Source organism: Amblyraja radiata, chromosome 14 (assembly GCF_010909765.2).
Source record: "Amblyraja radiata isolate CabotCenter1 chromosome 14, sAmbRad1.1.pri, whole genome shotgun sequence".
Classification (NCBI taxonomy): domain Eukaryota; kingdom Metazoa; phylum Chordata; class Chondrichthyes; order Rajiformes; family Rajidae; genus Amblyraja; species Amblyraja radiata.
In genome coordinates, this window is record NC_045969.1 from 28,842,236 (window position 1) to 28,960,593 (window position 118,358).

A 118,358-nucleotide genomic window follows, 5' to 3' on the forward strand; every position below is an offset into this window, starting at 1 on the left:
CTTTTGCTATGAAAGCTAACATACCATTCGCTTTCTTCACTGCCTGCTGCACCTGCATGCCCACTTTCAATGACTGGTGTACCATGACACCCAGGTCTCGCTGCATCTCCCCTTTTCTTAGTCGGCCACCATTTAGATAATAGTCTGCTTTCCTGTTTTTGCCACCAAAATGGATAACCTCACATTTATCCACATTATACTGCATCTGCCAAACATTTGCCCACTCACCCAGCCTATCCAAGTCACCTTGCAGTCTCCTAGCATCCTCCTCACAGCTAACACTGCCCCCCAGCTTAGTGTCATCCGCAAACTTGGAGATATTGCCTTCAATTCCCTCATCCAGATCATTAATATATATTGTAAATAGCTGGGGTCCCAGCACTGAGCCTTGCGGTACCCCACTAGTCATTGCCTGCCATTGTGAAAAGGACCCATTTACTCCTACTCTTTGCTTCCTGTTTGCCAGCCAGTTCTCTATCCACATCAATACTGAACCCCCAATGCCGTGTGCTTTAAGTTTGTAAACTAATCTCTTATGTGGGACCTTGTCGAAAGCCTTCTGGAAGTCCAGATACACCACATCCACTGGTTCTCCCCTATCCACGCTACTAGTTACATCCTCAAAAAATTCTATAAGATTCGTCAGACATGATTTACCTTTTGTAAATCCATGCTGACTTTGTCCAATGATTTCACCACTTTCCAAATGTGCTGCTATCCCATCTTTAATAACTGACTCTAGCAGTTTCCCCACTACCGATGTTAGACTAACTGGTCTGTAATTCCCCGTTTTCTCTCTCCCTCCCTTCTTAAAAAGTGGGGTTACGTTTGCTACCCGCCAATCCTCAGGAACTACTCCAGAATCTAAAGAGTTTTGAAAGATTATTACTAATGCATCCACTATTTCTGGAGCTACTTCCTTAAGTACTCTGGGATGCAGCCTATCTGGCCCTGGGGATTTATCGGCCTTTAATCCATTTAATTTACCCAACACCACTTCCCGGCTAACCTGGATTTCACTCAATTCCTCCAACTCCTTTGACCCGCGGTCCCCTGCTATTTCCGGCAGATTATTTATGTCTTCCTTAGTGAAGACAGAACCAAAGTAGTTATTCAATTGGTCCGCCATATCCTTGTTCCCCATGATCAACTCACCCGTTTCTGACTGCAAGGGACCTACATTTGTTTTAACTAATCTCTTTCTTTTAACATATCTATAAAAACATTTGCAGTCAGTTTTTATGTTCCCTGCCAGTTTTCTTTCATAATCTATTTTTCCTTTCCTAATTAAGCCCTTTGTCCTCCTCTGCTGGTCTCTGAATTTCTCCCAGTCCTCCGGTATGCTGCTGTTTCTGGCTAATTTGTACGCATCATCCTTCGCTTTGATACTATCCCTGATTTCCCTTGTTATCCACGGATGCACTACCTTCCCTGATTTATTCTTTTGCCAAACTGGGATGAACAATTTTTGTAGTTCATCCATGCAGTCTTTAAATGTCTTCCATTGTATATCCACCGTCAACCCTTTTAGAATTAATTGCCAGTCAATCTTGGCCAATTCACGTCTCATACCCTCAAAGTTACCTTTCTTTAAGTTCAGAACCATTGTTTCTGAATTAACAATGTCACTCTCCATCCTAATGAAGAACTCAACCATATTATGGTCACTCTTGCCCAAGGGGGCACGTACAACAAGACTGCTAACTAACCCTTCCTCATTACTCAATACCCAGTCTAAAATAGCCTGCTCTCTCGTTGGTTCCTCTACATGTTGATTTAGATAACTATCCCGCATACATTCCAAAAAATCCTCTTCCTCAGCACCCCTGCCAATTTGATTCACCCAATCTATATGTAGATTGAAGTCACCCATTATAACGGTTTTGCCTTTGTCGCACGCATTTCTAATTTCCTGTTTGATACCATCTCCAACTTCACTACTACTGTTAGGTGGCCTGTACACAACACCCACCAGCGTTTTCTGCCCCTTAGTGTTTCGCAGCTCTACCCATACCGATTCCACATCCTGCAAACTAATGTCCTTCCTTTCCATTGCGTTAATCTCCTCTCTAATCAGCAACGCTACCCCACCTCCTTTTCCTTTCTCTCTATCCCTCCTGAATATTGAATATCCCTGGATGTTCAGCTCCCAGCCTTGGTCACCCTGGAGCCATGTCTCAGTGATCCCAACTATATCATAGTCATTAATAGCTATCTTTGATGATACTGCCAGCCTTTTTGAGGCAGCGACTGCGATAAATCCCCTCGATGGAAGGAAGGTCAGAGCCGATGATGGACTGGGCAGTGTTTACTACTTTTTGTAGTCTTTTCCTCTCCAGGGAGCTCAAGTTGCCGAACCAAGCCACGATGCAACCGGTCAGCATGCTCTCTACTGTGCTGTGCACCTGTAGAAGTTAGAGAGAGTCCTCCTTAACAAGCCGACTCTCCGTAAATCTTCTCAGGAAGTAGAGGCGCTGATGAGCTTTCTTGATAATTGCATTAGTTTTCTCGGACCAGGAAAGATCTTCAGAGATGTGCACGCCCAGGAATTTGAAGCTCTTGACCCTTTCAACCATCGACCCGTTGATATAAACAGGGCTGTGGGTCCTCCTCCTACTCCTTCCAAAGTCCACAATCAGTTCCTTGGTTTTGCTGGTGTTGAGGGCCAGGTTATTGCGCTGGCACCATATGGACAGCTCGATCTCTTCTTCTATTTCTCTTCACTAATCTTTTCCATTTTACATATCTAAAGAGGCTTTTACAGTGTGCTGGAGACGCCCCTCAAAACAAGGGAAGGTATCCCACGCCAGGGGGCCACATGAGTGGCATGGGTGGGGGACAGACTTGAGAAATGTATAGACTGTATTGAACAATTTGTAGAGCCTCCGAAAATGTCGGATGAATTTTTTCGCACGGTTCACATATTGTATATATTTATTATTTGAATAAAGTCTATTTTGAAAGGAAAAAAAAATCTTATTTTGTACATATTTTATATCATGAATAAAGATTATTTTGATTTTTTAAAAGAACAAGTATAGACTGAGACTGAATCTCGACCCGAAACGTCACCCATACATGATCTCCAGAGATGCTGTCTGACCCGCTGAGTTACTCCAGCACTTTGTTAACCAGCATCTGCAGTTCCTACCTACACCTGAGAAATGGAAGCAGATGGAATCATGTTAAGGCTAAATGTTGTGGTTAATCCAGAACCAGGGGCCACAGTTTAAGAATAAGGGGTAAGCCATTTAGAACGGAGATGAGGAGAGTTGTGAGTCAGTGGCAGGGACGGCCTTAGGTGCGGGGCCCAATTGGGAACAATTTTGGTGAGCCCCAGGTTCCCAGCCAAGGTCTCGTCTGACTATCAGTACCTCCACTGGTTTCCAACCTTTACCGTACCTGCTAATTACCATTAAACTGCATTATTCCATGCGTTATTTAGTGAAGATTTACTAATATTCTGCATGGGCTCTGCAGTTGCAACCAGCTCCTTGCAATCAATGTTTAAGTCTGTGGTCAGGGAGAATGTCGTCCCTGTACAGCTCCCTCCCGACGGGTGGGAATGAAGGACTGGAATCGGAAGACCCCGAGGTTGATGATGGAGAGCGGGAAATGTTGTCGCTGCCGCCACGCTTTCGCCGCACGACTGCTCACGGCAGCATCTCAAGCTTCAGCCTTGTGAAGCTGATATTGACCACTTTTTTTCTGACACACTTGTTAGTTACTACACATACCAATCGCAGCCGTGGCTTACCACTGGGTCCTGTATTATGCACACACACACGTTTTGTGTGCGAATGGGAGGAGAGAGTGTGAGAGAATAGAGTGTGTTGCCCACCAGCCCAGCGCGGGGCTCCCTGAGGCGTAGGGCCCAATTAGGAGCAATTGGTCCAATTGGCTTAAGGCCAGCCCTGGTCAGTGGAATTCTCTGCCTCAGAGGGCGGTGGAGGCCGGTTCTCAGGATACTTTCAAGAGAGAGCTAGATAGGGCTCTTAAAGATAGCAGAGTCAGGGGATATGGGGAGAAGGCAGGAACGGGGTACTGATTGTGAATGATCAGCCATGATCACATTGAATGGGAGTGCTGGCTCGAAGGGCTGAATGGCCTACCCTTACACCTATTGTCTTGTCTATCTCATGCTCTGCCAGGCCAGTGATAGTGCAAGGGTTTAAGTGGCATTCCTGACTAGAACAAGCTGTGCTCCACACCTGTCACCGCGTCATCTCAGCCCCCATCCACCCATCCCAATGGCATATTCCCTAACTCCGCAGCCGTTGTTTGATCTGCTGAGCATTTTATATCTTTTGTTCCTCCACTTTCGCTGAAAGTTTAACATTTCCCGAAACATTCATCATGGAAATACAGGGACTGGTCAGGTAGTCCCTGTGCAGAGAGAAACATACAGTGCGTCAGATGGGTGCAGCGCAGTTCACTGGAGTGAAGCAACTACAGTGTATAAAACCGGGATTTTGGTGAGTGGATGAACTTGATGTGAAGAGAAAGGTACTAATACACTTTATTTCTGTAATCAAATAAATAGAGGCATAGCAAGGCATCTGAGATGGAGTGTTTTGTGGATATAATGTTTCAGAAGCTGGGCAAACTGCAGGGCCAGAGAGTGCATTTTTAGCGAGAATGGGTGATTGAAAGGTGCACACAACTACTTCAGAGGAACTATGATGGCACCTTGTTGTAAATATTATTGGGTTCAGAGAGTTCCCCTGGGTATTTCAATTATACAAGGCGAAGAGGCTGTAGATTAAAAGTATTATATGATCTGCTGGGTGGAGCTTTAGCTTTGTTTAGAAATACAATGTGGAAACGGGCTTTTCAGCCCACCGTCCTTGCTGACCAGCATTTCACCCATTAACTAATTCTAGGGCCAGTTTACAGAAGCCAATTAACTGCTGCATCACATCAAACAAGTTCGTTTTTTAGAGGTGCTGGTATGCTGTACCGTTGCATACTACCACAAAAAAAGCACAGATAGAGATAATAATTCTAGATGTGGTTTTAGTGAATGAAGCTGGGAAGAAAGGAGTAACAGTGGGGGAGCACTCTTGGCATAGTGGTCATAACGGTTAGACTTTGCATCGTTAAGGCTCTAAATTGTGGTAAGGCCAATTTTGCGAGAGTGATTTAGCAAAGGTGAAGCGGAAATACTTGGAAGGTAAATCACAGTCACTCATATCTATGTGCATGGAAACAGGTCCTTTAGCCTAAAATCCAAGGTGACTTAGTTGCCTACCTAAATTAGTCCCATTTGCCTGCATTTAGCTAATATCCCTCTAAGATTTTCCCATCCACATATCCACAAAATGCTTATAACACATTGTAATTATACCCACCTTCAAAATGTACACTGGCAGCTTGTTCTGCTTACCAATCACCCTCCGTGTGAAAGTTGCCCCTGCTTCTCTTTAAATCTTTCCCCTTTCATCTTAAACCTATGACCTCTAGTTTTAGATTCCATTACCCTGGAAAAAAAGATTGTGAGCAGCCACTTTATCTATGCCTGTGCAGGACCTGATGTTGGGACTTTAGCAGCAGTGAATCATTGAAAAGGATACCCTGAATATGATAAATAATTAAAAGGCTGTAATTCACTTTGAAGTTGGAGATGTCTTCTGAAAAAATAACTACAAAATGATTTTGTGGAGGTAATCTGGTTGGGACCAGCTGGAAAAAGCTGTCCAGTAAAGTAGATTATTGAGTATTGTAGAGACCAGGATGCTGGTACAAACATTGAAGGCTGGTGAAGGGTTGAAGAGTGGAGTTCCGTTCTAATGACTGACAGCAACTGTTGGGCATGTAGTTGAGTTGACAAGGAAAATGATCTGATTTAGTTTCTTCACCTCTGTATGGTTGGATTGGATCACACTTGCCAGGTTTGAGTATTTATCCTGGTGACTTATATCAGCCAAGAGCACAGTGTCCTACACCACACATCTGCTAATGGCAGCCGTATTTTACCACACCACCACCCAACATACCCCCCACTCTCTCTAACACTACTACTGGATAATCAGGAGTTTCTTCTATAGGGTTTTGAGAAAACAAAATCTATTGTCTTTACTTTTGTTCCACTGTTTCCACACAGCTGACTTGAAACTTAACATTAACCTTGTTGCGTTGTCTGCTAATACTACCTGGCTTGTTGGGTAGTATTCTCTGTTTTTATCTTGGAGTTACAACACTTTGCTTTTGGACTGCATCCATCACACTGAAAATTGTCTGAGAAAATAAAGACTTTTTTACAACTCCATGGAATATGAATGTTAATTCATCAATATGAAAATATAGCTATGGACGTTTGAATCTTAGAATTTAATTCTAAGATTCCTTCGAACACACTTATAATCAGGAATTTCCTCCCTAAACTTCAAGTGAGCCTATCTCTCACCTTCAAGACACTCCTTCAGACCTAATCATTCCTTCCTTGACATTGGTATTTCTTTTATTTGCCAAAGCTCCGAGGAAGTATATTGGAACATTTTTGTAATGTTAAAGTCGCAATAGAACTACATGCTATTGTTGACTTGGGAACCTGGGAGAGGATCCATAATTCTGATCTTGCCTCAGCAAGGATAATGGGGATAACAGCTTGTGAATTGAGTTTAACTTTTTAAAAGTGTATGTGGTTCTAAAAATGAGATTTCCATGTACTGTTGACACTGGTTCAAGAGCAGCATCTTTAAGCCTTTGCCTCCTTCTTGGTGGGAACTTTAGGTGCCTGGAGAGATGAATACAAAAGCAACTTTTAAATGTCAGTACAACGACTAACATTCAGAAACTCCGGCAGAATCTATTGTTTCAATTGGTTACATGATTTTAGTGTAAAACATAATACACTTGACATTACACTTGTGAGCTGTGAAAAATGTATATTAAAGCAACTAAAATTAATTATTTAAAGTGATTGCACCAAGCATCCAATCATTGTATTTTATTTTTGAAACATGATTGGCTCATTTTAAACGGTTATTATTTGAACTATGCAATATTCCATTTGTAACTGTAGTTGACTATCTGGAAAACAACATCAGTTATTGGTAACTGATTCTATTAATATATTGTCAAGTCAGTGGAAGGCTCTGTATTTGTATGTTCTAATTTAAAGTTACTGCAGCTCCAAATCAGGCTGAACTTCTGTTTAACTGCAGCAGTTCACGTGGTTGGATCTCCGTCAGTGTGATTTTATATTCAGCACTTTTAAAATTACAGGTGTATATTCCTAGAGGGTCAAAGGAAAAAGTTACATTTGCAGTATTTTTAAAACAAGATATGCAGTGCAAAACATAAATTTCCAACAAGCAAAGCAGTAAATAATTCTGGTAATAGTATAAAAGTACCTTATTCTCTTTGCAACTGCACATGACAAAGGCGAGACTGAGAGATATCAACAAAAACAGGATTCCAGCGCCTAGGATGATATAAGGGATGTAGAGCACGATCTTCATAATCTGAAGCGCCCATTTCAATTCAACTGCTGATTTGTCATCAATCACAGCATGCTAATAAAAGAAAGGGATAAACAAACTTATCGTTAAATTCAGAGGATTTGGACACCGCTCATCCCTATGTAACTGGAGCCTCAACTTCTGCATTGGCCGGCCACAATCAGTACGAGCAGGCAACAACACTTCCTGATTAATAACCATTAGCACAGGAGCACCTCAAGGCTGGGTGCTCGGTCCATTGCCCTACGCTCACTTTACACATGACTGTGAGGCCAGTTCCAACGCCGTCTTTAAATTCGCCGACCATACCATCGTTGTTGGACGAATAACGGGTAATGATGAATACAGGAGAGAGATTGAAAATTTGATTGAATGGTGCCCAAACAACAATAGTGTTCTCAACATTAGCAAGACCAAGGAGCTGATTGTTGAGTTGATTGAGGAGAATGCCAAGGATCCACGAACCTGTCCTTCATGAACGGGACGGTAATGGAGAGAATCAAGAACTTCAGGTTACTGGCCATGCATATCTCTTAAGATCTGTCCTGGGCCTAGCACATTGATGCAATCATAAAGAAATTTCATTAATGCCTCTACTTCCTTCGAAGATGGAGGCGATTTGGTATATCGATGAATACTCTAATGAACTTGTACAGGTGTACAATAGAGAGCCTACTAATGGTTGCATCATGGCTCGGTTTGGCAACACAGATGCCTAGGAACAAAGGAGGTTTCAGCGACTGGTAGATGCTGCCCAGTCTGCATAGGTACTGACCTCCCCACCATTGAAGGGATCTAAAGAAGGCACTGCCTCAAAAAGGTAGCCAATATCATCAAGGACCTACACAAATGTATCTCCAATGCTGAATGTTCTTTGTTTAGTAAATCACTCTGTTAGTTTCATCCTCTGGTTTCCTACGGTCAGCTTGCTTCCTGCAAACGATGATTTCAATAATCTTTGCACCTCTGCCCAGTTTTATCCTTCATTGGCAGCTGAAACCTGCTTAGTCCATGCTTTTTGCCATCTCGAGCACTGACTGCTTTAATTATTTACTAACACTTTTTTTCAACTCACTTCCATTCCTCTTCCTGGCTGAGCTTGACTTCCATCAAATTAGCTCCAAATATTTCCCACTATCATACTTATGTAAACCCTTTCTGCCTCCACTCATTTTACTTTTCACATGCCGTTCAATATTACTGCCTCCTAAATTATATATGTAGTTGCTTGTGTTTCATCTTTTCATCCCCTGTATTTGAAATCTTTCTCACTTTAGTAACTTGTGCGCCTTCAATGTATCCCTTCCTGATCAGGATTGCTTCACAGATGCAAAACACTCAAAGTTGTATTTCTAACACATCGAAGAGTTCACGAGTTCAAGAAACTGTTATAACCTACTTAATAAATCTACCCAAATATTGTCATTCACACACAATCACTTGATATGACATATTAAGCAGCAACAGTATGTTTAACATTTAACCTGAAAAGTCATGTAACTCAAAATGCTGGAGTAACTCAATGGGTTGGGCACCATCTCTGGAGAAAATGGATGTGATGTTTTGGGTCAGGAGCCTTCTTCAGACTGATTGTAGATGATATTCAGACTGCAGTAGATGAGGTTAGCACTTGGGGTTACTGCATCTGGTGTTCCTGATGTGGTGCTCCTGTACATCAGTGAGACCAAGCGAAGACTCGGTGACCGTTTTGCTGATCACGCACTCAATCCGCCAAGGCCTACTGGATAACCATTTTAACTCCCCTTCCCATTCCCATACTGACCTTTCTTTCCTGGGCCTCCTCCATTGCCAGAGTGAGGCTGCATACAATTTGGAGGAATAGCACTTCATATTTTGCTTAGGTAGCTTACAACCCAATGATATCAACGTTGCATTCTCCAATTTTAGGTAATTGCCTCCTCCCCTCCTTCTCCCCCCCCCCACTTTCCCCTTTCCTCCACCAAAAGTCAGTTAACTAATTCCACAGTTCGCAACCATGTATCCCTCTTGGGTTCACACCAGACAACAGTCATCTTATCGTAATTATTGGCATGTCGTAAAGGTAATGCTACGGTTGTTATGGGAGGTTTCAACATGCAGGTAGACTGGGAAAATCAGGTTGGTACTGGACCCCAACAAAGGGGGTTTGTGGAGTGCCTCCGAGATGGATTCTTAGAGCAGCTTGTATTGGAGCCTACCAGGGGGAAGGCAATTGGATTTAGTGTTATGTAATGAACCGGATTTGATAAAGGAACTTGAGGTTAAGGAGCCATTAGGAGGTAGTGACCATAATATGGTCAAGTTTTAATCTGCAATTGGAGAGGGAGAAGGGTAAATTGGAGGTGTCGGTGTTACAGTTGAATAAACGGGACTATGGAGCCATGAGGGAGGAGCTGGCCAAAGTTGACTGGAAAGATACCCTAACAGGGATGACAGTGGAACAACAATGGCAAGTATTTCTGGGAATAATACAGAAGGTGCAGGATCAGTTCATTCCAAAGAGGAAGAAAGATTCCAAGAGAAGTAAAGGACTGACAAAGGAAGTCAGGGATAGTATAAAAATAAAAGAGAAGAAGTACAACGTAGCAAAGATGAGCTAATGTTATCCCACTTTATAAGAAAGGCGGGAGAGAGAAAACGGGGAATTATAGACCAGTTAGCCTGACATCGGTGGTGGGGAAGATGCTAGAGTCAATCATAAAAGATGAAATAGCGACACATTTGGATAGCCGCTCCATTCTCTCAGCATATGACAGGATCAGGATCGGTCCGAGTCAGCATGAATTTACGAAGGGGAAATCATGCTTGACTAATCTTCTGGAATTTTTTGAGGATGTAACAAGGAAAATGGACAAGGGAGAGCCTGTGGATTAAGTGTACCTGGACTTTCAGAAAGCATTTGATAAGGTCCCACATAAGCAATTAGTGCGCAAAATTAGGGCACATGGTATTTGGGGGTAGAGTGCTGACATGGATAAAAAATTGATTGGCAGACAGAAACAAAGAGTAGGAATTAACGGGTCCCTTTCAGAATGGCAGGCAGTGACTAGTGGGGTACCGCAAGGCTCGGTGCTGGGACCTCAGCTATTTACAATATACATCAATGATTTAGAGGAAGGGATTCAAAGTGACATTAGCAAATTTGCAGCTGACACAAAGCTGGGTGGCAGTGTGAACTGTGAAGAGGATGCTGTGAGAATGCAGGATGACTTGGACAGGTTGGGTGAGTGGGCAGATACACAGCAGATGCAGTTTAATGTGGATAAATGTGAGGTTATCCACTTTGGTAGCAAAAACAGGAAGGCAGATTATTATCTAAATCGTGTTAAATTGGGAAAAGGGGTAGTACAACAGGATCTGGGGTGGGGGGGGGGGTCCTTGTTCATCAGTCAATGAAAGTAAGCATGCAGGTACAGCAGGCAGTGAAGAAAGCAAATGGAATGTTGGCCTTCATAACAAAAGGAGTTGAGTATAGGAGCAAAGAGGTCCTTCTGCAGTTGTATTGGGCCCTAATGAGACCACACCTGGAGTATTGTGTACAGATTTACTCCCCTAATTTGAGGAAGGACTTTCTTGCTATTGAGGGATTTACATAGATACATAGAAAATAGGTGCAGGAGTAGGCCATTCGGCCCTTCGAGCCTGCACCGCCATTCAATATGATCATGGCTGATCATCCAACTCAGTATCCCGTACCTGCCTTCTCTCCATACCCCCTGATCCCTTTAGCCACATGGGCCACATCTAACTCCCTCTTAAATATAGCCAATGAACTGGCCTTAACAACCCTCTGTGGCAGAGAGTTCCAGAGATTTACTACTCTCTGTGTGAAAAATGTTTTTCTCATCTCGGTCTTAAAGGATTTCCCCCTTATCCTTAAGCTGTGACCCCTTGTCCTGGACTTCCCCAACATCGGGAACAATCTTCCTGCATCTAGCCTGTCCAACCCCATAAGAATTTTGTAAGTTTCTATAAGATCCCCCCTCAATCTCCTAAATTTAGCGAGTATAAGCCGAGTCTATCCAGTCTTTCTTCATATGAAAGTCCTGACATCCCAGGAATCAGTCTGGTGAACCTTCTCTGCACTCCCTCTATGGCAATAATATCCTTCGTCAGATTTGGAGACCAAAACTGTACGCAATACTCCAGGTGTGGTCTCACCAAGACCCTGTACAACTGCAGTAGAACCTCCCTGCTCCTATACTCAAATCCTTTTGCTATGAATGCTAACATACCATTCGCTTTCTTCACTGCCTGCTGCACCTGCATGCCTACTTTCAATGATTGGTGTACTATGACACCCAGGTCTCGTTGTATCTCCCCTTTTCCTAATCGGCCACCATTTAGATAATAGGCTGCTTTCCTGTTTTTGCCACCAAAGTGGATAACCTCACATTTATCCACATTATACTGCATCTGCCATACATTTGCCCACTCACCCAGTGTATCCAAGTCACCTTGCAGCCTCCTAGCATCCTCCTCACAGCTAACACTGCCCCCCTGCTTAGTGTCATCCGCAAACTTGGAGATGTTGCATTCAATTCCCTCGTCCAAATCATTAATATTTATTGTAAATAGCTGGGGTCCCAGCACCGAGCCTTGCGGTACCCCACTAGTCACTGCCTGCCATTGTGAAAAGGACCCGTTTACTCCTACTCTTTGCTTCCTGTTTGCCAGCCAGTTCTCTATCCACATCAATACTGAACCCCCAATGCCGTGTGCTTTAAGTTTGTATACTAATCTCTTATTTGGGACCTTGTCGAAAGCCTTCTGAAAGTCCAGATACAGCACATTCACTGGTTCTCCCCTATCCACTCTACTAGTTACATCCTCGAAAAATTCTATAAGATTCGTCAGACATGATTTACCTTTCGTAAATCCATGCTGACTTTGTCCAATGATTTCACCACTTTCCAAATGTGCTGCTATCCCATCTTTAATAACTGATTCTAGCAGTTTCCCCACTACTGATGTTAGACTAACTGGTCTGTAATTCCCCGTTTTCTCTCTCCCTCCCTTTTTAAAAAGTGGGGTTACATTAGCTACCCTCCAATCCTCAGGAACTACTCCAGAATCTAAAGAGTTTTGAAAAATTATCACTAATGCATCCACTATTTCTGGAGCTACTTCCTTAAGTACTCTGGGATGCAGCCCATCTGGCCCTGGGGATTTATCGGCCTTTAATCCATTCAATTTACCCAACACCACTTCCCGGCTAACCTGGATTTCACTCAGTTCCTCCATCTCATTTGACCCTCGGTCCCCTGCTATTTCCGGCAGATTATTTATGTCTTCCTTAGTGAAGACGGAACCAAAGTAGTTATTCAATTGGTCTGCCATGTCCTTGTTCCCCATGATCAATTCACCCGTTTCTGACTGCAAGGGACCTACATTTGTTTTAACTAATCTTTTTCTCTTCACATATCTATAAAAGCTTTTGCAGTCAGTTTTTATGTTCCCTGCCAGTTTTCTTTCATAATCTATTTTCCCTTTCCTAATTAAGCCCTTTGTCCCCCGTTGCTGGTCTCTGAATTTCTCCCAGTCCTCTGGTAGGCTGCTTTTTGTGGCTAATTTGTACACTTCATCTTTTGCTTTGATACTATCCCTGATTTCCCTTGTTATCCACGGATGCACTATCTTCCCTGATTTATTCTTTTGCCAAACTGGGATGAACAATTTTTGTATTTCATCCATGCAGTCTTTAAATGCCTTCCATTGCATATCCACCGTCAACCCTTTTAGAATTAATTGCCAGTCAATCTTGGCCAATTCACGTCTCATACCCTCAAAGTTACCTTTCTTTAAGTTCAGAACCATTGTTTCTGAGTTAACAATGTCACTCTCCATCCTAATGAAGAACTCAACCATATTATGGTCACTATTGCCAAAGGGGGCCCGCACAACAAGAATGCTAACTAACTCTTCCTCATTACTCAATACCCATTCTAGAATAGCCTGCTCTCTCGTTGGTTCCTCTACATGTTGGTTTAGAAAACTATCTCGCATACATTCCAAGAAATCCTCTTCCTCAACACCCCTGCCAATTTGATTCACCCAATCTATATGTAGATTGAAGTCACCCATTATAACTGTTTTACCTTTGTTCAGCATAGGTTTACAAGGTTAATTCCTGGGATGGCGGGACTGTCATATGCTGAGAAAATGGAGCGGTTGGGCTTGTATACTCTGGAATTTAGAAGGATGAGGGGATCTTATTGAAACATATAAGATTATTAATAGTTTCGACACGCTAGAGGCAAGAAACGTGTTCCCGATGTTCGGGGAGTCCAGAACCAGGGGCCACAGTTTAAGAAACATAGAAACATAGAAACATAGAAAGTAGGTGCGAGAGTAGACCACCAGGTCCGTCGAGCCCGCACCGCCATTCGCTCATGGCTGAACACTAAACAGACACACTTACCCACAAACAGTAGACACAAGACACAGAACACAAGACACTACCCTCCCCTTTATACCGCTATCACCCCTCTCCACCCCAAGAACCTCGTGATCTCCTGGGGGAGGCAAAAAACCGGATAAAAACCCAGGTCCAATTCGGGAAATAAATCCGGGAAATTCCTCTCCGACCCCAATCCAGGCGATCGACACTTGTCCAGGAGATCACTCAGGTCTTACTATACTAACCATACCTAGGTCCATATCCCTGCCCTCTCCCCGTAGCCCCTTATCCCCTTGGCAGCTAAAAAACCATCTATTTTAGTCTTAAATATATTTAACGTTTCTGCTTCCACTGCTCCCTGGGGCAGTGAATTCCATAAATTAACCACCCTCTGGGTGAAGAAGTTCTTCCTCATCTCAGTTTTAAAAGAGCCCCCCCTTATTCTGCAACTATGTCCCCTAGTTCTAGTTTCCCCGATCATTGGGAACATCCTCGGTGCATCCACCCGATCAAGTCCCCTCACGATCTTATATGTTTCAATGAGATCGCCTCTCATTCTTCTAAACTCCAAAGAGTAGAGTTCCAGCCTACTTAACCTTTCCTCATATGTCAATCCCCTCATTGCAGGAATTAATCTTGTAAACCTTCGCTGCACTGCCTCCAGGGCTAGTACATCCTTTCTTAAGTATGGACCCCAGAACTGTACACAGTATTCCAAATGTGGTCTCACTAATACTGTGTACAGCTGCAGCAAGACCTCCGTGTTTTTATACTCAATCCCCCTAGCAATAAAGGCCAAAACTCCATTGGCCTTCCTGATTGCTTGCTGCACCTGCATACTAACTTTTAGTGATTCATGTACTAATACCCCTAGATCCCTTTGCGTTGCATTACAACGCAGCTCCTCCTCATTTAGAAAATAACTTGCCCTATCATTTTTTTTCCCAAAGTGAATGACTTCACATTTATTAGTATTAAATTTCATCTGCCAAGTTGTTGCCCACTCACCTAGCTTATCTATATCCTTTTGCAGACTCTTCCTATCCTCCTCATCCCCTACTTTTCCTCCCATTTTTGTATCGTCCGCAAATTTTGATATATTACACTTGGTTCCCTCCTCCAAATCATTTATATAAATTGTGAACAACTGGGGTCCCAGCACCGACCCTTGCGGAACCCCGCTAGTTACCGGTTGCCATCCCGAGTATGAACCATTTATCCCCACTCTCTGCTTCCTATTTGTTAGCCAATCCTCTACCCATGCTAATATATTACCCCCAATCCCATAATTTTTTATTTTTAGCAATATTCTCTTATGTGGCACCTTGTCAAAAGCCTTTTGGAAGTCCAAGTATACCACATCCACCGGTTCCCCTTTATCCACCCGGGTTGTTACTTCCTCAAAGAATTCGAGCAGATTCGTTAAACAGGACTTCCCCTTCACAAAACCATGCTGGTTCTGTCCGATGAAGTCATGTTTATCCAAGTGCCCCGTTAGTGTTTCTTTAATAATTGTCTCTAACATTTTACCCACCACCGATGTTAGACTAACCGGTCTATAGTTACCCGCCTTACCCGAATAAGGGGTAAGCCATTTAGAACAGAGATGAGGAAACAATTTTTCACACAGAGAGTGGTGAGTCTGTGGAATTCTCTGCCTCAGAAGGCGGTGCAGACTGGTTCTCTGGATACTTTCAAGAGAGAGCTGGATAGGGCTCTGAAAGATAGCGGAGTCAGGGGATATGGGGAGAAGGCAGGAACGGGGTACTGATTGGGGATGATCAGCCATGATCACAGTGAATGGTGGTGCTGGCTCGAAGGGCCGAATGGCCTACTCCTGCACCTATTGTCTATTGTCTATCATTGAACCTCCTTGCCTGAGGTCATCTATTACTGGCCCTGATGTGTCCAATTTTTTCTTCGAGTCCAGTTTTCCCCCCACTCTCCCTACTACAATCAGCCTGAAAAAGGGTCCCAACCTGAAACATCACATCCATTTCCTCCCGAGATGCTGCCTGACCCGCTGAATTACTTCCGCATTTTGTGTCTATCTTTGGTATAAACCAGCATTTGAAGTTCCTTTTTATTACAATATAAGTCAGGTACCTCACCTCATTCAAAAAGATAACTGGTAAAATCATTGTCCTCATTCGACCAGTTTGGCTGTAACAAAATACATTGAAAAGGACTATTAAAGTAACCAATGTAAAATATTGATGCCAATCTGTTGCCTTTACATAGATTTCTCACAGCATTTCCTGCTCTTTACAACATCCCATGTTTGATCATCGAAACTTGGATAATACGCTGATAGCGGGTATCAACCTGGTTGAGTGTAACCTCAAAAGTGATGTCAATGTTAATTGTTTTTCATTATCAGCCATAGAAACCAATTAACGTCTGAATGAAGAACTTTTCGCATTGTAGAGAAAGGCCAGGAGACTTAGTCACCAAGGGCACACAAAGACGTAATTTGTATCAATGTCCATAATGACTGAAAACAGAAGAAAAGAGCAACAGGAGTAGACCATTTCAACCTGTCCTGCCATTCAATTTGATCATGGCTAATCTACTCAAAGTTTATCTCTTTTGTCTCAGTTCCCTGCAGCCCTCAATTCCTTGATCTTACAAATGTTTGTCAACTTCCTCTTTAAATACTCCCTCAAATCTAGTCTCTACAACCTTCTGGGATAGAGAATCCCAGAGATTCATCATGCTCTGCAAGAAGAAGTTTGAACACACCTCAGCTTTAAATGACCATCCCCTGACCTTGTAACTATATCCCCTCGTTTTGAGACTCTTCCATTAATCGAAACATCTTGACATCTATGCTGCCATATCCTCAAAGGCTCGTGTATGTTGCAGATAACATCACTCTTGTTCTCGTTAATTCCAAATCAAATTTTTCAACTGTTCAGATTAGGTAAATACTTTGTAGAAGACAAAGTTCTGGAATAACTCAGCACATCAGGCAGATGGTTAATTATTTTCCCCAGCTCTTGGTTCACAGCCCTTCAGTTCATGGTTATTAATTGAAGTTTTATTTTAACTATGGTGAGGGTTTCTGTCTGCATTGTTCTTTTAGACAGTCTGTCAAACAATAATCTGCACTCTTATCCTTACACCCAAAAAAATAATCACTGCATTTAATGACCTATCATCAGGTCATAGGGACATGCAGCACAGAAACAGGCCCTTCACCCCATCAAGTGCATGCCGCCTGTTAACATAGAAACATAGAAACATGAAAGTAAGCATGCAGGTGTTACCTTCCCTGATTTATTTTTTTTGCCAAACTGGGATGAACAATTGTTGTAGTTCATCCATGCAGTCTTTAAATGCCTTCCATTGCATATCCACCGTCAACCCATTAAGAATCAATCGCCAGTCTATCTTGGCCACTCATTTACACTAATCTTACACTTGGTTAACACTCATTTACACTAATCTTACACTTGGTTAACACTCATTTACACTAATCTTACACAAATCCAAGTTTTGTTCTCCTCACGTTCCCATCAAATTCCCTTAGGTTCCACCAATGGTTCATTTATTGTGGCCGGTTTCTGGGCTGACAGCAAACTTGGAGGATGTGGGAGGAATCCAGTTTATTTTACAACAGGGACAAGGTCACAAGAATCAAAAGTGAATAAGAGGGCAACACAGTATGAATACATCCTCGAGAGATCTGGAATTAAGTGGAATGGTCTCAAATGCCAACACTGAGTGATCTACTCTTAAATTACCTCACTAATACTCGACTGTGGAATTCAGAAATTCTTTCCAATTGTGGGGAAGTGTGAGGTGAGAGAAATCAAAAGGCAGGTTATTATCTAAATGGAGAGAGGCTGCAAATGAGTGATCGATCCTCTATTCTCTCACAGGGTTGTGAATTTGTGGAATTCTTTGCCAGGCAGTTAGTGGAAGCTGAATTGTTAAAAGTATTTAAAGTTGTGGTGTATAAATATTTGATGGTTTGAAAAATAAAGGGGTATGGAGACGTGGCACAGAAGGGGAAACTGAGAGCAACAGAACCATCATATCGAATGATGGGGCATACATGAGGGGTTTATCCTTTATTTACTATGTTCTTGTGTTCATTCTGAAATTAACAATCGCAGCATCCCATTATCCCAAAAGACAAAGCCAATAACTTACACAATGTAGTCCACTGCCTCGATGTGGAGGTTGAGCTGCATTCTCTTGGCTGCTCTGATAGGGAAACCAGTCATCTGTTGGATGCAAGAAGCTCAATGTATTTCAGGTATATTTGTTTTCTTACCATTTGTCTTTGAGATGCGATATTATAGAGGCACAGGGGAAGCAGCCGGCATAAAACAAAGTTAAGAGCTGGAGTGGGAGGCTGCGAGAGTGGTCGTGGTTGGTTTAGAAAATACACCAAGGATGGGTCTTTCCTCGCACTTTGTCGTCCACTTGCCTGTCCTATCTGCTAATACTGCTCCTTAACTACAGTATTTGTCCCCAACTTGTTATGTTCCTCTTTTCTGCTCTGGAACCATCCTTGCTAGTTTAATCCCTCACTAGAGCACTAGCACTGGATACAATCATTACGTTTAAGAGGCATTTAGACAATGGTGGGCTGAGGGGCCATACAACTGTGAATAAAGAGAAGGTTGCAGGAGCCTGGAGCAAGTGACTAAAGTAAGAACTATTGCATCTTCCAGGGAAAATCTGGATTAATACTTCTCTTAAGAGACCAGATGAATGGTCTAGTTTAGGGTTGTTGTAATTTGGAGCTGTCCTGGACATACTGGATAGATTGGTCTCATTCTGTGCTGTGAACTTTAGAGCCTCATGATGCCAAATCTCAGCAATGCAGTGTTGATACGTGTTTTACTCTGAGGGAGGTTCATTGAGTGCCAATGTTTAGAAGGTATCTGTACATAAAATACAACAAAGAGTTCTTCCATCCTACTTACTGGTTCTATGTCAAGGAATGTTCGGTCAGTTTTCATGTTGGGTTTCATTCCGCTTATGTCCCTCACTAACTTCTGATCCCCATCATAAAAATGAGGAGATGAGATGAAAATAGGAACTCCTGAGGTATAAAAAAAACATTAATTTATTTTATTAACCAGCAAGGTGAGATACAGGTACTTGCTTGTAGCAGCATCACAGGCACATAGACTTGGACAATACAGAATATAAAATTATGTAAATTATACAAAGCGCTGAAAAGAAAAAGACTGTGCATGACAACATATTAATGCAAAAACACAATTAGAGACAAGTCCATGATAGAGAGAAGAAGATTTAATGGAGGTAACAGATAACAAAAAGGTCAATAAGGAGATGACATTTACACAGAGGGGAGATCAGAACTAGTTATTACTAGCTACTGGTCATTTAGTTTAGAGATACAGCGTGGAAACAGGCCCTTCAGCCCACCGAGTCCGCGCCGACTAGCGATCCCCGCACACTAACACTATCCTAAACATACTTGGGATAATTTACAATTTTATCCAACAAACCTGTACGTCTTTGGAGTGTAGGAGGAAACCGAAGCACCCAGAGAAAACCCACACTGTCATGGGGAGAACGTACAAACTCCGTCCAGACAGCACCCGTAGTGAGGATTGAACTTGGGTCTCTGGGGCTGTAAGGCAGCAACTCTACCATGGTGCAAAGCGGAGATTATTTATGTGGACAGAGGATGTGAAGAATGGATGAAGAAGGGAAGATGGGGGAAGAGTGGAAGGGAAATGGGAGGTGGGGAGGTAGAGGAAAGGAGTGGGAGAGAGGGGAGCCACGGAAAAGGGAAGAGGAGGGGGAGTAGGAGTGTGATATGGGGAGAGAGGGAAACACATAGGGTAGGAGCATAAATGGAAGGTGGAGCTCAGAAGAATTTCACCATAAATCTCCGGTTACATCAACCTCGCCCAGAGAGAGGTGAGCATGTCGAGTGTAAGCAGCAGCAGAAAGCACCTCGGCCACACGTGTGGTTGTGCAATTCAGCCTGAAGATGACAATGCCTGGTGTTTGCTGACCCGGGGATTGAAAATCCTCACCTTTTTTGCAGATGCTGATGTTCAGGACTCCGGAGAGTTGGCAATTCATTGCTGGGCAAAATCCCTCCTTGCTGAGATAGTCAATTGCAAACATCTCTTTTGGAACAATGAACCGATAGGCACTGATACCTTTCACTTGCACATCTTTTTCAAAAATCAAATGCAGAGACCTATAAAAGCAGGACAATTCAACATAGTTTTGTCAGGAATGGTTGGTGTCATCTCTTCCCATTTGCCCTCTTGCCTTCCCTCCATGGCTTTTGCCCCTCCTTTGCTCCAAACTCATCCTTTCTCTCCCAAACCCTCCAATCCTCCCACCAATCCTCTGTCCTCACCTCTCTCCAACTTTTTTCATTCTACCATTCATTTGAGGGAGCCAAAAGTTTACCTGGACAAGCTTTGCTCTCCACTCCATCACAGACATTCTCTTTGTTTTTGTCACCCTGGGGAAGTCCAGAACAAGAGGTCACAGTTTCAGGATAAAGGGGAAATCTTTTAGGACTGAGATGAGAAAAACATTTTTTACACAGAGAGTGGTGAATCTCTGGAATTCTCTGCCACAGAATGTAGTTGAGGCCAGTTCATTGGCTATATTTAAGAGGGAATTAGATGTGGCCCTTGTGGCTAAAGGGATCAGGGGGTATGGAGAGAAGGCAGGTACAGGATACTGAGTTGGATGATCAGCCATGATCATATTGAATGGCGGTGCAGGCTCGAAGGGCCAAATGGCCTACTCCTGCACCTATTTTCTATGTTTCTATGTTTCTGCCTGTCTGAAACTTAAAACATAATGGTCTTCTCATTTTTTCAGTTCTGACAAAGGGTTATTGACCAGAAACATTTATGCCCCTGTCCCACTTAGGAAACCTGAAAGGAAACCTCTGGAGACTTTGCGCCCCACCCAAGGTTTCCTGGAGGTTGCAGGTGGTTGCCGGAGGTTGCAGGTAGTGGAAGCAGGTAGGGAGACTGACAAAAACCTCCGGGAACCGCACGGAAACCTTGGGTGGGGCACAAAGTCTCCAGAGGTTTCCGTTCAGGTTTCCTAAGTGGGACAGGGGCATAACTCTGTTTCTCTCTCCACTGATGGTACCTGACCTGCTGAGTGCTTCCAGCATTTCCTATTCTTACATTTAGTTTAAATTACAGCAGGGAAACAGGCCCTTCAGCCCACTAAATCATGCCGACCCTCGATCACCTGTTCACACTAGTTCTATGTTATCCTACTTTCTCATCCATTCCCTACACACAAGGGGCAATTTTGCAGAATTTAAACTCTTTGGGATGTGGGAGGAAACCAGAATATCCAGATGAAAACCCATATGGTCACAGGCAGGACATGCAAACTCCACACAGACAGCACCCTGAGGTTAGGATCGGGCCTCTGGTCCGATGAGGCAGCAGTTCTACCAGCTGTGCCACTGTATCACCCATAGTGATCTTGCAATACAGAAATCATCAGTACACACAGTGCTCATGTTACGCTCAATTACCTGCATATATCAGGAGCAAAAATATATAGGGCTTCGTTCTTTTTTATCAGTGGATGGAAGGAGGCTCCATCTGTTCCATTAATCATGTTAGAGGTATTGGATGCCCACCAAGTAAGCGATCTGTCCAACAGAAAGTGTAATGGTATTGAAAATGTCAATCATTCAATCCTCCACCTTGGCCACTTCTGTCTGCATCACTGACCACAATGGAATGAAGGAGAATTCTTAATAACAACTCTTAACATGGGGCACACCCACTAATGTTCCCACCAAGCAAGCGATCTGTCCAGAAGAAAATGACTAAAGACACTTTGGTCCAGGCTATTGTGTTCTCCTTCAAACAATTGGCTTTAGCCTTAAAAGCAGAAGAGCAACCTCTATTTCCCATTTCCCTTGTCAAGTGAGAATAGCAGGGTACATTCCTACAGTGTTTGCACTTTGAACATACATATCACTGGTAAAGCCTTTTGGATCACCATGTTAACTGAAGAGATGCAAGACTTGTGTTTTGGGTGGTGGACGCTTGTGTTAGCCATTGGGGTTGGCTGGTTTTCAAAGTGTGTTCCTCTCTCTTCTGAGGCAGAACGTTCAGTTCCATTCCAGTTGGAATTCAGTCTGAACAAGACCCGAAGCGTCACCCATTCCTTCTATCCAGAAATGCTGCCTGTCCCACTGAGTTACTCCGGCATTTTGTGTCTATCACTGGGCAAATTAATCTATCTTTTCCCAGGAATGAGCAGTGACAGATAATCCCATTAATAGCAACAGCCCGAAAACATGTCACAAGAATGAGTTTCAGCTGGAAAGGCCTGGTAGAATTTAACACAAGGCATGACTTGGCCCAGAAATGGTAACAAAGTCTTCCACCCTGTCAAAAAATCATGAGTTTCAAGTGCACAGTGCTGGAAAGATGCAGTGCTCACTTCTGAACCTGCAGGTCAGGGATAGAACTTGCGATAGTAGAGCTAACCCCTGTTCATGTCAATATTTATTTATTCTCCACACAGCAGGACTCTGCTCAGTCACATTCACAATTTGGAGTTGGCTATGTTTCCAAGATTAATGGCTTCATTTCAAAAGTACTTCTTTAACCATAAAATCAATTTGGATGTTCTAAAAGGGGTGCAAAATTAAACCTTCTTTTAAAGATTGATTATACATTAAACAATGCCATTATTTATTTAATGTTTTCGAACCATTGATAGAGAATGCTATTGACATCTTCTCATCAAACTGAGATGGAGTTTAGTCCAAGTGTGGCAGTTAACTTTGATAAAAAGAAGTAACAGGATAGAGGAAACGTGCTTCTTCAGCTCCTCCTCACACCAAATATAACTGTGACCTCAAAGTGGCAAGTGATAGGCGGATCACTCATCTATTGTATTTGATGTTCCAGATGTGGTCTCAATGATATCAGTGAGACTGAATGTAGACTAGGTGGCTGTATTGCCAAACATTTGCTAACCATTTTATCTCCCCTTCCCATTTGATACTCATCAATCTGTCTTAGGCCTCCATTTCTAGAGCGAGGACATGGCAAACTGCAAGAACAGCACCCCATATTCTGTTTGGGTAGTTTACAACCCAATAGTATGAACACTGAATTCTCCAATTTTAGGTAACACCCCCCCCCTTATTTTCACCCTCTGGATATGCACCCATTTCTCTCACTTTCCTACCAATTCCCCTTCCCTCCGAGCCCTTCCACCTATAGCCCTCTTTCCAGGGTCATATCCCACTCCTAATCTCTCCTCATCTGACACCCTTTTGTTTCCGTTTTTTATCTCTAGCCTTTGTCCACCCATCTACCAAACTAAACCCCTCTCACATGTATCCATCTGTTGCTTGCCAGGCTTTGTTCTGCCCTTTCAGCTCTTTTCCAGCTTTCTCCCCACTACCACAATCAGCCTGAAGAAGGGTACTGACCCGAAATGACACCTATCGATGTCCTCCAGACATGCTGCTTGAGTTACTCCAGCACTTTCTGTTATTCTGTTGACAGGTAGAATCAGCCTACAGGCCATCAGCAGAGGAAAGACGAACCAAGGATGGTAAACCTATCTCTTGTGGCTTAAAGGCCCGCTTGAGATAGACACAGCATGGCGATTGTCACTCCTGATGAATGCTGCACTGTTAGAGGTGCTGCTCTCAGTTGAGGTGAAAATTTGAGGCCTTTCTGCCATCTCAAGTGCATCGAGATGGTCATGAGGCAACGTTCAGGTGAGAGAGTGGGTTTCCCTAGATATTCCCCAGATTCCCAAAGTAGGTTAATTTGCTTACTTATTTTGCTGATGTTTTAAGGGAGCAATAGCTGCCGGGTGCCTGCACGTTAACTCGGGCAGCACATACATGCCGCTTCACTGGGACTCTGCAAAGGCATTGGTGGCAAAGTCAGTCGGCATGCGGCTCTTCTTGCTTTCTTGGCTTGAGCCAGGAGCTGAACAAGACCCCCAACTGATAAATGTTCACTTACACCAACAAAGCCTCCCCCCTCTCCCCGCACTCAACTCCTGTTCATCACAAAGGAATTAGTATAGGATTTTGATACAAATAAATGCAATTATGAACTGTTACATACTTTTGTCCATTCCACGTTATTATTTTGGTAGAATCCATGTAATCATTATTGCCAGTGCTGAATAGATACACTCCATCATCTGATCCATTTTTCTGAAAGTGGATTAAATGCCTTTAGAATCATGAAAAAACATGTGATACAGAAGGAGGCCATTCTTCCCATCATTTCTGTGTTCATCATACAAGATTGTAATAAACGCAGCCTACCCCATGTCTCCTTATAATTACCACCCTCCATTCCAGGCAACATCCTTATGAATCTCTTCTGCACTTTATCTATTGCTACCCCATGCACGCAGAACTGTACGCAAAAACTTTAAACCACCTTAAAGCTGACGCTTCTTGGATTTGATATGTCAACTTAGGAAAAAAAACTTTGGCTATCTACTCTATCTGTGTCTCCCATAATTTTATATACTTATTTCAGGATGCCTCTTAGCCTCCAATGCTCCAGAGATAACAATCCGAGTTGGTCCAATATAATAATAATAATAATAATGGATGGGATTTATATAGCGCCTTTCTAATACTCAAGGCGCTTTACATCGCATTATTCATTCACTCCTCAGTCACACTCGGTGGTGGTAAGCTACTTCTTTAGCCACAGCTGCCCTGGGGCAGACTGACGGAAGCGTGGCTGCCATTCTGCGCCTACGGCCCCTCCGACCACCACCAATCACTCACACACATTCACACACAGGCAAAGGTGGGTGAAGTGTCTTGCCCAAGGACACAACGACAGTATGCACTCCAAGCGGGATTCGAACCGGCTACCTTCCGGTCGCCAGCCGAACACTTAGCCCATTGTGCCATCTGTCGTCCCAATATAGCTGTAGGGCAGCACCAGTGGTGCAGCAGTAGAGTTGTTGCCTTACAGCGCAAGTGACCCGGTGTGTAGCATAGAACTAGTGTACGGGCGATCGTTGGTCGGTGCGGATTCAGTGGGCTGAAGGGCCTGTTTCCACGCTGTATCTCTAAACTCAACTAAACAATAGCTAAAACTCTCTAATCCATTTAACATCCCAGTAAATCTCTTTTGCACCCAATCCAAAATCTCCACATCCTGCATGTAATATGGCAACCAAAACTGCATACAATACTCCAAATATAACCTCACCAAAGTCTTATAAAGTTGCAACACAACTTACGAACTTTTAGACTCAATGCCTCCAAACAAAAATGCCACATGCCTTTTATACCACCCTATCTCTCGGACCATCGGACTCAATCAAAATGATAGCAGGCAGCCTTGGAAGCCTTACCCCATTACTCAAACCTCACGCCAAAAACCTTGGCGTGATGTTTGACTCAGCATTGAAATTTGACAAACAAGTCAATGCCGTGGTAAAAGCTAGCTTCTTCCAGCTTCGGACGATAGCTAAAATAAAACAATTCCTCCAGTTTGATGACCTCGAAAAGATCAACCACACATTTATCTCCTCCCGCCTAGATTACTGCAACTCCCTCAACACTGGCATCAGCCAATCTTCCCTGTCCCGCCTGCAACTGGTCCAAAACGCCGCAGCGAGACTGCTGACGGGCACCCGAAAAAGGGACCACATCACCACGATCCTGGCCTCTCTCCACTGGCTCCCTGTGCGGTTCCGAATAAATTTCAAGATCCTTCTTTATGTCTCAAATATAATGGTTAAAGAGTTTGGTCAGTGACTGTCAGGGGTTTACCCACAGAGGACACAGTGTGTCTGCCGCCAGTGGGTGAGAGCTTGACAGTGCAAGTAGATAACCAGCTCCAGATCTTACAGTGTGCAAGGGATGTTGAAACCTCAGTAAAGGCCCCTGCAGATCATGTGCTTTGTTCTGTCGGTGTAGTATTGCAGACCTATTCTCATCACAAGACTACTCACATCATAGAAAAGTCCGAATCGACTGTCTGGGAAAATGCTAGGTAGAAGCTTATGACCAAGTTTCAGCAGAGGATCCTCATAACCCCACAGGAACTCCTCCACACTGTGAGTCTGAAACATCGCACTGCTCTTCAGGGCAAACAGTAAGGACAGAATCATCTTCTGGGCCATACCGCTCTGCTTCGTTGATTGCAGCATAGCCTGGGAAATAAAATGGGGGAATAATAGTCAGTCACATTAACACAGGCAAAATCTAATTAAAACTAAAGCAGACCCTGCCTGACATTGATTTAATTTATTTATAGTATGTGGATGTCACCAGCACGGTCAACATCTTCCCATCATAAACTGTCTTTGCAAAGTTGTTTGAAAGCACCCATGTTATATCACGGAAGGCCATTGGAAGGGAGTTCCAGAGTCTGAAGAAGGGTTTTGGCCCAATACGTTGCCTATTTCCTTCGCTCCATAGATGCTGCTGCACCCACTGAGTTTCTCCAGCACTTTTGTCTACCTTTTTATTAACAATGAACTGGCAATTCGTGTCCAAGCTGACCTGGAGGGATCCTGCACTTTCCCATGCAGCTCTTCCCCTTGTAATTCCAAGCAATGCAGATTGCAATTTATTGTTGCAGCAGACTAGAGAGCAACAAATAATCTACTGGAGGAACTCAGCAGGTCGAGCAGCATCTGTGGGGGGAAAAGAATTGTTGATGTTTGGAATCTAGACCCCACATCACAACTAAATTCTTCCTCTCTACCTCCTCACAGATGCTGCTCAACCTGCTGAGTTCCTCCATTGTTTGCTGCGTCAAATTCCAGTATCTGCAGTCTCTTGTGTCTCCAGACTTTGACTAGGAGGGCAGCTGCATTTCATAGTACAGGGTAAAAGTGTAGAGTAGCAGAGAAGGTGCCCAGCATATGGGAAACTTTATCCTTGACATTGTTAAATGTCTTGAGTGTTCATGCAGATCCAGCTAGTTTCAAATCCTACTTCTTAATTTCCTCCCTGAAATTTGGAAAAGGAACATCAATCCCCTTTAAACAGGGTGAAACAGCACAATTTGAGAAAATTAGACGTTGGCTCCCAACATGTCACAGTAGGTCTTGTCCAAAATGGGTTGTCTATTAATGAAGAGTACTTAATGATAAACGTAGAATCGGCGACTGTTTCGCTGAACACGTACACTCGGTCCATCTAGGCCTACAGCATCTCCGGTTACCAACCATATCAACACCCCTTCCCATTCCCATAACGACCTTTCTGCTCTAGGCCTCCTCCATTGCCAGAGTGAGGCCACACCCAAATTGGAGGAACAGCACCCTCATATTTTGCTTGAGAAGCTTACAACCCAACAGTATGAATAATGAATTATGTAATTTTAAGTAACTTCTACTTACACTTCCTTCCCCTCCTTCGTCCCCCTAGCCCCCTTCCTCCACCCTAGTCGTTTTACCAGTTCCACAGTTCTTCCACATCTTCCCGAGTCAATAATGGGCCTACCAGGCACCATCCTACCTGGATGAAGAAGGGTTTCGGCCCGAAACGTCACCTATTTCCTTCGCTCCATAGATGCTGCTGCACCCGCTGAGTTTCTCCAGCATTTTTGTGTACCAACCATCCTACCTGAGGTCATTTGTGGCCGGCATTGATTAGTCCTGGAATTTTCTCACCTCCAGCTCTTCACCCCCCTCCCCCCACAGCCCCCCCATTTTCAGTCTGAAGAAAGGTTCCAACATGAAACGTCACCCTTCTTTTTTCTACAGAGATGTTGCCTGACCCGCTGAGTTACTCCATCACTTTGTGTTTTTCTTTGGTATAAATGAGCATCTGCGGGTCCTTGTTTCTATCCAATGGTTTCCCTAACTCTGCTGAGGTCTCCCAGACACCCTTTAGGATTTGTGACCAAATCTCTGAGATGTGGCAGTGCAGCGATCCATATATACAGTATATCCAGAATAAACATGTGACATTCTGATCTGACAGTGAAGCTACCTGATTTTAGCTGTGGTGGAAATCATGGAGGCCTCTTAAATGTTGCTATCGTACCACCAAACCTGGCAGCAGGTTCCTGGCACTCACCACCCTGGTAAAAAAGTTGCCCCACACATCTCCTTTAAACTTTGCCCATCTCACCTTAAAGCTACGCCGCTAGTATTTCATTTTTTCATCCAAGGAAAAAGTTTCTGACTGTCTACCCTGTCTATGCCGCTCATCATTTTATATACTCCTATATCAAGTCTCCTCGCAACCTACGACGTTCCATAGAAAACAATCCAAGTCTGTCCAACCTCTCCCTGCAGATAATATCCCCTAATCCAGGCAATATTCTAATAAAATTCCTCTGCACCCTTTCTAAAGCCTTCATATCCTTCCTGCAACGGGGGACCCAGAACTGCACACAATATTCCAAATGTGGCCGAACCAGTGTCCTATAAAGATGTATCTTGTTTAGTCAGAGGGTGGTGAATCTGTGGAATTCTCTGCCACAGAAGACTGTGGAGGCCAATTCAGTGGATATATTTAAGGCAGAGATAAATAGATTCTTGATTAGTATGGGTGTCAGAGGTTATGGGGAGATGGCAGGAGAATAGGGTTAGGAGGGAAAGGTAGATCAACCATGATTGAATGGCGAAGTAGACTTGATGGGCTGAATTCTGCTCCTATCACTTATGATCTTATGATTATCACCTCCTGACTCTTATACTCAATGCCCTGACCTATGAAGGCAAGCACACCATATCTTTTTTACCACTCTATCTACATGTGTTGCCACTTTCAGGGAGCTATGGACTTAGAACACAAGATTCCTCTGCGCATCAATGCCATTGACTGTCATGACATTAATTGTACATTTTCCCCTTACATGTGACCTTCCAAAGTGCAACACCTTGCACTTGCTCGGATTAAACTCCATTTCCCATTTCTCCGCCCTTTTCTGCAGCTGATGTGCTGTATATTCTGAAGTATACGTTGACAGCCTTCCTCACAGTCCATGACCCCAGCAATCATGGTGCCATCTGCAAACTTACTAACCAACTCATCTACATATATATGTCTAAGTCATCACAAAGAACAGATCCCTGCAGAGCTTCAGTGGTCACAGACCCAGACTGATAGTTCTAGAGAAGCAACTGTTCCTGAACCTGGTGATGTGGGTCTTCAGACTTCTGTACCAACTGCCTGGTGTTGGTAGTGAGACGAAAGCATGGAGACGGTGGGGATCCTTGATGATAGACGAGTTTACTCCCTCATCCCAAAGATGAGCTGGTTAATAGACCTCTGTAAATTGACTCTAGTGTGTAGGAGGAGGTGGTTGCAAAAGTGGCATAACATGGAACTAGTGTGATCGATGGTACACATGACTCGGTGGGCTTAAGGGCCTGTTTCCATGGTGTATCTTTTCATCATTAAATTCAATCAATTATTGAGGCCATGCCTCATGTAGATGCTTTCCATGGTGGGAGGGCTGCGGAGAGTCGACCATTCTCTGTAGCCCTTGGCATTCCTGTGCATTGGAATCGCAGTACCAGACCATGATGCAATCAGTCAGGATATTTTCCACAATGCAATAGTTTATTATTACACCCAAGTTTAATATAATAAAGAAAATGTATACTTACAACAAATGGAATGTTGACTGTTGTAATGTGATCGACTCTGGGGTCACCTACTGACATATTTCGTTGGAATACAAAGCTTTTATGCATAGTGGAAGATATTGTGGCGTTGTCGTATAGAAATACATCAGACCTGTGCCTGAGCTCCCTGTTTAAAACAAGATTGTTTGGAGGCTGTTAGGAGGTGCCCTCTTCTATAAATCAGTATCATGACATCCAACTCTAATACTCAATGATAGACACAAAAAGCTGGAGTAACTCAACGGGTCAGGCAGCATCTTTGGAGAAAAGGAATAGGCTACGTTTCAGGTCAAGACTCTTCTTCATATTGAGAGTCAGGGGAAAGGGAAATTAGTTTATACTCAATGCCCTGGCTTATGAAGGCAAGCACACCAAGTTGCTAGGGCTCAGGGCCTGAGCTATAGGGAGAGGTTGGGCAGGCTAGGATTTTATTTCTTGGAGTGCAGGAGGATGAGGGGTGGTCTTATAGAGGTGTATACAATCATGAGGGGAATAGATAGGATATATCTGTACAGTCATTTTTCCCAGAGTAGGGAATAAAGAACCAGAGGTCATACATTTAAGGATGACAGGAAGGATTTAATAGGAACCCAAGGAGCAACTTTTTCACACATGAAGTGGTGGGTATATGGTAGGGGCTGCCAGAGACCGAGTTGAGGCAGGTACCATAACAACATTTGAAAGACACTTGGACAGCCACATGGATAAGATAGATTTAGAGGGATATGAGCCAAAAGCAGGCAGGTGGGACTAGTGTAGATGGGGTATAAGTAAGTCAGGTCTAAGTAAGTCAGCATAAGTAAGTCAGGCTGAAGAACTGTTTCCATGCTGCATGACTCTGATGTATGCCTTCTTTATCAGTCTATCTCTTAGAGGGAGTGTATCAGTGTCTCTTAGAGGGAGCTATGGACTTGGACCCCAATATTCCTCAGTACATTAAGTTGAATAGCAAGGGGATTTGAGTATAGGAGCAGGGAGGTTCTACTGCAGTTGTACAAGGTCTTGGTGAGACCACACCTGGAGTATTGCGTACAGTTTTAGTCTCCTAATCTGAGGAAAGACATTCTTGCCATAGAGGGAGTACAGAGAAGGTTCACCAGACTGATTCCTGGGATGTCAGGACTTAATTTAGAAGATTGAGGGGGGATCTTATAGAAACTTACAAAATTCTTAAGGGGTTGGAAAGGCTAGATGCAGGAAGATTGTTCCAGATGTTGGGGAAGTCCAGAACAAGGGGACACAGTTTAAGGATAAGGGGGAAATCTTTTAGGACCGAGATGAGAAAAACTTTTTTCACACAGTGAGTGGTGAATCTGTGGAATTCCCTGCCACAGAAGGTAGTTGAGGCCAGTTCATTAGCTATATTTAAGAGAGAGTTAGATGTGGCCCTTGTGGCTAAAGGAATCAGGGGGTATGGAGAGAAGGCAGGTACAGGATACTGAGTTGGATGATCAGCCATGATCATATTGAATGGCGGTGCAGGCTCGAAGGGCCAAATGGCCTACTCCTGCACCTATTTTCTATGTTTCGATGAATGTGCTGGTTACTGCTACCATGAAGCTATTTCCACTCATCCTGTTCTGTTTCATCTCTCTGTTCTGCACATCCCACCCCACCTTCTCTCCTACCGAAAGGTGGCTTGCATCTCTCTCCTTCCCACTTCTGATGAAGGTAGAAAACTCGAAGCATTAACTGTTTCTCTTTCCATAGATGCTGTCTGACCTGCTGAGTGTTTTCAGCGTTTTTCTGTTTTCATTTCATATTTCCAGTGTCTGATGTTTCAGTTATTTTGATTTTCATCACCAATGACTGTTATCTTACTTGTATGTGTAGGGTCCAACTTCCCTCACGATGGCTTGCTTGCCCTGAAGTATTTCCTCGGGGTTTTCAATATGGAAGAGGAAGTACTGCATGTAGACAGGCACAGGAGGGTCCTTCCAGTTCTTTAATGACTCACTGTTCAACTTCAGCTTTGTACGCTGCAGAGATAGGTTGAGAAACGTCACAAAATTGAACAACTGTGATAACAAATTGAGGGCTAACCAGGTAACCAGGTATAATTTTTTTAATACATGATTTTGTCAACTAATCTGTTTGTAGCCTGAAATTTTATGGCAGCACCATGCTGTAGATGGCAGAGCTCCAGTAACCCAGGTTGGATCGTGACCCCAGGTGCTGCCTGTGTGGAGTTGGAACATTCTCCCTGTGACTGTATGAATGCTTTGGTTTCCTCCCACGAGGTTAGGTTCATTGTACCTGTACCTCACGGCACTAATGCATATGATAATAAATGTAACAACTTGATTTGACTGCAAAACATTACTTTACCTGTTAAGTTTACTTTGGTTAATTTATTGTCATGTGTACCGAAGTAGAGTGAAAATCTTCCTTGTTGCATGCTATCCCGTCAGCAGAAAGACTGGACATGATTAAAATCAACGTTCAGTGTTCAGATACAGGATAAAGGGAATAATGTTCAGTGCAAGATAAAGTCCAGTAAAGTCCGATTAAAGATAGTCCGAGGGACTCCAATGAGGGTAGATCGTGTGTAAATTGAAACTGCAAAACTACACGCCTGATCATTTAAGTTCAAATGTTTTCAAATACAATGACTGCTAAATTTAAATTACATTTTACGACATGGGAGATTAGACTATTGAACAAATGTAACATCTACAGGGGCGAAATGAAAAAGTTAAAATCCTTTGAATGATTTTCCATAATTGAGCAGAACTCCCAGCTGGAGTGTGAAATATTTCCAAAGCTGATTTAAAATAATTTGTTCCTAACTCATGAGCTTCAAGTTATTGTAAATATTTTGTTTCAGTGATTTACCACTGAGGTCCTTTGAACTTTACATTTATTATCTTTGCTTTAGGTGATATGTTGATTATTAACAAAACCTATTTGAACTTACTCAATGTAAGACATTTATGGGAAATTGTCCAGTAAGTAGAGGAATAACTGGGAATACCTTCCCATTCAGTACATCCCAAGAAGGTGAGTTAGGAGGAGCTGAGATTAGTGCTGGTATCCAAGTATGAGGTGGTGCGACCTAACTCCCAATGAGTGTCTCCTGCCTGTAGTTTGGTGGTTCAGAATCGGCTGATCCACAGGGGTCGGACCACCTCCAGAGGTAACTAACCTGGCGGAGGAGAGGTGATGGAGCTCCAGATTCAATACTACATTCCAATGTGGGATACAGTGCCAAGATGGACAGATACTTGGATGGGATAGGTTTGGAGGGATATGGACCAAATGCAGGCAGGTTGGACTAGTATAGATGGGGCATTTGGACAGCATGGGCAAGTTGGGCTAAAGGGCCTGTTCCATGCTGTATAACACAATGACTGTGGTTCTAAGTCAGTACATTAACTGAGGTTAGTGAGGCAAGTGAGCTTGATCTGGCCAAATGTGAGTGAATTTGATTAATATCAAAGTAAAAACATCATCTCAGTTCACATCTCAACCATCTGCTTCCTGAAACAGAATCCTCCACTTCCTCACTCTCAACTCCCTTCCATTCTTTACTTCTACCTCTCCTCTCGCCTTCCCTTCAATTCTCCCTCTCCTCCCACCTTCCTTTATCCATACCTTCCCATTTCCTTTCTTCTACAGTAAATCCCCTCCTGTCCCTTCACTCTGCTCTCCCCTTTTCCCACCTCTCTTTCTCCCTTTCCTCTCCCCATTCCCTTCCTCCTTGCACCACACCTCCCCCTCCATTTCCCTGCTTCCCTTGACTCTCCTGTACCCTATGGCACTCCTACAACTCCCTCTGTTGCATGTTCCGAACAGCACTCCTGCAGCTCCCACCTTCCCACACGGACCACACATTACACACCGAATTTTTCAGCTGCAACTGCATTAGTTAACCACAGCAGCCATGTTCTCAAAACAGCTCGCCAGGCTGTTATCTACACTCTCCCTTCCCCCTTGTAGGCAGCAGTTGGGCAAAGCACAAGGCAACAGGCAGATTTGAGACAAGCCAGGTCATCTTCACAAAGTCAGAACATTCTATAAGAAGCAGTGGGAAACCTGAACGACCTGTCAAAGATCACACACCTCCCTGATTAATCTTTCAAAGACCTCTGCTAAACCCACTTTGACAAATAGGGTAACAGTGGATCTCCGCATGTGAAATATATTCTTAGTTTCACATCACTTTATGCAAATTAATTTTGCAAACATTTGTAAGATGTCTTGATCATAAACTATTCTGCTATTTCTTACCTCTTTGATCTGGTCTTCCACTATATTCTTAAGAACATCTTTGACAGTCAACACCACAAATGTAATGAAGCAGCCCAAAGCAAACACACCAATCACAGCAATTTTGTTTCGTAAGCGGGTCATCATTTCCACAAAAAAAAACAATGAAGTAGGGACGACAAGGTACTGCTGCTGGCTAACTAACCGGGTACATGAAGCTTGTTCACTCTCTATAGAAATGGATCAACAAGGTAGAGGTACTCTTTGTGTACCGTAGCTTTGGGATCTGCTGAACTCAAAAATGAGTTGGCTGTCTCGGTCTTACTGGCTGACCAAGGTCCAGTCACAGGACAAATAAACTCCGTGCTAAAGGTCGATCTACATGGAAACAAAAAAAGGTTCAAGCTCCAGCTTCTAAGCAGAGGAATCTAGAAATTAGGACCAGAAATTATGGCTTTCAGCCCTCCCATTTTACCCTGTCCCCCTACGCCCTTGATCCTTTAGCCTTCAGTAATATATCTCATTCCTTCTTGATTACAGTTAATGACTTGACCTCAACTGCTTTTTGTGGGGGAGAATTCCAGAGTTTTAACATAGAACAGTACAGCACAGGTACGTGCCCTGCAGCCCACAATGTTTGTGACGGACATGATGCCAAGTTAAACTGATCTCATTTACCCGTGCATGATCCATATCACTCAATTCCTTGCATTTCCATGTGCCTGTCTAAAAGCCTCTTAAGAGCCACTATCATATCTGCCTCCACCACCAGCCTTGGCAATCTGTTCCACACCCCCTCTACTCTCTGGCTAAATACTTGTCTCACACATCTTCTTTAAACTTTCCCCCTCTCACCTTATGGCTATGCCCTCTAGCATTGGACATTTCCACCTTGGGAAAAAGGTTCTATCTCCGCCTCTTATAATTTTTTATATTTCTAACAAGTCTTTCCTCGACCTCTGACGTTCCAGAGAAAATAGTGGAAGTCTGTCTGACTTACTGCTGCAGCTGAAACCCTCCAATCCAGGCAGCATTCTGGTAAACTTCCTTTGCACCTCTCCAAAGTCTGCACATCTTTCCTGTAATGGGGCGACAGAAAATACACGTAATACTCCAAATGCAATCTAGCCAAAGTCCTATAGGGCGATTGCATGGTAGGTCAAAAAGTCAATGTGTGTGGCCCACAGAGTCGCTCAAGCGTACTGGAGGACAAGCAAGTCTCCGGCATACACTCGTCACACACGTAACATGTACTACCGCTATACAAAATTTCATTTGACATTCTTACCTGGAAAATACCGTCAAAATGGTCAGTTTTTGTGCTGTTAAAAATTGTGGGAATGGGGTTAACCGTGAGAGCCATTTAACGTACTTCAAAATTCCAAAACTGAGGAGAAATAATGGTAGAGAGAAGCGAGAGTTGAAGAGACAACAACAGCTAAAGTGGTTGGCGAACATTGACCGTGCATATATCAAGATAGAAAAGATCGAGAATTATCGCGTTTGTTCACTGCATTTCATCAACGGTAAGGCATTCTTCGTGTTTTTCTTGATTCCTGGTGAGACGCAGGAGGAGCCCGGTCAGGACTCACCCCACAGAGCCCAGTCCCTCCACGCACTAGAGTCTCCCAACCCCTGCAGAGTAGTTATTAAGATGGCTGATCCGTAAGCGGTTACTGCTGGGAAGCAAGTCGGGGCCTGATCAACCCCGGCTGGGTCACCTGGGCGAGGGTGTCTGATGTTGTGAGACCCGAAACACCCGATGACTCCAGGTCACATCACTGAGGATGCGTCCCAGCGCATCTAGAAAATCTATATTTTTCACACTGGTATCTAAAAAGTTTTAGAAGTCACCATGGTTCTCAAGTGGGTGTTTACATGCAAAAAGACATCGCTTCTGAAGGGACATTTCTCAGAAAAAAACTGCAAATTTTTTACATAATTGAACTTATACGTGGGTTTTGAATTACATTTTACTGAGATGCAAGCCAAGGAATGGCAGAATTGTTAGCTAGTAATTGATTATTCAGTTCAGTCAATTGACAATATCTTTGAAAGGGAGGGTTTTACTGAGATGCAAGCCAAGGAATGGCAGAATTGTTAGCTAGTAATTGATTATTCAGCTCAGTCAATTGACAATATCTTTGAAAGGGAGGGTTTCAGGACGTATTATTATTTTCCAAAATATACATTTCAATTTTACATGTCTACTCACATTTATTTACATTAATTGATTTATTTATTTTTGCATTACAGAACATCCTGCAACATGGAACAATCAAATTGATAAGGATCTGTTATGCACTTTTCAACTTAAACAAATCCATAGTCTCACAGTAGGTGCAGATAGCTGTGCTTTCGTATGGGGCATATACGACCAATCAACGCTTACAAAAAAGTAACTTGGCTCATCAGCATTTACCATGAATGAAATTGTGCTCCTCCAACTACAGTGAGCTATGAACTTGGACTCCCAGATCCCTCTGCACATCACTGCTGTTAAGGGTCTTGCCATTAACTGCATATTTGCCCCTTACATTCAACCTCCCAAAGTGCAACACCTCACACTTGCTTGGGTTAAACTCCATCTGCCATTTCTCTGCCCATTTCTGCAGCTGATCCATATCTATCTGAATCTTCTGACAGTATTCCTCACTGTCCTCCAATTTTGGTGTCATCAGTAAACTTACTCACCAACCCATCTACATTTACAACTCAGATGAGAGTGAACCACACTCACAAATATATAGGTGCACAGAATGTGAACTCCAGCCCAGAAAGATAGATGAAGGCAGGGGTGTAGATGTTGTCTTCCTGCGTGCCAGTAAGTCCAAATGTTAGAGCATGAGATTCAAGGCAAGCTGGACAATAAGCGAGTTCAGTATTCTGAAAAACACGAGGAATCATAGGATTTGTCAAAGGTCACTCGCTATAACAAAAAAGCTAACGAAGCGCTGACTGTATAAACTGTGTATAAATTTTTATTTTTATTCATGATTTATGTGTAAAAATATATTTAATCTGAGGAATGGGGGTGCCAAGTAATAATAATAATGGATGGGATTTATATAGCGCCTTTCTAATACTCAAGGCGCTTTACATCGCATTATTCATTCACTCCTCAGTCACACTCGGTGGTGGTAAGCTACTTCTGTAGCCACAGCTGTCCTGGGGCAGACTGACGGAAGCGTGGCTGCCAATCTGCGCCTACGGCCCCTCCGACCACCACCAATCACTCACACACATTCACACACAGGCAAAGGTGGGTGAAGTGTCTTGCCCAAGGACACAACGACAGTATGCAGTCCAAGCGGGATTCGAACCGGCTACCTTCCGGTTGCCAGCCGAACACTTAGCCCATTGTGCCATCTGGGAATGTAGCGGGAGAGTGGGGTGTAACAGGGAGATAGAGGGGGCAGATGCGAATGGGTGATGGGGGGAGACTGGACTGGCGGAGAGACATTCTCAGGAGGGGACGGGGATGGCCCAGTAGCAACTCAGCAGCGTCCGCAGTGCCAGAGAACTGGGCACGACCACGACCACAGACGAAACGCAGATCTGCACCCATGCAGATTCACAGCTACCGAGAGTGTTTATAGCGAGTGACCTATGACCCGGGTATGCGCAGTCGGAATACTGAACTCACTTATTTGATCAGAAAAGGCCAGCCTGCTGCTAGAGCCCCTGTCTCAAAACCTGGGCATGTTGTGCTCATTTGGAGACAAAGGTCAAAACAAGTTCAAAACAAGTAGAGTTTATTGTCAGATGTACAATTACAACGAAAACATTGCTTGCAGTAACATCACATGCCCATAGACTCAGACAACACGCAAAATCATAAAATATGCCTAAATTGCATATAAATTCTGCCAGATAGAAAAAGAAAAAAGTGTACAAAAGTAAGATATTAGTGCAAAACATAATTAAAAAACACGTCCGTGGTAGTGCAAGAGGTAGTCTAGAGTGCTCCGTTGCCGAGGTAGGGCTGCAGGAGATGGGAATCCTAAAGTAACGCAGAAAATGAAATGACCACATCGGATATGTGCAGCGCTTTGCCTGCATCTCAGCTCCCAGCTGCCCTGTGGGAGGGGGGTCACGATCTGCAGGACGGTTCCCTCCCGCTGGCAGATGCGGGGCCGCAGCTGCTGAGACGCCCGACCTCGGCCGGCGCTACAGCCTTGAGCTCATCATCGGTCGGCGGCTGTCCAGGTACCCGAGCCCGTGGGTCGCGCTGCCCCAATCCCCGGGGCCAGCGGGCGGCTCCAGGTCAGGTCTGGGCCGGACAGGCACTGCTCGGCCGCTGGCCCGGGGCGGCAGAGGCAGCAGAGCGGGCAGAGCGACCGGGCCCCAGTCCGCGGCTGCACAGAGAAGCGAACGCGGAAAAGCCCGGGTTCCGGTGCTTGTGAGCCGTCTCTCGGTGTATCCTTGCACTGAGAGTTAGGTTGTATGTGTGTGTGTTGTCTGACCGTGTGTGTGTGTGTGTGTGTGTGTGCCATTGAATGCTTGCTTGTGCCTGAGCGTCTGAATGTGAGTGTACGTGTGTCCGCATCTGCGTCGCTCTCTGAGGATCTTGTGTGTCTTTGTGAGTGCACACGACTATCTGAGTGCATGTCTCACGACTGTGCGCGTCTTTAAGGGCGTGTGTCTCTGAGTGTGCAAGTTTCGTTTGAGTGTAGAAATAAAGAACTGCAGATGCCGGTTAATACACAGAAGGACACAAAGTGCCGGAGTAACTCAGCAGGTCTGACTGCATCTCTGGAGAACAGATAGGTGACGTTTCAGGTGGGATGTTCTGCAGAGATGCTGCCAAACCTGCTGAGTTACTCTGGCAGGTACACAAAAATGCTGGAGAAACTGAGCGGGTGCAGCAGCATCTATGGAGCGAAGGAAATAGGCAACGTTTCAGGCCGAAACCCTTCTTCAGGCCTGAAACGTTGCCTATTTCCTTCGCTCCATAGATGCTGCTGCACCCGCTCAGTTTCTCCAGCATTTTTGTGTACCTTCGATTTTCCAGCATCTGCAGTTCCTTCTTGAACACTGAGTTACTCTGGCATTTTGTACCCTGAGGCTCTGTGTGTGTGTGTGTGATCATACCATCGTGTTGGATAACATTGAGCTCTTTTGTCGACAGGTTGTACTTGCCTGCTCAGCAATAAGTCTAGAAGCTGAGACTCCCAGACACTCCACTGATCATCCTCTGTCGGTCTACACCCATTGCTGCTGGACTATGCTGGTTACAGCTGGAATACGCTAGTTACAATTGGACTTCGATGATTAAGGCTGGACTTCGCTGGTTTCAATATTGGGGATAACTGGTCTACGCAGTTTACACCTAGTCCATCACAGCACCTCTGGTCAACATTGGTTTCTGCTGGCCAATAACCTAGTCTCCACTAGGTACCACCAGTTGGTCAATGATAGGCACTGCTGTCCATGTTTAGTGCTGGTCAGGACTGGTCAGCATGAGGAGCAGGAGTAACTCTGGCGTCCGGTTGGATGGGTACGCAAGGTTGGTGCAGAGAACCATCTTATGCCACCAGGTAATAAGCGAGTTCGGTATTCCGACTGTGCATGCCCAGGTCATAGGTCACTAGCTATAAGTATCAGCAACTGTGGTGCTGCATTGTGTGCAAGCTTGCGTTTCGTCTGTAGTCGGGGTCGGCTCTCCGTCGCTGTGGGTGCTGTTGAGTTGCTGCTGGGCCGTCCCCGTCCCCTCCCCGGTATCCTGTCCCTGTCCGGAGGTGTCCGGGGTGGCACTGGGCTGGCTGGACAGCCCCAGACTTGCAGCTGCTGGTTCCAGCTCAGCTCTGCCTGTCCCGCCGGGTGGGTCGGCTGCCATTCACCTCCACCTACCTCCCCTCAGTCCGACCCAAAATCCTGCTGAAGATGGGCAGCCGCCGGGCGACTCGGAGCCACTGCTGCTGGAGTTGTCCTGGTCGGAGAGAGAGTATGCGGACAGGCTCATGCCGGCATGAGCAGGCCGGACGCCCGCTGGAGTTGTGGGTACTGTTGGTGATGGTGGTGCTGGCAGCAGAAGCAACCTCCTCCCCCTCCCTTGCACAGCCCCAAGCCCAGAGCCTGGGCCAGCTCTAACTCCAGGTCGGGGCTGAAGGCTGCCCGCAGCGCGGTCCAGTCAAGCACCGGGCCAGAGGAAGCTGAGCCTAGGATGGCGTTCTGGCGCAGGCGAGGTCATGGCCCTCGCTCCTCCTTGGGGTTGTGGATGAAGTGGCAGCGGGCACCCTAGGGGCAGAAGCCGGTGGTGTGCAAGGTACGGCTTGTACTTGGGGTTGCGGCTGAGGCCGTGGGCGAACTGGCACTTGTCGCCGTAGCTGCCCATCGGGGAGTGGGTTCCTCTAGAGTTGGAGCGGAGTTGGGACACTCGAGTGGGGGACACCGGGGATGGTCCACTGGTGGTTCGGCAGCGGTGCGGGTCTCCTCCTGCCCCTCCCTGGTCTCCCTCCCCTCCCCCTTCCCTTCCCCCCACCCCGCGACCGGCCTCCATGCACCAGTCCTGTAACTTAGGCACCTCACTCAATCCTCACATTTAACACATACATATTTTAAAGGAATTTCAAAATGACTGATTAAACAGATCATTGTTAAAATAGTTTTCCTAATCAATTTGCTTTTGTTTTCAGAACCCAGTAACGGGACTGTTGCCTGCCAGCGTCGACCAGAAGGATGCCTGGGTGCGAGATAATGTGTACAGTATTCTGGCTATCTGGGGCCTGGGATTAGCATATCGCAAGAACGCAGACCGAGACGAGGATAAGGCTAAAGCTTATGAACTGGAGCAGGTCAGTTATGGCGGTAAAGGAAGTGATGAAAGAAAAAAAACAGGAAATTACAGTGTGCAGGGTCGTTTATTTCCTCCCCAAACCAATGCCAATGTTGTCATGCCTTCAGGCAGCATGGGTTTCAATGGATGCCTTTTAGAGCAGATATAACTGAAATATAGAAACATAGAAAATAGGTGCAGGTGTAGGCCATTCGGTCCTTCGAGCCAGCACCACCATTCAATATGATCATGGCTGATCATCCAAAATCAGTACCCCGTTCTAGCTTTCTCCCCAAACTGACATGAATGTTGTTGTTAATATGGTCAAGAAACAACAACTATTTCAGATCCTCAGTGGTGTTATTATTTTTGCCAGCGCTGCTCATGAAATATTTCAGAGGATTGAAATTTCTTCCTTCACTCTGCAACATAAAGGTATTTCCTGTCATCTGTACAGAAGAGTGGGTAGACGGCCCTGGCGAAATGATATTCGGAAGGTAATCGAGGAGAGCATTGAGTTTTCCCTTGGGTAAATAATTTTTAAAGAAGAGTTGGTTTTCCCCAGTCTTTCCCCAATATTTATACCCCAACATCACTTGCACAGATTGTCCAGTCATAGAGGCAAACAACACAGAAACAATCCCTTAAATCGTTACATCAATCCCTTGAGTCCTGGTATCCGTTGTTCTAGGTGTGGACTCCTACATATCTGCAAGGCCAAGGGCAGAATGGGTGAACATTTCGCTGAACACCTACGTTCAGTCTGCCTTGGTCTACACGATCTCCCGTTTACCAAACACTTTAACTCCCATTCCCATACTGACCTTTCTGTCCTGGGCCTCCTCCACTGTCAAGAGTGAGGTCTTACGCAAATTGGAGGAACAGCATCTCATATTTTGCATGGGCACAACCCAATGATATGAATATTGATTTCTCTATTTTCAAGTAGCCCTTGCATATCCTCTCGCTCCATCCCTCCCCATCCTGCTAGTTTGTTCGTATCCCTTTGTTATCACCTCTTCCAAAGCCAACAATGGACCATTGTGGGCTCCACTTTTCCATGGTCATTGGTGCTGGCTCTAATTTGTTCTTTACCTTTTCACACCTCTAGTTTCCCTGTCCCCTCTCAGTCTGAAGAAAGGTCTCGACCCAAAACGTCACCAATTCCTTTTCTCCAGAGATGCTGCCGGACCCGCTGAGTTACTCCAGCATTTTGTGTTTATCCCCAATGAATCTTTTCAGCTTAATGACATCTTTCTTATAGCAGGCCATGAGAACTGCACACAAGACTCCCAAGTGTGGTCTGACCAACATCTTGTACAGCTGTAGCACGACGTCTCAACTTCTGTATTCAAATCCCTAGCCGATGAAGGCAAGCGTGCCAAGCCGATGAAGGCAAGCGTGCCAAAAACCTTCACGACCTTTTGCACCTATTCTCCATTCAGGAACTGTGAATCTGTAGTCCAAGAACTCTGTTCTATAACACTCTCCAGACCTCTGCCATTTATAGTCGTTGCTACACCCCCAGTGAGATCTTGCTGTGGGCATATAGTCTGCCACATCTCCTAAGTTACCACACTGTAAAATGGGAAGATTGTGAAAACCATCTCAGCAAGCAGAGAAACATGATATTAGTGATTGGTTTACAGATAATGCTTGTATTGGAGTACAAGGTAAATTATTGAATAAATGATTTGGTAGCACATCAACTGCGAGGGTACAATAAGGATATTTTTACAGTTTGCATTTACCACAGAATTATTCCTAACCACGTGCGGGATAATCAATGGAGAGAGCTGTGAGACTCCTCCACGCATCACATTACTTACTGGGATTTTTCCAGCTCCTCTGTGAGAATGTGAGAGAGTGGAAGGTTGGCCCATCGTGGCATCAAGTAGCTGAGAATCCTGTAGCATCAAACTGCTTGTGAATTATACCCACTATTGCAAGAATGTAAAAAAGTAATTGCAACTAAAAATACAGGAAAATCAGCACAGAAGTAAGCCACCAGGCCCCTCAAGCCTACCCCACCATTCAACTATGCCTCAACCCCTATTCCATACCAGTCCCCTATAACCCTCAGTTGCTCAGCAAGGCCCCTTGAACAGCATTGTGAGAATCCCAGATTTGTGGTGCTAGTTTGGATAAATGTCAGCCAGGTCTCCATGGACTGCTGGTCTTCTTCAGCCTATGCCCGAGTGATGCAAAGTGATATTGGGTTCGGTTTAGCATCTTGATTAAATGGTGACTTCTGTGTAACATTCCCATCCTCAGCTTGGACAGTGCGCTCAGGTGTGGGAGTGGGCCTTGAATTCCCAGCCTCCTGGCTGGAGAGATTAGATAGCTGTCAGCAGAGCCTCTGTTGGACATCAACTTTGTTACTTTTATGATAGGGGTGTGTTTGAGAAACTGAGCTGACAAAGGGAAGGGTGTGTTATGTATCGGTAACACATTGTAGAGTATCAAAGCAATTCCTATGAGACTTATGAGGTCTGCCAAAGGAGTAACTTTACCCTGTGGTTCAAATAACCTGTGCACCATAAATAGAGCATAATGTTCGTCACTGGAAGAAGTGAGATCTTTGAATGTGGATGAACTGACAGTTCCATGAAGTAGGTCAGAGAGGTTGTATAGGTCACATGAGAAAGAGGACTGTAAGGATAAATTTAGGAGATGTAATGGTGCAGAAAGCATGTCACATGTGAATTTATGTCTGCTATTCCATGCTTGCATTGTCCCTGTCCCAGGGCACCTGGTACTCACTGGGACAAGCTCCATACTGCCCTATGCCTTTCACATCGTGTCCAGGCATCCAGTCCACATGCTGCTTCTGCTGCTCAGTCACTTAGGTGTGGACCAGAACAGGGATGCCCCTCGCTGTCGTTGGCACATATTGACTAATTCACACTATCGTCAGGTTGGCATCAGGAATCAAAACCTTAATCAGTCTCTCCGCTATATTGGAGAACACTGGAACTAATGAAATATCCCACCAATGAGGACAGTTAGCCGCTTGCAGACCAGGAGCTGCCACAGGTTGTGAGATCATCTACTCGCTGTTTTAACTGATAAACCACGAGGAGCAAGCAGTGATTTAACAGAGAGAAACATTGATCTAAATTGATTTAAATAATGCTTTATATCAGATTTTAGAATGGGTAAACTAAAATTATTAAGGATTTTTATCAGTTTGAGGATCTTTCATATATATATATATACACATATATACACATATATATATATATATATATATATATATATATATATATATATACACACATATATATATATATATATATATATATATATATACACACATATATATATATATATATTAAAGTATTTCAGGAACAGTTTCTTCTCAGCTGTTATCAGGCAACTGAATGGTCCTCTCATCTGCTAGAGTGCGGTCCTGACCTTCCATGTTCCTCATTGGAGACCTTTGAGCTATCTTTAATGGACATTATTAGACTTTAATGTTATTGGATTGGAATGGATTAAATTTTATTGTCATTGCACTTTTCAGTGCAACGAAATGGTTTAGCCTGCAGTCATAACATAGAATAAATAACAAAATAAACACTCAACACAGTTTAAAGTCCCAAAGACCTTGTCTCTTCCGTCCTTGCTCTCCCTCTGCGCTGAGGCAATCCAGGCCTCCGATGTTGTGACCCCGCCGGGTGATGGTGAGAAAGTCCTGCGGCTGAATCCGAGCTCCGCAAACGGGCCGGTTCAAACTCCGCGGCCCGGGGCGGTCGAAGGTCAGGACCGCACTCTATATCACACTAAATGTGTTTTGTCCTTGATCCTTTATCTGTACATTGTCAACGACTTGATTATATTCATGTATAGTCTTTGACTGGATAGCAAGCAAACAAAGGCTTTTCACTGTACCTCGGTACACATGCCAATAATAAACCAAACTATACTGAAGTACATTCTATGGAATGGATTTGCATTACTGCACAAGATTAGTGCAGCGAAAATATTGTATATTTAGATTTTATGTAAGCTTTTGACATTCAATATTTGAACTGTCGAAAAGCTTTTTCCTCTCATTGTAGTTACCTTGGTGGGTTTGAGAATAAGGCTCAGAAATTATTTTGCAGGCAAGTTAACCCATCGTGTAAAAATGGCATTTAAGTAAAATTATGTGTGTGATAAAAGATTTCAGCAGAAGTATTTTATCCAAGTACCTCTTGACATTTTACTACTCTATTCATTCATCTCTGCTCCATGAGTGTAGTAGGAATTTCTTCCTGATTTCATTCATCAATAATCCGGCCCTCATTTTAAGATTATGCCCTTCTGAATTTAAACCTGGCATCATACTGGTCACCTATTATTTCAGGCACCAATATTGACCCCATCAAAGGTTGACACAAAATGCTGGAGAATCTCAGCGGGACAGGAAGCATATCTAAGAGAAGGAATGGGTGACGTTTCGGGTTGAGACCCTTCTTCAGACCCGATTCAGACTTGACCCCATTAACCATCTTGACAGTGTATGTAATATAATGGTTTATCTCATTAACAAAAGATCCATGTGTGTGAAAGTCTGAACTGATTATTTATTTCCACAGAGTGTTGTGAAGTTAATGAGGGGGCTTCTCCAATGCATGCTAAGGCAGGTAAGTTGTTTGCATTAATCTGGTTAGGAGCATTTCAAAAAAACACAATATTGTAATAGTTGTCAGTGTGGACAATTCCACTCTCTGCCTGTACATTACCTGATTAATCAGCTGTTACATTAGGTGTATATTAATTGTTATCTTTCATTGTTATGAGGATTCTGGTTTCCTTGGAGATAATGAAATTGGCAACATATGTAGACTGTGCTTGCCTGCATTGGTCAGGGCATTGAGTATAAAAGTCGGGAAGGCACGATGCAGCTTTATAGGACTTTGGTTAAGCCGCATTTGGAATATTGCTTGCAGTTCTGGTCGAGACGGTACCCGGACGGGACGTCGAAGGATGAGAAGCCGAAGCGAAGAGTGGAAGCCAAGATACCGAGCGGAAACGACGCTGAAAAGCCAAATACCCGAACAGACACAACGCTGAAAAGCCAAATAACGGACATGACGTCTCCAGCGATGGGATTTGTCCAAGACTTTGTCAGCGATTGATCCAGACCCCCGCGTCCATCCCATCACTGATGGGGGAGACGGGAAGGTCGAGGGGATTTTAATTCTCCTTCGACGCTCTTGGACTGCCAAAAGCGGCGAAGGAAAATTAAAAATCCCTCGGACTGCACACGAGTTGAAACATTTTGGACAGTAGGGCCTGTACAGTGCTGTACTGTTTTATGCCCTATGTGCTATATGTATTGAAGATGTCTTGTCAATGGAAGTGGACTGTTATTTAACTCTGGGTCTGTGGAAGCGAGGGTGTATCTTCGCAGTGTTTTCGGGGATGGAGATGAGCATTAAACAAATGGTCTGAGACACCATTCGCGTGCAGGTTGCCACAAACTTCTCTTGCAAACCATGGTACATGAGCCAGGGAGTGTGAAATACTAAAAGGACACGTCTCCCACGTATGCATTTAATGAGTGCAGCTGCTTTCCCCTGGAAATTATTGGAGGCAGGTGCACTGCCTTTCAACAATGCATTGAAGCCATGAAACAAATTCCCAGCTTTGTACGGTTGTGTTCGAGACGCTGGGAGATACAGAAAGTGGAACAAATAAAACTATGTGTACTTTTAAGTTGTGAAAACTGTTGTTTGAATATGTGTGGCATGTGCAGGTTGTATTTAAACACTGAAGATATAGTATATGCGGAAAACCTTCACGTACAAAACACTCTCCTGGGACATTATCCCATAGTAAAGTTGCCATGGAAGTACAAGTTATTTTATCACCGACTATGGTCATGAAAGGGAATTTGTAATCAATTGTAATTTTTTGATTTCTGCATTAGATAAATCGTACATTAAATCCATTAGTGAATGTATTATGAGGGCAGTCACAGTTGCAATGTGTTTGCACCTAGGTGGAGAAAGTTGAGAAGTTTAAGCAGAGCCAGAGCACGAAGGACTCTCTCCATGCCAAGTACAACACCACCACGTGTGGGACGGTGGTTGGTGACAATGAGTGGGGCCACCTTCAGGTGGATGCTACCTCCCTCTACCTGCTCTTCCTGGCACAGATGACTGCATCAGGTGGGGACTGTTCCACTTTACTCTAGAGATTGTTTCTGTGCTGCAATGTTTGAAACCATGTTACAAGTTAGTCTGGCAGCCTGCACATCAAGCTGTTTTAACGCAACAGAATCTAAGCTTTGAACATCTTATGTTGGTGTATACCCTGTGTGGACTTTCCTATTCCTAAGCATTATCAATATCTAGGACAGTTTCCTGCCTATTCTTCAGCTTTGGATGGCACAGGTAGAGCTGCCATGTCACAGCATTAGAGACCTGGGTTCAGTCCTGACTTGAAGTGCTGCCTGTGTGGAGTTTGCAACTTCTCCCAATGATCGTGTAGGTTTCCACCGTGTTCTCTGGTTTCCTCCCACATCTCAAAGATATGTGGATTGGTTAGTTAATTGGCTTCTGCAAAATGCACTGGGGTGGAATTGATGAGAAAGTGAGGTCTTGTTAAATGGGATTAGTGTAGGACTAGTGTAAATGTTTGGTTGATGGTCAGAGTGGTTTCTATGGGCCGAAAGGCCTATTCCATGTAGTTTCTTGCTGTGTCTCTAGGAATGAGTGAGTGGAGGACTCATCTTAAGTTGGTGATTGTACAGTCCCTAGGCTAGATCCATTACTGCTGCTTCTATTTCGCAAATCTTTTTATTATGACTTATTTTTAACCCTTTTTAGGAAAATCTCAGAATCATTCGGAAACTTTTGTTTGAACCCTCAAATGCAAAAGAAAAGCGACGTAAATTAACATCTGTAGTTGCTGCAGATTTGTGTGATAATAGGAACAGAATTCCAGTTAGCTTTGATATGTTCAACTAAGGTGCCGTGCATCTCCTTGCTTCATGTAGAAGCTTTAATACATATTTACATCAGGGTATTTCGTTCCTGAAATCAATATTTTCAGTAACTAACATCGCTAACTCAACAGAAAGGATAAAAAAACTAAATTTATTTGTCAACTTTCACAACCAATGACAACTTGAGGCACAGTTCAACCAACCAACCAGTGAAATAGTTTTGAAATGAAGTCATTGTTAAAATGTAGAGACCCAGAAATCATGGCCGGGTTTCAGTAATTCAAATGCCCAGGAATAAAGAAAGTTCGGAAAGTGATGGACATTGCTCGATACATCATGGTACTAACCACCATCGAAGAGATCTAGACAGTGATACCTCAAAAAGGAGGCCTATAGCAACCCACATCACTGTAGACACACTCTCTTTTCGCCTCTACCATTGGGGAAAAGGTACAGGAGCCTGAGAACCATTACTTCCAGATTCAAAAACAGCCTCTTCCCATCAACCATCAGACGCAAGTTCTAGTTCAAGTTTGCGTTTATTGTCACTTAACCAACTAAGGTACAGTGAAATTTGAGTTGCCATACAGCCATATTAAATGAAAAGAAAAGGATACACATATTTAACGTAAACATCCACCATAGTGGAATCAACATTCCTCACTGTTATGGAAGGCAATAAAATTCAGTCATCTTCCTCTTTGTTCACCGTGGTCGGGGCCTTGAACCCTCCGCACTTGCCGTTGTGATGGTCTGACGTCCTGGCCCTCTTGTCGGGATGATCGAAACTCCGGCATTGGGACGGATTGGAACACTCCGCGGCATGGAACTCCCGAGCTCGCCACTTCTTACCAGAGACCACGGGCTTCACGGTGTTAAAGTCCACAGGCCCCACTCTTCGTCTGGCGATCCTCGGCTCCATGATGGTCTCCAGGAAAGGCCGCACCAATCCAAGTTATTAGGCCACTGGGGGGGGGGGGGGCGAAGATGCAAAACGGAGAGAAATCGCATCTCCTTCAAGGTAAGTGACTGAAAAAAAGTTTCCCCCTATTTCCCCCCCCATCCCCCTACATAAACTAGCCAAGAAACTCTTGAACCACACTGCACAAACCTAACAATAACCCTACCTCAGCAACAATTTACTGTGGGTTTTGATTAGATTGCACAGTATATTTTGGTTTACAGTATTATGGTCTGGTTACCGAGTATAACTGATAATTTATTGTAATATTGGTTATTGTATGTTGTGTTATTGTGCCTGCAAAACGGCAGAAAAAAAGAATTTCAATGTGTAGGAAGGAACTGCAGATACTGGTTTAAACCGAAGATCGACACAAAATGCTGGAGTAACTCAGTGTGCCAGGCAGCATCTCTTGAGAGAAGGAATGGTTTAAGGTTTGGGGGCGAGACCCTTCTTCAGACTTCAATGTTCTTGATTTCAATGTTTTGTTTCTGGTGCGTATGACAAACACTCTTGATTTGCATCCAGTCAGAAGTGGAGGAATGTTTCAGAGAAGATGGTTGTACAAAAATATTATCAAAGCTTTTGGGATGAACTCTCCCAATGGAACTAATGCATTGCCCTCTTTCACTTCATGCAAGGGTAGTCCCGGTTGTTAACATATCAAAGCTGAGCAGAAATCTGTCCCCATTGTCACCCAAATCTTTAAGTTACTATTGGTCTTGATTTACTGAATTGTGAAGGTTACTGTTGGCCATTGAGCGTTAAGTAAAAAGGGTTAGAAATGTATTCTGGGGTATACCTTTAGAAGGTTTAAAAATGCATCACAATAATAAAGAAAAACGGAAGCAGCTACAATCAAAGAAGTTGTTAATTGCTGTGTGGACACATGGGAAGTGCTGCTGGAGGGTCACACGTGGGAGAATTAACAAATACAGGGAGCTTGAGTGAGAAAGGCTGATTCACAGTTGGAGTCCTTGAACCAAGAATGCAGAGATTTATGTGGGGGGAGGATGAGGGGGGTGGTGGGGGTGAGGAGATTGATGGTACCGTTCGCAGAAACAGATGTACAGGTCAGAAGAGAAGGAGCTGAACCAAAGTGGACCGAACTGCACCAAGCAATGTGCGGGACATTTTAAGGGTTCCCACTCCCGGTATCTCCTCCAGCTCCCACCATCAGCTGAACATGCCTGGCACGTGGCTTTTGGATTTCCTGCTCCCACGAGTGATTCAGGGGGCAGCTGCGACATCGCACAAGCACTGTGACAACACAGGGGAGCTTTGATCTCCCAGAGAGCCATCCTGCCATTTTATGCCAAGCAAATGTTTCAAACAAATGAAATCAGATTAAGATTTTATAATGGTTATCACCCGTGTTCCCCTGATTTCGGGTCTCCCTTCGCTCTGCTTCTCCTGGGGTGATTAAATCCAACATATTACCAGGCCAGTAAAAAACATTGAGAATTGTCCTCTGGCAGTTTCTACATTTGCCTACAGTTGCCAAGACAGCAGAAAGGAATGATTATTTTTTGGATAAAGGTGTCTCAGTGTTGGTACCTCCCAAAATGTCATTTCCTGGCAAGGTGCAGGGTAGATTGTGCAGCGTAGAAATGTCTGTTTTTTCCCCCCCCCTTCTAGATATCTGACTTCATAATTGATTCCTGAAAGACCGATTTGAAAATGATCCTTTGAGGGCAAGAGGAAATAAAATGCTTTTAGTCGACATTAATTTAATATTATGTTCACTGTAGGATTACGCATCATTTTTACCCTGGATGAAGTATCGTTTATACAGAATCTCGTATTTTACATTGAGGCCGCTTATAAAGTTGCTGTGAGTATTTACAGAAAGTTCAGAATCTGAAGTAGTCATGATAATTAATTCAGCTAACTGCTTCACTCAGACACTGTTCAAAATCAACAGTGCAGTGCATGGTCTTTTTCTTTTCATTGTCTTGTAATTTATGTATCATTTATGTTTTCTGCATTGTCTAAGTCTCTGTGTCAGTGAATCTGCTGTAAGCAAGATTTTCATCACACCCATAGCGCACCATCCTTGTGTATATGAACTCAACTCCACTTGATTGTTAAATAAAGCAAGCAGTGCAGAAAGAACTAACTGACTGCATGAATGATGGCTCGGGTCACCAGGGGACCTGGCCGAGGAAACAGAAACCTTTCCAAAAACTGCTGCTGTTGATGGACCTCCAGTGAGCTGTGCTGGAAGATGTAACTTGAGAGAATGTTACTGACCCAAGGCCTTCTTCTAAGCGTCCCTTGGGATCAAGGGTCACCGGTCCTGTGTGTTCTGATGGATTGATGTAGGACACACGGACTCTGCCAAAGGTTAGGCTGAGAGGATGGTGCGTAGTAGGTCACATGGCCTGTGTGTGCTCTTGACCATGGCCTTGTGCTCCTGGATACCTTGACTCCACTTGGGCCAGAGGCACCCAGGAGTTGGTTGGGATATTGCATGTTCTCAGGAAGGCTATTAGCATATCCTTGAATCTTTTCCCCTGTCCAGCTGTTAATTATGTCTCATGACTCTCAGAGCTTGGAGTAGTGTTTGTTTCAAAAGTCTGTTGTTGGTCAGGCAACGACATAGCCTGGCCAACATAGACTACTGAGTGTAATTAGGGTCGCAGTGCTGGACATGTTGACATGGGAGAGGATGTTGACATTATTTTGTTTATCCTTGCAATAAATTGGAAAACTTTGTGAAGACAGCATTGATGGTATCACTCCAGAGCTTTGCATCCTGCCATCATGTGCTGACATGTTATACTGCTGTGTTTTAGCTTTGCTGACGTCTCCCGCTCCCATCAGGAATGCTTTGTTATTCGTCTGTACCCTTGCCTGCTTTTGTTCCTGCCCCTTGTCCTGCTGAAACTCATCCACCTCTTTGTTATCTTTATACTCATCTGTTCTGTTGTTCACTGCCCATGGGGAGCATTACCGTGCCACACTCTGGGATCTGTGAATGAGCCCGGATCTGAGTTGATCATGTTGAACGCTCAGTGCTGTAAATCAGATGTCACTGCAACTTCACTGGCACTAAATGGGGTGTTGCAACCAGCTTTTATTGTGGACTGACCTTGCAGAGTTCACTGAAGTGTTTGAATCGCATGTTCTCTATTATACAAACCTGCTGTTGAATAAGCGAGCTCGGTATTCCGAAAAATGCAAGGAATCATGGGATTTGTCAAAGGTCGTAAGCTATAACGGTAAATAGATTTCATAGATACTTTTGGTCCGATTTTTTGTCTTTTTTTAAGCTTCTATTTGTCATGGCTGATTCAAAGTACCAAGATATGAAGCTGGAAGATTTTTTGTCAAAAATACAGAGGAAATAAAGCCCTGTTTACACAAAGCAGATCAGCGCCGCTCAAAAGCTGGGTGGGGGGGGGGGGGTGGGGAAACCGGGCGGGGGGGCGAGCTGCATTCTGCCCCTACGGTACCCGCTGCCACTTCATCCAGCCCATCTTCAGCAGGATCTCTGTGTTGGACTGAGGGGTGGAGGGTGGAGGTGGAGGGCTGCCGGCCCACCTAGAAGGATAGGCCGAGCTGGAACCAGCGGCTGCAAGTCCGGGGCCACCCCGCCAGCCCAGGGCCACCCCGGACACCTCCGGGCAGGGATGGAACACCGGGGAGGGGACGGGGACGGCCCAGCAGCAACAAGAGCACCCGCAGCGATGGAGAGCCGTGCTCGACTCTGACCCCGTCCCCGATCCAGTCCCCGTCATTGTCCCCGACCACGGACGAAACGCAAGCGTGCACACAATGCAGCACCACTGCTGCCAAGACTTTATAGCTAGTGATCTATGACCTGGGCATGAGCAGTCGGAATACCGAACCCGCTAATGTTTAACTTACTGTTAATTTCCTAGTGGTTGCCACATGTGCATGATTTCAATTATAAAAGGATTAGCCTTTGGCAGGGAAGAAAACTAATGCTTGTCCTTTTTACCCCTCAGGATTACGGCATGTGGGAGCGCGGAGATAAAACGAACCAGGGAATAGCAGAGCTAAATGCAAGTTCTGTGGGCATGGCCAAGGTATCTAACATCTCCAATGGCACATAATATAGAATGCATGGACTAGACAATGACAACTGGAAGTTAATGCAGAGAAACTTTGAAAATATATATATTTATAAGGAGAGTGAAAAAAAGCAATATGAACTCAAAGTGGTGCAAGTTTTTTGGGGGGTGTAAGAACCTGAGGAAGTACACAGACAAGACTTTGAAGGTAACAGAATTGTTGATAGGGTGAAACAGCACCTCATGTTCTGCTTGGGTAGCTTACAGCCAACATGATCAACATTGAATTCTCCAATTTTAGGTAATTAACTTACAAACTATACCCCTCCCACCCTTTCCCCTCTCTTCTCTGTGCCCCACCTGGACTCGCACCCATTTCTCCCCGTCCACCTATATTCCATCCTCTGGCTTCACAATTCCCATCTCTTGTATCTTTATCTCACACTTTTTTCTTTTAATCTCTGGCCTTTGTCCAACCATTCCTGTCAAAACATCCCTTCATCTGTATCCACCTATCACTTATCATGCTTTGCCCTGCCAAGCCGCTCTTCCAGCTTTCTCCCCATTCACCACAAGCAGTCTGAAAAAGGGTCCTGACCCAAATCATTGCGTATCCTATAGAGGGCTATTTATTTTATTTGCACCTATGGCCTCTTTAATTTTATTAACAGAATAATAGAATACAAAGGCAAAATAGTTAACTATTGTCACTATGTATGGTCTTTGACCAGGCTTCCTTCATACTGGGCAGTGAAAAATAATTGTTATTGGACCCTCTTAGAATGTGGGGGTCATGCCAAGAACAGTCATGAATTTTAATGGCTTCGACAGATGACCTCGCCTTTATCAGTAGGTCAGAATGGATGTTTGCTGATGATTGCTCAATGTTCAATTCCATTTGCAATTTCTCAGTAAGTGAAGCAGCCCTTGCCTGTATGCAGCAAGACCTGGACAACATTCAAGAATGGGCTAACATTTGACCTTTGTACAACACATAAGCCAGGCGATCACCAGTTCTAACAAGGAGGAGTCTAATTACCTGCCTTGAAATTCAATGGGATTACGTAGCTAGGTTCCCCCATCACGATATCCTGTCTGGTTCAAAGAACCAGCCACGTAAATACTGCAGCTACCTGAATACAAGAGTGGCCAAATCTTTGTTGGGTGACTCGACTCCTCAAAGCGTTTCCTACCATTCACAAAGCTCAAGTCAGGAGAGTGTTGGAATACCTTCCCCTTGCAGTTCCAACAACAAAATAACTTGGTCACCATCTAGCACAAAGCAGCCTGCTTAACCGTCACCCATCCTCTGTTGTGGCTGTACTGTGTCCTGACCACAGAATACACTGTGGTATAGCAGTCTGGAAGGGTAAGCAAAGCCGGCACATGAAACACCACTACCTCCAAGGTCCTACCACCCATACACCAGCCCATACACCAGCCGACTGAGGGCCTGAATGATTTTATTTACATTGAGAATGCGTTGAAATTTATTGACTCTCAAAACCTAAGCAAGTACAATAAATGTTAAAGGTACACAAAAAAGCTGGAGAAACTCAGCGGGTGCAGCAGCATCTATGGAGTGAAGGAAATAGGCACCGTTTCGGGCCGAAGCCCTTCTTCAAAGAAGGGTTTCGGCCCGAAACGTTGCCTATTTCCTTCGCTCCATAGATGCTGCTGCACCCGCTGAGTTTCTCCAGCTTTTTTGTGTACCTTCGATTTTCCAGCATCTGCAGTTCCTTCTTAAACAATAAATGTTAATATTTCCAAACACAAAGCATGTTTGTTAATGCATATATAGTAAAACGATGAAGTCACTAAGTATACGCTTTGCCCTGTCAGTTGACTTTTTTTGTGTCAGCAGGAATGTACACATGCCATGCCTTCCTAATGAGGAATGGATCACAGTGAAATCTGATACAGAGATCTCTTATCTATAACAAACCTTTCATGCTTTGCCCAAAATACAACAGAGGGGCCACAAACTTGACCCGGCTCATCACATGTTCTGTTGAGGTTATCCATCATCACCATTTAAAGAACCTGTCACACGATCCTGCTGTATTCCCACTTGAAACTTCACATTTTGACTTGGCAGTGCTCGAGGAAGAAAGATCATGATTAGTTGTGTGGTCAATGAAAATGCAGAACCATATCTCCACTTTAGTTAGCAATGCTCAGGGCTCGGATTAGATCTTCTTGTCGGATTTAAGGTTCCCGAGTGAAGAAAAACTGCTAACGTGCTTTGTGTAAATGGTTCCTTCCTAAACACATGCAACTCCATATCTGATCATTCCTATCAAAAGAGACAGCCTGAATCACTGCAGGCACCTCCCTGGTTGATCAGCCCTTATGTGACTGGCTTCCATTGTAGGAGGTATATGTAATCGGTCACTTGCACAATATAATTAATGGATAATCAAACATAAAGATTACATTAAACTGGACAAATTTAACGTGATTATACAAATTGATAATATATTTGGAAGTTATATATTCCTATACTTGAAAATGGCCACAAATTGATTAAACATCTTGATCCAACTTTCTTGATTAGACTCGAGGCTGAGAAAATCAGACCACATCCCACTAGGTTCACCTGGTCCTATTGTAATTATTTAAACACATTGCCATTGGCTGAAAATTCAATTAATTGTTTTGGTTCAAAGTTCGTGTTTGATGGTAAACCCTTCAGGTCCAGGGATATGAGCGTGGACTGGCACTGTTCCAACCCGCTGGGCCAGCTTGATATGCTAAACCAAAGAGTCAAGAGCCTAGTAATGTTTCAACTGGGGGAGTCAGGGCAACAGTTCATTCCCGGCTGAGTTCACCAGGTCGATGGTACAGGTAAAAGGATGTTTGTTGGATCCTGGTCTAACTGTCCCCTGGGATTGCAGGCAGCGCTGGAGGCGATCGATGAGCTGGATTTGTTTGGAGCCTGTGGAGGTCCTAGATCAGTCATCCACGTTTTGCCGGATGAAGTGCAACAATGCCAGGTAATCTAGAGAGATTGTCGGGAATTACAACCTGCTCTGTGTTGATCGGTCCATGTACAGTGCTTTGATTGATTATGATTGATTTTTGTTTTCTCTTCCAGTCCATTCTTCTCTCTATGTTACCCAGAGCATCAACGTCAAAAGAGATCGATGCTGGACTGCTTTCGATCATTTCCTACCCTGCCTTTGCAATTGACGACATTGATCTTGTGAATGTGACAAAAAACGAAATAATTACAAAACTGCAAGTAAGTTCCTGAGCATTGAAGAACCATGTCCTCTTCAGCTCGCCTGGATAATATCAGTGAGATTCCATACCAGACACTGAGAGCAGCTGGAATTGGAAACTATCCAACTATTTTGGTTGGGAATGGGATCAGTGGGGTTGTACTCCAGAAGGGGGTGGTGGTGTGAACAGGGAGTGGCAATAACGTTTCATTGTTTATAAATTACGAGGATGAAGAAACTTGACAGCCACATTTCTAAGTAAGCTGGTTGTACTAAATAGAGTATTTATTGCAATACATGATGTAGAGCAGGTAAAAACCATTGATAAGTAAAGTGATTGGTAAAGTGGCAGATGGATTCAACGTGGAAAAGAGTGAGATCATCCACTTTGGATTCAAGTAGATTTTCTAAATGTTGAGAAGTCATTGGACAAGCAGAGGTAGTTAGGGGTGTGAGTACAGACATTAGCCAAACTGGCATGGAGATATAAAAAATAACCTCCAGAGATGAAGGATATGTTGGTGGGTTTATCTCATTGGACCTGAGATTTGGTGGGGTAGAGATTATGTTACAATATTGTAGAACTCTGGGTAGGACCTTCTTCCCCACACTGTTTGAGTTTGAGTTTAATTTATTGTCATATGTACCGAGGTACAGTGAAAAGGTTTTGTTGTATGCTAACCAGTCAGCGGGAAGACAATCCATGATTATAATCGAACCATCCGCAGTGAACTGATACATGATAAAGGGAATAACATGAATAGCATTTAGTGCAAGATAAAGTCAGTAAAGTCCGATCAAAGAGGGTCACCGATGAGGCAGGTAGTAGTTCAGGACTGCTCTCTAGTTGTTGGTAGGATGTTTCAGTTGCCTGATAACAGCTGAGAAGAAACTGTCCCTGAATCTGGAGGTGCACAGAGCTGGTCTTATATCCTAGTTTCTCACAAAGTTATACAGCAGGGAAACAAGCCCCACAGCCCAACTTGTCTGAACCAACCAAGATATCTACCTGAGCTAGACCTATGTGCCTGCATTTGTCCCATATGCCTCTAAACCTTTTGTTATCCATGAACCTGTCCAAATGTATTTTAAACATTATAATTGTTCCCATCTCTACCACTTCCTCTGGAAATTCATTCCACATACCCACCACCCTCCGTGTGGAAAAGTGGCTCCTCAGGTCCCCTTTAAGTCTTTCTCCTCTCACTTTAAATCTATGCCTTCTAGTCTTAGACTCTCCTACCCTGTGGAAAAGACTCTGGTTATTCACTTTATTTACACCTGTCACAATTTTATAAATCTCTACAAAGTCACCTGTTCACCCTTAGCCTTCTGTACTGCACAAAAAATGGATTCTCTACACTCCTGTCTCTCCTTGTAACTGAGGCCCTCCAGTCCCCATGACATATGCATGAATCTTTTCGGCACCCTTTGCCGTTTAATGACATCCTTCCTATAGTTGGTAGTGGGAACTGCGATGAGGATGCTATGAGGCTGTAGGGTGAATTGGATAGATTGGGTGAGTGGGCAGATGCATGGCAGATGCAGTATAATGTGGATAAATGTGAGGTCATCCACTTTGGTGGCAAGCATAGGAAGGCAGATTATTATCTGAATGGTGTCAGATTAGGAAAAGGGGAGGTGCAACGAGACCTGGGTGTGCTTGTACATCAGTCACTGAAAGTAAGCATGCAGGTACAGCAGGCAGTGAAGAAAGCTAATGGCACGTTGACCTTCATTGCGAGAGGTTTTGAGTTTAGGAGCAAGGAGGCCCTACTGCCGTTGTACAGGGCCCTGGTGAGACCGCACCTGGAGTATTGTGTGCAATTTTGATCTCCTAATTTGAGGAAGGACATTCTTACTATTGAGGGAGTGCAATGTTGGTTCACCAGGTTAATTCCCGGGATGGCAGGACTGACATATGATAAAAGAATAGGTCGAATGGGCTTGTATTCCCTGGAATTTACAAGGATGAGAGGCTATCTTATAGAAACATATAAAATTATTGATGGATTGGACAGGCTAGGATGCAGGAAAAACATTCCTGATGTTGGGGGAGTCCAGAACCAGGGGTCACAGTTTAAGAATAAGGGGTAGGCCATTTAGGACTGAGATGAGGAAAGATTTTTTCACCCAGAGAGCTGTGAATCTGTGGAATTTTCTGCCACAGAAAGCAGTGGAGGCCAATTCACTGGATATTTTCAAGAGAGAGTTAGATGTAGCTCTTAGGGCTAAAGGAATCAAGGAATATGGGGAAAAAGCAGGAAGGGGTACTGATTTTAGATGATTAGCCATGATCATATTGAATAGCGGTGCTGGCTTGAAGGGCCGAATGGCCTACTCCTGCACCTATTTTTCTATGTTGCTATAGTTGGGTAACCTGAAATATGCACTATGCTAGTCTAATATTGAAGATAATCAAAGGAATTAAGCGGAAGGACAGTGAGGGGGACAGAAGGTTAAAGTTGGAGCTAGGCAATTAGGTGATGCTCTTTTGCACAAAGGATAGGGGAAAGGTGAAGCCCTCTTACCTCAGCCCCTCCCAATGTGTGAGTGTCATTGCAGAACTTGAAAGGTTGAATGTGGCTGATTGGCGTTGGAGGGAGTGTCTATGTGGGTTGATGTGGCAGTTTATGCAGGAAATCCATAGAGGATATCTGTTTGGGGGTGGAAACCGCGGCTTTGTCATATGGACTTATCCCAGCCCAGTCAGAATTTTGTTCGTTATTATTTACTTTTTGTTGTATAGGGTCGATATGGCTGCTGTCGATTTCTGAGGGACGGCTACAAAACCCCAAGAGAGGTAGGTGTAGGTGTTGGTGTTGGTTTTGTATTTTCACTTGTACCGAGATACAGTGAAAAACCTTGTTTGCATACTATCCAGTTAAATCGTACCATGCCTGAGTACAATCAGGCCATACACAAATAAAACAGGTAATGCAAAGCGCAAAATAACAGTTTAAATATAGTGTTGCAGCTGCAGAGGAAATGCAGATATAAAATGTACAAAGGCTGCAACGAGGTAGATTGGGAGATTGGGACTATACACTTATCTTATGAGAGGTCTATTCAGTAGCCCGATAATATTGGGGTGGAAGCTGTTCCTGAATCTTGGTATACAGAGATCATTTTATGTGCAGATTAATTGATGCATGCACTAATCAACTTTTTGGCAAATCGGTTAAAATCAGTGGGCCAGATCACAGTGATGTTAGCTGGCAGTCCCAGAGAATGATGCTGTACACTGCAACATGCAGTACTGCGTTCCATATTTTTGCCCTTGCGCATTGCAGCATCGGCAGACAGAGAGCACTGCAAGTCAGATGCAGCCACTCTTTTGAATTGATTGATTCAAAGATACAGCACCTGGAGGAAATCCACATAGTCTTAGGGAGAATGTGCAAACTCCACACAGACAGCATACCAGGTCAGGATCAAACCCAGATATCTGATGCTGTGAGGCAGCAGTTCTACCAGCTCTTTTTTGTTTTAGAAGCAGGAAACTGCAGATGCTGGTTTACACAAAAGGACACAAAGTGCTGGAGTAACCCAGCAGGTCAAACAGCATCTCGAGGGAACATGACTGAAGAAGGGTCCGGACTCGAAACATCATCTATCCATATTCTCCAGAGATGCTGCCTGACCTGCTGAGTTACTCCAGCACTTTGTGTCCTGATTTTTATTTGGATTATTTAATACATTTTCAGGATTTGGGCATTGCTGGCAAGAAGGTATTTATCGCCCACTGTTGACAGCCCTTGGGAGCCACTACTCGAACCATTGCTGGTGATGGTGCCGAGGGAGTTCCAAGATTTGGACTGGGCAATGATAATAGAGTGGGAATATATTTCCCAGTCAGCAGGGTGCACAACACACAAGTGCTGATGTTCGCCTGCACCTGGTCTTATTCTGATGGCCTTATTCTTCTTGGTGGTAGGGATCATAGGTTTGAGAGTTGCTGTCAGAATATCCTGGGCAAGTAATTGTACTGCATCTAGTGGATGGTACAATCTGCAGCCACTGTCCACCAGTGGTGGATGGAATGAATGTTCAGTGTGGTGGATGTGGTGCAGGTCAAGTGGGCTGCTTTGTCCTGGATGCTGTTGAATTGGGATGCCCCTGAGTCACTGCTGGGATCAAGATATGTTCTCTTGTATTTCATATCTGGATCCTCCGCTTTAAGTCAGCCACAGCCTGTGCATCTAATGTGTCTTATTCATTTGACCAGGTTCACTGACCCTCACAAAAAAGGGAGTGTCTTGTGTTTTTGACGCTTCTCTTAACAAATTAATGTTACCATTTCTTTTGTTAACTTACAGTTTTTATTTGGTTTTTGTTGTTGTTGATTATTTGAACAGTATCTAAATATCTCTGTATTTAGAAGTGGTGGAAAAATGTCTCTGACAATACGAGCTGTCAGAAGCCATCAGACAGGCTGTGGTTGCGGCCTTAAATCAGGCTCTCTGCAGCCTAATTCCCATCACGGATACCCTGACTTTTGGAAACACCACTGTGACGATACCGAGAACATATCAGAAGCCCTGTGTCTGCAGAAGACAATGTGATAGCAAAATGAACATGATCTGAGGGTTGAGTCTGTCACAATATAATCAGTTGTAAATTATCCCACAAAATTCTTGCTGTGTTGCTGAAACTCCTTCATTCAGTAACATTTGCAACTACCCTTGGACCCTGTCATCAGGACTATGTCTGTCAATTAAAAATAGCTACCTCAGATACAGAATTTGCAAAATAATTCTGATTTAAAATGAATTACTATAAAACCTATCCACTTTTCCCTCGAGAGATATGTATTTTCCTAATAATTGTTGTTATACCTTGAAAATCCATTCTGTTTTTATTATTATTTGAAAATCATAACATCGCTACAAGTCAAAGTGCAATTGAAGAATGCCTCTGTTTTCAGGATCCGAACAGACTACATTATGACTCGGCTGAGCTGCAGTTGTTTGAAAACATTGAATGTGAATGGCCCGTGTTCTGGACCTACCTCCTCATTGATGGGGTATTTAAAGAAGACAAGGTGCAGGTAGGAACGGGCAGGGATAGTCACTGCTGAGTAACTGGCAACATATTGTTTATTCTGAATATCGTGGAAAAGACAACCTCTGTAGAAGTAATAATCATTTGAACCATCACTATCATTTATTACTCATGATATCATTCTGTTATAATAAGCGAGTTCGGTATTCTGAAAAACGCAAGGCATCATGGGATTTGTCAAAGGTCACTCGCAATAAACATTCTCGGCAACTGTGCTGCTGCATGTATACAGACCTGCGTTTCATCTGTGATCCGGATCGAACCCGGGTCTCCGGCGCTGCAAGCGCTGTTGAATTGCTACTGGACCGTCCCCGTCACCTCCCGAGTGTCCCATCCCTGTCCGGGGGTGGCCAGAGATGTCCAAGGTGACCCTGGACTGACGGGACACTGGCCCGGAGCAGTGGCGGCCCAGGCTTACAGCTAGAGCGGAGAAGAAGCTCTAACTCCACTGCTCTGGGCTGGTGACCCATCAGTCCAGGGCTGTTGGTTAACCCGGCGGGACAGACAGAGTTGAGCTGGAGTTAGAGCTTCTTCTCCGCGCTGGCTGTAAGCCTGGGCCGCCACTGCAACGGGCCATTGTCTCGTCAGTCCAGGGTCACCCCGGACATCTCCGACCGCCCCCGGACAGGGATGGGACACTCGGGAGGGGACGGGGATGGTCCAGTAGCAATTCAACAGCACTTACAGCTCCGGAGACCTGGGTTCGATCCTGACTACGGACGAAACGCAGGTCTGTATACATGCAGCAGCACAGCTGCCGAGAATGTTTATCGCGAGTCACCTATGACCTGGGCATGTGCAGTCGGTATACTGAACTCGCTTATTATTCCAACCTACTTTTGATTTAATAGTAAATTCTAGAATCAACTAGACTAAGTGGGACCCGTTGGGTCCCAGCATCACACGGGAGGGCTGGTCACCAACGCAATATTCCACCTCTCCACCAATTCCAATACTGCTCACCAGTGGGGGTGGGGGGGGGCTGTCTGTTGCGCTAGTATGGGTGTTGCGGGCCGAAGGTACTGGTTTCCAGAGGGCTAGTATAGACATTGTGGGCCGTATGGATACTTGGGCAGGCATCCAACTGTTGCAACGATTTTAAAAGCCAAGGCGAGGCAAACAATTGGGCTGCGGACACCCGACAACCAAAATTCATTTTGTGAACACAAACTTTTAAAAAAGGGCTGCAGCCGCTTTACAACCGCATCGAGGGGACTCACCATGGAGTAGACGTGCGTTCCGTGGTATTCGCAGCTCAGTCTCTGCCAGACCCTCTCGCTTCCTGGGTCTGGCAGAGACTGAGTGAGGCACAACACTTCCTGGTTTTATAGTCCCTCCCCCTGCCGCCAGCGGGGGCAGCAGAGAGAATGGGGAATTTTGTAAAAACATTAATATCTCTCTAATTTTTCATCGACGGAAAAAATCCTCCGCACTCATACGGCGGAGGGGGGCTCTGAGCGAGGTGGCCAAAGATGACGGCCGTAGGTGGTGGCGTTCTCTCGGAAATCGCAGCACAGTAGGCCAAAAGCGGTCAAGATCAGAGATTTAGTAATATAGATAGTCATGAAACTCATTGTTTGTAAATTCCAAAGTTTTGTATTATTTGCTTTAATCTGTAGCTCCTTGCTTGGCATCCAGATGACCTGGCAGTCCACATCTGAAATGCCACGTAACCCACTAACTAATTGGGCATGGATATGTCTTCCCTCTCCATGTCGTACATGCTGTAGTGGACGTGTTGGATTGTCTCCAGACTTTGCTGATGAAGCAAAGCAATTCTGAAAGAGAGCGGCCCACTGCTTATTTCTGGCCAGGTCAGGTTGTACATTTACTGGGGTAACTGTACAATCTAATCATGATTTCATCTCAGTGAGTTCTGGCACCTCCATGATGATGAGCTCCTCTTCCATCATTTTTGCTTATTTCTTTGGCAAGTGATCCTCATCCCACACTGATGACCTTCCTCCTGCCTCTAATACTTATTTTTCATGTCCAGCTCTACCGCTGCCCCACTGTGCCGCCCTTAAGGTGGTAAAGAAGGCATACGGCATGCTTGCCATCATAGGTCGAGGCATTGAATGTAAAATTGGGGGCGTTTTGTTACAACTTTACAAAATATATGTTGGACCACAATTAGAATATTATGTGCAGTTCTGGTGACAGTTGTAATTGTCACATTGTAGGAATTGTCCCATTGTCAGGCTGGAGAGAGTGCAGTGAAGACTCATGGACCTGCTTGATTTGGAGGACTTTAGTTATGGGGTGAGATTGAACAGGCTGGGCTTTATTCCTTGAAGTGTAGGTTGAGGGTAGACAAAAATGCAGGAGAAATTCAGCGGGTGCAGCAGCTTCTATGGAGCGAAGGAAATAGTCAAAGTTTCTTCAGATCGAGGGGTGAGACTGATTTCTGATTTGAGGGATGGACTGATTTCTTGCAGCCTGTTTATAGATTGGCTCTAACGTTTGCTGTGAACCAGGTAGTATGTTTCTTCTATTAACTGTTCCACTGGTGAGTATTTATTCAAACACAGTGGCATTTGTGTCAATCTAACAAATACTGAAATTTTAGAAGGGTGCTTTTCATAATGCCTCCTCTGTAGCTTTCACTGGTTAAAGTGCATATTTATTCTCTGCATAGAGGTTCTATACTATAGCAATATATATGAACATGTTATTGGAAGTATATCTATTTTAATGCTGTTAAGGAGTACAGCAGATGAGGGACAATTATCTGTAAAGCATTTCAGCAACAGTGCAGTTACGCTATAAGTTCTCTCTCTGACATGGTTACAGGTTGAAGAGTACAGAGAAGCCCTGGAAGAAATTCTTATAAGGGAACAGAATGGCATACGACTGGTGCCAGAACTGTATGCCGTCCCTGCTGAGAAGGTCAGGCACTGTGAAGCGTTCATTATCAATTATCTTAAGCTCCGACCATGTTTTCATTTCTTTTGTGGTACAACATGGAAACGGGTCCTTTGGCCCATCGAGTCCATGCCATTGATCACCTTTTACCCTGGTTCTATATTCTCCCACTTTTTCATCCACTCCCTACACACTGAGGCAATTTATAGCAGCCAATTCACCTACAAACCAGCACGTCTTGGGGATGTGGGAAGAAACAGCTGAAGGAAATTACTGCGGTCACAGGAAGATCTTGAAAACTCCACACATCGAGCACCCGAGGTCAGGATCAAACCCGGATCTCTGGCGCTGTTTGGCAGCAGCACTACCAGCCGTGCCACTGTGCCACTCATATGTTTTATTGAACACAATGGGGAGTATTACTGCCAATAAAGTAACTTGTGTTTACAGTGTGAGTTGACTGTTATGTAGGGATATATAGTTTAGTCAATTGATCTGATGTTACTTCTACTAAAGTGAGCGTATCATCCAGAACTCCTTCACTCTCTTGGTTATAGTTTTGTTTGTATGAGGGTTGAATAGTAGCCAGATTTGCATATCAAGCATTTAACATGGAAAACCATAGTGTTAAGAATAAACATTTGCAGCAGAAACATTTCCAGCTCTGTGCCTCCTAACAGTGTCTAGGTGTTAGTGGGTACCTGCCGCTGATTCCTAGTGTGGAAATGTAAGGAGATATTTTGCATCTGGAAGTGCTGTTCCTAGCTTCCATCAATGCTTTTGTCACCTTGTATTTCATTCCCCTATTTTGTCTCTCCACATGAATGTTGCACACTTTATTGTTCATACGTTTGTGAAACACTCACTTGGTACTATTGGTGGTTACATGTATTGTAGTTTGGTCGCTTTGAATGTCCAGGTTGACCATGTGTTTACAGTTAGATGCAAGTGTGTCATTTTTGTTTCCAGGTGGATGAGGAATATAAGAACCCACATACGGTGGACAGAGTCGTGAAAGGAAAATTGCCTCATATGTGGGGGCAATCTTTGTACATCCTGGGGTGTCTCCTATCTGAGGTAGGCACATTACAATCAGGTTAATGATGGTGGGACAATAGTTTCACTCTGGCTTCTAAAGGAGACACTAATAGTGCACCATGCTTTCCATATGGATATTAGCCTTTCCCAGTTCATCCAGAACCAAGATATACCAGCCTCAGAATCAATCATGATTTCAATGGACACAGAACAGTGCAGGAATGGGCCCTTCGGCCCAAAATGTCTGTGCCAAATATGATGCCAAAAAAAATGAATCCCTTCTGCCTGCACGTGATCCATATCCTTCCATTCCTTGCATATTCAGGTGCCTATCTAAAAGCCATTAAATGACACTCTATTGTCTGCTTTCACCAACACCCTGGCAGCATATTCCAGGCACCCACCACTCTTTGTGTAAAATAAAACTTGCCCCGCACATCTCCTTTACACTTTTCGCCTCTCACCGTAAAGCTTTTAATGCATCATCAGTCGTTCTTAAATAATTAGGATCTGGTCATGACTTTCTGTGGGGAAACTTGGAGCCATTAAATTTATTACTGTGGAAAAATTATATTTGAAAATCACTAGAATTCTTTAACCATTAACCAGCAAATGTTTCCCATGGACTCACCTCTCCCATTTCTTTGATTGTTCATGTACTGCTGACCTGTTTGTCATTGATGTAATGCATGGTGAGAGGACATAATCACGTCAGGATAATGAGAGAGCAGTAACTACTACTGTCAGCTATCATCATGAGGCAACAGCGGCTGACTCTCACCATTCATTTGGTCTTTATTTGTTTTGCAGGGATTTTTAGCTCCTGGTGAAATTGATCCCTTAAGTCGAAGACTTTCTACAATTGGCAGGCCTGATGTTGTTGTCCAAGGTCTGTCTGCAGAATTCTACTCTTCAGTGCATGTATAATGTTGTTATAACACAAAGTAGCTTTGCTGAAAAATGTCTATAATGATTCCTTTTTTAAGCTCTCCTGCTCTTGGAAATTATTCAACAAAATATTGTATAATAATTTCTTATCTTTTATCTTAATTTCTTAATTCTATCATAACAACAGCTCTAAATACCATGCTAGGTGGGCTTGATGTTGTAACAACTCCATTATTAAGATGCTCCAATGATGATTGCAATAATGTGCACTGTATCCATTTCTAAATAAAATGTTCCGAGGTGAGGTAGGTGCTGAGCAGCAAGTTGTGCAAGGAATTACCAAAGTCTTGTCATGCAGTAGGTTTGAGAGTGCTTTGGAGAGAGCAGCCTAGGTAGAGATAACTGGTATCAATGCACAGCTACAGGAGCTTGTTTTGAATGAAGCTTTAAGAGTGCTGTTGGTCTGATTGGAGAAAGTTTGAGAAATTGTGTGGACGAGTTGGGCTGAAGGGCCTGTTTGTATGCTGCCTGACTCTATGACTCTAAGAGACTGCAGACGCTGGTATTTGGAGCAACAGTGTACTTAAGGAACTCAGCGGGTCAGGCAGCATCTGTGGAGGGAAATGGACAATCACTGTTTTGGTTCAGGAGGCTTCATCTAGACTGAAAGAATAAAGGGCAGATGTCCAGTACAGGAGGTGAGGAGGAGGGGTGGGACAAAAGCTGGCAAGCAAGGAGATGTTGATTGGCACATGGAGTCAGATGGGAAAGGGAAGGAAGGAAATAGTGATCCAGGTTGGGAGTGATAGGTGGAGGCAATAAAATGGCTGCAGATGATGGAATCTGATAGGACAGGAAGGTGAAGCATGAAACCCAAAATGGGAGGTCGGGAGGTTAGATGGGAACTGTGGACGGGGAGGACCCAGTGGAAAGAATACGTTGGGAGTGGATAGATGGAGAGGGGAGGGGAATGAATCTGGGTGAAAGGAGGCTGGAGGCAACGGGTATTAAAAACAATAGTGTGTGTGTGTGAGCACACTGGGCAGATCAGAAGAAGAGTAGAACAGGTTTTGAAGAAGGGTCCATACCTGAAACGTCACCTATCCAAGAGATGCTGCCTGACCCACTGAGTTACTCCAGCATTTTGTGTCCCTTTGTGTAAACCAGCATCTGCAGTTCCTTCTTTCTACATTAACTGAAGGCGGCCTTGGTGGTCGAGCAGATGAGCTCTTGGTGGTGGTTGAGCAGATTTAGTTGAGTAGACAGAGTGATGGACAACAGCGGTGCCACAACGGAAGGTTCAGTTTTATATCATCAGGTGCTGTAGTCGAGACTGCAGTTTAATACTCCTGCATACTGCAGCAGAGAGAGTTGGGGTAGAGGGCAGAAACTACTCCCAAATACAAAGTGGCATCTGTGGAAGATTGGGTGCTGGCCATGGGTAAGGCAGGCTTCTGATGGGCAGTGCAGGACAAGGAGAGTGCTGACATGAATTTAAATTGTAAAAAGAATAGTTAGCAAAGACCTGAAGTGAAAAGTGAAGAGAATGTGTTGAAAAGGATGGATCAGTCAAACAAGGTTAGGAGAAATGGAAAGGCACGATTGTAAACACATAGAATGTTAGGTGATTTGGATGGTGATACCAGACCATATTTCGGGAAATGTTAATCTCCTGACGTCTCCAAACCAGGCAGGCAGTTGATGATTTTGTCAACAGCATTCTAACTGAGCTGGAAGCTGGAGTAACTCAGCGGGACAGGCAGCATCTCTGGAGAGAAGGAATGGGTGACGTTTCGAGTCGAGACCCTTCTTCAGACTAGTTAGGGAGAAGGGAAATGAGAGATTTAGACGATGATGTAGAGAGATAAAGAACAATGAGTGAAAGATATGCAAAAAAAGTAACGATGATAAAGGAAACAGGCCGTTGTTAGCTGTTTGTTGGGTGAAAACGAGAAGCTGATGCGACTTTGGTGGGAGAGGGATAGAGAGAGAGCAAATGCCAGGGTTACTTGAAGTTAGAGAAATCAATATTCATGTCTAAGCGAAATATGAGATGCCATTCCTCCAATTTGCGTTTAGCTTCACTCTGACAATGGAGGAGAACTATGAGAATGATAGATGAGGTTGGAGGAAGTGCAAGTGAACCTCTGCCTAACCTGAAAAGATTGTCGGGGTCCATGGACAGAGTCGATGGAGGAGACACGAGTGAGGGCCTCATCTATGATGGGAGAGGGGAATACCCATTCCCTAAAGAATGAGGACATCTCGGATGTCCTGGCATGGAAGACATCAACTTGGACGCACATGCGGCACAGACAGAGGAATTGGGGGTAGGGGATAGAGTCTTTGCAGGAAGCAGGGTGGGAAAAAGTGTGGTTGAGATAGTTGTGGGAGTCAGTGGGTTTGTAATAGACGTCAGTCAATAGTCTATTTCCTGTCTGGATGGAGTCTGTGAGATTAAGAAAGGGGAGGGAGGTATTGGAGATGGTCCAAGTGAATTTAAGTGCAGGATGGAAATTGGTGGTGAAGTCCATGAGTTCTGCATGGGTGCAGGAGGTAGCACCAATGCAGTTGTCATTGCAACAGAGGTAGAGTTCGGGGATAGGGCCAGCTATTTATTTAAGTAAAATGGGTAATTGGGAAGTGTTAATGAATTGCCTTCAATGAATTGATATTTGCATCAGTAGACAAAAAGCCTTTGACAGAAACTGCTGCCGAGTGTGGTCGATTGCTTTGTTATACAACCCTTTCTGCAGAGTAACATTTATAGAGCAGTTTTGTCAGCTGAATATCTCAATATTTTTAAGATTATGTTGTCGGCAAGATTAAGTGTAAAGAAATGTAAGGCCAAAGGGACAAAGTCATGGTCAGTGGTGAGCTTTAATCAAAAAGGACAAAATGGCCATTTGCAATTTCAGCACTTTCGAAAACATTCCCAAACCACCTAGTCTCTTGTGTAGAAAATATTTGTTGAAGATTAAAGTTCATTCATTTTACTGGGTGTAACTTTCTCATTCTTTCTCATTGTACAGTGTCAATATTGGCTGAATCTGAAAAGATAAAGAACATTTTAGCAAAGTATAATTTGGATGTCGAGGCTATATCTGACATTCTTCCAATCAGAGTACAGCCAGGAAGAATTCTGAGCCACATATATGCAAAGCTGGGTAAGTGCTGCATAAAGTAGCAATGTTACAAAATTTTGAGATTTTAAAAATCAAGTCTTTAATTTATCCCATCAGATAAAGCATAAAAATAAGTTTAATTTGACACCTAATGCACTTTCATATCTTCAGTATTAAAAAGGTTATGGCCATTTTCATACTCGGAAATTGGCATCTTGTTCCCTATTGCTTTTTCATTGACTTAACACAAAAGCTGTGATCGAGAACATTTAAAAGCCGATAACTTTCTTAAAATTTAAGAGAACTGAAATAAATTTTCAGTTATTATGGATTGAAGCAATCTGAAACAAATATGAAACAATCTTACTTAGATGACTTGAAATTAAAGCATATAATTAGTTAGTTACCTAATTGTAGCTAATTACAAAATTCAATTACTAGATCTAAACATCTATCCATTTCTTAAGAATAGATTCACATTTTTAAATAGCCTAAGTGTCCAAGTAACATTCACACAAGAATTCAGAATATAACATAATTTTAAAATCTCATTGTCATGGATTTATAGGCCAAATGGAAGGAATTTAATGTTTAATACCTGTAAATTAATGGCCATTTAAATCAGCTTGCGAGTGGGATTTTCTGGAACGGGACCATTTGGAATGTTCAGGATGCAGTGAATTTAGTCCCCACATCTGCAGCATATACACTGCCGGTTCGTTCGGGGACTAAATCACCATTTCGCAACTTAAGATGTGAATTAAATACATCTTCACCTCACAAAGACACTTCACCCACCTTTGCCTGTGTGTGAATGTGTGTGAGTGATTGGTGGTGGTCGGAGGGGCCGTAGGCGCAGAATGGCAGCCACGCTTCCGTCAGTCTGCCCCAGGGCAGCTGTGGCCACAGAAGTAGCTTACCACCACCGAGTGTGAATGAGGAGTGAATGAATAATGCGATGTAAAGCGCCTTGAGTATTAGAAAGGCGCTATATAAATCCCATCCATTATTATTATTATTATCATAAGAAACACTTTTATACATAAAAATAAACTACTTTCTTTTACCTGGTCCTCCATAAAATCCGTCCCCGTTGTCGGCATTGGCGGCTTCAGAAGCTGATTTTAAAATCATTCCAGCGATTTACTTGCACTCCAACAAATATAATCCAGGACCAGGTCGGAAAAAAACCCCGTTTTAACCCCGCCCCCCCCCTCCCCCCCTCAAACGCGCCAAAATCGCGCACACGGCCAGTGGCAGAATTGCAGCGCCGCTGAAGGTAGGTTTTGTAACATACCTACATAAAGCTGATAAAGCATTCGGACAGAGCACTGGATAAATATAGTATGGGACACAACCATTGTAAACCCAGGCAGGAAACATCAGGATTGCAACAAACATTGTAACATATAACTGAGTGAGAATTAGGCAAATGTAAACACATAAAATAACAGAAAGCATTGGAATTCATGGCCGTCCGAAGGGGGGGTGCGTTGGGTGCGACCGCACCCCCCTTTTTTTCCCCCTAAGAAAAAATCACAAAAAAACCCCCAAAAAAAAACAATCAGAAAGAAAAAAAAAAAAATCGGAAAGAAAAATCAACGTTTCCACTTTGGAAACGGCCAATTCTCTGTTCTCCCGTCGCCGGGCAAGAGTGGCTGAATCTGAAACCAACGGCTGTAACCCCAACACCAGGCGCCGCTGCGGCGGATCCCGCTCCCCTCGCCCCCCCCCCCCGCCGCCGGGACCCAAGTCATCTTTCCCCCCCCCACACCACCCCCGCTGGGCCCACGCCACCCCCGCTGGGCCCACGCCACCCCCGCTGGGCCCACGCCACCCCCGCTGGGCTCACGCCACCCCCCGCTGGGCCCGCCGGGCTCATGCCACCCCCGCTGGGCCCGCCGGGCTCATGCCACTCCCGCTGGGCCCACGCCACCCTCGCTGGGCCCACGCCACCCTCGCTGACCACCGCTGGGCCCATGCCACCCTCGCTGACCTCCGCTGGGCCCACGCCACCCCCGCTGGGCCCACGCCACCCTCGCTGACCCCCGCTGGGCCCATGCCACCCTAGCTGACCTCCGCTGGGCCCACGCCACCCCCGCTGGGCCCATGCCACCCCCGCTGGGTCCATGCCACCCTCGCTGACCCCCACTGGGCCCATGCCACCCCTGCTGGGCCCACGCCATCCCCACTGGGCCCACGCCACCCCCGCTGGGCCCACGCCACCCCCACTGACCCCCGCTGGGCTCACGCCACCTTCATCCCCCCCGACCGCTGGGCCCGCGCCACCTTCATCTTCGCCCCCGCAAGAAAGAGGGGGGGATGTGAGAGGGGGTAGGGAGAGAGAGAGGGGAAGGGAGGGGAGAGAGAGATGGGGGAGGGGAGAGGGAAAAGGGGATTATCTTTAGTGAGATTGCAAAATTAAGGTAGGTATTAACAATACTGAAAAATATGAATTCCATAGTTTGTGACATAAATACACATTTTAATGGGATAATTATATACAAATATAACATTTCAATTTCGAGATCGGGGGAGGGGGGGTGGGGGGGGTTGGGGGCAAATATGCATCAAGCCGTTAGCCTAATCTTTAAAGAGTTAAAAGATAGCCTAATCGATAAAGAGCTGAGAAGAGGAATCAGAGCTGCCAAGGAAAGGTACTCTGAGAAGTTGAGGAGCAAGTTCTCAGCTAATGACTCTTCTTCAGTTTGGAAGGGCATGCAAGAAATCACCAGCTATAAGAGGAAAGCCCCCCGCTCTTTGGACAATCGTCAGCTGACGAACGACCTTAATGAGTTTTACTGCAGGTTTGAAAATCAGAAACGTAACCTGGTACCCCTTCCCCAACAAACACAGCCAGACCCCAGTCTGCGAAGAATGGACCCTGCAACCTCTCCTTCCTATTCACCACTTCACACCTACTTAAGGCAAGACTCCAGTATGAAAAGAGTGGACCCTTTCCCACCCCACCGAACACTTCACACCTACTCACAGCCTGACCTCAGTCTGCAAAGACTGGGCCTTTCTACACCCATCCCACTCCAATCACCACTTCACACCCAATTACTCATTTTTAACCAGTCCCTGCAAAGACGCACTGTCCCTGCCTGCTTCAAAGTCTCCACTATTGTCCCTGTACCCAAAAAGGTAAGGATTACTGGTCCAAAGGACTACAGGCCTGTCACACTGACCTCTGTAGTCATGGAGACCGTTGAAAGGCTTGTGCTGGCCAAGCTGAAATATATCACAATCCCTCTGCATTTTGCATATCGGGCCATAGATCTGTGGATGACGCCGTCAATCTGGGCCTGCACTTCATCCTCCAGCACATAGACCGCCAGGGAACCTATGCGAGGATTTTGTTTTATTGATTTTAGCTCTGCTTTCAACACCATTGTGCCAGAGCTACTACCCTCCAAACTTGCTGAGTTGACTGTGCCTGAACCCCTCTGTCGGTGGATCACCAGCTTTCTGACAGACAGGAAGCAGCATGTGAGGCGGGAAAGCATATCTCGGACCCGCAAATGCTCAGCATAGGAGCACCGCAAGATGCGTACTCTCCCCTTTCCTCTACTCTCGCCACACCAATGACTGCACCTCCACAGACACATCTGTCAAGCTTCTCAAGTTTGCGGATAACACAACCCTGATTGGACTTATCCAGGATGGGATCTCTGTACTCTTTTCAGTTTGACATCTTTCCTATAACATGGTGCCCAGAACTTAACACAATATTCTAAATGCGGTCTCACCAAAGTCTTATACAACTGCAACATGACCTCCCAACTTCTATACTCAATACTCTGACTGATGAAGGCCAAAGTGCCAAAATACTTTTTGACCACCTGATATACCTGCGACACGACCTTCAAGGAACCATGCAACCATCAACCATTCCTATGCCCACCTGGCTAATTGATCCAGATCCTGCTGCAATCTTTCACAACCATCTTCACTATCTGCAAAACCACTCACTTCTGTATCATCAGCAAACTTGCTAATCTTGCCCTGTTCTGTGACGTTTCACAGAGTGCTGGAGTAACTCAGCGGGCCAGGCTGAGTATAGAAGTTGGGAGGTCATGTTGCAGTTGCATAAGAAGTTGGTGAGGCCGCATTCAGAGTATTGTGTTCAGTTCTGGGCACCATGTTATAGGAAATATGTCATCAAACTGGAAAGGGTACAGTGAAGATTTACGAGGATGTTGCCAGGACTAGAGAGCCAGAGCTATAGGGAGAGGTTGAGTAGGCTGGGACTCTATTTCATGGAGCACAGGAGGATGAGGGATGATCTAATAGAGGTGTATAAAATCATGATTTGAATAGATATGGCTGAGTCTTTTGCCCAAAGTAAGTGAATCGAGGAGCAGAGGACATAAGTTTAAGGTGAAGGGCAAAAGATTTAATAGGAATCTGTGGGGTATGTTTTTCACACAAAAGGTGGTAGGTGTATGGAACAAGCTGCCAGAGGAGGTAGTTGAGGCAGGGACTATCGCAACATTTAAGAAACAGTTAGACGGGTACATGGATAGGACAGGTTCGGAGGGATATGGATCAAACGTGGGCAGGTGGGACTAGTGCAGATGGGGCATGCTGGGCCGAAGGGCCTGTTTCCACACTGTATCACTCTATGACTCTATCTTTCCCTCTCAAACCCATTCTCCTGCCTTCACCTCATTGGGTTGAACAGGCTAGATGCAGGAAGATTATTCCCGATGTTGGGGAAGCCCAGAACTAGGGGTCACAGTTTAAGGATAAGAGGGAAGTCTTTTAGGACCGAGATGAGAAAATCTTTTTTTACACAGAGAGTGGTGAATCTGTGGAATTCTCTGCCATAGAAGGTAGTTGAGGCCAGTTCATTGGCTATATTTAAGAGGGAGTTAGATGTGGCCCTTGTGGCTAAAAGGATCAGGGGGTATGGAGAGAAGGCAGGGAAGGGATACTGAGTTGGATGATCAGCCATGATCATATTGAACGGCTGTGCAGGCTCGAAGGGCCGAATGGCCTACTCCTGCACCTATTTTCTATGTTTCTACCTCTGACACCCGTATCAATCAAGAATCTATCAATTTCCTCCTGAAAAATGTCCATTGACTTGACCTCCACAGCTGTCTGTGGCAATGAATTCCACAGTTCACCAACCTCTGACTTAAGAAATTCCTGCTCATCTCCTTCCTAAAGGAATATCTTTTAATTCTGAGGCTGTGGCCACTGGTCCTAGACTCTCCCTCTAGTGGAAACATTCTCTCCAAATCCATTCCATCCAAGTTTTTACCAGGCTGGGCCAGACGGCAACATCTTCACACTGTGTCCCAAAGCTTGTGTCCTGTCCTGCATCAACCAAGGCAGCAGAGATGTTATAGGAGAGGGCAAGCACCGTAACAAAGTAGCTCACAATGGTTTGGGTAACATTCAGGAATGTCCATGCATGTCACATCATGAATATTACTGAAGAATGGTCTTGACCCGAAATATAATCTACACCTTTTCTCCAGAGATGCTGCCTGACCCACTGACTTACTCCAGCACTCTGTGACATGTCACCTATCCATGTTCTCCACAGATGCTGCCTGACTCACTGAGTTACTCCAGCACTCTGTGACATGTCACCTATCCATGTTCTCCACAGATGCTGCCTGACTCGCCGAGTTACTCCAGCACTCTGTGAAACGTCGCCTATTTATATTCTCCGCAGATGCTGCCTGACCCACTGAGTTATTCCAGCACTTTGTGACTATTTTCCCTTCACCCATCTGCCCAAGCCCACTCTCCCCCCTCCTTTCCTATGTTCCTTTCCACCCATAAACCTCTCTCTGCCTTTACATTTCACACCTCTTTCAAATCTGCTCTACTTATCTACATGCATTTTCCTTCTTCACTTTTTAGTCATAGAATGATGCAGTGTGGAAACAGGCCCTTCAGCCCAACTTGCCCACACCGACCAACATGTCCCATCTAAACTAGTCCCACTCACAGCACATGCCTCTGGCCCATATCGATGTAAATCTGTCCTATCCATGTACGTGTCCAAATGTCTCTTAAACAGTAGGATAGTCCCAGCCTTAACTACCTCCTCTGGCAGCTCGTTACATAAACCCAGCACCCTTGTGTGAAAAAGCTACCTCTCAGGTTCCTAATATGTTCCAAAAAAAGGCTCAGAATGCATCAGAGAGCATCTAAAAATCCCTGAGCTTCCAGGGCCCTGGACCCGGGCATCGAGGTACTTCACACTTCGTGCACGTGATGTGCGCAGCGCGCACATTATTTCACATTAGGTTTTTTGTAATCCTGTCATGCCACCCCCCTTTTTGAAAAGCTTCGTACGTACCTGGAATTAACCAAGTATGATGATCGACATGCGACAGTTTTATCAATTATTACTGTTGGCTCACTGTTCTTTCAGTCAATTTTCTCGCATTTTCCATTCTTGCTTTAATCACAAACTCTTCCTCCTGTCACCCCTCACTCTCTTGAACCATATATAGTTCATTCTAAGCTGTGCGGTTTGTGAAATTGACCATGTGCCACTTACAGCTATAATTTGTCACTATTAACAGCATGAATATTTTTTCTGTTCCCCAATTTGTTTTCCCAATCTCCTGATATTTTTCACCCGTGTTTTCCAGGATTTCTCTTCTCTGTCCCTGTTATATCTGTGGTCTCCGTGACTGAGTGGTACCTGGATGTGCACTGTGGTGGCTTTCACGTAGCTGCATGGCTTTACTGAATTTGTTATTAGCATACAGAGAAAAGGAGTAAGGCGTGAGACCTTACAGAGTGACCTGCCCAACATCACTGGTCTGAAATACATAGAACAGTGCAGCACAGGAACAGGCTCTTCGGCCCACGCTGTCTGTGCCGTACCTGTCATTTCTTCTTATGATACGGGTCATTTCTTCTCATGCCTGAAATGATTCATTTGTTTTCAGAAAGTTGTGAGTGAATTTTCCTCCACTGCTCTCTCTGACCGTTATTTTCAAACAAAAGCTATTTCCCTTCAATGAGTCAAGTACTGGTGATGTGCAGTTATCAGCCCTGGAACTGGAACAGTTTCAGAGGAATTGCCCATTTGGTCCCTCAAGCCAAAGCTTCACCACTCAGTAAGATAATAGCTGATCACATCAACACTTTCCTGCCAGACTGCTCAATCCGTGTGCCTTAAAACCTGTCATGACAAAATTCAATACTCCTGGAAAATCATAGCCTAGTTCTACAATGAAGCAAGGTGTTAATATGTGTATTGACGGGTGAAGAAACATGATAATTTTCATTTCCTAACAGGATGCAACAGGAATCTGAATCTTAGTGGCCGCCCATATCGACATATTGGTGTTCTTGGAACTTCTAAGTTGTATGTGATCAGAAACCAGACCTTCTCATTTACTCCACAGGTGAATTAATCTGGAACTCAGTGATGTGTTTTGTTTAACTGTTCCTGAATGTGTACAGATTATAAATCTTAACTTTAAAGTCACAGTGTGTTTTTGCTGCATTTAAAATGTTACTGAACATTTACAATAGAATAATACGTTGGTGAAAGGACAGGATAGGAGTTAAATCTCAATTAGATACTAGGGTAACAGGAGCTGGAGCAGGAAACACAACCCATCCAGGCTGCTCCACCCACAGTAAGATCAGACCCTGAAGCAGGAGAGGCCACCAGGGTCTTCAGGTTGCCCCTACATTCAGTATGACCATGGCTGATCAACTCCCTCTGTGAGCCAGAGTCCCAGTACCTGCAATTCCTTAATCTTTCAAATATTTATCTATCTCCACATTAGATATATCTAATGAACTGGTCGCCACTACCTTCAGGTGCAGGGAATTCCCGTGATTCACCTCGCTCCGATAGAAGAGATTTCTACGCACCTCAGTTTTAGCTACTTATCTTGTACTCTTATAGTTATGTCCCCTTATCGTGACACTCTCGCTACTAGAAACATTAAATTAAACAAAATTTAAAACTAATACAAGTGTTGACTCACCTGCCCTTGAACATGAGCCGAGTGTTCCCGCTCTCAAATCGTTTTCAATGTGCTTTGTCTTTTTAATGAACAGTTTATTGATCAGCATCAGTTTTACTTGGCCCTGGACAATCGTATGATTGTGGAGATGCTCCGGACTGACCTTGCCTACCTCTTCTCCGCCTGGAAGATGACAGGGCGACCTACAGTCACGTTTCCAATCACAAAAACCATGCTGAGTAAGAGTTTGTTCATCTCATTAAACGTTGGAAACAAACACCTGAGGTTTAATCTTAACATAATCTTAAATCATAATTACTTCTTCACAACAGAAGGAGAGTTTAGACTGTGCTGGCAATGGTTATTATTCTTTTATTCCTGGTTTTCATGGTTGAACGCTTATCCCGTTATAGCACAAGTACTTTGCGATTTAATTGTAATTTCAAAAAGCATATTACAAGTGAAGCTTATTTTTTTACCCATCAGCTTTTGAAAAATACATTTCATGACCAGATTGGAGTTACTGACACTGAAATACTCTGTAAATATAGCCACTGTGGTAATGTAGGAAAAGCTTTTAGAATTAGCAATATGTGAATGGCAGATAATAATTGACAGATGTTAATGAAGGGATAATTATTGGCCAGTGAGAGTGTTGGGGGTGGGGTGGAATTCTACACTAAGTGGCACTGCAGGGATGCCATAATGTAGATGGGGCTCAATCCTGATTTTGGGTGCTGTCTGTGTGGAGTTTGCACATTCTCCCTATGACCATGTGGGTTTCCCTTGGGTACTCGCTTTCCTCCCACATCTGTAAGAAGTGCAGGTTGGTGGATTAATGATACATTGCAAGTTACCTCTAGTGAGCTGGTGAGAGATAGACCCTGGGGAGTTAGATGGAAATGTGGGGAGATTAAAATGTGATTGGTGTAAATGGCTGCTTGATGGTTGGCTGGGAGATAGTGGGCTGAAGGGTCTGTTTCTGTGCTGCAACCATGAAACGTGACTGTAAACATTGCAAAACTATCCAAATGGTTGTTAGATTGGGGTAATGTGCTTGATAGGGTAGAAAGAACGTACTCTTGATGCCTTTTAAGAGATGAGTTATCCTCTTAAGTCATTTGTAATGTGGTGGAATACTGACTCTACTTTCTAGCAACCTTTACATTACTGCCTATCACTGGGACTGTCCCCAGTGTCACTGCAGGTTTAAGGTGACATTTAGAGATGCAGCATGGAGACAGGCCCTTCAGTCCACAGAGTCCATGCTGACCATCAATCACCTGTTCACACTAGTTTTAAGTAATCCCACTTTCTCATTCAATCCCAATGCTTAAGGGCAAAGGAAGTCAATTGACCTACAAATCTGCACATTTTAGGGATGTGGGAGGAAACTCATGCTGTTACAGGAAGAATGTGCAAACTCCACTCAGACAGCACCTAAGGTCAGGAATGAACGGGGTCTCTGGTGCTGTGAGGTAGCAGCTGTCCCACAGTGCCACCCTTCTTGTGTTCTTGATCCAGTCCTCCAGAGAGTATTTATTAGAATGCAAACAAATCATCTTTTTGTTCTTTGATTTCAGTATTAACAATGCACAATGTTAATGTATGCTCTTTAAACCCGACCCTTGTCTGTTCCAGCTGAGGATGGTGCAGACATTGACTCGAATATTCTTTGCACACTTCGAAAGCTGCAGGATGGCTACTTATGTGGGGCTAGGTATGGAGAATTGATTTAGACACTGTTGTCAATTCATTTTGAACTATTAGTAGACATTGTTTCAGCAACCAACTGTGCTTGTGAATATACTGATTTACATTTTCAGGGTAAAAACTGGGAAACTTTCAGAATTTCTGATTACCTCGTGCTACACAAATCTGAGTTTCATGGACCCAGGTCCCGACGGCTTCCTCTTGGATGATTATTTCAGTGAGGGAAGCTTCACTCCAACAACAGAGGTGCCAGAGTCGGTGTCTGCGCATGATTCATGCTACAAAAATGATGGTAGGAGTCCTCTTTACTGCTGTCATTGCAAGTCTGACAGTCACACCTCATCTTCTAGCAGTTTCTTGTATGCTACAAATTCAGAGCAATTGAAGATCACATTCTGTTCATTAAGAGCAACTTATTTTTTAGTTACATCTTTGTGGCGAATTTTGCTTTAGGTGAACATAGCTATATTTGAAAAGTCATTTGAACGTATAGCTTTCCTCCCATTGAATTGAATATAGAGTAGATTAGGGGTGGCAACTAAGATGATTGTTCCTATCTTTGCAGTTTCCAGGCAGATGGGTTGTGTTATAATGAGTTTGGCAGAACATGCCATCCCTAAACTCATATTAATTCTTTTTTTAAAGACTCCCACTTCTGAACTGTCCTATTAACTGTAATCTACTGCCCAAGTCTGTTTTCAACAGGTCCTCTTGAACAACATTGAAATCAGCCTTTCTCCAATTTATTCCAAAATATTCCCCCAGTAACACTTGCCCCACCTGACCAGGTTCGTTTCCCAAGATAAGATCAAGTACTGCCCTGTCTCTCATCAGACTACCTACTGCCTTAAAAAACCCTCTTGGCACACTTAACAAATTCCGCTTGATATAAGCCCCTTACACTAAGGAAATCCCAGTTAATAATGGAAAAGTTAAAATCCCCCATCACTATAACCGTATTGTTTTTGCACCTTTCTGCAGCACTGTTACTCCAATTCATGCTGACTTGGGACACCAACAATATAATCCCAGCTGAGAGATTGTCCTTCTCATTCCTACCCATATGGCCTCAATGAAGGATCTCTCCTTAAGAACTGCCATGATGTTCTCTATAATCAGTACTCCTCTTTTGCATCCCCTTCCATCATGTCCGAAAGTGCTATACCCCAGAACATTAAGATTCAAGCTCTCCCCATCCTTCAACCACCAATCTATGATTCTAATAATATTCTAATTCCTAGTGCTGAGCCAGACTCTCAGATCATCTGACTTACCTGTGAGGTCCCGTGCATTAAGATAGATACAGCCCTTATCACGTTACCTAACCTTCCCCTGTCTGCACTGCCCTTGGACTTGCTTGATTTTTCTTGGATTTTGGCACACAGTTGACACTGAAGACGAGCTCATGCAGTATATAAATCATCTGCTACAAAGCACCACCCCTGTATCGAAACGACTTCCTCCAACATCCCGGAACCCAGGAATGCATCACATGTTTGAGACAGAGCACACAACTAAGGACGTATTCACAATGGTGGCCAAAGCAACAGGGCTGGAATTACCAAGTAAGTGAAGCTGGTGCACTTTTTTGGGGAAATTTATTTGAAATTTATTTAGTGATGTTTCTGGGATGGGTACTGATACCCAAGCATCGATTTTTGAGCCTGCTCCATTATAGTAATGTAATGTGTTGGCACTGATCCTGCCCCAACCCATGGATCACGACTTTGGCCAGTATTGAGGCGATGTAGAAGGTGACTAGTGAAAAGTTAGCGGCACGTTCCCAGAATCAGCAAGATCGGCCACAATCTGCACAGAGGGAAGGATGGCTGAGGCTTCTTGGCCTGAAACACCGATGCTGAGAAACTAGCGGGGCCAGGATAGCCCCAGTGGTGTGGCCTCACGTGCAAAGCCAATCTCCCCTGCCCCATCTACCACTGCCCTCGCTGTGGTAACACCCTCCCACAACCTCTCCATTCCACCATCTGGGCAGTGATCTCATTGCTCAGCAAGGAGGTTCGCTTGGACACCCTCTTGCCCACACCCAGTGGTGTGGATGGTAGACTCTCTCAAGCTGCCAAAGGGCCTCAGCATGCCGATAGTCAGTTTTCCATGTGCTTCATCCAACCACCCCCTCAAAGCAACACACTCCACCTGTGTGTGCATAGATACCTTAGCCCAACACTTGCTACATGGCTGGTTCTGGTGTGAATGTGAAGTGAAAACCAAGAGCTGGAAATATTCAGCTGCCCAGTCAGCATCTGTGAAGAGAAAAGTGGAATTAATCAAAAGGCCTGCAGATCCTGAAAATCTGAAATTAAAACAGAAACTGCAGGAATAGAGGGAATGTTTGAGGTTGGACTTCTCTTCTTCCCCAGTAAATTAGTTCAACGGATATTCCAATTTAATGAGAACATATCCTAAATCCTCAGAGTTTAGTAGCACTGAAGTCGCAGATAATTATGAACATTTTCTGCAGCACATGACAGTATTGGTTATTAGCGTTTCCACAATTCACATTTTTTTTATCAGGCAGCTCCATGTATCTGCCCATGAAAGTTCCACTTGCTCATCGGAAGTGTTTGAACCTGCTGGAAGTTCCAAAAGTACAGAAGGTTAAGGTTAGTTGTTTAATACATTTAGATTCTTCTTTGATGTATGCTATTGGGCCAGACAGTTTATATAAAACAAATGAGAGATAAATCATTGATGCGAACGGTCACGGTGGCGCAGGGGTAGAGTTGCTGCCTTACAGCGAATGCAGCGCCGGAGACGGGATTCGATTCCGACTACGGGTGCTGTTTGCACGGAGTTTGTACGTTCCCCCCGTGACCTGCGTGGGTTTTTTCCGAGATCTTTGGTTTCCTCCCACACTCCAAAGACGTTCAGGTTTGTATGTTAATTGGCTTGGTAAATGTAAAAATTGTCCCTAGTGGGTGTAGGATAGTGTCAATGTGCGGGGATCGCTGGTCGGCGTGGACCCGGTGGGCCAAAGGGCCTGTTTCCGCGCTCTATCTCTAAACTAAACAATACTAAACATGTATTTAGTTAGTGGTTGGTGCACAAACCAAAATGTGTCACCTGACAATGTTGTGACCCAGCTCCGAATCCAATAGCAAAGTCAAATACTGCTATTGAACCTACTCCCACTGGTATTTCGGTAGTAAATTCCAGGACGTAGCTGGTTGCTAAAAGTGCTTCTTTGTGAGTGGCATTTTGTTGGTCAGGCCGACCAAACTTGTGCGATGTCCAATCACCCATGGTGTTGCTCACTGTCAGTTGTAAGATACATTGTTTATTTAATCTGCAAGCTTGATAGCATAATGATCGTAGAAAGTCAATATTGCACACGGTATACTGGCTTAATATGGTATGTATGACTTTCTTCTTCTCCGTTAACTCAAGCTCAACAATTATGAAAAGACTGACTAGTGAGAGTTAATTCAGCTCTTCAGTCTTTGTTTTTATGAAGTAAATCATAGGTTGCTGGTATATAAATAGAATTAATAACCAGAAAACTAGCAATACCAATACTAAGCCCAATAAGTTAATAAATAAATTATAAATATGATTGCGCGTACCATTTTAACACAAATAAATAAACCCAATATGAATATGAATGTGCCTGTCTTACCTGAGGGCAATAACTATGCAGTTAGTAGACCCTACGTGCAAACGCCCTCAGCTGGTGGATGTGAGTTTTTCACGATGTTGGTTGGTTCCAGCAACTCATACCAGCCCTCTCCCTCCAACTGCAGTAATGACTGAACCCAGAGCAAGTGGCCACCTCTCCACCAGTGGTAGTCCTGAGGTGTTGCAGATGATGCCACCCAGACCTGAATGCCTCCATGGCATCCTCATATTCTCGCCCTTCAGTTCCTAACATAGAAACATAGAAAATAGGCGCAGGAGGAGGCCATTCGGACCTTCGAGCCAGCACCGCCATTCATTGTGATCATGGCTGATCGTCCCCAATCAATAACCCGTGCCTGCCTTCTCCCCATATCCCTTGATTCCACTAGTCCCTAGAGCTCTATCTAACTCTCTCTTAAATCCATCCAGTGATTTGGCCTCCACTGCGCTCTGTGGCAGGGAATTCCACAAATAGGACCGATGGAATTCCTATCGGCAAAAAAGGAAAATCAAAACATTGGGGAGGCAATTCAGCCCATCAAGCACTTGGTGTTTCTCAGAACAATTCCATCGGTCCTATTACTCCACTTATATTCCTGATACCTTTCCTTCTTATGTGCCCATTAACTTCACAACCCCCCCCCCCCCCATTGATTCTACTACCACCCACTCACACTAGAGTTATTTACAGAAACCAATTGTCTTTTGAATGTGGGAGGGAGCACCTGGAGAAAACGGGGAGAAACTTTGCTAACTGCACCCGAGGTCAGGATTGAACGCGGATTGCTGGAGCTGGGAGGCAGCAACACTTCCTGCTATTCCCCACGGCCACACACAATTTACCATTGCACTTACCATCCAAGCTCAGAGAAAGCTGTTTCAGTATCACATCCACAACTTTTATTGGTACCCCAATGAGTTACTGAATATGTCAAATAAATGGTTTGATGCTGGTGAATATGTCAGTATTTTCAGTATTGGGTCAGTATTGGGTTTGGGTTTGGGCCTGCCTATCTTTATGAATGGTGATTGGTCAGATAGAGTATACTGCCTGTGAATGAGTGTGTGCACACTGCCAGTTCCTTCAGCTGACGGAACATCCCACCCGTAACCTTGCTGCAGGCTTCAGACTGCTCACTGTCCGTTTCAAGCAAACTACATCCGACCTCTACTATCATGGCGAGACCAGACTGTGATGTTACAAATCTAATCTCACAATTGTCTAGCCAAGATGCTCGTCATACAGACATGATCTTCAAAGAGATGATGCTACTTCAAAATGCTACAATATAAAAGCAAATACAATCGGAAATGCCACATGTTCTAATGTTCCAGAAAACTGCAGTTTAACGTGTAATCCCATCTGTGGGCATCAATGCTCCAGTTTCATTGTATACAGCCTGTTATAATTAATTCCTCTGATGTAAATCACTGTGACCCCTAAAGCTCTCAAGCAGGTATTATTGCTAAAACAATCAAGTTCATTTATCTGATTAACTCTGCGGGACAGGCAGCATCTCTGGATAGAAGGAATGGGTGATGTTTCGGGTCGAGATCCTACAATTGCACACAATACTCCATGAGCAGCCTATTCGACGTTTCATAAGACTGTAACATGCAATTGCAACTCTTACATTTAGGTAACATTCCTGACTGACGTCCTCAACCCGAAATGTCACCCACTCCTTCTCTCCAGAGATATTGCCTATCCCGCTGAGTTACTCCAGCATTTTGTCTATCTGGTGCTCCAGCATTTTATGGCATCTGCAGTTCCTTCCTATACATTCATTTGTCTATTGAGTGTGTCAGTGTCTAATATGTGCCCACACATTATATGATTGCAACTTTGTTTACATGGGCTAAATGGTGTGACAGAATCATAACCAAGAAGACCAGATTGTGTGAGCTTTCTGATGTTTTGATTCCATAATATTTTAAGAGATATTACAAATTTAGTAAAAAGAAAATATGCTCAGAAAACCAACCACAGTTCCTTTTCTACCAAGTTGGATCATCGAGTGGATCTCAGCTTGCCCAAGGATGCCCATGGTGATATTGACTTTGCTTCATTGGTTGAACAGCTGAAAGAATGCATTACACTACAAGACCAGGCAGACATATTATACATCCTGCATGTCATTAAGTAAGTGAAACTCCTGAAGTGTTCTGAACAATAAGACCGAGCAATTTGAAATATTTGTTTTATTTCCTTCCATTAGTGCACGTCCATTAAGATATTTGTAGCAATAACTCATTTAGAAGCATAGAGTTGCACAGCATTGAAATAGGCAATTGGGCTCACCACATCCATGCTGACCTTTATGTCTATACTAATTTCACTTCCTGCATTAATTCCATATCCCTCTATTCACTGCTTGAATTAGGTACCTGTCCAGATGCCTCTAAAATGTTGTTACTGTTCCTGCATCCACCAGCTCCTCTGTCAGCTCATTCAAATTACCTACTGCTCTGTGTGAAGCATTTAGCCTTTAGATCCCCTTTAAACCTCCTCCGTCTCTCAAGCCTGTGCCCTCTAGTTTTAGACAACCGTATCATCAAAAACAGACACTGCTATCGGCCCTATCTATGCTTCTCATAATTGTATTCACTTCATACATATCAACCACCTTACTCCAGGGAAAACAATCCCAGCCTACCCAATCTCTCCTCATAATTAATGCTCTCCTATCCAGGCAACTTTCTCTGTACACTTTCCAGCTTGATCATGTCCTTTCTGCAATGTAACAAGAATTGCACACAAGACTCCATGAGCAACCTAACCAACGTCTCATAAAACTGTAGCATGGCATTTCAACTCCTCAGGCAAAGATCCTGACCATCATCCTCATCGCCTGTCAGCCGTTGGGACTGTGTAAACCATGCAGCACAGAAGCAATGCGGAACACTTGACTATCTGCTTCTGAATATCCCCAACCCTAATTTCTTCTATGAGCAATTCTTCTGTGGGTAATTGGTCTTGGGGTTTAAACTACATTTTTTGAAATAGAGTCAGAATCTGGCAGAACATACTGGGATGTGGCTGAACTTCTGTCTTTAAATGCTTCATTTTACCATTGTGATTTTTCTCTACCCAAAATTTTTTTAAAAATGCTGTTATTGTATCCTCCCCAACCACTTTATCTGGCAGCTTGTTCCATAAAAGTACCAAGATCTGTGTGAAAAAGTTACCCTCAGGTTCCTATTAAATCTTTCCCGTCTCACCTTTAATCCTATGTTCTAGATTCTCAAACCCTGAGAAAAAGACTGTGTATTTACTCTGTCCATATCCCTCATGATCTTATACACCTCTATAAGACCACCCCTCAATCTCCTACTATCCAAGGAATAAAACCCTAGCTCAACCTCTTCCTATAACGCAGTCCCTCAAATCAGATTCAGATTCAGATTCAATTTTAATTGTCATTGTCAGTGTACAGTACAGAGACAACGAAATGCATTTAGCATCTCCCTGGAAGAGCGACATAGCAAATGATTTGAATAAATAATAATAAGTGATAATAAGTGTCCGGGGGGTGGGGGGGTGATTGGCAGTCACCGAGGTACGTTGTTGAGTAGAGTGACAGCAGCCGGGAAGAAGCTGTTCCTGGACCTGCTGGTTCGGCAACGGAGAGACCTGTAGCGCCTCCCGGATGGTAGGAGGGTAAACAGTCCATGGTTGGGGTGAGAGCAGTCCTTGGCGATGCTGAGCGCCCTCCGCAGACAACGCTTGCTTTGGACAGACTCAATGGAGGGGAGCGAGGAACCGGTGATGCGTTGGGCAATTTTCACCACCCTCTGCAATGCCTTCCGGTCGGAGACAGAGCAGTTGCCATACCATACTGTGATGCAGTTGGTAAGGATGCTCTCGATGGTGCAGCGGTAGAAGTTCACCAGGATCTGAGGAGACAGATGGACCTTCTTCAGTCTCCTCAGGAAGAAGAGACGCTGGTGAGCCTTCTTGATCAGAGTTGAGGTATTGTGGGTCCAAGAGAGGTCATCGGAGATGTTGACTCCCAGGAACCTGAAGCTAGAAACACGTTCCACCTCCGTCCCGTTAATGTGGATGGGGGTGTGCCTGAGGGGCAAAATCCTGGCAATACCCTCATAAATAGATTCTCCACTCATTCCAGCGTAATGACATCGTTCCTATAGTAGGGTGACCAAAAACTGAAACAAATACAAGCACTGCTTCACCAACATTTTCTTCAACTGCAACATAACATCCCAACCTCTATACTTAGTGCCTTTAAAGATGAAGGTTGATGTGCTGTAATCCTTCTTTCCACCCTGCCCACTGCTATGCCATTTTCAGAGAAATATGTACTGCATGGTCTCTCTATTCTGCAGCATATCATAGGGCCCTATCATTCACTGTGGCATCCTACCCTGGTTTGTCTTCCCAAAACAAAACACCTCACCCTTATCTGAATTAAGCTCAGTCTGCCATTCGTCTGGCCACATACCTAGCTGATTAAGACCCCACTGTAATTCTTGATAACCACTTAACAATCCTTGTGCTTCTTCCACGTGAGTGGAGGTTTGGTGGGTTTCTAGCCCTGGTTGGACGTCCTCAGTGCTTATTTATGGTGTGCATTTCAAGTCGCATATTGCCACCTGCTTGTTTTAAATTAATGAGGTGACTTCCTAGTCGCTACATGTTTGTAACTGATACCATCACAGTATTCAGTCTCAAGAGATTACGTTGTGACACACGCTGCAACCGTCTGGATAGTCAGCATAACCCTACACCACATGTAACAGTAGCGCTTTGAAGAGATGTTATTCCCTTATCATAAATAATAATCAATCAAGGAAATCATGACTTATTAAAACTAATATTGACCTATTTGTTTTACCCCTTAAGCTAAATACTGTTTATATTTTCCAGTCTTGTTGTAGCTTCCTGTGTAATGGCCTCCGCATCTCCCAATCATTCTCACATTGATGTTTGTCTCGGAGCTCTCTGTGACTCTTTGTGTGTCCACTCGTCAGCACAGACAAGGTGGGCCAAAGGGCCAGTCTCCATGCTGTATGACTCCATGACTGCATGATCAGGGGTGGCATGTGGAGTCCTTCATAGAAATGGTTGTGCATCCTTCAGGAAATGATAAGGAAGGATTCCAACACTCCCAAACCCCCACATCTTCCGATCTCTCCACCCAGTACAGGAGGCTTCAGCTGTGTCTCAGATCTGCATACGTTTCTTGTAAAAAATCTGCTGCCTGGCCACCCTTTCCCAACGCCAGGTGCAGGAGGTCATTATCCCCTTTTGTTGACCATTGGAGCTCCCATACTGAGGTTTTGACCATTGGAGCTCCCATACTGAGGTTTTGACCATTGGACACCCCATGCTGGGGTTTTGACCATTGGACACCCCATGCTGGGGTTGAGGATGGAGGAGCGTGGGATTTGGAAGTAAGCGTAGATGTGTGCGTGGGGATGAGAGATTATTGGGAGGAAGAGGATGGGAGCTCGAATCTCCAATGATGTTAAATAATTAAACTATTCCCAGTGCAAGCACAGCCCCATGAACAATCTGCACCAAGGGACAATTCTTCCTCCTTTTCTCTAATTCAGGGGCCCTGACTGGGACACAAATATCGGGGGACAGAGTGGTACTACGGTTCGGAGCCTCATGACTGAGCTGTATGGTAAAGCCGGCCAAAATCGCGAGTGGGGACTGATCCGCTACATCTCCGGCCTGCTCAGGAAAAGGATTGAAGTCCTCGCTGAGGTAGGTGCACCACCTGCTGCTCTCTGCTGAACTGTGGGGCTGTGGGACTGTGCGGTGAGGCTTCTGGAGTAACTTGTCCACATCTTGGACTGAAACCTGTCCATGGGCAAAATGCTGAAACAAAGTAACTTTAAGCCTCTCCAAGACATTGTAGTTGCGTTCTCAGATGGTTGCTGGGAATCATCTTGCATGTGGTCGGTGGGACAGGGTTCTGCAGGACTCTGCGAGTTATTGAAGACACAAGAGACAGCAGATGCTGGAATCTGTTGCAAAAAGCAAATTGCTGGAGGAACTCAGCGGGTCAGGAGCACATCCTTGCTCACCACTTTATACCGTCTATCTCCCCTCCACACCCTCTGTCCTGATAAAGGGTCTCAACTCAAAACGTTGACCATCCCTCTGCCTCCGCAGATGCCACCTGATCCGCTGAGATTCTCCAGCGTTTTGAGGTTTAGTGCTTTGAGTAGGGAATGCAGATGTTGAGACTTGAGTGGAATTGGATGAATTCCTGCACTTGCAGTGCAGATACTTTCTCCAGTATTATTTGGCTTGCCTCTTGAAACTGACGATCTGCTCTGGGTGTAGGCCTGCACAGACCTTCTGTCGCATCAGAAACAGCTGACGGTGGGTCTTCCCCCTGAACCACGCGAGAGGATCATCACAACGTGAGTATTTGATGGCTTTTGATAGTTTCATTGAACAACCTCCTCCGATGCGCTGGTATGTGTGCCCGAGATCCAAAGGCATGTTGTGTCAAAATGCACCCATGCCTGAAAAGGGGATGCAGTCAGAATCCACAACAAATTTCAATGGGGAATTGGATAAATACTCAAAGGAAAATGCGCAGGGCTGTGAGGGCTGTAAGTAGAGAACCCTTTTAGTCAGCCAGCTCTGGAATTAGCCTGATGTCCTCCCCTACACTCCCCTCCCTCACCCCTGCAGTTTGTTCTGATTAGTAACCACCAGTACTGGAGATTTGTGGCTATGAGAAAAGATTGGATGGACTGAGGTTGTCATCTTTGTGATGGAGGACACTGAAAGAGGTATTAATGAGGTGTCTAAAATTATGTGCTTAGACCAATTAAATATGGAAGGATCGTTTTCCTTTAGCAGAGGGATCAAAATCCAAGGGGGGCAATGTTTAGAGTAATTGGACGAAAGATTGAAGATGAATTGAGGAAGGTTTATTATTCACCCAGAGGGTGGTGGACTCTGGGTCTCGCTGTCTGAAGGGTGGTGCATGCAGAGCCCTCATCATGCTTAGATAGGATCTAGATATGTGTGGATGAAGAGAGGTGAGCTGCAGGGGGACAGGCCCAGTGCTGGGGTTAAGTTGGAGATTCTCTTTTGACTGACGTAGAAACAATGGGCTGATTGGTTATTATCTGCGTTATAAATTGTGTATGATTCAGTGCTCCACAAACCTGTTCCCTGGCTGGGTCCAGAATGCCTTGACTTTCAGATCAGTCTGTTTGCACGCACCTCTTTTTTTCTCTACATTTCTAACTCACACTTGCTCAGATTAAACTCCATCTTTTTTTTCCCATCCATTTCTGTGGCAGATTTATATCCTATATATTGCCTTCCTTATCGTCCAATTTTGGTGTTGTCTTGCTAACCAAAGTCAAAGTTATTCACAAACAATGACTGTAGCCTCTGTTATTTGTTTTTTACATTTTTAGTTTCTATATCATATTCTAAAAGTGTTTCGTTATGAAGTGTGTATGCTATCAAAACAAGATGTTCGCAAGTATTCAGAATCTATTCCATGTGCACCTGAAGTTACTGGAATGTGTTTGTTTTCATTACCCAGCCCCCTGCCACCGGATGAACTGGCAGAGCTTATTTACGAGGCAAGTGGGCAAGACATTAGTTTGGCAGTTCTGACCCAGGTACCATCTCCATTGGTGTTCCTTTCTGGAAGGATGTTGTTCCGAGTTATTCCACCGTTGTCGTTTTCTCACTCTTGCATCTTCTCTGTATTTGCATTAGGAAATCATGGTCTACCTCGCGATGTATGTGAGGACCCAACCCTGTCTCTTTGCAGAAATGCTCAGGCTGAGAATTGGGCTCATCATTCAGGTGATGGCCACAGAGCTTGCTTATAGTCTCAGTTGTTCAGGTACGAAAGTATAAGCTGTTCAACAATACAAATGGTACCCAATGCACCTTTCGGCATTTTACTGTTTGAGTTAACCCCTCATCTTCTGAAAGCTTTGATGTTCAGAGAAATAACATTGTGGTCTCGACAAATCAGCAGTCTGTCCCTGCTAGAATTTAAAAGAATCCATGCACTTTCATGAACTGACATGGTGGATGCAGGGGGGCTGTTTCTCCAAGTTGAGACTGGAACCAGGGATCAGATTCTGACCAAGCAATAGGCTGCTTAAGACTGAAATAAGAAAAGTCTCTTCATCCAGAGTGAAGCTCTCTGCCAGTGAGTCTGTGAGGCTCCATAACAGTTCATTTTAAATAGGCATCAATAGATTCTGGGATCTTCAGGCAGTCAAGGGAAATGAGGATATTTCAGGAAAAGGGCACTGTGGGAGATCATCATGATCTTATCAAATGCCTGATTAGACAGATGGTTTGCTCCCGCTCCTATTTCTCATGCTGTGTTTCAACGTGTACAATGAGTGATTATGCATTATAGCATGCACATACTCCCTCATTATCTTTAATGAAAGGAGAATGGGCAGACAAATAAGAGCAAAAAGAGATTTTTGCATTTTACTCTTGCATTTACTCTCCATACCCTGTATGGTGTGAGGATCAGAGGCTTCACCGCTAGTCATGTTGTTCCACAAAAAGTAGTGGTGTCCCTCAAAACCTGCCTAACCCTCAGCAACATCAGCTGATCTGAGCTTGGCCTTCACTCCCTCCCTATTCCCCAGAACTGTGTGCTTCCCATTCACCAAACATCTGTGTACTCAATGACAGGCTCCATCACTCTCAGGCGCAGAGAATTCTGCCGGTTCACAACCTCATCCTCGTCTCCATCTAGAAATTGAAGTAGTAGAGATTAGATGATTGGGCTGTATGTGTGAAAGGTCAGGTGGTTGATGGTTGGTGTGGAAGGTTAAGTGGTTGGATAATGGGGTGGAAGGTCAGGTGGTTTGGATGTTTCTCCCCAAAGAATTTCAACTTTCCTCTAATATTCCACCATTATTGAGTTACTTTTAATGCTTTCTACCATGAAGGCAGACACAAAATAATTCCTTATGTTACTTTTTCAATTCCGCTGTGTTATTTCTACTGTTCCTTTTCTATTCTTTTTATATTTCTGTTCAAGTTCGTACTGCCTGTTTTTATATCTATTTGAACATCACTCCTTTTTTTTGGTCATCCCTTGGTTCTTTCAAAAATGTATCCAATTTCTGGCAGCAGTGTATTCATTTCAGTTTGAGCTGTGACTGGATCGTCCTTTTATTTCTCAAAAGAATTAAGAATGATGGAATACTTCATTAAATGTCTGCCGCTGCTTATCTACTTTTAAAAATAGTTACACAATCCACATGTTGATGATTTGAGAACAATATAACTGTCATTATTGTGAGACCATTTTCAGAAATATCTCGTGCTATCCACTGGGTCATTTTAAAGTGTTTAGTGGCAACACAAAGCAGACAACTGATGGCAGTGACATTTACAAACATATTTAATACAATACAGTACAGGAACAAGGTCTTCAGTCCACAATATCTTTGCTGAACATGATGCTACCATCAACCCCTATCTGCCTGGATGTAATCCATATCCCTCCATTCCCTGCATATGTATGTGCCTATCCAAAAGTCTCTAATTTATTTCTTATATTTTGTTTTGACATAGTAGGAGGCCATTCTGCTCCTACTCCTTCTCAGAGCCACATTCACAGAGCTATACAGACCCTTCGGACCAACTCATTCAGCAGTCGCTTCCCATTTGCCTGCGTTAGGTCTGTCTCTCTGAATATTTTCGATCCATACACCTGCCCAAATATCTATTAAATGTTGTAATTGTACCTTCCTCAATCACCTACTCTGGCAGCTCAGTTTGTTTTAATATTTAGCCACAAAGTTTTAGTCAATGTAATTCCTTGCTGTATCTAATGGTGTTCTCTGGTATGTTAACATGTTGTGCCCTATATCATCTCCATATCTATATCATACCTATATAAAAATAATAATAATAATAATTTTATTTATAGAGCACTTTAAAAACAATCATAGTTGCAACAAAGTGCTGTACATCACTAATCATTGACAAAAAAGTTAATACACACCAATAATAACAATTAAAAGATGGAGTAAGTAAAGATATTCAAAATTTAAGAAATATTAAAAACACTAAAAACAGGAGCAAAGTCTCATGCATGGTCAAAAGCCAGGGAGTATAAATGTGTTTTAACACTGGCTTTGAAGATGGACAGTGAGGGGGCCTGTCTGACGTGCAACGACAGAGCGTTCCAGAGTGCCGGAGCAGCAACAGAGAAGGCTCTATACCCTCTGAGCTTCCGCTTAGACCTCGGTACCTCCAGGAGCAGCTGATCAGCTGACCTGAGGGACCGGGCGGGAGCGTATGGGTGGAGCAGCTCAGAGAGGTAAGGCGGGGCGAGCCCATTCAGAGATTTAAAAACAAATAACAGAATTTTAAAATAAACTCGAGAGTGCACCGGGAGCCAGTGGAGGGAGGCCAGAACTGGTGTTATGTGCTCCCTCTTTCGAGTTCCAGTTAAAAGGCGAGCAGCAGCATTCTGAACCAACTGGAGACGAGCCAGTGAAGAACGAGCAACTCCAAAATAGAGTGCGTTACAGTAATCCAGCCTAGATGTAATAAAGGCATGGATTACTGTCTCAAAATGCTGCCGCTCGATGTTATATCTATGTTATAAGTATATCTATAACCCTTTATCAGTTCTTGGAATTAAACATTGAGGGAATGCTGTTATATCAACACGTGGTGTTGACACCTAAGTGGGACATTGGAAGGAGCACAGGTGGGAGGAGTAGGACTATCTTAGATGTTAACAGTTTCATTTTCACAGACGTTGTCTGACCTTCAGCATTTTCAGCTGGGTAACCACAATGTGCTGCAAATTTGCAGTGGTTGAGACAGGAGGAGTAACACTGGAGGGGAACTTGGTACCAAGGGCAAGGCATTATGTATGCAAGGCAGCATGGGTGCCAGTCATAATTATAAGGTGAAAGGATACAGTGTGGTTTAGGGTTTGGGAAGGCAGTGGGCACTGAACCTGTGTAAGGGAAGGACGAGCTCGTGGGTTTTCAGGGTGGGTTTGGAGACGGACAGATATAAGCTGCTTGTGTCTCTCTCGCTTAAGCTACAGCTGATGAATCGCCAAATGTAAATCTAATGATGTTTCAAATTACATTCTCGTTTATCCTCACAGGAGAAGAAGCTTCTGAGAATTTGATGAACCTGTGCCCTTTTGACATGAAGAAACTTGTACATCACATTTTAAGTGGAAAAGAGTTTGGCGTGGAAAAAAGTGGTCAGTGTTAACTTCATGTTTATGAAGTTGTTACAAATTAAGTGTTTCTTTTTAAATTACTGTAAGTTGGAGGATTTTTATTATTTTCTAGAAAATCAGTATCACTACCTGGTTTGTATCTTTCAATTTCCCTGACCTGGTGAAGATGAAGGCTTGGAAGATAGTCTTTGTATTTCATTCACCCTTTGTGTGCCAGTCACTAAACCAGCATCCTCTCATCGGCACACTCACCCTCTCATGAAACAGTCATGGTATATTGTGATGTGCTGGGGACCCCTCATCAATACCCGCCTGAGAGTGCAGCCTAGCTGGGTTGATGGGCGTCAGTATGTTGTGAGTATTGAGTGGGCTGCTTCCGAGCTAATGAGCGAATTGCAGTCCTTTAACTGCAATTCTTAAATGCAAAATTGTGTTGTTATTGGTTATTATTGTCATGTGTGCCAAAATATATTGAAAGCTGTTGTTTGCATGCTATCCACTTAAACCAAATCATACTATACATGAGTACAATTAAGCCGCCTTCCCCAATTTATTTTCACGCCAGACAATTTTTGGAGTTCATCCATGTGGTCTTTAAATCTTTGCCATTGCATCTCCACCGTCAACCCTCATCTAAGTATCTACCTAAGTATCATTTGCCAGTCTATCCTAGCCAAATCCCATCTCATTCCATCAAAGTTTCCTTTCTTTATGTTCAGGACCCTAGCCTCTGAATTAACCGTGTCACTCTCCATCTTAATGCAGAATTCCACCATATTATGGTCACTGTTGCCTAAGGGGCGTTGCACAACAAGATTGCCAACTAATCCTTTCACATTACACAATACCCAGTCTAGGATGGCTTGCCTTCTAGCTGGTTCCTCCACATATTGGCTTAGAAAACCATCCCGTTTTCTCCAGAAAATCCTCATCCTCAGCTTTGTTACCAATTTGGCTAGCCCAATCTATATGTGGTTAAATGCTTACAGCAAACTCTGATCGAAGCCTAAAATCTCCACTGCACAGCAGTTGTGAATGGAACACCTTCCATTCATATCTAACCAAGGGCATGTTTACAAGTTAAGGAATTATTCACAGAACTAGTTCGTCTCATGGACTTCTGTTTTTTAAATATTACTGCAAAGTTCTTTTCAAAAGATAAAGTGATTCAGAATGTGTGAACTTACAAAATTCAGAATTCAGAACTTACAAAATTCTTAAGGGGTTGGACAGGCTAGATGCAGGAAGATTCTTCCCGATGTTGGGGAAGTCCAGAACTAGGGGTCACAGTTTAAGGATAAGAGGGAAGTCTTTTAGGACCGAGATGAGAAGATCATTTTTTACACAGTGGTGAATCTGTGGAATTCTCTGCCACAGAAGGTAGTTGAGGCCAGTTCATTGGCTATATTTAAGAGGGAGTTAGATGTGGCCCTTGTGGCTAAAGGGATCAGGGGGTATGGAGAGAAGGCAGGGATGGGATACTGAGTTGGATGATCAGCCATGATCATATCGAATGGCGGTGCAGGCTCGAAGGGCCGAATGGCCTACTCCTGCACCTATTTTCTATGTTTCTATGTGTGCACACACAACAAACTATTGTATTTATTTTCTTCCCATTTGGTAATTTCTTAACCAATATACAGAAATGCTACACTTGTCGCTTTACCTCCCCTCTTGACTCCATTCAAGGACCCAAGCAGTCTTTCGAGGTGCGGCAGAGGTTTACCTGCACCTCCTCCAACCTCGTCTATTGCATCCGCTGCTCTAGATGCCTGCTGCTCCACATCGGTGAGACCAAGCGTAGGCTTGGCGATCGCTTCGCCCAACACCTCCGCTCGGTTCACAATAACCAACCTGATCTCAGCACTTCAACTACCCCTCCCATTCCGAATCCGACCTTTCTGTCCTGGGCCTCCTCCATGGATGAGGACCACCGTAAATTGGAGGAGCAGCACCTCATATTTCGCTTGGGCAGTTTGCGGTATGAACATTGACTTCTCTAATTTCAGGTAGTCCTTACTTTCTCCTCCCCTCCTCAACTCTCCCTCAGCCCACTGGCTTCTCCATTTCCTTTCTTCTTCCCGCCCCCCCCTCACACCAGCCTGTAGAAGGGTTTTGGCTCGAAATGTTGCCTATTTCCTTTGCTCATTGATGCTGCCTCACCCGCTGAGTTTCTCCAGCATTTTTGTCTACCTATAGAACTTTAATGTTATCAGATAGCTCTTCCCCCCCCACCATACTTTTCTCCTTTGTTACAAATCACACCCTCTCAAACTCTGAATCCTCGACTTCTAGCCACTATACAATGCCCTCCATAATGTTTGGGACAAAGACCCATCATTTATTTATTTGCCTCTGTACGCTACAATTTGAGATTTGTAATTGAAAAAAATCACATGTGGTTAAAGTGCACATTGTCAGATTTTAGTAAAGGCCATTTTTATACATTTTGGTTTCACCATGTTGAAATGACAGCAGTGTTTATACATAGTCCCTCCATTTCAAGGCACCACAATGTTTGGGACACATGGCTTCACAGGCGTTTGTAACTGCTCAGGTGTGTTTAATTGCCTCCTTAATGCAGGTATAAGAGAGCTCTCAGCACCCAGTCCTTCCTCCAGCCTTTCCATCACCTTTGGAAACTTTTATTGCTGTTTATCAACATGAGAACCAAAGTTGTGCCAATGAAAGTCAAATAAGCCATTATGAGACTGAGAAACAAGAATAAAACTGTTAGAGACATCAGCCAAACCTTAGGCTTACCAAAATCAACTGTTTGGAACATCATTAAGAATAAAGAGAGCTTACTAGTCGCGAAGAGACTGGCAGGCCAAGGAAGGCCTCCACAGCTGATGACAGAAGAATTCTCTCTGCAATAAAGAAAAATCCACAAACACCTGTCCGACAGATCAAACACTCTTCAGGAGTCAGGTGTGGATTTGTCAATGACCACTGTCCGCAGAAGACTTCATGAACAGAAATACAGAGGCTACACTGCAAGATGCAAACCACTGTTTAGCCGCAAAAATAGGATGGCCAGGTTACAGTTTGCTGAGAAGTACTTAAAAGAGCAACCACAGTTCTGGAAATAGGTCTTGTGGACAAATGAGACGAAGATTCACATATCAGAGTGATGCCAAGAGTAAAGTACGGAGGAGAGATGGAACTGCCCAAGATCCAAAGCATACCTCATCTGTGAAACACGGTGGTCGGGGTTTTATGACCTGGGCATGTATAGCTGCTGAAGGTACTGGCACACTATTCTTTGATTGATGCTACACTGCTGATGGTAGTAGCATAATGAATTCTGAAGTGTATAGACACATCCTATCTGCTCAAGTTCAAACAAATGCCTCAAAACTCATTAGCTGGCAGTTCGTTCCACAGCAAGACAATGATCCCAAACATACTGCTAAAGCAAAAGAGGAGTTTTTCAAAACTAAAAGATGGTCAATTCTTGAGTGGCCAAGTCAATTACCCCATCTGGACCCAACTGATCATTTCTTTTGTATGCTGAAAAGAAAACTGAAGGGGACTAGCCCCCAAAACAAGCATAAGCTAAAGATGTCTGCAATACAGGCCTGGCAGAGCATCACCAGAGAAGACACCCAGCAACCGGTGATGTCCATGAATCGCAGACTTCAAGCAGTCATTGCATGCAAAGGATATGCAGCAAAATACTAAACATGACTACTTTCATTTACATGACATTGCTGTGTCCCAAACATTATGGTGCCCTGAAATTGGGGACTATGTATAAACACTGCTGTAATTTCTACATGGTGAAACCAAAATGTATAAAAATGACCTTAATTAAAATCTGACAATGTGCACTTTAACAACATGTGATATTTTTCTATTACAAATCTCAAAGGGTGGAGTACAGAGGCAAATAAATAAATGATGGGTCTTTGTCCCAAACATTATGGAGGGCACTGTTTTCCATCGCCCAGTATGTGGGCCATGTGTTCATTTGGAAGGGCCCAGAGCTCAGAACCACTCTTGGTAGAATTAACAACTTTTCCTCCTAAGATTCCTCCAGCCAGTCCTGATGTAGGGTCTCAACATGAAGTGTCGACCATCTCTCAGTGTCTGCAGATGTTGTCCAACCCACTGAATTGCTGAATTCCTCCTATTTTTTCTTTAACATTCAACATTAGGAGAAGACCAACATTTGTTCTTCTCCTAATATCTTGTTATATAGTCAGCAGTGTCCTTGTGAAGTGCCTTAGCATGTTTTATTATGTTTGAGGATCTATGTCATTGTAAGTGATCATTGTTGCTGACAATATTTTTAACATACATCAATCTAATAGTCCACAATGTTTTCTTTTTTCAAGTTCGACCGATCGATTCCACTGGCATCAGTCCGGCCATTTCCATCCATGAAGTTGGCCACACAGGGGCAACAAAAACAGAGAGGACAGGCATCAATAAGCTAAAGAGTGAGATGAGACAGGTATGTCAATATCAAAATATGAATGTCAAAAAAACAACTGCAAGTGCCAGTAATAAAACCTGAAAATTGTGGAAACGCTTCGCAGGTCACGCAGCATCTGTGAAGGGAGAAACAGAGTTAACGTTTCAAGTCTGGAATCCTTTGTCAGGATTAGAAAAGAGGTATCCTAATCCTGACAGGATATGAAAACACATGGTTTTAATTGCAAAGAAAGTGGAGGGGATGGCTAGAACAAAGGAAATCATATCTATATTACTAAAAGTCTGATCTTGACCACTTCCTGGTGTTCTGTATATTAATTTTAGAAAAAACACTGCCACCTACGGCTGTGATTTTTGGCCACCTTACTCAGAGTCCTCCTCCGCTGCACAGGACAAGAGGATTTTTCCCATCGATGAAAAATAAACGAGTTATTAGTGTTTAAAAAATGTTGAGATTCTCTCTCCTGAAGGGCACGCCCCTTCCGGAAGGACTATAAAACCCGAAAGTGTTGAGTGCTTCAGTCAGTCTCTGCAAGATTGGGGAGCGAGAGGGTCACGTCTGTCAGTCTGAGCTGTGAATAACACTGAACACATGTCTACTAAACTGAGTGGTTTTACTGACCTGTCAGTGCCCTGAATGGAGGAGGGTGAGGTCACGACTCGTTGTCTTTAGTGGCCTTGTACCCTGCTTGAAATGGTATGAAACTGCACTTGATTTGGTGGCCTTGCACCCTGCTTCAAATAGAATTTCAAGGAATAGCCGTGTCAATTGCCAGCTCAAGAGCCGCGAGTGAGTGAGCTGCCAGCACAACAGGCTTGAGTGACTGAGCCACCAGCCAAAGTATCCATTCGGCCCACAATGTCCATACTAGCCCTCTGGAGACCAGTCCCTTCAGCCCACAACACCCATACTATCGCTCCAGAAAGCTCCCCCCCCCCCCCCCCACCACTGGCCACCAATATTGGAATTGGTGGAGAGGTGGAATATTGCGATGGGGGACCAGCCCTCCTGTGTGATGCTGGGACCCAACGCCCCCTCCCCCCTCAATCTCTACCCCCCCCTCAATCTCTAGTCCCCTCTTCCCCCCCCCCCCAGCTGCGCCAGCGCAGTTGGGGGTTTGCGTGAGTGGATAGGGCGGGGGTTGGGGTAAAAGGAGTGAATGAATAATATTAATATAATATCAAGGGGGGGGGGGTTTGTGTGGGGGGTGGTTAGTGTGTGTGTGATGCCGAAGGCCGCTTAGCCCCTCCCCGCAACCACGGGTTGAGGGGATGGCACCCAACGTGTCCCCCTTGGTCTAGTATCTCTTAAAGGTGGAGACCAATTGGGTTAATGTGGCGGTTAGAAGCACATTATGTTGCTTTATCTGAGTCATGTGTTGGTAATAGCAGGGCTATGGGTCATGACCAAAAGGGATGGCTGTAATAATGGAGAGAGAAAAACTGAGCTAGGTTCACAGAGGCTGACTGGCAGAAAGGACCAATTTTGATATAGATAGATAGAAAGCAAGATTCTTCAGGTAGGAGACTTCAAGTCCAGAAAGTTGCAACACGCCCAGAGAGGAGCTGAGGTGTTGTCAAGCTTGCATTGGATTTTATCGTAAGAGTGTGGGAAGCCACGGACAGCGAGGTCAGAGTGGGACGGGGAATCAAAGTGATGGGCAACAGCCAGCTCACAGTCCTCCCTGTGGATTGAAGACAGGTGCTGCATGATGTGCATTTGGTTCCTGCAATGAGAAGAAACCACGTTGTGAGCACCAATGCAGTGCAGTGATTTGGGAGACGTGAAAGTGAATCACTGCTTCACACAGAGGCCCTCTGGATTGTGGAAAAAGTTCATAAGTAATAGGAGCAGAATTAGGCCATCCGGCCCATGGAGTCTACTCTGCCATTCAATCATGACTGATCTATCTTTCCCTCTCAGCCCCATTCTCCTGCCTTTTCCCCATAACCTTCGACACAGTACTAATCAAGAACCTGTCAATATCCGCTTTAAAAATACCCAAAGACGTCCTCCACAGCTGACTGTGCAATGAATTCCACACATTCACCACCCTCGGGCTAAAAATATGCTGCTGCATGGGAAATAGCATTAAGGTGGAGTGGATGGCAGGGATGTAAGTGGGGACTAGGGAGCCAGGAGAGCAATCCCATCAAATTGTTGAATGGGGAGGAGATGTCTGATCCATCTGTGATTTTGGCTCAGTTTTTCTCCCTCCATTACTGCACTCTGGCCTGATGATCATGTGATATAGCCCTGGTATTACCAACACACAAACACAGACAAAGACAGTCTCTAACCTTATATTCGCGGTTTAACTTCTGCCAAGTGAGCAGATGCTTTAAAGGTGCTGTCTTATGTAAAACTCATCTAATTTGTAGGTAACATGACAGTAAGTTGACGAATACATGGAATGCATAAGTGTTCAACAATTGAAATTTTGTACTCGCACTCAGCTGTTTTCCAGTCGGCAATCTTACCCAGTGTTTCATGATTTTTATCCTGCACCTTTTTTATTAAAAAATACATTCTCATTAACTTTTCTAAATCATCTCCTTGTTTGAGAGTGTTCTGAGGAGCTGGCTGGTGTGGCCATGGAGACATGGATCCCTCACGTTGAGGCCGTGACCAGGTTGGAGTTGCCCTAGTTTAACGTGTTCCAGGAGATTGTATCTCCATAACCAATCATTAAGTTACACCTTAGGTCCTATTTAATCTAATCACTCTCACTTTAAAACCATGTCCTCTAATTCTTAATTCCTTGACCCTGGAAAAAAGTGGTGTATTCCCCTCATGATTTTATATACCTCTGTAAGATTCTCCTATGCTTCGAGGAATAAACTCCTAGTAGCAATGTTACAAAATTTTGAGATTTTAAAAATCAAGTCTGTAATTTATCCCATCAGATAAAGCATAAAAATAAGTTTAATTTGACACCTAATTCACTTTCATATCTCAAGTATTTAAAAAGTTATGGCCATTTTCATGCTCGGAAATGAGCATCTTGTTCCCTATTGATTTTCTATGGACATAACAAAAAAGCTGTGATCGTGAACAGTCAAAAGCCCATAACTTTCTTAAAAATTAAGAGAACTGAATGAAATTTTCAGTTATCATAGATTGAAGCATTCTGAAACAAATATAAAATAATCTTACTTGGATGACCTGAAATTAAAGCATATAATTAGTTAGTTACCTAATTGTAGCTAATTTCAGACTTCAATTACTAGATCTAAACATCTATCCATTTCTTAATAAATGATTAACATTTTTAAATAGCCTAAATGTCCAAATAATATTCACAAATAATTCACAATAAAACATGATTTTTAAATCTCATTCACATTAATTTATAGACCAAATGGAAGGAATTTAGTGTTCAATTGCTGTAAATAAATGCCCATTTAAATCAGCTTTCCAGTGGGTCCCTGTGGAACGCGCTGGTTTAGAACGTTCACATTGCGGTAGATTTGTGCCCCAAATGCCCAGAAAAATACTGCGGGATATAATGGGCCCAAAATGAGCTACTCGCAATATTAAACTTTGTATAAAGGGAGCTTTAGAAGCCCTTTTTAATGTAAAAATAAGCTACATACCCTCTGTGGTTTGCTCTATGGGACCCTGCGGTTGCTGGCGGTCGCGGGTTTAGAGATTGATTTTTAAACTACTATAACTATTATACGAGGCCTTTAAAACTAATAATAGCTTTTGCGACGGGGTCTTCCAGCGATTTTTCGTTAATAATTAACTAGGCTGAACATCTTCGATTTGAACAGCCTAGAGAAAATCGCGTTTTAAACCCGCCCCCTCTAAACGGCGCCAAAATTGCGCACACCCGCAGCGGAAGAATTTCAACGACGCTTCAGGTAGGCTTTGCAACATACCTACTCCTAGCCTATCTAAACTCTCCCTATAGTTAAGGCGAAGTCCTGCCCTCCTCCCTATAAATATTTACTGTACTCTTTCCAGCTTAATGGAATCTTTCCTATAGCACCATGGCCAAAAATGAACACAGTACTCCCAAATTCAGCTTTACCTCTGACTTGTACAACTGGAACACAACTCCCCAATTTCTATACTCGGTGCCTGACTGATGAAGGCCAGTGTCCCAAAAGCCTTCTTTAGCACCTTGTCCACCTGTGATACCACTTTCAGGAACTAAGCACTTGCACTCCTATGTTCCTTTGTTCTGCACACCGACCGTTCACTGTGAAAATCCGACCCTGTTGTGTACCATTGTAGCAATCCAGGAAACACATATGTTCAGAATGGTTGGTACACAAAATTGCTGGGGAAACTCAGCGGGTGCAGCAGCATCTATGGAGCGAAGGAAATAGGCGACGTTTCGGGCCGAAACCCTTCTTCAGAATGGTTTCTCTTTGCTCTTCCACTTCTCTGCAGCATGTACTGTTTTCCTTGTTTCAGCAATGCAGCAGCCCCTCGTCTCCCACCGCCAGCTCATCTCCAGCCGGCTCCTTCGGCGCCACCTTGAATTGGGATGAACGCCAGGGTCAGTGGCTGCGCAGACGACGTCTTGATGGAGCCATTAACCGAGTGCCCATGGGTTTCTACGAAAAAGTCTGGAAACTTCTACAGAAGGTGAGTTCTGGTGGTGAAGGTAAATGTGGAAGCAAAGTTGCACAAAGAGAAAACTGCCTTTCAAATTCACAAGGTGCCTAAATATTTCATTGGCTGTCGTGGGGAAATGTAGCAGCTAATTTGCATGTCATAAATTCCCACAAAGAGCAAAAATACTGATTTCATGCATATGTACTCGAGTTTTGACTTGTTTATATTGATGTATAGTATTGTCTAATTTGATTGGATACCATGCAAAACAAAAGTTTTCACTGTACTTCGGTACAAGTGACAATAATAAACCTAAACCTATGGGGGCTGTAAAGAGCCTTCAAGGCGATCTGGACAAGCTCAGTGAGAGCGGGAGAACATGGATGGTGGAACAAATGTGAGGTTATTCACGGGTGAATGTAACAGAGAAGCAGAGTGTTCATTCAATGGTGAAAGATTGAATTGAATTTTCCTTTATTGTCATTAAGACCTTTCGGTCTGAATGAAATTTTTGCAGTCATACATATAATAATAAATATCAAAAACACACAATAAACACAAATTTAACATCCACCACAGTGAGTTCACCAGGCACCTCCTCACTGTGATGGAAGGCAAAAGTCTTAAAGTAAATTGGGTAGTGTATGTTGCACACAAGTTAGTAAAGCCAACCTGTAGGAACAGCAAGCCAGTGAAGGATTATGTAATGAGAGAGGATACATGAGAATGCAGATGCTGGAGAATCTGGATCAACAAAATACCTGTTGGAGGAACTCAGCTGTTCGAGCAGCATCTATGGCGAGAAATAGACTGCTGATATTTTAGGTCATGATCCTTCATCTGGGCTGGAATGGTAGAGGGGATTTAGCCTGTACAAAGAGGCAGAGGCATGCTCATAAGTGATAGGAGCAGAATTAGGCCATTCGGCCCATCAAATCTACCCCACCATTCAATCATGCTTGATCTATGCCTCCCTCCTAACCCCATTCTCCAGCCTTCTCCCCAATACTCCTGACACCCGTACTCATCAAGAACTTGTCAATCTCTGCTTTAAAAATATCCAAAGACCAGGCACGTGCAGGAAGATGGTATTAAGGTAGGAGATCAGCCACGACCTGGACAACTGGTGGAGCAGGCTCCAGAGGTCCAACGCAGACTCATGTTCCTTTGATTCATTACCAGTTGGTTGAACGTGAACATTGGCAGATGGCATTCTTTTGTTTCTATTGTTGTATTCGCATTTGTTTCTCACTGGCCAACTCTGGTATTTTATGTTGTTATATTGTTGAGGGTGTAATGTTCTGCTGGATGTCATGTTGGTGAGAATATAAAAGAAGAGCTGTTGGCTCTCCGTTTGCTCCAGGTTCCAGCATCTGTAGTCACTTATTGGTGAGATGTTGTATTTTGCCAGATACTATATTGGTGCAGACACCGATGTTGCCATGACATGCCCAGCTGGATCTACACAGCCAACTCAGATCATTTATTCACGGTTCCTGAGAAGCTGGCTTTGTTTTCAGAGTGAATAATGTTAAGTGGAAAATTAAGAGGTGTTCAGAATTATGAAGTGTTGATAAAGTGTAAGGCAGAAACCATTTCCATTGGCAGAAGTTTTAGGAACCTGTGGATGCAGATTTAAAGCTGTTGTCAGAACTCTAACTGGGAGACAATTTATTTTCAAATCAAACTGGTTATGATCTGGAATCAATAGTACCTCTAGAAAAGAGGAGCAGCAGTAGACCACATCTGGGATAATGTTTACAAAGGGTAGGCAGAGACTCGGTGGGTGAGACAATCACCTGTGTCATGTACACACACTGCAACACTTTTACAGATGGCAACTTCAAAAACGCCTCTTCACATTATCTCCTTTGAAAATTTAGCATAAATATTGAAATGTGCAAGGACAAAAGATATGATTTTAATCCTTGACTTACTTATGAATTTAGTGCCATGGACTTTCCATTGATGGCTTTGTACTTCCTTCTTCAACCACAAGAGAGGTAAGATACACTATTTCAACGTCACTGATGTGCATTGCACAGGTATTGTGTATGGGTCATTTCTGCATCAGTAATACTCCTACCTGTCAGTTCACACATTGGCACTCCTGTATTTTAATATAAAACCTGCACAAAGTGCAAGGGTGTTCCAGTAATGAACACTTTCACAACTCGGGTTAGTGTAATGAACACTTTCACGACTCAAATCTTTTTCTGCTTTGCAACAGCACTGGTAACAGAAGTTGCGTATGTTATATGTGTGATAAATTAGGACTAGCTTTCTAATTAATCTCAAGTGCACACGTGTCTATAGATTGGTTATCAAGCAATTGGTTGTCAATTTCCATGGCCTTCCCAGTGAAATTAATATCCTGTGTTCTAAAGAGTCTGATTACTGCAGGGAAGTTACATTAAATCAAAGACAGTTTATTTTATGCTTGTCTATTTCTATAGTAATTTTTAAGACTACCTGACGTTGGTCTATCTGCAAAATTAAGTATTGTTTCAGTTTTGGTCAACCTGCTATTGGAGATATGCTATTCAGATTGAAAAATCTCTGCGTCTCTGGAGAGAAGGAATGGGTAACGTTTCGGGTCAAGACCTATCTCCAGACTAAGCCCTCAGTCCTTCAGTCTGAAGAAGAATCTCGACCCGAAACGTCACCCACTCCTTCTCTCCGGAGATGCTGCCTGTCCCGCTGAGTTACTCCAGCATTCTGTGTCAACCCTTAGACTGTTCCTGATCCATGTCCCAAAGATGAATAATGGCACAGCCAGGATCTGTCACAACAGCACAAATTATGGTCTGGATGGCATGGTATGATTTATTGGAACTTTAGGAATGTTCATTTTTTATGGTATAACTAATCAACATTCTTTATCTTTGTTCACTTAGCAAATCTAAGGAAAGTGTAAATGTTCTCTTTGAAAATTGCCGTGCCTTTAAGGAAAGAAAGTTGTTTAAAGATTAGAGGAAGCATTTATTTCATGTCCGGTCATTAGCTGTGGTGGGATATAACACTTTATTTGGATTCATTTTAAGATGACTCCCCAAGAGATCAAGTTTGCCGTCCATGTGGAGTCTGTTCTGAACCGTGTTCCTCAGCCTGAGTACAGGCAGCTGTTGGTGGAGACGATCCTGGTTCTCACTATGCTGGCAGAACTGGATGTCCACACCATTGGTGGAGTCATCTGTGTGGACCACATCGTACACATGGCCAATGAGTACTTTTTGCAGGATCAGGTAACTGGTGGCAGCTGATTTAAAATAAAATGCATATATAATCATCGTTTTCACATAAAGATTACAAACCTTCCATCACAGATTGAGAATTTTGATGGTGAATTCATTTGAAAGTCAGCAGTATCCCATAGTGATATAATTGAAATAATCTCCATAAACGCCTGCAATTTAAAGCTATTTTGGAGGTCTGTCCCGTGAGCTTTGTAACTGATTCTCAAAACCTCACCTGCTTCAATCTATTACCATGATCCCGTGCCAAACCTTGTTAGCTTTTCAACAACTTTTCTTGTGCTTTCATGAAATGTGAAGCCTGATACTGGACTGTGTGGACCATGGAGCATGTGGTGAAATGTGAAGCAACACATTTCAATGGTGTGGCATTCCAGAATAGTCACACCATCTCCCCAGTCATAAACATGGAAGTGTCTTTGGAGGGTGGTGAATCTGGGGAATTCTTTGCCACAGAAGGCTTTGGAGGCCAATGGATATTTTTAAGGCAGAAATAGATAGATTCTTGAATAATACTGGTGTCAGGGGTTATGGGGAGAAAGCAGGAGAATGGGGTTAGGAGGGAGAAATAGATCAACCATGATTGAATGGCGGGGAAGAGTAGACTTGATGGGCCGAATGGCCTAATTCTGCTATTACATGACCTTATGAGCAATTTTACATCAGCTTAGACTTCGGAAAAGAAATTGCAGCAGCCTCAGAAAGTTGCTTCCTGCAGTTCACCATTCTACCATCTTGTAATAACTAACCACACACCACATGAAGTGCATGACATTCCAACAACAGCATTTTAATGTAAATCTTAATGTAGATTTACAAAATCATTAGATAAACCTCCAATGACTGTTAATATTGCCTAATTTTACTGATCCTGTTGGTGAAAGTGTCCCTGTAAAGCCGCCTCAGTGAGAGAAAACTATTTCTTTCACAAGAAGTTTTGATTCAATTAATGTTTGATTTAGGTGAGTAGGAAGAGGAACAAAATGAACTAAGTAAATGAACTAAATTAACAATTGGGCGGTTTTGCAGATAGTGAAGATGGTTGTGAAAGATTGCAGCAGGATCTGGATCGATTGGCCAGGTGGGCTGAGGAATGGGTGATTGAATTTAATACAGAAAATTGTGAGGTGTTGCATTTTCGGATGTCTAACAAGGGCAGGACCTATACAATAAATGGTAGGCCTCTGGGGAGTGGTGTAGAGCAGAGGGATCTAGGAATGCAGGTGCATGGTTCTTTGAAGGTCGAGTCGCAGGTACATAAGGTGGTCAAAAAGGCTTTAGGCACATTGGCCATCAGTCAGAATATTGAGTATAGAAGTTCAGTCTGGGCACCATGTTATAGGAAAAAGATTGTGAAGCTTGAAAGGGTTCAGAGTTCAGAGTATATTTATGAGGATGTTGCCGGGACTAGAGCGTGTGAGTTATAGGGAGAGGTTGAGTAGGCTGGGCCTCTATTCCTTGGAGCGCAAGAGGATGAGGGGTGATCTTATAGAGGTGTACAAAATCATGAGAGGAATAGATCAGGTAGATGCACAGAGTCTGTTGCCCAGAGTAAGGGAATCGAGGACCAGAAGACCAGGTGAAGGAAAAGATTTAATAGTAATCTGAGCGGTAACTTTTTCACACAAAGGGTGGTGGGTGTATGGAATAAGCTGCCAGATGAGGTAGTTGAGGCTGGGACTATCCCAATGTTTAAGAAACATTTATACAGATACATGGATAGGACAGGTTTGGAAGGATATTGACCAAGCATAGGCAGGTGGGACGAGTGTAGCTGAGACATGTTGACTGGTGCGGGCAAGTTGGGCCGATGGGCCTGTTTTCACACTGTATCACTCTATGACTCCAACTGATATAATACTTTAAAATAAATTTATTTGGATGTTGAATAGATATGATTATAAAGTGCCCGACAAAATGTATGCAACAAAATAACATTTATTTATTTGCCTCTGTACTCCACAATTTGAGATTTGTAATTTTAAAAAAAAATCACATGTTGTTAAAGTGCACATTATCAGATTTTATTAAAGGGTATTTTTATACATTTTGGTTTCACCATGTAGAAATTACAACTGTGTTTATACATATTCCTCCCATTTCAGGGCACCATATTTGGGACACATGGCTTCACAGGCATTTGTAATTGTTCAGGTGTGTTTAATTGCCTCCTTAATGCAGGTATAAGAGAGCTCTCGGCACCTAGTCTTTCCTCCAGCCTTTCCATCACCTTTGGAAACTGTTATTGCTGTTTATCAACATGAGGACCAAAGTTGTGCCAATGAAAGTTAAAGAAGCCATTATGAGATTGAGAAACAAGAATAAAATTGTTAGTGACATCAGCCAAACCTTAGGCTTACCAAAATCAACTGTTTGGAATATCATTAAGAAGAAAGGGAGCACTGGTGAGCTTACTAATCGCAAAGGGACTGGCAGGCCAAGGACGACCTCCACAGCTATGACAGCAGAATTCCATCTATAATGAAGAAAAATCCCCAAACATGTCCAAAAGATCAAAAACACTCTTCAGGTGTCAGGTGTGGATTTGTCAATGACCACTGTCCGCAGAAGACTTCATGAACAAAAAAACAGAAAGCCACTGGTTAGCTGCAAATATAGGATAGCCGGGTTCCAGTTTGCCAAGAAGTACTTAAAAGAGCAACCACAGTTGTGGAAAAAGGTCTTGTGGACAGATGAGACAATTCACATATCAGAGTGATGGCAAGAGCAAAGTATGGAGGAGAGAAGGAACTGCCCAAGATCCAAAGCATACCACCTCATCTATGAAACACTGTGGTGGGGGTGTTATGGCCTGGGCATGTATGGCTGCTGAACTCACTAGCTCACTTATCTTTGTTGATGATACAACTGCTGATGGTCGTAGCATAATGAATTGTTAAGTGTTTAGACATATCCTATCTGCTCAAGTTCAAACAAATGCCTCAAAACTCATTGGCAGGCGTTTCATTTTACAGCAAGACAATGATCCCAAACATACTACTAAAGCAACAAAGGAATTTTTCAAAGCTAAAAAATGGTCAATTCGTGAGTGGCCAAGTCACTCACCCGATCTGAACCCAATTGAGCATGTCTTTTATATGCTGAAGAGAAAACTGAAGGGGACTAGCCCCCCAAAATAAGCTAAAGATGGCTGTAAAACAGGCCTGGCAGAGCATCACCAGAGAAGACACCCAGCAACTGGTGATGTCCGTGAATCACAGACTTCAAGCAGCCATTGCATGCAAAGAATATGCAACAAAATACTAAACATGACCACTTTCATTTTACATGACATTGCTGTGTCCCAAACATTATGGTGCCCTGAAATGGGGAGATTACATATAAACACTGCTGTAATTTCTACATGGTGAAACCAAAATATGTAACAATGGCCTTAATTAAATTCTGACAATGTGCACATTAACATGTGATTATTTTCTATTACAAATCTCAAATTGTGGAGTACAAAGGCAAATTAGTAAATGATGGGTCTTTGTCCCAAACATGGAGGGCACTGTATATCCCATGAGTTGGAACTGTTCAAGTGACTTTTTATAACATCAGATGCAATCCTTCTGTTTTCATTCCAGAAATCCCTTGGAGCAGGTGATTCAATTTTAGAGATGGACACAGCCACAAGAATCTGCAATTTGTTCTATGACAGCGCTCCAAGTGGCAACTACGGAACCATGACCTATCTGACCAAAGCAGTTGCCTCCTATCTCCAAGACTTCTTGCCAAATACTGGCTGCTTCCTCCAGTAGAGCAGTGGCCCGTGAAGCAGTTAACAGCATGAAGAGCTTCCTCATTATGTTATTTTATGCTTCAGCACTGTGTTTTAACTGAACATATTTCGGATCAAATTATAACCAGATGCAATGACGCATGGGATAATATGGAATATTGTTTATTTAAGGCTGTTATTTATTTGACTCGGTTACAATAACTTCTTTGCATGTGGCTACTGACATGCCAAAGTCCACTCACTCACAACTGGCAGCTCCCAAGATTTATATTTATAATTGACTTGCATCGAAATCAGCTCAAGCATGTAGTGAGAAAAATGATTACCAAATATGTTTGAATTATCTTCTGTGCACCAGATTCTATGCACTGTGCCTACTATTCCCATTGTGGTGTAGCAAGATTTATGAAGCTCTGATAATTTACAACTTAAAATTTAGAGGTACATAGAATTTTGCTTTCTATTAACAAATCTGATTAATAATGTAGCTCAATTAGTTTCAGTGGTTAATGGTGATTTTTGGCGAGTGAATATTTACAAACTATCTTACGCATGTCCGGGCAGATTGTGTTTGCAGTATAGAAATTATATACAACGGGTGGAGGAACAATAAAACATCAAGTCACAACTTCCAGTGAAAGTTGACTTGGACATTTGCTAATCAGGAATCTTACTAGACCATGTTAAGGTACAATTTTGTACTGCACAAGTGTGGGGATAGGAAAATGAGAGTTTGTTTGGCTTGAATGAGCTTCTTATCAGAGTGAAGCCAAGCTATGCATTAATGAACTTGTCTGAATTTGCCCAATGCAGTTTTAAAATGTGTTTCCCAGTCAAATTAGATTTCTATCTACTGTATTAAACTAACATCAGTGCATCATTGCACTAATATGATTCTGTCCCTTAGGGTCAGTAGTTTATACATACGGCAGAAATTTGGTTTCAGGGTATGTGTAATCTAGGTATGTATAAATACCAACCAACTGTGTCTCATTGTTTCCGAAAAAATAAATAGTTCATATGCACTGAAAAGCTGCTTACTGTTTACGCTGTTGGCTGTAATTTAGCCTGATCCTTGCTCGAACAATGTTTTTAATGGAAAATGTGCTTTTATTTTTAGTTGTATATTTATATTCATAGCAAGTAAACCTAAACAAAATGTTACAATATGAATATTCTGCTGCAATCTTATTTCAAATGAATTGCTCATGGTTCAGTATGTTGTTTGCAGTTGTAGAGATAAAAGTGGCCCATTGTCCAGGTAAACAGTACAATCATCTGTAGTACAGCTGGCCATTAGCGATGAGTAAGATGCAGAAGCAAACATCCCCCATGGAGAATGTTACAGTGATTATTTACTCCATCTGTGAGAAGATGGAAAACTGAAAGTGTTGAAGCATTTATTCAAAGACATTTTTTATGAAAGCCAAAACACCTTATGACTGGAGTAGTGGTTCATGAGTCAGAGGTTGCATTACCAGTATTCAAGCTCAGGCTGTGAATGGCCATACCCCATGGAGACCATGTGCATTCCAAAATAAATGTGATGCATGGCAAGCTGAACGTATCCATGTAGGTTAAGGGTCCACTGTCTCTGATTTCCTCCACTACTCTAGTACAATGAGATATCTCCGTTGCTCTATGGACCTTCCCCAAATTAATTTGCTTCACCAATGTCCGTGCTAGTGTTCTGAAATTTCCTCCTTAAACCTCTCCCCCTCCTTTAAAGTTCACAGTTCAGTTTTAATCGCCATCCTAATGTCTTCATAATTGTATTTGACAATGCCTATGCCAAGGCCCCATGATGTACTAATACACTGTGGATGCAGGTTTAAAAAAAAATAGCTCTGTGAAGGTAATCCTATAGAGGTGTCTGTTAAAATGGAATGGACATTTCAAAGCAGACAATAACGTACTGGAGGAATTCAGCAGGTCAGACAGCATCCAAGGAAGGAAAGGACAGATGACGTTCCAGGCTGGGATCCTCCTTCAGATAGTCATCAGCCTAAAGCATTATCTCATTATGTGCTCTCTGATCTTGGGTATTCCAGCATTTTCCAGATGTGTTGCGTCCATTTTATTTTGTTCCAAAATTAGAGTGAAAGCTCCCATTCTCCACAACAACTTATGAATGATTTTGTTTCTTGGAGGACTCTTGTTCCTGGAAGAAATCTACATGCAAATCACTGACCATGACGTAATAATGAGAAAGAAGCCTTTGAGAGCGTGGTCACCATCTGTGAGCTGATTACATGCTCTACGCCTCAGTTAGCCACTAATCAGAACAACAGAACTCTGTTATATAACCAAAATGACCATGCTCTAGTCTCGATCAACACTAGAATGCTGGAATAACTCAGTGGGTCAGGCAGCATCTCTGGAGGAAAAGTGTTTCAGGAAACCAGCATCTGTAGTTCTTTGTTTCTAGATCTGCTTCATAGAGCAGAACCCAGAAATTAATATTGAAGTTACTGCTACACCTGCTGGCTTTAATGCAAAGACTGTCCCAGCTTTTCACAGAAGCAGGTAAACTAAAGGAGACATTAGGATGGGTGTCTTAAGGGTAGGGAGTGGTGCAGAGAGGTTAAAGAGAAGAATCACAGAGACTCACCACAGCAAACTGACTCTGTGTGGATGTCTGCAGGTTTTTAGTTTAGTTTATTAAAGGTGAATTGTCAGTTTTTGTAATGGCTAAGAACAATACCCCCACCACACAAGTGGGAGGCGACTAACATAACAGCTGTATTTATTCCTTCCCAAGACGACCAATTTTGTTTTACTACGTTGATGAAATGGGTCTCATGTAAAATTTAGACACAAGGAACTGCAGATGCTGGGATTTTTAGTGAGGTAAACCAAACCACTGGAGTAATTCAGCAGGTCAGGCAGCATCTCTGGAGAACGTGGATAGACAACGTTTTGGGTCAGAACTCTTCAGACTGGAACTTTGTATTTTTTGATCATCTAATATTTGTTGCTGTTATCTTTATGACATTAGGATGGCATTAAAGTTGGATTGTTTAGAATTCCTCTCATTTACCTACAAGGTTCCACCCTCATGTAGCCCCAATATTTTATGTGGAAATTGGTCTCAGTTGTTTGAAGCTTGTAGAAATGGTGCAACACTGAGTATACTGATCAGAGCTGTAGACAGGGTCTCGTTGCCTCAGCTGTGCAGTGCAGTGTGTTGTTCTTGAGTGAGAGGGCATAGGCTCTGCATCTAACACCAATGCCAGGAACCAGCCAACTAATGAAGGCAGAACAGTTTCTACTATTCCACTTACAAAGCATCTTGCAGGCTTTCACTCAAAGTCCAAGGAGCTATTTTCAGAAATGATTGATTTTCTGATAGTTTTGTTAACTTAAATGAATAAAATATTATGCATCAACCAAAATCTAGTTTATGACCGTTAGTAATAAACTCATGTATTTACCAGCAAATTTAATGCACTGAAGAAAAACATTAACCAAAAGACACAGATATTACAAAGTAAATATCTTTGCAGATGATAGAAGAAGCAATTTTGATAAACTGCGACAAGTAAAATAAAGATGAGATGAGTGTGTATGCTAATGATTTATACCTCCTTGCCTGATATACTTTTTAAACAATTCCTATTCCTAATTCGTTATTTTCAGTTGAGAGGCCACAACTGTTATCTGATGAAGGTACAGTACTGACTAGGTTTTAAATAATTCTAACCAGCAGGATATTTTTGCATTTATGTTGCTTATGTCCTTAAGCTTGTAAATAAAATGAAAGAACACGCATCATTAATTTCTCTCGTATTTACTTTGTATTTTCTTAATATTTGGCTTGGTTATTTAGAACTGATTTTCACTTACAAAAATTACCTAGCTACAGTGATTAATATCTTTTGTGAATGAGATTATAGCAACCAAAAACATACATTTATTTAACCTAGTGAAAAGTGAGAATATATTTTTGTGCTCTTTAAAGTTTCACATTTTTCCAGATGTGGTATTTGGATGGAGAAACTCTCAGCCATTACTGGGTAGCCATTGTGTGGAAATTGGAGATTTACAATCTACATAATGACCTCCTAAATTTGCTCCCTTGCTTCCTACAAAGTTCAAGGATGCACTGGGTCAGGCCCTGGAAATGTATTCACTTTAAAGTGCCTTAAAACCACCAAAACCTCACAATTCATATGCCCAAATGTTGCAGAGAATTTCACAGATTCACAAAAGGTTTTTCCTCATCTCAGTCCTAAATGGCCTAGCCCTTATTCTTAAACATAGAAAATAGGTGCAGGAGTAGGCCATTCGGCCCTTCGAGCCTGCACCGCCATTCAATATGATCATGGCTGATCATCCAACTCAGTATCCTGTACCTGCCTTCTCTCCATACCCCCTGATCCATTTAGCCACAAGGGCCACATCTAACTCCCTCTTAATTATAGCCAACGAATTGGCCTCAACTACCTTCTGTGGCAGAGAATTCCAGAGATTCACCACTCTGTGTGAAAAATGTTTTCCTCATCTCGGTCCGTAAAGATTTCCCCCTTATCCTTAAACTGTGACCCCTTGTTCTGGACTTCCCCAACATCGGGAATAATCTTCCTGCATCTAGCCTGTCCAACCCCTTAAGAATTTTGTGAGTTTCTATAAGATCCCCCCTCAATCTTCTAAATTCTAGCGAGTACAAACCGAGTCTATCCAGTATTTCTTCATATGAAAGTCCTGACATCCCAGGAATCAGTCTGATGAACCTTCTCTGTACTCCCTCTATGGCAAGAATGTCTTTCCTCAGAATAGGAGACCAAAACTGTCTGTGACACCTGGTTCTGGACTCCCCCAACAACGGGAAAAAATTTCCCGCACAATTGTCATTGTAATGTCTGGCCTGGTGTGGTTGACTCTTCACTGTTCTCTGAAATCTTCCATCACCTCCATTACATTAAACAAGACCAGAATTAAAGAATAACATCCGATTTTGTAAGGAGGCAGATAAGGACAAGGGCAGCTGGCACATGGGAACAAACTGCAAGCTCCCTCCAAATCACACACCATCCTGATTGGCACATCGTGCCTGGAATCCTAGAACCTCCTTCCCATTTGAACATGGGGAGACTCTTCACCAGAAGAACAATGCAACTACGCCTGACAATAAGTAAAATTGTAGCAATGCCCACATTCAAAGAATATATATTTTAAAATGTGTAAGTCCTTAATTTGGTTAAAGTTGCTTTAGTTATTTGCAATACGTTGTAAGGTTGTAAAGTACTTATCAGCAACGAAGTAGTCTGCCTGGCTGTACTTTCACACACCAATCTAGCTCATTCATGCCCCACCTAATCTTGTACTAAATCAGAAACAAAGACTACACAAAACCATTCAGCCCTTCATACCTGCTCCACCATTCAATAGGACCTTTCCACCATTAACCACATACCTTGATTCACTTAAAAATCTATCATCTCAACCACAGGGGTATTCAGTGGTTGAGATGATAGATTTTTAAGTGTTACCATGCCCTCTTTGAGGGAGAAAGGCTCATCAGCCTCTGGAGGGAGACATTTCTGTTCCAAATTGTCAATCTCTCATGAGGCAGTGACCCTATGTTAGACATGGTGTAAACATCAGCCCCACATCCACTCTGTTTAATCACATCTGAATTTTGTATTGAACTCAAAAGATTACAGGCCCCAGTCTACTTAATCTCTCATCTAACAAACCTGCAACCCCAGCAGCCAGTCTGGGCAACCTTCTGTTCTTATTCTATCTCAGTTATATCCTTGCTCAGACTGGGAGAATGGACCTACGCCAGGTTTCAGATGCAGTGTCACCAAGGCTCTATATAACTGGAGCAAGATATCTTGGCTCTTAAATTTAAATCTTGCAATAAAGCACAATATATAGTTGCCTTCCTACTTGCTCAGTGCACCTGCATGTTAAATGTTAGTACTGTATACAAGAAGCCTGACTCCCTCTAAACACTCGCAATTTCAAAAACATTCACAACACTGGCACTCAATATTACTGATCTATATTACGTGTAAGCTTTGTATGAACTGTTTTAGAAATTAGCCATTACTTATTTACTGTTGAAGTATTGTCCATCAAAGGCAACTCACAATTGATTGTTTACTTTGTACAGATTTAAGAGCCCGATTTCAGATAAAAACATAATAAATACGAGCAGTAACAGATGACTTGGCCCCTTGACTTTGCCCGACTGTTATGTATGATCGTGATCAATCGGCCCAGACTCATCTTCACCAGATCCCCGTAGCCCTCAATTCCCACATCTTTCGGAGTGCATCATGTCCTTTTTTAAATACTTTCTAATAATCTAGTCTCCAGAGTGCTTTAAGGTACAGAAGTCCAGAGATTTGCCACCCTCTACAAGATTCAACTGAACCATTTCAAATATTTGTTAAAAAAAGCCATCAATTAAACCACTTGTTATACAATGCTAGATTTTAAATAGGTTGATCCTAGTCTGTTCCTTTACAAATCCAGAAAACCATTGCAGACATGCTCCATGTATTCTTCCTCCACACTGTGACTGCACGCGTCCCTCAGTTCAGTTTATATGTAGACTATTATTATCGCATTTTTCTTGTTACACGCACACCTCTGATCTCTGGATTGATGCCGTGCCCTGCAGTACCATCGGTATTAGTAGAGATGTTTGGTATGTGCGTGGTGGGCTGAAGGGCCCGCCTGTGCTGGGTTGACTGTTTTGATCTTATCCTTTTCTTTAATACCAGGGATCTGCTGGCATTTTCACATAATTTCCATCCCAATAATCACAGTTTACACCATTGAAATTCTGTTTGGATGCTTTAATTACAAAAAATCAGATTACTCTGACCTTCCAAATTATCTGTTTGAATCAGCGGTTATTTGGGTAACAGCTGTGGCTGTATGACCTGTTCATCTTCATCCTCTGAGTGTGGTGTGCATTGTTAGATTCTCTCCTTTTCAACAGAACAGCCGCTCAGACACTTTACACTTTTTCATAACTTCCTTCAAAATCAAAGCACAGCCGAACAATTGTTTCTGTGATTCCTTGAGAACATTGCAATTATTTTGAGCCAGGATTGTAGGGTTCTTTAAATACATACTGATTTTAACCACAGCTCCGTTAATCTTTTGCACAATGTGCTTTACAAAAAATACTTTGGGAAATTTTCACCATTTCTCAAAGTTATAAACGGACCAATTGCCCACCAGCTAAAGAGCTGACGATGCACTTCTCCTTGCCTCCGTCAATCACCAGGGATACCTTCAATTGCTGTAGTACACCTTGGTTTTCTTGAAATGCCTTTTACAAGAGATTTGTGCTTCAAAGGCGCAGCAGTTAAAAGTTTAATAATGTGAAACACGTACATCAAAAACGACGCATTTTCCTTTTATACTTTAGTTAGGGCTTGCATTTTTCAATTTTAACTGATAGAAACTGAGCAAGAACCCCTGAAAATCTATGCGATAGAATATCTGGTCTTCTCCCTTTCATCAATAACATTTGAGGCAGCAACAAATATCACTGATGTAAAATGCGCAGTTTAATTTATTTGCTTAAAAAATACAAAAGACATTCTTTCAAAAGGTACATTTGGATAACTGTCCAAACCAATTTGAAGAAGGTCTCAACCCGAAATGTCACCTATTCCTTTTCTCCAGAGATGCTGATCTGTTGTTACTTCAACTTTTTGTGTCTATCTTTGGTTTAAACCAGCATCTGCTGTTCCTTCCTACATGTTAGGCGCTTTCCCCCCCCCTGGTGAATGCTATGTACTAACTTCTCTGTTTCTATCCCAAGTACAGGCCTCGTGGCTGTGAGTCTGGAATCGAGGGGTTAAAGGCTCCTGTACCCGATTGGCCCAGCTGCGTCAGGTGACGGGTGACTCATCTGGAGTATAAAGACCAGAGCTTCCCAGAATTCCCTCTCTTCGTCGTAGACTCTGACTGATAAGCAGTCTGTTGGTGGGGGCCGAGGCAGCCGGACCACATGGCATAGAACTTTGTGTATTTTCACCATTCCTTGTTAACATATATTGTGTTGGGACGGATAAGGGCTGACCTTAGAGTTTTCCTGTATTTTGGTTTCAGGGTTGTATCTCTTTGGGCAGGTTTTGGAATCTCCGGTTCGACGGCCCATGGTGTGGCTGGCTGGAGCATTGTTAAATTGTTTGTCGGTTTATCCATATCCCTGACTGGGTTGTTTAAATCAGGTTTGAGTTTTGTGTTCCAATGAATTATTAAAACTGTTTTTGAACCTGAACCTGGTTTTTGACTTGTGTTACGTGGCTCTGAAGTACCTGCATTCGGGAGTCGTAACACTACACAACCAATTTGTTTGTTGGATATTCTGGGCTATCATGCACTTCTTCATCGCCTCCAATGCATTCAGAACTCTGCAGCCCGGATCATCACCCGCACCAGATCATCGGACCACATCACACCCATCCTCACTCAGCTCCACTGGCTCCCTGTGCACCACCGGATTAACTACAAGATTTTACTGCTGACCTTCAAAGCCCTACACCATCTTGCTCCCCAATACCTCTCTGACCTGCTGCTACCATACACTCCTTCCTGGTCACTTCGTTCCTCCTCAGCTGCAATTTTAACTGTCCCCACATTTAGACTCAGCACCATGGGTGCCAGAGCCTTCAGCTGCTCTGCCCCACGTCTCTGGAACACTCTCCCACCTCCCATCCGTCACCTGCACACTATTGATCAATTCAAATCACAACTCAAAACACACCTGTTTAGATTAGCATACCCGACATAACTTCCACCATGTTCACCCTGATTTTAATGACTTAAAATGTTTTGTGTATTTTTTGTTTTGTTTTTTGTTTTTTGTTTTTAATCAACTTGATTTTAATATTGATAAATGTATTGTGATTTTATGTCCTGTAAGGTGTCTTTTGGTGTCCAGAAAGGCGCCAGCAAATAAAATGCATTATTATTATTATTAATAGTATTAGCCGGGAGATAACTTTTCCGGTGATATGAATGAATGAATGTATGAATATGTTTATTGGCCAAGTATTCACATACAAGGAATTTGTCTTGGTGCTCCGCCCGCAAGTGACAACATGACATACAGTGACAGTTAGGAATGACACATAAAACATTAAACATGAATAATAAAACATTATTGATTAAACATGTGAATTAAATTTTTTTAAAGAGCAAAAGGTGGCTACAGATTTTTGGTTATTGAGTAGAGCTACTACTCGTGGGAAAAAAAGCTGTTTTTGT

General features: G+C 43.5%; 2 protein-coding genes across 2 annotated transcripts; one reads left to right on the plus strand and one right to left on the minus strand.

The window, feature by feature from the left end:
* Window positions 1–6,934: 6,934 nt before the first annotated feature.
* Window positions 6,935–33,995, minus strand: LOC116980576 (lysosome membrane protein 2-like). The gene is made up of 12 exons (XM_033032934.1): window positions 33,694–33,995; window positions 31,285–31,442; window positions 29,446–29,590; window positions 25,825–26,025; window positions 23,961–24,052; window positions 21,383–21,502; window positions 19,893–20,062; window positions 18,804–18,922; window positions 18,022–18,095; window positions 15,975–16,026; window positions 7,356–7,517; window positions 6,935–7,237 (listed from the first exon to the last, which is right to left on the minus strand). The coding sequence occupies exons 1-12, from the start codon at window positions 33,817–33,819 to the stop codon at window positions 7,190–7,192; spliced, it is 1,467 nt and encodes a 488-aa protein (XP_032888825.1). The 5' UTR covers window positions 33,820–33,995; the 3' UTR covers window positions 6,935–7,189.
* A 3,638-nt stretch (window positions 33,996–37,633) lies between these two features.
* Window positions 37,634–111,390, plus strand: phka2 (phosphorylase kinase regulatory subunit alpha 2). The gene is made up of 32 exons (XM_033032930.1): window positions 37,634–37,881; window positions 38,804–39,212; window positions 40,311–40,469; window positions 45,034–45,081; window positions 46,443–46,611; window positions 50,103–50,185; window positions 52,326–52,406; window positions 55,289–55,387; window positions 55,489–55,635; window positions 58,365–58,418; window positions 60,543–60,665; window positions 63,473–63,568; window positions 64,514–64,621; window positions 65,393–65,471; window positions 68,503–68,637; window positions 75,874–75,983; window positions 76,651–76,795; window positions 78,198–78,276; window positions 78,383–78,561; window positions 79,655–79,834; window positions 80,802–80,890; window positions 83,909–84,045; window positions 87,480–87,636; window positions 88,222–88,301; window positions 89,450–89,528; window positions 89,629–89,758; window positions 93,026–93,127; window positions 97,447–97,565; window positions 101,973–102,146; window positions 104,066–104,119; window positions 105,161–105,361; window positions 108,961–111,390. Exons 2-32 carry the CDS (start codon window positions 39,135–39,137, stop codon window positions 109,132–109,134), a joined length of 3,648 nt encoding a protein of 1,215 aa, XP_032888821.1. The 5' UTR covers window positions 37,634–37,881; window positions 38,804–39,134; the 3' UTR covers window positions 109,135–111,390.
* Window positions 111,391–118,358: the final 6,968 nt, after the last annotated feature.

Bases quoted from the DNA above. Each gene is read 5' to 3' on its own strand.
- phka2 (XM_033032930.1), top strand. From the start codon at position 39,135: ATGAGGAGCAGGAGTAACTCTGGCGTCCGGTTGGATGGGTACGCAAGG. The intron at 63,569-64,513 runs GTCAGGCACTGT...TTTTGTTTCCAG, and splicing joins ATGCCGTCCCTGCTGAGAAG to GTGGATGAGGAATATAAGAA. The intron at 75,984-76,650 runs GTGAATTAATCT...TTTAATGAACAG, and splicing joins CCTTCTCATTTACTCCACAG to TTTATTGATCAGCATCAGTT.
- LOC116980576 (XM_033032934.1), bottom strand. From the start codon at position 33,819: ATGATGACCCGCTTACGAAACAAAATTGCTGTGATTGGTGTGTTTGCT. The intron at 18,096-18,803 runs GTAAGTAGGATG...TGCATCCAACAG, and splicing joins CATTCCTTGACATAGAACCA to ATGACTGGTTTCCCTATCAG. The intron at 7,518-15,974 runs GTGAGGTACCTG...TTCTTTTATTAG, and splicing joins CAGTTATCTTTTTGAATGAG to CATGCTGTGATTGATGACAA.